The 144179-nt window shown below is 36.9% G+C and overlaps 1 protein-coding gene across 4 annotated transcripts; it reads right to left on the bottom strand.

The window, feature by feature from the left end:
* Positions 1–37465: 37465 nt before the first annotated feature.
* Positions 37466–104430, bottom strand: LOC102553320 (uncharacterized). Of its 4 annotated transcripts, none has more exons than XM_087659568.1 (6): positions 104106–104430; positions 68257–68404; positions 66436–66529; positions 45298–45438; positions 39667–39835; positions 37466–37843 (listed from the first exon to the last, which is right to left on the bottom strand). In XM_087659568.1, exons 4-6 carry the CDS (start codon positions 45390–45392, stop codon positions 37817–37819), a joined length of 291 nt encoding a protein of 96 aa, XP_087515694.1. In that variant the 5' UTR covers positions 45393–45438; positions 66436–66529; positions 68257–68404; positions 104106–104430; the 3' UTR covers positions 37466–37816. The 4 variants fall into 4 exon arrangements, with proteins under 4 accessions (XP_087515694.1, XP_087515695.1, XP_087515693.1 ...); XM_087659569.1 differs by having other exon boundaries at positions 37466–38427; positions 39704–39835; positions 104106–104348; XM_087659567.1 differs by having other exon boundaries at positions 37466–38427; positions 104106–104304.
* Positions 104431–144179: the final 39749 nt, after the last annotated feature.

Below are 144179 nucleotides of genomic sequence, written 5' to 3'. Positions count from 1 at the left end.
AATCAGGGATTGCGTAGAAACCCTTTTTTATTTTTGTGGTCTTGTTGGTTTGCCAAGTGAAGCGAAGAATTGTACTTTCAAGGTCTATAAATAATTGTTTTGGAATTCTGATGGAGATTTTCTTGAATCTAGAGATTGCCTTTGCTAAGATGGCTGTTATTACTATGCTAATTTTACCAGTACATGAAGATGGGAGATCATTCCATATTCTGATGTCTTCTACTAGTTTGAAAGATTTGAACATATTCATGGTTGTTGTGCAAGCCTTTCACTTGCTTAATTAGAGTTATCTCAAGATATTTTGTATTATACAAAGCTATAGCATAAGATGTTGTTTCCCTGATGTTCCCTCTATTCATTTGTCATTTATTTATATGAGAGTTCCTAATATTTATATTTATTTATTTATTTATTTATTTATTTATCTTATTCTTGTGTCCAGTCAGTTCACTAAACATTGTTATTAGCTATAAGGGTTGTGCAGTAGAATGTTTTGGACCACTTTTCTATTCTGCTGTTTCATTGCTATCTCCTTAATCTCCTTTTGCTGACTTATTTTTCCAACTGAAACTTTAATTGATATATATATATATATATATTATATATATATATATATATATATAGTGAGAGAGAGTGAGAGCTTTAACTCTCCTGATTTTAGTGAAAATGCTTTGAGCTTTTCTTGCTTTTCTTTTTCTTTCTTTAATAGGATATTTTTATTTACACTTCAAATGTTATTCCCTTTCCCAGTTTCCCAGACATAAGCCCTCTATTCCCTCCCCCTCCCCTTCTTCTATAAGGGTGTTTCCCTCCTATTGCCATCTCATGACATTCCCATACATTGGGGGTTCAACCTTGGCAGGACCAAGGACTTCTCCTTCCATCGGTACCCAACAAGGCCATCCTCTGCTATACATGCAGCTGGAGTCATCGGTCAGGTTTTGGGTAGCGGTTCACCTCTAGAAGCTCTGGTTGTTTGGCATTGCTGTGCTTATGGGGTTGCAAGCCAATTGAACTCTTTCAATCCATTCTCTAATTCCTCCAGTGGGTGTCCAGTTTTCAGTTCAATGGTTTGCTGTTAGCATTTGCCTCTGTATTTGACATGCTCTGGCTGTGTCTCTCGGGAGACATCTATATCAGGTTCCTGCCAGCATGTACTTCTTAGCTTCACCCATCTTATCTAGTTTTGGTGGGTGTATATAGACCACATGTGGGGCAGGATCTGAATGGACGTTCCTTCAGTCTCTGTTATAAATTTTGCCTCCCTATCCCCTCCTATGGATATTTTTGTTCCCCTTTTTAAGAATGAAGGAAGGATTCACATTTAGGTCATACTTCTTCTTGAGTTTCATGTGGTTCGAGGATTGCATCTTGAATAATTCAAGCTTAGGGGCTAATATTCACTTATCAGTAAGTGCATGCAATGTGTGTTTTTCTGTGATTGGGTTATCTCACTCAGGATGATACTTTATAGTTCAATCCATTTGCCTTTCAATTTCATGAAGTCATTGTTTTTGATAGCTGAGTAATGTTCCATTGTGTAGATGTACCACATTTTCTGTATCCATTCTTCTGTTGAAGGGCATCTGGATTCTCTCCAGCTTCTGGCTATTATAAATAAGGCTGCTATGAACATAGTGGAGCATGTGTCTTTGTTGTATGTTGGATCATCTTTTGAGTATATGCCCAGGAGTGGTATAGCTGTGTCCTCAGGTACTGTAATGTTCAACTTTTTGAGGAACCACCAGACTGATCTGCAGCAAGGTTGTACAAGTTTGCAATCTCACCAACAAAGGATCCTCTTTCTCCACATCTTTGCCAGCATCTGTTACCCTCTGAGTTTTTGATCTTAGCCATTCTGACTGCTGTGAGGTGGAATCTCAGGGTTGTTTTGATTTGTATTTCCCTGATTACTAAGGACGTGGAGCATTTATTTAGGTGCTTCTCAGTCATTCCATATTTCTCAGGTGAGAATTCTTGGCTTAGCTCTATACCCTATTCTTAATAAGTTTGTTATATATTTTGGATATTAGCCCTCTATCAGATATGGGATTGGTAAAGATCTTTTCCCAATATGTTGGTTGTTGTTTTGTCCTAATAACAGTGTCCTTTGCCTTACAGAAGCTTTGCAGTTTTCTGAGGTCCCATTTGTCTATTGATCTTAGAGAATAAGACATTGGTATTTTCTTCAGAAAATTTTCCCCAGTGCCCATGTGATAGAGATTCTTCCCCACTTTTTCTTCTATTAGGTTGCGTGTATCTGATATGATGTGGAGGTCCTTGATTCACTTGGACTAAGCTTTGTACAGGGCAATAAGACTGGATCAATTTGCATTCTTCTACATGCTGACCTCCAGTTGAATCAGACCATTTGTTGAAAATGCTATGTTTTCTCCATTGGATTGTTATAAATCCTTTATTAAAGATCAAGTGACCAAAGATGTATGGGTTCATTTCTGGGTCTTCAATTCTATTCCATTTTGATCTACCTATCTGTCTCTGGACCAATATCATGCAGTTTTTTTTATCACTATTGCTCTTTAATACTGCTTGAGTTCCAGGATGGTGATTCCCCCAGAAGTTATTTTGTTGTTGAGGGTAGTCTTTGCTGTCTTTTTTTATTTTGTTTTTGTTTTTGTTTTGTGTGTCTGTGTGTGTGTGTGTGTGTGTGTGTGTGTTGTTATTCCAAATAAATTGGCAAATTGCTTTTTCTAACTCTATGAAGAATTCAGTTGGAATTTTGATGGAGGTTGCATTGAATCTATAAATTGCTTTTGGCAAAATGACCATTTTTACTATATTAATCCTGCCCATCCATGAGCATGCAAGGTATTTCCATCTTCTGAGATCTTGAATTTCTTTCTTCAGAGACTTGAATTTCTTGTCATACAGATCTTTTACTTGATTGCTTAGAGTCACACCGAGGTATTTTATATTATTTGAGACTACTATGAAGGGTATCATTTCCCTAATTTCTTTCTCATCCTGTATATATATTCTTTGAGTAGAGGAAGGCTTCTGATTTGTTCGAGTTAATTTTATACCCAGCCATTTTGCTGAAGTTGTTTTTCAGGCTTAGTATTTCTCTGGTGGAACTTTGGGGTCACTTAAGTATACTATCATATCATCTGCACACATAGTGATATTTTGACTTCTTCCCTTCCAATTTTTATCCCTTTGACCTCCTTTTGTTTTCTAGTTCCTCTGGCTAGGACTTCAAGAACTATACTGAATAAGTAGGAAGAGAGTGGGAAGCCTTATCTAGTCCCTGATTATCGTGGGGTTGCTTCAAGTTTCTCTCAATTTAGTTTGATGTTGGCTACTCTTTGCTGTATATTGCTTTTATTAAGTTTAGTTACAGGCCTTGAATTCCTGATCTTTCCAGGACTTTTATTATGAAGGTATGGTGAATTCTGTCAAATGCTTTCTTGACATCTAATGAAATGGACATGTGTTTTTTTTTTCTTTGAGTTTGTTTCCATAGAGGATTATGTTGATGGATTTCTGGATATTGAACCATCCCTGCATTCCTGGGATAAAGCCTGTTTAATCATGCTTGATAACCAGTTTGATGTGTTCTTGGATTCTATTTGTGAGAATTTTACTGAGTATTTTTGCTTCAATATCTGTAAGGGAAATTGATCTGAAGTTCTCTTTCTTTGTTGTGTCTTTGTCTGATTTAGGTATAAACAAAATAGTGGCTTCACAAAGGAATTAGGCAGTGCTCCATCTGTTTCTATTTTGTAGAATAGTTTGTATAGTATTAGTATAAGGTCTTTAATGAAGGTCTGGTAGAATTTGTACTGAGCCTTGGGCTCTTTTTGGTTGGGAGACTTTTAATACCTGCTTTTATTGTTTTTAGGAGTTGTGGGGTTGTTTAGATGGTTTATCTTTTCCTTTTTGAATTTTGGTACCTGGCATTTGTCTAGAAAATTCTCCATTTCCCCCTATTTTCTAGTTTGTTTTTTTTTGAAAATAGACTTTTGTAGTAGAATCTGCTAATTTTTTAAAATTTCCTTTGATTCGGTTGTTATGTATCCCATTTCATTCTGATCTTGTTAATTTGTTAAACTCTCTGTACCCTCTGGTTAGTCTGGCTAAGGCCTTATCTATCCTGTTGATTTTATGAAAAAATCATCTCCTGGTTTTGTTGATTCTTTTTATAGTCCTTTTTGTTTCTACTTGGTTGATTTCATCCCTGAGTTTGATCATTTCATGCCATCAACTTTTCTTGGGTATAAATCCTTCTTTTTGTTCTAGAGCTTTATGTATGTTATCAAGCTGATAATATATGTTCTTTCTTGTTTCTTTTTGGAGGCAGAGTTTGAGTTTTCCTCTTAGCACTACTTTCATTGTGTCCCATAAGTTTGAGTATGTTGTGCCTTCATTTTCATTAAATTACAAGAGTCTTTACTTTCTTTCTTTACTTCTTCCTTGAAAAAGTTATCATTGAGTAGAGCACGGTTCAACTTCCATGTACATGTGGGCTAACATTTTTTTTGTTGTTGTTATTGTTGATGTTATTGAAGACCAGCCTTAGTTCTCAGTTATCTGATAGATGCATGGGATTATTTCTATCTTCTTGTATCTGTTGAGTCCTGTTCTATGGCCAATTATATGGTCAATTTTGAAGAAGGTACCATGAGGTGCTAAGAAGAAGATATATCTTTTTGTTTTAGGATGAAATGTTATATAAATATCTGCTAAGTCCATTTGTTTCATAACTTCTGTCAGTTTCTGTATGTCTCTATTTAGTTTCTGTTTCCATGATATGTCCATGGATGAGAGTGGAGTGTTGAAATCTCCTACTATTATTGTGTGAGGTGCAATGTGTACTTTGATCTTTAGCAAGGTTTCTTTTATGAATGTAGGTTCCTTTGCATTTGGAGCATATATATTTAGCATTGAGAGTTCATCTTTGTGGATTTTTCCTTTGATGAATAAAAAGTGTCTTTCCTTATCTTTTTGATGATTTTTTGTTGAAAGTCAATTTTATTTGATATTAGAATGGCTACTCCAGCTTGTTTCCTGGGAGAATTTGCTTGGAAAGTGTTTTCCAGCTTTTTACTCTGAGGTAATGTCTGTCTCTGTCTCTTAAGTGTGGTTCCTGTATGCAGCAAAATGCGGGGTCCTCTTTTCTTATCCAGGCTCTTAGTCTATGTCTTTTTATTGGGGAATTGAGTTCATTGATGTTTAGAGATATTAAGGAATAGTGATTGTTGCTTCCTGTTATTTTCATTGTTAGAGAGGGAATTATGTTTGTGTGTCTCTCTTCTTTTGGTTTCATTATAAGGAGTTTACTTTCTTTCCTTTTCTATGGTGTAGTTTCCCTCCTTGTGTTGGAGTTTTCCATCTATTATCCTTAGTAGGGGTTGATTTGTAGAAAGATACTGTGTAAATTTTGTTCTGTCATGGAGTATCGTGGTTTCTCCATCCATGTTAATTGAGAGTTTTGCTTAATATAGTAGACTGGCCTGGCATTTGTGTTCTTTTAGGGTCTGTTTGATATCTGCCCAGGATCTTTCGACTTTCAAGTCTCTGGTGAGAAGTCTGGTGTAATTTTGGTAGGTCTGCCTTTAAATGTTTCCCTTACTACTTTTAATATTCTTTCTTTGTTTTGTGCATTTGATGTTTTGACTATTATATGACAGGAGGAATTTCTTTTCTAGTTCAATCTATTTTGAGTTCTGTATGCTTCTTGTATGTTTATGGGTATCTCTTTAGGTTAGGGATGTTTTCTTCTATAATTTTGTTGAGGATATTTCCTGACCCTTTAAATTGGGAGTCTTCATTTTCTTCTATACTTATTATCCTTAGGCTTTATCTTCTCATTTTGTCCTGGATTTCCTGGATCTTTTGGTCTAGGATCTTCTTGCATATTACATTATCTTTGTCTGTTGTGTTGATGTTTTCTATGGTATCTTCTGCCCCTGAGAAGTTACTTATGTCCAACTTAAAGTCCTCCATCATCATCATAAAATTTGATTTTAAATCTAAATCTTGCTTTTCCTGTGTGTTTAGATATCCAGTATTTGCTTTGGTGGGAGAACTGTGCTCTGATGATGCCAAGTAGTCTTTGTTTCTGTTGCTTAATTTCCTTTTCTTACCTCTTGCCATCAGGTTGTCTCTGGTTTTAGCCTGCCTTTCAGTCTCTGATAGTGGCTTGGGCCTCCTGTAGGCCTGTGTGTCAGCATTCCAGTAGACCTGTTTTCTTTAGCCAGATCTGGGGGCAGAGAGCTCTACTCTCAGGTATGTAGGCACTCCTGGCAACTGACTTTCAGCTTTAGTTGCTGACAGAAACCGGAAGAGTCCTACCCCTAACTGTTCCTAGATCCTAGTGTACAGATGACACTAGGTGATTTCTTCTTGGGCACAAAGTTGTTGTCCCTTCTGTGTTCTCAGGAATGCCCACATTTCTGAGGGTCCACTCTCTCTCCCATGGGATTTGGTCGAAGGGAGCTCTGTTTCAAGCCCAATTCATTTCTGGGCACAAGCAGAAACCAGAGGGTTTCTGCTGCTAACTGTTCCTATATTGCTTTATCCAGAGACACTATATAGTTTTCTCTTAGACCAAGGATATGTGCAGAACAGGGCAAAAGTGGCAAACAATCTGTCCTGAGGTCTCAGCATTTTCAGCCCCTCTGAGAGTTCAGCTCTCTCCCCCCTGGGATTTTGGTGCAGAGAGTTGTGTGATCGGGTTCAGTTCAGTACTGGGCATAGCCAGAAACTAGACGTGCCCTGTCCCAGAAGATTTCTGCCGTTGTGTGTCCTGAGTCCACCAGGCAGGTCACTTGTAGCAGAAAAGTTGGTCTTACCTCTGCTCTCAGGTGTGTAGGCACTCCAGGAGACTGGCTTTCAGTTCACCGTGCATGTATAAAGCCAAAGGGTCCTGCTACTGACTGCTTCTAGGTCCCTGTGCCAAGGAGGCACAGATGGTACTATGTGATTTTTCTCATGGGTCAAGAATGTGGGTGGATAGTAGTTGTCTCTTCTGAGTTCTCAAGAATGTTCACACTTCTGAGTGTCTATCTCCCTCCCTAACAAGATTTGTGGTCGAATTTTTCTTCATTTAATATAATATTACTTTTGGATTCCAGTAAATTACCTTTATTATATTTAGTTATGTGCTTTGTGTCCCTTTCTCCACAATTTTACCATGAATGAGTGGTAGGTTTTTCAACGTCTTTTTCAGCATAAAATGAGATTATAATGTGTTTTCTTCAATTTGTCCATATGTGTTATATTATATATTAGATGTTCTTATGTTGAACCATGTCTGTATCTATACGATGAAGCCTAATTGGTCATTATTGAAAATCTTCTTCCTATATTCTTGTATTCTATTTTCCAGTATTTTATTGAATGTTTTTCATTTACCTTTATAAGAAAAATTGCTGTATCATTCTTGTTCTTTGTTGGACCTTTAGGTGTTTTGTGTATTAAGGTGACAAGAGAACTCATAATATGAATTTGTCTGTCCTTCTATACTGTTGTTTCTATTTTGTGGAATAATTTGAGAAGCATGGCTGTTAGCCCTTTTGTCAAATTCTGATACTCTATGGTTTTGGAATTTCATTGTTTGTTTTGGTTGAAAGATTTTTAATTCATGCTTCTAATCACTTAAAGATTATTAATCTAAGTTGTTCATCTGATCTTGATTTACCTTTGATAAATAAGTTGTACCTATTGAGAAAATTATCTATTTCTTTTAGATTTATCAATTATGTGGAGTAAAGGATTCTAATTTATAATGTAAGAATTCATTGAATTTCCTTGGTGTATGTTTTTATATTCCCTCCTTGTTTTCCGATATTGTTAATCTGAGTATTCTCTTTCTGTTCCTTAGTGATTTGCATAAGGTTTGTCTATCTTGTTGTTTTGTCAAAGAACCAACTCTTTTTTTCATTTATTGTTTGTATTTTTCTCTTTGTCTCTACTTTGTTGATTTCAACCTCTAGTTTGATTAACCTTGGTTCAAAGTCTATTTTGCTAGATATTAGAATTGGTACAACAGGTTGTTTCTTAAGTCCATGTGCTTGGAAAAACTTTTTCCAACACTACTTTATCCTGAGGCAATGTTTATCTTTGATATTGAGATGTATTTTTCATATGCAGCAAAACCATGGAGCCTGTTTTGATATCTATTGTTAATCTATCTTTTATTAGGGAAAGGAGTCCACTGATATTGAGTGCTACCAAAGATTAAAATTTATTAATTTCTTTTATTTGCTGTGGGTACTGTTGGTAGTGGAAGTATGTGTGTTTGTGTGTGTGTGTGTGTTGCTGTTTTGCTCTTACTGGTGTGAAATTATTTATTTTCTGTGTTTTCATACATGTACTTAACTTTTTTGGGTTTAATTTTTTTCTTCTACTATGTTCTGTATGGCCAGATTATGGGTAGATGTTATTTAAATTTGACTTTATCAGAGAATATCTTGTTCTCCGCATTTATGATGATTCCAACCAAAGAGTTCACATCGAGCAACCAATGCATCCAACTACATATGTTGCAGAGGATGGACTTTTCGGGCATCAATGGGAAGAGCGGTCCTGTGTAGGTTGATGCCTCAGTGTAGGGGAATGCCAGGGTGAGAAGTTGAGAGGCATTGGGTGGGTTGGTGGGGGAGTGAACCTTCACAGAAGCAGGGAGAAGGGGGAGATAGTATAGGCGGATTCCAGAAGGGAAAGAGGCAAAAGGGATAACATTTGAAATGAAAAGAAAGTATCCAAAAAAAAAAAAAAACCCAAAAAACAAAACAAACAAACAAACAAAACCCAAAACCAAAACAACAACAACAACAACAACAACAACAACAACAAAACCAAAAAAAACCAAAAAACAACATCTGCAAAACCTGGTTTAAAAAAAAAGAAAAGATATCTATCTGTGGGGCATCCAACAGTGAAAGGTACCCTGACTCCTGGTCAAGACAGGTCAAATCCCCAGAAACCCTAATAAGGATCTCAGGTGCATTCGCGGCCTCCCATATCAAGGCCTTACTAGCTACAGTCTCCCACAAACCCCTGTAGAGAGGTTCAAGACAGAGCAGTCAGGTATGGCAATGCCCCAAGCCCCATATCCACAGGCCAGGGCATAACCACAGGTTATATAGGCTCAAAATAGATCAGTCAAGAAGGACAATACCCCAAACCCCTCCTCCACAGATGAGGATGTCACCACAGGTCTGGTAGGCTCAAGACAAATCAGAAGTGGAAGCAGATCATGCTCCCAAATATGTAGATGAGGTCTTCCCAAGCTCTCAGGCCAAACTAACAGTAAGTACCTGCTGTCAGATACTGACTCATGCAAAAACTGTATTTAAGTCTTCTATTCAAAATTAAAAGTATGCAGGAATTATTCCATCATCTGAGAGCTTCTGTTATAAGACCTGTAACACCACCACTTAGGGAAGAGATCTGTTCTCCTGAAATTGCCACCAGAAGCCCCCCTGCACCCCTTGCTGGCTAGTCAGTCCCCTGCTGGCTCAGCCCTTCAGCCCACTGGAGCAACAGAAGCAGCAAGCAACAGCAGAAAAGAGGACTGGCAGCTGAGGCAGCTGAAGTAGTTCCCCTCCCTTCCTGAGTTCTCTCCCGCTTGATTGCTTGCTTGAATTCACTGTGGAGAGACCTCCCCCAACACCTGTGCTGGATCATTATATCTATCATCTTTATAAAGTTGGATTTAATTTTTTTTTCTGCAGTTCACCTGTGTTGAATCATTCAAGACTTGCTGGGGTCTAGTGGTATGACATATTACCTTGCCTATTGTTGATTGTTTTTTTAAAGTTATGCAAAGTTATAGGTTTAAGTGGTGCTGATTTATGAGTTCCCTTTGTTGGGTGGGGTTTTTTGTTTGTTTTTGTTTGTTTGTTTTTTGTTTGTTTCTTTGTTTGTTTTGCCTGATTTGTATTTCCTTTCTGGACTTCTGGCTTGAATGGTCTTAGGTTCTGGAGTCCTATGATCCAGCCTGTGTAACCTCTGGGGTTCTTGGAAGCAGTGTGTTGTTTAACAGAGTAGTGGCTTATGCCAGAGTTGTGGGCTATGGTATTGTGACCGGGAGGGAGGGTACTGCTGGGGAAAAGTTGGGTAGGTTCTGAGAAAATATTGTAAGTCTTCTGGGAAAGGAGTTTTATGTAGGATTCTGTGTACCTGTGCTGCCTTTGGATAAGCTCTAGATATTCCTCTAGAATTGTGGTCTGAGGTTCTGGGAAGAGTCATGGCCTCTGGTAGAATAGGAGGCTTCCCCATTATATGCCTTTTAACATGAAATTCTTCAGTGTAATTTCATGCTCCATCTTGCAAATTACACACACACACACACAAACACACACACACAAACACACACACACACACACACACACACACACACACACACACAGATACACACAGGCATATATGTCAGTATTGGTTTTGAAAAACCCCCGGAGCGCTGAGACCCTCACTCAAGTCTTGGGATGATGTGACCCCCCACGAACTCACGTGAGATCGTCCTTGCTGTAATAAACATGAGGTTTATTGATAGGAACCAGTGCACTGGGGTCGAGACTCATCCCACGCAAGGTCAGTGGAGTTCGACCCCGAGAGGCTGGGAGAAAGGGTATTTAAAGGGAGAAACCACAACCCAAGGGGGCAGGAATGGCATCATTGGAAAGTATCCATCCAGAATACCAGTGAAATATCACAAGGAGGAGCTTCCTGTTTCTCAAGATTGTTCTCTAAGGGCCTTATCTTCAGTCCTTTTATCTAGTTCCTGGGAGAGCAGGCTCAAGAAATGTGACCTTATACTTACAGGTAGAGGGCAAGGTCTGGAATTTGAGGTATTTAAGGCTTTTTTAAACTTCTGACTTCTTAGCTGCATTTTTTATTCTTTCAGTTTTAAAACATAGTTGCACATGAAAAATATAGTTGTACATTGTCAGAAGAATTAACATTATCATCTTTATTTTACAACCTAGATGTGGAGTTTATTTACTTAGTAGTCATTGTATGTCAAATCATATGAGATGGAAAACAAAATTGGTACAAAAAAATGACCATCAGTTTAGGTTTTATATGTGTAAAAGAAAAAAATTGTTATAAAATTTTTTATTTTCCTTTTTGTTTCTATGTCTTTTTAAATGTTGATGGCAAACGATATGGTATGGACAAGGAATCTAGTGCACATGGGTGAATATTTTTCTTTGAGTTTAAAAGAAGAGAATTTTATATTTTAGATTTATTAAGGAGGTTAAGCAAATTAATTTAAAATGTAACATACAATTCTAATGTAACACCTCTGGTCATGTTGGCAAAAGAAAATATATCTAAACCAATTTGAATCTCAGTGTGTCTGAAGTATTATTCTGTTTCTGAGCTAATTTAGTCCTGCTGTTATGGATCAAAAGCTGGAGAATGTTCATGTGGTACCTTTCTGTTACCTTCAGCAAGTTTCAAGGTAAAATTATCCATCTATGACCCAGTCCTTCAATAAAAAGTAATGAATTAGTAGACCATATTGTGCATGGGAAAATTGGCATTACTGAAGTTCACATATTAAATAAATGCAGTTACTAGAACATGAGAACTTTCTCTAAGGTCAGGCAAGATCAACATCTCTAATTGGTGAACTATTCACTTATAAGGAGCATATGTTACACAGAATCTATCACTTCTCATTTTAACTAAGGGTATAGAGCTGTCTTTCTTGACTGAAGAGATACTTGCCTCTCTGCGATATGTAACTAGTGACCAGGTTTGCATTTTGAAACTAATGATGTATAGTACGTGCCCGGTGGGTTCCAATATTTTCTACCTAAATCCAGAAAATTAATGAACTCCGTAATCCGAAGCAAGATTCTCAGAGGTGGAAATATTATACAATATATGAAACTTATCAAGTCACAATCTCAAAAATAAATATGATTAGAAAGTAGCTTAAGTATGAAGGGAAAAGAAATACAAATTAGCATATGGTATCAAATCTGAACAAAAAATTACTGAAGCTATTAGACAATGTTTTAATTAATTGCATTAATTCAATGTATTAATCTATTTATTATCAAATAAAGACATCTAACTTTCTAGACTTATCTTGTAACATGCTCATGGTTGTCTAGTATGTGTGCACTAGCATGTACACACACAAATATATATGTACATGTAAACACACACATACATGCAAAAACACATACATACACACAAAAACACACAGGCATGCACACATATATTCGTAGACACACCCAAACCCTCATATATACACTCAGAAATAAATACACACATGCACTATTCATACACAAACATGAACACACATATACTCACATGCACTCACACATTCACACTCACACTCACATACAGTTACTCATACACACATACATGCACAATCCCACACAAATGCATGCACACTTACACACATACACTCATATGTACTCACACACAAGTGCAAAGGCACACACTAAAAAGACCAAATAAAATTTACATACATTACCAGACATGTTATCTACACGACAGGATAATTAACTAATGTGTCTCACATTGAATAATGTTACCCTGAATTTTATTCATTTATAAAGATTTTTCATTATTTTATTTTTTAATTTTATAATGTAATTATACCATTTTCATTTTACCTTTCATTCCCCAATACATGTAACTCTCATTCTCTCTCAAATTCATGTTCTCTTTTAAAAATCAATTGGTGTTACTGGTATATGTGTTTATACAGGTGTGTATGTATATATATATATATATATATATATATATATATATTCATAATTGCTATTTGTTTAGTCTGTCTAGTGCTCTTTGTATATATGTATATAGGCTTTTTCAAAACAATTTTAAGAATAGTCACATGCATTTATGGTCATATAAGCACAAAAATTAAAATTATTACTTAGACAACAAGTAATTTTATATGTTAAGCATTATATAGGTTCTTTATCAATTATTACCTTTATAAGACACTTATTTTGTAATCTCACTTTTTGTTTTAAATAAAAATCCTTTTTCTCATTATTAGATTCCCTTCCTTCACCCATATTCCCTGAATGCTGAGTCTTCTGGGGTAGCCCTGACCAACCTGCTACTCTGGGAGATATCCATTGTCCTGCCACCTCTCTTCCCACCTTCACTGGACCAGGTGAACAGGAAGTGTATAGCCATCAGAAGCCTGCCACATTAGGATTACCAAAGTTACCCCAGACACACCAATACCTATTGCAACAAAAAATATTCAGGGACTGAAGCCATCCGGATGGCAAAAGGCCATCCTAAAAACCCAATCAATAAAAGCCAGAGCAAGAGATTACACCATCAGAGCACAGCCACCCTACTATCCCATCCCTGAATATTATAACACAACTGAAGCACAAGAAAATTGCCTTCAATTCAATTTTAAAAAGATGATAGTGGTCTTTAAAGAGGAAATCAATAAATCCTTTCCTGTAGTAAAGAAATACAGGAAAATGCAGTCAAATAGGTAGTGGCCTTATTTTTTTTAAATTCAGCAAATTTTTATTTCATTTTTTCTTTGTATTTAATCTTTTTTAGATATCTATTAAAGGTATTATTAAAGATATTATTATTAAAGTTAGAGGCCTTAAAGAGGAAACAAATCCCTTCAAAATATAGCAAAATACAATTACACAAGTGAAAAAAATAAAAGTTTTAAAGACCTAAAAATGGAAAGAGAACCAATAAGGAAAAAGACAAACTGAGAGAATCCTGGAGATGAAAAACCTAAGGAAGAGAACAGGAAGAATAAATGTAAGCATTACCAATAGAATACAAAGGATCGAAGAGAGAATATGAGGGGTAGAAGATACAGTAGAAGAAACTGATATATCAGTCAAAAAATATTAAAGGTGACACCAAACATTCAGAAATTCTGGGATACCATGAAAAGAACTAACTTGAGAAGCTGAAAAGTCCCAGCACCTTTGACCAGTAAATATTTCAACAAAATTGTAGAAGAAAACTTTCTCAAACTAAAGAAAAAAAGATGCCTATAAACATTCAAGAAGCTTATAGAGTACCAAGTAGACTGGAACAGTAAAGAAAATCTTCCCACCACATAATAATTGAAACACAAAAAGTAAATAACAAAGAAAAAACATTAAAAACAGCAAGTGAAAAAGAACAAGTAACATACAAAGACAGACATATCAGAATTGTACTTGACTTCTCAGCAGAAACTCTAAAATCTAGAAGGGCCTTAACAGATATCTTGTAATCTCTAAATAGCCAATGGTGCCAAACTTGACTATTATACCCAACAAAATTATCAATCACCACAGTTGGTAAAAACAAGATATTTAAAGATATACCAGAATTCTAACTTTCTATCTACAAATTTAGTCTTATGGAAAATATTAGAAGGAAAACTTCAACCAAAGGTAGAAAACTACTTCCAAGAAAACACAGAAAATCAGTAATTCCATACCAGCAAAAACAAGTAAAACACACCACCACCACCACCACCACTACCACCATTACCATAACCACCAACTATAAAAATAACAGTAATCAATTACACAGATCATTAATATGTTTCAATATCAATTGATTCAATTCTCTAATAAAAACATAGGCTAATAGATATCAGAAAATAGGATCCATCATTCTGGCGCCTATAAGAATTTTATCTCAACAATAAAAATATAGATTTCCTCAGAATAAAGAGCTGAAAAAGGACTGTCAAGAAAATGGACCCAAGAAGAAAGATGGACTAGCCATTCTAATACCTAATAAATAGACTTTCAATCAAACTATATCAAAAGAGACAGGGAAAGACACTTCATACACATATACCAAGACAGTATCTGAATTCTGAACATCTACGCCTAAAACAAAAGAGTACCACATTTGTAAAAGAAACACTACTACAGCTTAACTCACACGTCCAACTCCACAAATTAATAATGGAGAATTTTATCATGGCACTCTCACCTATTGACAGGTCATCCAAAAAAAATAAACAGAAAAATTGTCAGACAACATCTAGCACAGGCTAATGATAGGAGGCAACATTTCTAGAGGTTGCCTACTGTTCTCACATAGTCTGTGATGGAGAGTAAAGACCAAGTGAGACTTTACCTTAGGATATCTTTTTGCAGCTGATAAGCCTTTCCTGTCATCCTCCCATTAGCCTAAGGCTATTTGGATATTAGCCCACTCTAATAAGCATTTTTCCTGCAGATTGACATAACGATGAGATTTCATGAATTAATGCTGTTTTGAAATAACAATTTATAGAATTCCTGATTTGATTCAAATAATTTTACAAAGGAATTTTACAAAGATTGTTTTAGTTACTTCCTAGAACAATATAATAAAGTTAATCTCAAGAATAGAAGGTGCCCACTCATGATAATAGTAAGTAAAGGCTATATAAAAGGAAGTACAATGATCTTTCATAATTATACTAAAAGGCTAAATAGGCTTAAAACACTTTGTGATCAAGTACAATACTTCATTCTAGTCAGATCCGAGGATGAAGCCATAGGTGTGCACTATGATAAAGGGAGGCCATGTGAAACTATTGGTTTGAACATTTAATGAACATAGAGAATGAAACACTGCTTTGTACTTAATATCAATATCCTTTTATAACTCCCACTTTGTAACATTTTATCTATTAGATAATTTTCTAAAAACTTTTGTCTCAAAAATCTCAGATTAAAGAAATAAGTGCTGAAGACACTGTAATAGCTGGGTAAATGTACCATAATTTTTGTATGAGTTCCTCTGTTGAGAGACATCTGGGTTGTTTCCAGCTTCTGGCTATTATAAATAAGGCTGCTATGAACAGGGCAGAGCATGTGTCCTTGTTATATATTGGAGCATCTTTTGTGTATATGCTCAGGAGTGGTATAGCTGGGTCCTTAGGTAGTATTATGCACAATTTTCTGAAGAACTGCCAGACTGATTTCCAGAGTGACTGTACCAGTTTGCAATGCCACAAACAATGAAGTAGTGTTCCTCTTCCTCCACACACTCCCCAGCATCTGTTGTCACTTGATATTGTGATCTTAGCCATTCTGACTAGTATGAGGTGGAATCCAAGGTTTGTTTTGATTTCCATTTCCCTGATAACTAAGGAACATTTCCTTTGGTGTTTCATGGCCACTTCAGATTCCTCAGTTGAGAATCCTTTGTTTAGCTCTGTACCCCATTTTAATAGGGTTATTTGGTTCTCTGGACTTTAACTTGTTGAGTTCTTTTTATATATTGGATATTAGCCCTCTATCAGATGTATAATTGTTAAAAATCTTGGCTGAATCTGTCAGTTGCCATTTTGTCCTATTGAAAGTATTCTTTGACTTGCAGAAGCTTTTCAATTTTATGAGGTACCGCTTGTTGGTTCTTGATCTTACAGCACAAGCCATTGGTGTTCTGTCCAGGAAAATTTCCCCTGTATCCATTTGTTTGAGGTTCCTCCACACTTTCTATTATATTAGATTCAGTGTATCTGGTTTTACTTGGAGATCCTTGATCCAATTGGACTTGACCTTTGTACAAGGAGATAAGCCTGGATAGATTTGCATTTTCTTCATGCTGACCTTCAGTAGAACCAGCACCACTTGTTGAAAATGTCTTTTTTCCACTGAATAGTTTTAGCTTCTTTGTCAAAAATCAAGTGATCATAGCTCTGTAGGTTCATTATGTCTTCAATTCTATTCCATTGATCTAATTTACAGGCAAATGGATGGAACTAGAAAGTATCCTTAGTGAGGTAACCCAGTCACAAAAGAACACACATAGTATACACTCACCGATAAGTGGATATTATGCAAGAAGCTCAGAATACCCATGATACAATTAACAAACCATATGAAGATCAAGAAGGAAGACCAAATTGTACATGCTTCAGTGCTACTTAGAAGGGGAACAAAATAATTACAGGAGGTAGAAGGTGGGAGGGACATGAATGGAAGAGAGAAGAGGATGGAGAAAAAGGGGGGCAGGATCAGGTATCTGAGGAGACAGGGGAGATATACAAAATGTCAGGAAATTGAACACAGGTGTGTGGCAATGGGGGATAGGAAGTGGGCATAGCCACCAGAAAGTCGCAGATGCCAGGAAAGCAAGAGGCTTGCAGGATCCAACAAGACTGACATTAGCAGAAATACCCAACAAAGGGGAGAGAGAACATGTAGAGACCATATTCAGAAGTTAGGCAATGCCCCCAGTTGAGGGATGGTGCTACCCACCCATCTCCAAAATTTTAACTGAGAATTGTTCCTATCTAAAGAAAGTACAGGGACAAAGAGTGGAGCAGATACTGAAGGAAAGGCCATCCAGAGACTGCCCAACCTAGGGATCCATATCTTATGCAAAAACAAGACCAGATACTATTGCTGATGCAAAGAAATGCTTGTTGATGGGAGCCTGATTTATCTGTCTCCTGTGAGGCTCTGCCAGGACCTGACCAATACATATGTGGATGCTCATAGCCAACCTTTGGACTGAGAATGGGGACCCGAATGAATGTATTAGGTGAAGGACTGAAGAAGTTGAAGTGTTTTGTAACTCCAAATAGGAAGAACAACAATATCAACTAACTGGACCTCCCTGATTTCCAGGGACTAAATCACCAACCAAAGAGAACACATAGAGGGCTCCAGCTGCATATGTAGCAGAAGATGGTCTTATCTGGCATCAGTGAGAGGGGAGGACCTTGGTCCTGTGAAGGCTTGACGCCCCAGTGCAGCAGAATGCTAGGGTGGTGAGACATAAGTCAGTGGATAGTTTGGGGAACACCCTCATAGAAACACGGGGAGGGCAATAGGATAGGATTTTTGTAGAGGGGAACCTGGGAAGGCAGATAACATTGAAATCTAAATAAATAAAATATGCAATAAAAAGCAAGAAATAAGTGTTGGCTTGTGGGACTTTGCCCCTTCCATCCATCAACTATGTGTGTGTACATAACATATATATATATATTTATACACACACACACACACACACATATGTGTGGCTATTTGTCTATGCATTAATCTATGCATTAATACTTACGGAGTATGTTGACCAGGTGGTTGGACCAGGCCAAAATATGTGTGTATGAATGTATATGTGTCTGTGTGGATCATCTATATAAATAAATTTCCTTCTCTCATTTTCTTTTTCTGTTGTTCACAAGGAACATGATAATAAAGTCAGTGAGGGGTTCCTGCCTGGATTATCAGACAAAGGAGAACTAGAAATAAATCTACCTACTTCTCTGCTGCCATAGAGCAAGTTTTAATTACCAGAAACCAGTGGCATTTAGCCCTAAAATAGCAAAGTTAAAGAAAGGTAAATATTACCCAGACCAGGAAATCCTGTAGATGTCAGAAAGTTTATGGTAAAAAATAATGAAACTAACTGACACTATGAATCAAATGGACATAACAGATATCTGCAAAATATTTCACCCAAACACTAAAGAAAATAACTTCTTCTCAGCTCAACATGGATCATATCCTTCTCCAAAATTGACCAGATAATCACAAAGCAAGACTCAACAGGTACAAGAAGATTGAAATAATTCCTTGTATCTTTTAAGACCACCACGGGTTAATACTGTACTTCAACAACAACAGAAACACCGAAAGCCTACCTACTCATAAAAACAGAACAATTTTCTGCTCAATGATAACTAGGACACAGAAGAAATAATGAAAGAAATTGAATACTTTCTAGAAGTCAATGAAAATGAAGGCACAACATACCCAAATTTAGAAAATTATCGTACCAGCCATTTAAAAGTATAATTGAAAGTTCTACATAAAGAAAGAAGTAAGCAAACTAAAGAGGAGTACAAGTCAGAAGAAATATCATAATCAGAGCTGAAATCAATCATTTAGAAACCAAGAAAACAATACAGAGAATCAATAAAACAAAAAGCTGGTTCTTTAAGAAAATCAACACAATAGACAATCCATTAGACAAACTATCCAAAAGACAGAAAGACAGTTTTCAAATAAACAAAATTAGAAATGAAAAAAGAAACATAACAATAGACAATGAGTAAATTCAAAAAACCATTAGGTCTTACTTCAAAAACTTGTACCCCACAAAATTTGAAAATCTTAATGCAATGGATGATTTTTTTTAGCAGATACCACATACCAAAAGTAAATCTAGATCAGTAAACTCTTCAAATAACACTGTAAGCCATAAGGAAATAGAAGCAGTCATTAAAAGTCTCCCATCTACAAGAATGCCAGAGTCAGATGATTTTTGCTGCAGAATTATACCAGACTTTTAAAGAAGAGTTAATAACAATACTCCTAAACTTTTCAAAAACAAACAAACAAACAAACAACAACAACAAAACACTGCCAACATCAATCTATGAAGCTACAATATAAACCTAACCAGGCATAGCTTCAACAAAAGAGACCTGCAGATTGATTTCTCTTAATAGTATTCATGCAAAACTACTCAATATACTGCTAACAATATTAATCCAGGAACATACCAGAAACATCATCCAACATGATCAAGTATGCTTTATCCCAGGGATGCAGAATAGTTTAATATATGAAATCAACACAATCCACCATATAAACAGATTGAAAGAAAAAAATCACATGATCATCTCATTAGATGCTGAAAAATACAAACAAAAGTGGTATTTGACAAAATACAACACCCTTTCATGTTAAAAATCTTAGAGAGATCAGGGATTAATGGTACATATCTAAACATAATAAAAGCAATGTACAACAATCCAATAGCCAGCATCACACTAAATGGAGAGAAACTTAAAGCAATCCCACTAAAATCATGGGCAAGATATTGCAGCCCACTCTCTCCGTATCTATTCAATTTAATATTTGAAGATATAGCTAAAGAAATAAGACAACTAAAGAAGATCAAGGGGATAAAAAATATACAGAAAGGAAGAAGTCAAAGTATTGATATTTGTGCATGGTATAGTAGTATACATAAGTGACTATAAAAATTCTACCAGAGAACTCCTGCCAGTGACCAGCCCAGCATCACAGGATTTTCCCAAGGAAGGCAGTGAAGGAACATGGAGTCAGTGGTTTCAGGGGTAAAACTTGTTTCTGCAAAAGTAGTAGTTGCTTATGTTTTGTAACGTTATCTTTCTTTAACTTGTTGCTTTTCTAAGGCAATTGGCTGCTGGCTTTTGGTAATTAACACCTGTTTCTCACCAGCAGTGGATTAAGAAGAAAAAGGCTTAAATGCTAGGAAAAATTTTCTCTCTTGCTCAAGGACCTGTTGCTGGCCAGGTGAGAGATTTGGAACTCTTTTTCTCTTTGTAAACCAAAGAGAAAAGAAAAGAAGAGAAAGAAACAATAAAAGAAGCGAATTCATACACTCAAAAAACACTCACTCATTCAGCATGAAGTTGAAGAAAGCTGCATCCACACACAGAAATACGTCCACACTGGATTAAACAGAGAAGGGCAAAATACTCTCTTTATTTACCTTCTTAATATTCATACTATCCCAGGAAAATTGATTACATGTTTTCTTTAGCATCTTTTTATTTTCTAAGATCATAGCAAGTTAAAGACAATAGTTCATGTAATAAAATGACAGAGTTACAGCAGAAATGTTTACATGCTTTTCCATTAATTCAATTACCTGACTAAACAATCATTGTCTATTATTAGCCTGCCATAAATTCATTATAATTTTAAAGCAATAATTTCTATGGTATAATTTAGCATGGTTTTATCAAAAGACAAATCATCATTCTTGTGTTTCATTGGATTTAAATTTCATGTAGATAAACCAGTCTGTCTTTGCACCTATAATAAATTATTCATTCCCACTTTATAACATTTAGTTACTAGATAGTGACCTCATTCCTAGAAAATGTTTTCTTTGCTACTAAATTTCTTCTAATCTTGTGTTTGTATCCTAGTGCAATTTAGCCCACAACACACTAAGGTTTACAGAGCTCTGTTTGCAGCTATTAGAGGGCTTGACATTACTTTTATAAGTTTAGGAATTTTTAATAAATAATTATTAGAAATTATGAAATCAGCAATTTGTCAATACAGTATTACTATATTAAAGTACATCTGCATGTTTGCTCTGCAGAAAATCTGCCCAATACAGTGGGTGAATGTTGAGGAACAATTAGATTACATAATACTGACAGAAAAAAGGCATATCAGTTGAACAAGGCAATCCTGAGACAAAGTCTGTTTGGACCTTACCTCAGAGATGACCCACTACAGGTTATGCAAAAATCATGGGTCATCTCCAGAAAAGTCACTTGCATGCCTTAAGCCTTTCCTGGATGACTTCTGACAAACTCTTACAGTTGATAAACACCTTCAGGAATTGTTTGGATACAAAAAATTAAAACAAAGAAATCAGTAAACCTCTTTTATACAAATTATCAAAAAGTTGAGAAAGATTTTAGGGAAACAACACCCTTTACAATAGCTATAAATAATATAAAACATCTTGATGTAACTCTAACCAAGTAAGTAAAAAACCTGTATGACAATAACTTCAAGTTGTTGAGAAACGAAATTGAGGAAGATATTAAAAGGTGAAAAGATCTTCCATAATCATAAATCTGTTGGATTAACATAGTGAAAATGGCCATTTTACCAAAAGCAATTTACAAAATCAATGAAATTCCCATCAAAATTCCAATGAAGTTCTTTATAGACATGGAAAGAAGAATTCATGTCTTCATATAGAAAAACAAAAAAATTAAGTATAGCTTAAAAATTATCTTGAACAATAAAAGAACTGGAGGTAGAACCATCTCTGTCCTCAAGGTAAATTACAGAGCAATAATAATGGTATAGTGACAGACAGATTGACCAATGGAATCTAATCTAAGACCCTGAAATAACACAGACCTATAGATAATTGATTTTTGAGAAAGAAGTCAAAATACACAATGAATTTTAAAAAGCATCTTTAACAAATGGTGCTAGTCTAACTGAATGTCTGCATGTAGAAGAATGCAAATAGATCCATACCTATTACCCTGCATAAAATTCAAGTCCAAAGACTTCAACATAAAACAGATACACTAACTCTAATAGAAAAGAATGTGGGGAATAGCCTTGAACTCATTGGTACAGGAGACAACTTCCTGAACAGACCACTAATGGTTCATGCTCTAAAATCAACAATTGATAAATGGGACTTCATAAATATGCAAAGCTTTGGTAAGTTAAAGGACACTGTCAATAGAACAAAATGGAAGACTGCAGATTGTGAAAGAGTCTTCGCCAACCCTACATCTGACAGAGGGATATTACCCAAAATTTATAAAGAATTCAAGTTAAATTCAAACAAGCCAAATAACCCAATTAAAAAAAAAAGGAATACAGAGCTAAACAGAGAATTCTCACCAGTGGAATCTTGAATGGGAGAGAAGCACTTAAAGAAATCCACAAAATCCTTAGTCATGTGGGGATTGCAACTCAAAATAACTCTTGTACCCATCAGAATAACTAAGATAAAAAAGTCAAGTGAGAGTACAAGCTGGTGAGGATGCGGAGCAAAGGGATCATTACTCCATTGGGATGGGAGTGCAAACTTGTATACTCAACCACTGTGAATGTCGATTTGTGCATTTCTTATAAAACTGGGTAAGGTTCTACCTCAAGACCCAGTTTTATCACTCTTGAGCATATTCCTATAGCATATTCCACCACACTTAAAAGGATATTTGCTTGGCTATGCTCACAACAGCTTTAATCATAATAGCCAGAACTAGAAACAACTTAATGTCCCTCAACTGAAGATTGGATGTGGTATATCTAAACAATGGAATAGTATTCAGCTATTCTAAAAATGCCATCATGAACTTTGAGGACAAATGGATGGAGCTTGACAATATCATCTTGAATGAGGTAACTCTGACTAAATAGGGCATGCATGGTAAATACTCACTTATAAGTGAATATTAGCTGTAAAATACAGGACACTTACACTACACTTCAAAGGCCCAAAGAAGCTAAGCAGGAAGGAAGGCCAAAGGGAGGATGTTCAAATTGTACTTAAAAATGGAAATAAAATAGTTGTTGGAGGCAAATGGGGGAATGGAACTGTGTGGGAGAAGCAATGAGGAGGGGAATTAGAGGATGGTTCAGGATAATGTGTAGGGAGAGAGAAGGAAAGATGGCCAGATGGCCATGGGAATGAATGGAAATCTGTAGTTCTTTATGGGTAAGGGGAGAGATGTGGACATCCCAAGGACCTGCCAGAGACCTGGGTTAGGGGAGGCTCCCAAGTATCAGTAGAGGTGAACTTAGCTGAAACTCACAGGAGTGGGGATAAGGAACCTGGACATGCTGCCTCCTGTAGCCAGGCAGGAACCCCAGTGGAGCAATACGGACACCATCCCAACCACAAAACTTTCAACCCAAAATTATCATGTCTACAAGAAATTCAGGGCGTGGGATACAGCAGAGACTGAGGGAATAGCTAAGCAATAACCTGCCCAACATGAAACCCATCCATGAGCAAGCACTAATTCTTGATGCTATTAATGATACTTGTTATACTTGCAGACACGAGTCTAGTATGTCTGTCCTGTCACAGGTTTTATGGAGTAGATTACTCAGAGGGACTCAGAGACCCAGAGCCAAATATTGGATGGAGTGTGGGAACTCTTCTGGAAGAGTTGGGGGATGGATCAAGGTCTCTGAAGAGGATAGGAACCTCACAGAAAGACCAATAATGTCAACTAACTTGGACTCTTTCAGCTGTCAGACTCAACTACCAACCAAAGGGCATACACGGGCATACCTAGGTCACCTGCACATATGTAGCAGATGTACAGTCTGATCTTCAACAAGTGGAGAGGGGCTATCCCAGAAGCTGTTGCCTGTTTGTTGAATATGTTTTTGTATCTGGGTTACCTTGTCTGGCTTCTGTGGGAGAGGACCTGCAGAGAACAGATATGCCAGAGTAGGAAGATACCTAGGGGGCCCGTCACCCTATCAGAGGAGAAGGGGATGTGGAATGAAGAGGGACATTGAAGGCAAGACCAAGAAAGGGGGGCTGTGATCAGGATGTAAAGTTAATTAAAAAGGAACTAATCAAATAGATAGAAATAACCGGAAAAACAGAACCATAAAAAACATTTTTTTTATTTTAAACTTGCAAATTCTCTCTAATACCTCATACTTTTGGTACAGTGAATTGATTCATTCTACTATTTGCCAATCATCTGCCAAATAAACATAGATTTAAAAGGGTTAATGCTTACATATTTTCATCAAATTATTTAATATATTTACTATGCAGGGGTATGTAGGTAACAGGATGTTTCAAAGAGTAATCATTTAACATAAATGATACTATTTTAGATGTACATTGCCATAAACATGTGTTTGTTTTCATGGATATATTCAAGTCCACCAGATGGTAATGTTTTATTAGATTTAAGAAAAGATTCCTTTGCAGTTTTCACCTTAAAATTATGTTACACACATATGCACACAAATATACATACTTGCACACTCACACGTGAACACACTTATGCACACACAAGAGAGAGAGAGAGAGAGAGAGAGAGAGAGAGAGAGAGAGAGAGACAGAGAACAACAGTGAAAGATAGATAGAGAGGAATACACACAAACAGGAGAGAAAAAGAGAGAAATAAAGATTATTAAAGTAAGAGAAAAGTCAGTTATTCTAAAATAATGTCTCTATGTTTCCTTTTAGAATGATGGAAAAACTCAAGAAGAGCTATGTCAGGCTGGAAAAGTCAAGAAATGCTTTTGAATCCACGACCTCACCTGAAAGAATAAGTTCAACTATAGGCCTACAGCAATGGAAACACAGAAATATAAAACTTTCAATACATTATTAATACAAACATTCTTTTACAAAAGAGAAATATATTGTACAAATAAGTTGCCCAGCTGTTTGCTGATTCTGAAGATATATTATACTCAAGTAGTATAATGTATTGCTTATGTAGAATAGAATTCATAGATAATGGTACCTGCAAAATTAAATCAGGAACAGATAAACCATCTAAACAATCCCATAACTCCTAAAAAATTGAAGCAGTTATTAAAAGTCTCCCAACCAAAAAGAGCCCAGGAACAGATGGGTTTAGTGCAGAATTCTATCAGAACTTCATAGAAGACCTCCTATCAATACTATCCAAACTATTCCACAAAATAGACACAGACAGAACGCTACCAAATTCCTTTTGTGAAGCCACACCTACTTTTATATCTAAACCACACAAAGACCCAACAAAGAAAGAGAACTTCAGACCATTTTCCCTTATGAATATTGACGCAAAAATACTCAATAAAATTCTTGCAAAACTAATCCAAGAACACATAAACATGATGATCCACCATGATCAAGTAGGCTTCATCCCAGATAGGCAGGGATGGTTTAATATACAGAAATACATCAATGTAACCGGTTATATAAACAGACTCAAAGATAAAAACCACAGGATCATTTCATTATATGATGAGAAAGCATTTGACAATATTCAACACCCCTTCATGATAAAAGTCCTGGAAAGATCAGGAACTCAAAACCCATACCTAAATATAGTAAAAGCAATATACAGCAAACCAGTAGCTAACATCCAACTAAATGGTGAGAAATTTGGAGAGATCCCACTAAAATCAGGGACTAGACAAGGCTTCCCATTCCTCCCTACTTATTCAATATAGTACTTGAAGTCCTAGCCAGAACAATCAGAAAACAAAAGGAGGTCAAAGGCATAAAATTGGAAAGGAAGAATTAAAAATATCATTATTTGCAGAAGATATGATAGTATACTTAAGTGACCCCAAAAGTTCTAACAGAGAAATACTAACCCTGATAAACAACTTCAGCAAAGTGTCTGGGTATACAATTATCTCAAACAGATCAATAGCCTTCCTCTACTCGAAGGACAAAAAGTCTGGGAAAGAAATTAGGGAAAGTGACACCCTTCACAATAGTCCAAAATAATATAAAATATTCGGTGTGACTTAAACCAAGCAAATGAAAGATCTGTATGACAAGAACTTCAAGTCTCTGAAGAAAAAAATTGAAGAAGATCTCAGAAGATGGAAAGATCTCCCATGCTCATGGATTGGCAGGATTAATATAGTAAAAATGACCATTTTGCCAAAAACAATTACAGATTCAATGCAATTCCCATCAAAATTCCAATTCAATTATTCATAGAGTTAGAAAGAGCAACTTACATATTCATTTGGAATAACAAAAAACCCAGGACAGTGAAAACTATACTAAAAAATAAATGAACTCTGGGGGAATCACCATCCTTGACCTCAAGCAGTATTACAGAGTAATAGTGATAACAACTGATTGGTATTGGTATAGAGAAAGGCAGATAGATCAGTGGAATCGAATTGAAGACCCAGAAGTGAACCAACATACATATGGTCACTTGATCTCTGACAAAAGAGCTAAAACCATCCAATGGAAAAAAACGATAGCATTTTCAACAATTAGTGTTAGTTCAACTGGAGGTCTGCATGTAGAAGAATGTAAATTGATCCATTCTTATCATCCTGTACAAAGCTTAAATCCAAGTGGATCAAGGACCTCCACATCAAACCAGATACACTCAAACTAATAGAAAAAAAGTGGGGAAGAGTCTCAATCACATGGGCACTGGGAAAAATTTCATGAACAAAACACCAATGGCTTATGCTGTAAGATCAAGAATCGACAAATGGTACCTCATAAAACTGCAAAGCTTCTGACAGGCAAAGGACTCTGTTATTAGGACAAAAGAGCAACCAACAGATTGATGAAATATTTTTAGCAACCCTACATCTGATAGAGGGCTAATATCCAAAGTATACAAAGAACTCAAGAAGTTAGACGCCAGAGAGCCAAATAACCCTATTAAAAATGGGGTATAGAGCAAAACAGAGAATTTACAGCTGAGGAATATGGAATGGCTGAAAAGTACCTAAAGAAATGTTCAACATCCTTAGTCATCAGAGAAATGCAAATCAAAACAACCCTGAGATTCCATCTCACACCAGTCAGAATGGCTAAGATAAAAAAAAAAAAACTCAGCCGACAGCAGATGCTGACAAGGATGTAGAGAAAGAGGAACACTCCTCCATTGTTGGTGGGATTGTAGACTGGTACATCCACTCTGGAAATCAGTCTGGAGGCTCCTCAGAAAGTTGGACATTGAACTACCTGAGGACCCAGCTATACCTTTCTTGGGCATATACCCAAAAGATGTTTCAACATACGACAAAGATACATGCTCCACTATGTTCATAGCAGCCTTATTCATTTATTCCAGAAGCTGGAAATAACCCAGATGCCCTTCATCAGAGGAATGGATACAGAAAAAGTGGAATATCTACACAATGGAGTACTACTCAGCCATCATAAACAATGACATCATGAAATTCATAGGCAAATGGAATGAACTAGAAAATAACATCCTGACTGAGGTAACCCAATCACAGAAAACCACACATAGTATTGTCTCACTGCTAAGTAAATATTAGTCCCAAAGCTTAAAATACACAAGATGCTATCCACGGACCACATAAAGCTCAAGAAGGATGACGAAAATGCTGATGCTTCACTCCTTAAAAGGGGGAAAAGTATCCACAGGAGGGGATATGGAGGCAAAGTTTAGAGCAGTGATCAAAGGAACAGTCATTCAGAGTCTCTCTCACATGTAGCCCATCTATATACAACCACCAAAACTAGATAAGATTGATGAAACTAAGAAGTGCAGGCTGAAAGAACCGGGTATAGCTCTCTACTGAGAGACACAGCCAGAACATGTCAAATTCAAAGGGAATGCTAGCATCAAACCACTGAACTGAGAACTGGACCCCCATTGGAGGAATTAGAGAACAGATTGAAAGAGTTGAAGGATCATCCAACCCCATAAGAACAGCAATGCCAACTAACCAGAGCCTCCAGTGACTAAATCACTACCCAAAGATTTTACATGGATTTTACTGGATATGTAGCAGAGGATGGCCTTGTTGGGCACCAGTCGAAAGAGAAGTCCTTTGTCCAGCCATGGTTAATCCCCTCAGTGGATTATGGGGGGAGGAAGTGGCTAGTAGGGTGGGGGGTGCTTGGAGAAGGGAACACCCTTCTAGAAGAAGTGGAAGGGAAGGGACAGGCAGGTTATTGGCAGGAAACCAGAAAATCTACTAAAAATCTAATAAAAAAATTCACTAAGGAAGTGGAATGCTTATTTAAATATTTATATGCTTTTCAAAATAAATGCTACAGTGAGAGGTAGAAAATATGGAAAGAATATTTACTGCATAATAATTTAAGAAGAAGCAAAATTGTTTTCCTTAGTATAAACAATTTATTAGGAAAAAAAATTAGTTTCACTACAGTGTACTCATTGTTTAAAAAATACTTTGAACAGACATATGTTTTGAGTAAAAGTAATTTTTTGCTAGCCAGAGGCTAAAAATGTGGCTATTAGATATAAAAAGGTAAATACCATTATTTTCTTTCCCCAAGATTTGTCTTTGTTGTTAGGAGACATTGTGCATTGATTTTGTGTCATAGTTGGGCATCAAATCTTCTTTTCTCAGATATAGTTAGCGTCTTATAGTTTGCATTTATAACACTTATTTTGTAATCTGACTAATATGTCTATCTGCACAAAAGACAGTTACTGAATTCAGTATTCTTCAGTTGTGTTTTACTGAGAATTTTGAAACTTATGTTTTTTAATATTCTGTGTTACACAAGGAGTCGTGGTGTTGCACTTACATTTTGTTATGTTGTGAGGTACTATATGTAATAATTAGAGTCCATCTCATTCTATTTTTAGCTGAAAAGCATAATTTATTTTAATATCTAGTGTAATCACACTGTTACATTATTTCTCATGGTGTTATAAAGCAAGGAAATGCTGACATGACTGCTATTTCATGAGACCATTTGGTGGGGCTGGGGGGGTTCTCTTAAACAAGAGCCACATTTTGTAGACTTCAGCCTGACTTTCATTGGAGGATAGTTAAGTGATGAACCCTGTGACTGTTTGTTACAGCTAATAAAACAGGAATCTTACGTGTCCTGGCCTCAAATTGCAAGGTGCAGCTCTCTGAAAATCATAATACATTTGATGAGAGGGCTGTATTCAGGACAGATTTAATCATTCACTCTGTCACCCTCTCAGGGTTTTAGGTAGTATATGGTCATATATTTGGTACTGGATATCAGAAATAGTGTTCTACAATTAACAGTGTTTACCAAAATATATTTTAAGACCACTGTACAGGTTTTTCTATTAGTAGAAGATTTAAAAGTCTCTTTCTGAGATAGCAGTATAGGTTAATTTTTGTATAAATTCTCTTGCCTAGGCATTTTGTTTGAGTAAATAGCTGTATTTAAATTTGATTTCAAATTTCAGTGCATTGCCAAATAAAGTATTTGCAATATTTTTCTGAAGTAAAAGTAATGCGAGAGAATATGAAGTTTTTTACCACACCATATGAAACATACATATTTAACAAATAGTTTCTAAGAAAACTTCATATTCATTTTATTTCCTGAATTGTTTACTTTTTGACATTAGTAAAACAAAAGAGCTTTGCAAGCATGTAAAAAAATGACAGGTAAACTGATAAACCCTGCTATATCTGTGATAATAATGTCTGCCCAAGACTTATGTGTTAGCATCCCATTTACAAGTCTACAGTTCCTGTTTATAGTGGTCCATTAGAAGGAGGGACCTGTGGGAGTATTTCAGATTTATGATGATGTTCTTTTGGATTCCATCACTTCAAACACTGAGGTGAGCAATTTTTCTCTTTCAGTATTTCTGTCCATATGTCACCAATAGACAAGAAATCATTTGGCTCATTCTACCATTATGGACTTTACCCTCAAAACTGTGAACCAAAACACTTGTATTCTATAATAAACTGACTTGTCTTGTGTATTGGACATAGTGATGTGAAGGAGACTAACTCAAGCACCTTCTGTAATCTCTACTTGGCTCCTCAGATGTCTGGTATAGGCATTCATTCCCAATCTAAAAGGCAGGCTGGGATATGATAATATGTGACAACTTTTCCTTATTAACAAAATGTGACTTTTCATCATTATTGTCAACTTGACTTGAATTAGAATCACCTGTGAGATGAATTTCGTGTTCTTCAATGAAGATGAATATGTGCAAAGGTATTTCCAGATAGGCTTAATGGAGGACTGAACACCAAGCCTGAATATGGGAACTGCTTCTACTATGGAATAAGGAGAGAAAATGTCCACTGTCTACCCATATTTGCCTTTTGATTACAGCTGTAATGTGATTATCTGCCTCATGCTCCTGACATTATTCCTTCCCGACATATAGAGCTGCATTCTCAAACTGTGAACCACATCAAACATCTCTCTCTCTTAAAGGTGCATTTGGCAAGTATTTTATCAAAACAATGAAAAAAAAGTAAACTGTTCATGAAGGATTCAGAACAAACTGTAACTCTATTAAGTAAGCATTTTGATATCAGATTAAATAAATATTTTGGCATGTATAATATCTCAATTTATATGAGGATAGTTTTCCTAGTAAATGTTGAAGATGAAATTGAGTACCCATATGACAATAAATTAAATGATGAATATTTCTCATAGTTAAATATAATGTAAATCAGAGAATTGTATATAACACTTTATACAAAAATAACAAGTTACATGGAAGAATGATTCCGAATCTTGGAGTGGAAATGGTGTTTACAAAGATCTTCAAAGGACAGACTATTAAGGAAAAATTATAAGAAATGTCTTACATAAATTAAAATGTTTCTACTTATCAAAGAAAATCATTAGAAGCAGACACTCCAAGAATGGGAAAGGATGATTGTAAAGTGTATGACTTAGAAAGGGTTAATCACAAGTGTACATAAAGAATCTTAATAGTATAATAGCAAGACAACCAGTTTTGCAAGTACATAATGGGCTTAAACATCAGACCATTAAAAGGGCTAATCTGTATTTGATAAATGGTCATAATATACTAATCATGAGAAAATGTCCTTCAGAATCATAATGAGACATCATCTTAGGCTGGAAAATACAATGATTAAATATAATCAGTGATGACGAGGATGTGGAGAAAAGAGATTCCTCCTACAGTGTTGGTAGGCTGTAGATTAGCATAGTCATTATGGAAATCAGTATGGAGTTTCTTCCAAACTGACAAGAATTTAGGATTTCATCCAGCTTTCTATGGATGGATATATTGGCAGTCAGGTAAATGGAGCATTTGACAGACACATCTATATACCTTAGCCGATGGTAGCACTATTCCAAAGGCAAAGCATTTTAAAGATCCTAAGTAGTTAGCCACTTCGGAATAATTTTTAAAACTCTGACTTACATAGAGTGTACGTTACTATATAACATGTAAAAACAAATTAAAATTCATCGCTTGTGGCAGTATGCATTGATATGCAGATTACTGTATAAAAGAAACAAGTCAGACACAAAAAAGAAGTCTACTATATAATCTGATTTATATGTAGGAACTGGTGAATCTCACAGAAGTTGGTGTAGAATAGGTTGGTGTATAATACTGGCTATCAGAAGCAGCAAGGAATAGTGGGAGACGAAAGGTGAGAGGCTGACCAGTCGGCATTAACTTCCATCGATGCAAGACTGAATGCTGCCCTGTCCTCTTGTAAATCCCACTGACAATGCGCTGTGATGACAATGCACTCTGTGTTTCCAAAAGAAATAAAAACCAATTTTTAACATTTCCTTACAAAGAAATGATAAATATTTGGAAAGAAAGAAAGAAATGTTCAGGCTGATTTCAGCCATCCATAACACATTTATGTATATTTTGAAATATCACCTAGTGCCCCAATTTTATAATTTTGTTTTGTGTTTAATTTCATTTTATTTTGAAATTAGCATATTATCTAATCTTTTATAACAATATTTCTAATCTCAAATTCATCTCCATGTATTCCTTGCTCTCTTAGAAATTTATCACCATGCTTTCATTAATAGCTGTTTTGTATAGTGTGTGTGTACTCAGACACTCTCACATATGCACAAATACACACATACACACAAAATACACAATTATATTCTTCAATCTATAAAGTGAACCTTCACAGTCCACATAATACTGTTTTTATGTATATATTTTCAGGGATGAATGCCTGCTATTGGGTCTTCTTTCCTAGGGAAAACTATTTCTCCCACTTTCACTATCCTTAGCTGCCTGATTTTTTTTCCTGTACCAGTTAGTAATAAGCTAAAAAGCTTCATCTATTAAAATGTCCTTGCATGAATATGGGCTGAAGAAGGGTTACATAAATAGTTGTGCCAAAGTGTACGGGGAAAATCTCACAAGGCCATAACAGTACACAAAGAATTCTAAGGAAATAATGAATTCTGAGAACAGAAAAAAAATGTCCTTTTCAAGGGAAGATCATAACAATCGGTTATCTAAGACTAGTCCTGAAAATATACATAGAAGTAGCATAACACAGAATACATGTATATGCATATCTGCATGCAGTAACAATTAAGTGATTCAAAAGGAGGAATAAGAAAGAAGAAATGTTCTAATTACAATCTCGAAAATGATATATAAAGGCCAGAGTAATGTTACACCTAGTTACATACATGATTATGCATATACTTCCATTAAAACACAAATACACACACACACACAAAGGTCAGAGTAATGTTACACCTAGTTACATACATGATTATGTATATACTTCCATTAAAATACAAATACACACACACACACACACACACACACACACACACTTTATTGCTAATCAGTTAAGTATGAAATAGAAAAATGAGGGAAGAAAAAGAAATCCAAACAGAAAATTAAACCATATCATTTCATTGGGAAAAACATGGAATAAATACATAAACTACCATAAGGATAAAAGAAGGTGATATTGCTTGTAAAAAGTAGTAAAGAATAAAAGATAAAAGGCATAAGAAAGAAATGACATTTTTCTTATAGTAATGTCGTGTGTCACATCAGACTGATTGTCAAATGATTAGATTGATCCAATTGTACTCCAAGACTTACAATTTCTCTAAGATAGATCAAAATAAATTAATAACATCTCAACATCCATTCAAATACAAAGTCAAGAACCAGGTTTACTTCTTAAAAATAAAATGTTGAGAACATTAATAAATATGAGAAAAGAGAAGTAATTTAAAGGTATTGTCTTATTTTATCTTTCTTATACAAAATGTTAAATTCTTGGCAATATTATCTTATAATCCTAAAATTAAATGTATAGATGATCTCAGACTGCAGTATGTTTCTTTAGTAACAAGAAACTAGAGTGCATATGTGATGATTTTTAATTCATCTGCAAAGATTTATTTCTTAGAATATTCTCAATAGCTGAGTATGTGTCGATTCAGAGTCTTACTCCTTAACATGGCCAAAGGAATCATTCTTAAACGAATTATTATATAATATATGATATGTTGACTCTGTAAAACATTTTAACAAATTCCAATTAAAATTAAATTAAAATTGTACATTTAAAATTGTATGTTGATTAAATAAAGGAAATGTAGAGACAATTCAACATAATACAAGCAAATTTGGCTACACCCTATATTTAGATTTATAGATTATTTCTATAGAAAACTAACATGGTTGTTGTACTCACTGGTTTTGTATGGTAACTTGACACAAGTTAGAGTTATCATAGAGAATGGAGCTCTCCTTGAGGAAATGCCTCCATGAGATCCAGCTGTAAGGCATTCTCTCAATTAGTAATCAAGGGGGTAGGGCCCAGTTCATTGTAGGTGGTGCCATCTCTGAGCTGATAATCTAGGGTTCTATATAAAAGCAAGATAAGCAAGCCAGGGGAAGCAAAGCCAGCAAGCAACACCCCTCCATGGTCTCTACATCAGCTTCTGCATCCAAGCTCCTGCCCTGTGTGAGTACTTGTCCTGACTTCCTTTGGTGATGAACAGTAATGTGGAAGTGTAAGCTGAATAAATGCTATCCTCCCAAGCTTGCTTCTTGGTTATATTTTGTGCAGGAATGGAAACCCTGACTAAGACAGTTGGCAATAACCTAATAACATGAAGCCTTTTAGATTGGGGTAGTAAAGTCTTTTAACCTTGTACATAAATCAAATGCTACTCTGATTGTTAAATAATTTCTGCTTGCTACTAATAACATATAATATTTTCTATACCTCTTCCTTCCCTTTTTCTTCTGTTTATTCAGGAGACATTTTCTTGGAAAGTCACTTTAGTAAGTATTAGAATTAATCATATCTCGTGGCTGAACATCCGACTTTTGAATTTAGTGAAATTGAAGTGCAAGGTTAATTAGTTAGTCCTATCTTGCAGACATAGCAGGAAACAATTTTTATAAGATAAAAAATATAAATATGGTCCAAGTAGAAAAGTTAACAGAAAGTACTGACTTTTGACACCATCATGGTTAAGAAAAATATATGGATAAATTTCTTGTAGCCAGGAAAGGGTATTTGATCAGCACATTTGAATTTTAATACTTCTATAAATTATATTATTTCTTAAGGTGAGACCCTGATCATATACATAAAATTTATTGCATTCTAAGGAAGAATTTGAAATAAAAATTGTTTTGAATTGAACATCCATATGGATGTGTAACCCTAAAGTTCAAAATCATAATCTTTTATGAGACTATATTATATAAGTCATCACAAGACCCAACCAACCCCCAGTGATTTATTCTATTTCACAATACATGGGATAGTGACAGACTGAGTCCTCAGAGTGTATACTCCTATGTAAGTAGCAACGGGGCAGTACTTAAGACAAATTCATATGTTTCAAGAGGAAACGAGCATTTCATGAAAAATATATGTAATGGAATTGTCTCTCAAATCTTGCAAGGGCTTAAAGTTTTGTAATTCTAAATTGAAAATACCAGTTTTTACAGCCTAGCTTGCACAGTTCCAAAGTTGACATTAATTAGGTTGAAGACATTTCTTCATTGACAGTTTTGAACTTTGTGTTAACCATGAAATTAAATTCATGAATATAAAGTAGCATAAAATTATTTTCTTTTTATAGAATTAAAGAATTTTATCATTTCTTTTTAAAGTTTTGATTAATAATGGTAACAGCTTCTGCATCAAACTTTTGACAAATGTCATTCTATAATACAAGAACTCAGAGGTCAGGAACTATCCTTTATTTTTATCTTTTCAACAGACAGTTGCTATTTAACAGATTATTTATATATAAATTGTATAATGCTTGAAACAATCAATATAGAATACAAAATACTATTTTTGACCAAACAAATCAGACATTTATAGAATTAAATACAATTTAAAACTAATTTCTATGTACATGAATACTGTTGATTAAAGATTAATGAAATGTTGATTGACAAGGAAGGTAAAAAGTAAGTACTTTTGTGAAGGGATTTTATGAATATGAATAAAGCATTTTAAAAGCATCATCCATGTTGGATTGAGTACTAGATAACAATTCTAGTAGTTTCTGTCCTCAAGTATATCTTAGTCTACACACAAATTCCAGATGATATGAAAAACTTGGAGATGAAATCAAATAAAAATAAAATCAGAATTTCTAATGTGTGCTACAGAGTAGATATAAATGTCTATCATGACTCTATATGTTAAATGTCACTTAGGATATAAGTCAGGAAGTGAAAGAGCCAACATTTTATTGTAATCTAGATGATGTATTGCTTTTTATGACCACAGGTATTTTAGAGTTCATGAAAAAATTAGTGTCTTTTCAGAGACAACAACCGAACAATAACAGCCTAGACAGGATGCCACTGAAGAGAATTCGAAAGCGCAATGAAATGAGGAAGAGGAAAAGTAGCTCTCTTACAATTGATGGTGAGAGCCAACTCCATCTTGGGTTCAGGCTCCATCTTAAAGATCCTGACCTAGGATTGAACTCCAGTTATGACAAGCCTGCACCTTTCACTAGTCTCTATGTTACACTCTAACAAGCCTGCCCCTAGTACTGTCTCCAGTACTAGTACTCCCTAACTACCAACAATCAGGAGTAAAACAGATGAAACTTTAAGATTTGGCTTCCAATACCAGCCAATCACTTTAAAGAACAACAAATACCCGCCCCCCATTAGGTGTGTGCCAATGAAAACCCCTTTGTTTATTTATGTGTCTCTATAAATACTTTCTAGAAAATGGGCTCTGGGTTTCACCCTCCACTCCTGCTGTGTCTGTAATGATAGTGTTGCCCAAGATCGAGCTTAAATAAAGACCCTAGTATCATCGTATTGGAATTGGCTCCTTGCAGTCTTTTGGGGTTTGCAAAACAGGCACAATGGCTTCTGGTGGGGAAAGTCCATAGTTCTGTTTAAGGGGCAGGCTGTTGAGAGTTTAACCATAGTCCAGCGAGTATATAGATGACATAAAGTACATCATTTTTTCTTATTTTTAATTTTACTTCTTATATTGGGTTGGTAAGAAAGAGGAAGTGGACATGGAAGGACGGGGAAGGGGATGTGATTATAGTACATGATATAAAACTTTCAGAGTATCAATAACAGTGTTATGTAGAAAGGAATTTAAAAATGAACATTTAATGCTATTAGGAAGCATAAAAATTTTAGGTCACGAGTAAGAAGGGATTGTTTGGTCAGTATCAATTCTGATTTGGCATTCTTAGTAGTGATAAGTTGTAGCTCTGACCAGCAAAATGTTTGACTCAGTTGTGTACTTCAGATAAGGCAAAGGAAGGCACAGAAATGAATGAGATAACAAGGGTTTGTTTTTATGAGAAAATCTCAAAAGGAATTATGAAATATCTTCAAGGCCAACAGGGTTGGGCAAGATGTGAGATGGAAACACACACCCTTTGGGTGGAGAGCAGGAAAAAAGAAGCGAAAATCCTCAAATCCTCGACTAGATCAACCTGACTTAGAAACCTGAAGAAAGTTAGACCTGGTAATTGTGTTGAGAATGATTGATCCTGACTTTAAGTTTAAAAGACAGTGTACTTGTATTCAAAGTGATTTCCCAGACAACACAAACTTGTGAGAATTTACTAGAAGGTTCCTTACCAGTTATACCTACAAAGGCAATTTCGACGATCACAAATGCAATCTCTCATATCAACAGGCTAAAAAAGAAAAATTATATTTTCAAACCAACAAATGCTGAAATGTGTATGACAAACCCAGCACCTATTCATAACAAAAGTTTAAAGCCAAATTATCATCAAATTAAATATAAATGCATCTTTTTAGTTGATAAAAATGAATGTATAATTTCTTATAAAGAATATCCTACTTAATATTTTAAAAGTAGCTAATATTCTTCCTAGTGCCAGAGATATGTGTAGCATTAAAATACATAGAAGCTGTCTAAGATAATATACCATCATTTAAAAGGCACTCATTTATTTTAGTGGGGACTGGTAACAAATGACATGACATGTCATGCATGTGAAAGCCAACCTAGTACGTTCCTTACAGAACTGAGATGCCTCATGCTACATCTTGCCAGCAAGAACACACGCGGGACACAAAGGATCCTTCTGCAGAAAAAGCTTTTAATGAATCTTGAGAGCCAGAGCATAAGCTTACAATACGGAGACCCCGAGTGAGGGAAAAACCATCACTTATATAGGAAATTATCCTCGCCTAGGACGTGTCACTCTCTGGCTGGTCGCTGTCAAACATGCCAGATGACGTACAACAGCATACGTGTCCCCCTCTGTGAGGAATTTACCAGGCGCTTGCGTATTGCCCTTTTACTAGGTGCATCCTGCTGGATATCGGCGCCATCATACAATGGAGAATGTGAGGGCGGCCCTCCACATCTCCCCCTTTTCTGTCTTTAAGCAAATAGGACACCCATAAATAGGAGGGTGAAGGCAGAAGTCATATCCTCGCACAAAGTTGGCGAACCTGTACAAGAGAGATACCCTTAAGCTGTTGTTGGGACCCAGGGCACTCCTGACCCGTCGCACTGCCATTTTTCGAGGGAGGGAAAACTGGGGCAGATACCCTCATGTAATATGACATGCCTTCCAGGGAGCGTGTTTGGTAGAACTTCCCTGTGCGATGCTAAGCTCGTCACCCCTCATGGGCTGCTCAAGCCGGACACTCTAATCCTGTGCAATGAACCGAGGTTCTAGGAGTGCAAGAGCTGTCCAGCTGGCGACCTATTGCTTGAGCCTGGTCAACCAAATATCGGCTGACGCTCCTTGTTCAAGGGCTACAAGCGCCTGGGCGATCACAATTTTGTCCCTCTTTGTTTGAAATCTCAATTTGCAAAGCAACCAGAGGAGTAACACTAACCCGCAGCAGAGGACTGCTCCAAAAAGTCCCACCCCCACTCATTCCTTAAAATAAGAGACTCCTGAGGTGATCCAGGATGACAATCCTTCTGTCAAAGACAGATCCAGTTGGGTAGAATTTACTTGAATGATGGCCGCTCTCAATTCCCTAAGCGTCTGCTCAAAATCCGAGGTCCAATTCTGTAACAAATGCTGTGAAAGGGTTTTAGACAAATTGGCAGCTTTGGTAAATTGTTCATACTGTATAGATGTGACACAAAGGCCGGGGAGCTTTTGTTCACAGTCAATCTGGGCCAGTTGCCATAGAATGTCTAGCTGCTCTTGTACCAGATCTATATGTTGGTTAACAAGCATGAGGCCCCCTTGTATCTGAGTATTAGCCGAGGCCTGTCTGTCCAGAGCCACAGAGACAGTAGACAATAAATCATTGATAGTTTGGGTTGTCTGTACTGAGTTTGACAAGGCCAATGCCAAGGCAGTAACCGAGGCAGCAACTGCCGTTGTAGCAATAATGCCAACAATAATTGCAGAAATCCAAAAATCTCTCTTTCCTCTAAATAAGGTCAGGATCCCCGGAGTCTCAACAGGGACCGGGATAAAGCGAGGCATGCGGGTAACTACCGCTATGGAATATTGGCTAGCATCCCAGCACAGGGCATAAAAACATGAACCATCTGTACAATTCAATTTAGAAACTTTAGTGGCATTACTTATAATCCACACAAATGGCGGCCAGACACAAACCAGAGCAGGGTTAAACCCCATGCTCCAGTAAGGTTTATATTTTATATGAGTAGCTGTCCAGACAGAGGCTGAAGGCTGGATATTCCCAGTCCAGGAAAATGATAACCGTCCCTTTTCGCCCTTTCCTCCAAGTAGCATTGCCATGGGCGTAAGATCAGTGCAGCTACCATTAACGCCACAAAGCATCCATTGATCAAGGGGATTATTATTGGACCATCTAGGATCAATGGTGGTGAAGTTCACTCCACCTCCCAAATCAGGGGAGAAGGAAAAAAAATTCTGGACTGCCCAGGCAGAGTCCCGGGACTGGCAACCAGTCCAAGGCAAAGTAAGTTCTTCATCCTGGGTCCCTCTACAAAAGGGTGCCAACTTTGATTGACGGAGAGGGCAGGTGGAGGAGTTAATGTAAGGCCACCAACCATAAAGAACTATGGCATTAGCCACAATGTCTTCCTCACCAGTTCCCCATGTGGCCTCCCTTAACCAAGCAGAAGATTCATTACTCAACATAATGCAAGGAAGATCAAAAGATGTTTTGTTGAATATACCAAAACAAAGGCTTCCCTTAAGGGGAATAGTCCTATTTTCTTTTACTTGCTCTATATGGGAATCTAATGGTAAATAGGCTAGTCCCAATTCTTTGTTGGTAGTAAAGAAACGTAGAAACACTTGGGCATTATACATCACCGGCATCGGGAGGGGGAAGGTTGACATTATTCCCCACCGTAGTTCGCTCTGCACTTTTATTGGCACTCCCTGGATCAGCATGAGGATCACCAGAGTTGTCATCTTCTTGGTCCTCTGTCTTGATATTCCGAGTAAGTCGTCCCGGAACCCAAACTGGATTTTCATTATCCTGTGGAAAAACACAAACAGCTCCCCTGGATCTTATCAAAACAGGATCCGGCCCCTTCCATTCATTTGTCAATATACCCTTCCATTTGACTAATTCTTTTCTCCTTTTGGGCTCTGAGCAATGTCACTCAGCCGCTGTTTGCCCAGCTTCATCAAGATTTAAAAAATTTAAGGTAAAAAGGGCCAAAGCAGTGGCCACTCAGGGTGTTGGGGGGAGTTCTATCATAATTCCCCCTCTTTGTTTTATTAAATATGATTTGAGCGTCCGATGAGAGCGCTCTATGATTCCCTGTCCTTGAGGGTTGTAGGGCAGGCCCGTCAGATGGGTAAGCTGCATCTGAGCACAAAACTGACGGAATTTTTGAGATGTATAGGCGGGGCCATTGTCAGTTTTTACACATCTTGGCTTTCCCCAAGCACTCCATGCTTCAAGGCAGTGCTGAATGACATGTGTTGTTTTTTCTCCTGTAAGTGGGGTGGCATGTAGAATGCCAGAACATGTATCTATAGATACATGCACATAGTGTAATTTTCCAAAAGTAGAATTATGAGTAACATCCATTTGCCAGATTTGCAATGGCTGTATTCCTCTCGGGTTGACCCCGATGTGAGGAACTGGGAGGAACTGGCAGCACTGTTGGCATTGGGTGACTATATCACGTGCCTCTTTTCTAGTTATAGAGAAGTGGCGGCGTAAAGTTTCCGAGGTAACATGGAAATTGCCATGAAAGGTTTTAGCGGCCTCTAGAGGAGAGGCCAGGGCCACAGCTATCATTTTTGTGGCTTTGTCAGCCAAATCATTCCCTGAACTCATTGGACCAGGGAGTCCAGAATGGGCCCGTATATGAGTAATATATACAGGGAATCTCTTATTTATTAAAATAATTTGGATTTTTTGGAAAATCTCTGCTACCTTGCTAGTCCTTTTAATTATGCCGGCGGTTTCAAGAATATTAACAGCATTGACCACATAGGAGGAATCTGAAACAATATTTAAAGGCATCTGGAATTTTTCAAGGACCTGCATGACCACTAGGCATACTACCACTTGGGGTGAGGTTTCAAAATATTGTCGTGAGAACACTTGGGAATTTACCACATATGCTCCCACCCCTGTTTTTGACCCATCCGTATACACTGTTATCCCTTCTTTTAACGGTCTGTGGGATGTGACGCGAAGGAAAACAACAGGTTGTGATCTAGCAAAACATAATAGGGGGTGTTTAGGATAATGATTATCTATCTTCCCTGTAAAGGATGTGAGCAACACTGCCGAATCATCGGAGGTAGAGGCTAGAGTTTGGACCTGATAGGGTGTATATGGGATAATCAAGGATTGGGGTAGAGTCCCAAAATGACAGATGGCAGCTTTTAGGCCCTTAATAGCCAGATGTGCTACTGTGACTGGATACCAATCAATAGTCTTCACAGGGGAGGCATGTGGATGGATCCATAATAGTGGACCTTGTTGCCATAAAACTACAGTGGGCAAATCCTTGGTATCTAATACACAGAGTGAAAAAGGTAGAGACCAATCAATACGTTGCAATTGGGCCTGTTTTATGGCATCTTCTACTTTTAGTAAGGCCTTGGTTGCAGCGGGAGTTAGCACACGAGGGGAGGTAATGTGTCTGTCCCCTTCCAATATTTCAAACAAGTGTTTTAATTCCACGGAGGGGATTTTTAAAAATGGTCTCAACCAGTTGATATCCCCCAAGAGCTTCTGAAAATCATTGAGAGTATGGAGGTGGTCTCTACGAATTTCCAATTTCTGGGGTATAATCTTATCAGGGAGAATGATGGATCCTAAAAAATGGCCTGTATCAGCAATTTGGACCTTCTCTGTAGCAATATGTAAATCCCATTGTTTAAGGATTTTTGTTATAAGGGATAGGCTTGTTTAAGTAATTCTAAATCTTTATGACACATCAAGATGTCATCCATGAAATGAACCAACAATAAATTTGGATAGGTCTCCTTGACTGGTTTGAGGGCTTCCTGAACATATAATTGACATATCGTGGGGCTGTTGGTCATGCCCTGAGGTAGGACCTTCCACTGGTATCTTTTATCAGGTTCAGTATGATTAATTGATGGGACAGTAAACGCAAATCTGGGCCTATCAGGAGGGTGAAGCGGAATAGAGAAAAAAACAATCCTTAATATCTATTATTACCAAATTCCAATCTTTTGGTAGGGCCGAGAGTATAGGAAGGCCCCGCTGAATGGGTCCAAGGGATTCCATCTGATCGTTAATGGCCCTTAAATCATGGAGTAATCGCCATTTTCCTGATTTTTTCTTATTACAAAAATTGGGGTGTTCCAAGGAGAGGTGGAGGGTTCCAAATGTCCCAATCTTAGCTGCTCATCCACCAGTCCTACAGCGGCCTGTAGCTTCTCGGAGGTAAGTGGCCATTGGGGAACCCATACCACATCTCCGTCTTCCAGGGTATGGGTCATGCTGCCCCAATGGCGCCTAGGAAAAACCCAGGTCTTGTTTATGGGGGTTGGCGATCAGTTCAATGGGCATGAGACAGCCCTGTTTTAATCACACTAGGCCTTTCCCTTCCTTATAGCCCATCCTTTACATCATGTGGGCCACTTGTGGGGGGTATTTGTTAGATAAGGTTAGTCCCATGGTCTGCATAACATCTCTCCCCCAAAGATTTACAGGTTGGGGAAGTACATAGGGAACAAATTGTCCCTGTCGGCCATCGACAGTCGTCCAAGTTAGAGTGGCAGAGCTGATTTTAGGGCATGACTGGTAGCCTAAGCCTTGTAGCGAGTGAGAAGATCTTATGGTAGGCCGCGATTGAGGCCACCATTTTGAGGAAATTATACTTTTATCAGCCCCAGTATCCAGTATGCCTTCAAATTTCTTTCCATTAATTTCTAAGCTCAATTTTGGGCGGTTGTTAAGATGAACCACCAAATATGCTGAATCATTACCAGTGGACCCTATGGGCCCCTTGGTATCCTGTATTGTGGCTTGGGAGAATGGAAGGAGTAATAACTGTGCTATTCTATCTCCTTCACTTATGGAAAAAACCCCATCAGGACTTGAACAAAGAATCTGAATATCAAGAGAATGCTGAGCTACAACAAGGCCTGGATGGACTATCAGGCCTTGTAGGGCGAGAGATCCTCTCCCAAGGACAAGGCCTATGGTTCCCAGGGGTAGAGGCCCCACAGACTGAGCAGGAATTGGCTGAATGCCCATCTGGGGCATTAGAAAGAAGTCGGAGGCGGCACACAGGTCCAATTTTGGGTCACCTCTTGGGGAGCCTCCTCTGTCAGGGTCATGGCTTTCTGAAAGCGGTTTCCATATCTTTGAGGGCCCTGGGACCGGGGGCCCAACAGTCCGTTTTTTGACATCTCATTAGGCTGAGCTTCTAAAGGAGGGAGCAGTTTGCTCTTAATATCCCTCACTGAGCGGCACTGGTCAGGCCTATGGTAGCCCTTGCCACATCGGACACAGATAGTTGCAGGCCTCCTGTCTCCCTTGGTTATCCTACAGTCTCTTTTTAAATGGCCCACTTTTCCACATTAAAAACATGATCTTGTATCTGTCCCTTTAAAGGGGCGTCGCCGGGACTGGAGAATGGAGGCCGCCAGGCCTGCGTTAGTAAGGGGCCCTCCGAGTTCTCTGCATACTCTGAGCCAATCCTGTAACCCTTTATTTTTTCTGCGGGCTATGGCCGCTCGGCACTCCTGGGTGGCTTGCTCAAAAACAAGCTGTTCTATAAGCGGCGCCGCTTGCTCAGTATCACCAAATATTCGTCCTGCAGTCTCTGTCATTCTGGCTACGAAGTCTGAGAATGGTTCTTGGGGCCCCGGGATGATTCTGGTAAGTTGATTATCGGCCCCTCCTCTCCTACTGAGTGCTTTCCAGGACTTAATGGCCGAGCTGGAGACTTGAACATAAGCGCCCCAATGGTAATTAGCTTGGTCCGCTGCGAAGCGGCCCTGTCCTGTCAAGAGTTCAAACGTCCATTCCTGTTGCTCAGGCGTTAAAGCTGTGGCATTAGCTCTGGCCTGTGTTTGAGCCGCCTCATATCAAAGCGCCTTCCATTCCATATATTGGCCCATGTTAACGAGGGCTGCCTTTGCAATCATCTGCCAATTGGCGGGTGTCAAATAATTTAGGGCCAGCCTTTCAAGAATGGTTAGGGTGAAATTGGCTGTAACTCCATACTTTCTGACAGACTCCACCAGCTCTTTTATTTGGTTATATTCGACTGGGGCATGAACCCGCTCACCCTCCTGTGTCTCAAAGACAGGGAACATCATGCGCAGCTTCCTTCTCACTCTTTTGGGGACTAAAGAGAATGCGCAAGAGCGCGCCTCATACGGAGGGGGCGCCGTTGGCGACTGCTGTGGCAGAAGTTTTCTATTACCTCCCTTTCGTTCCTCGCGGTGATATCTCTCTTCCTCATATCTAGCTGCTTCCTCATCTAACTCGGCCTCCTCCTCTGAATCTAAGATTCCATTCTCAGAGCTATCAGAACTGTCGAGGTTCAGCGCTTCTAGCTCTTTCACAGGGTATATGCTGGCTCCCCCTCCCGGTTGCTGTGTAGAGAGGGAAGTGCCGGAATCTGAAAGCTTTAACACTCCCTTTTCCGCGGACTTACCGGGAAGGCTCTTTTTCTTTCTCAGGACGTCCTTTCTCTTGCGCGTGCCCAACCTCTCACTACATTCGGTTTCTGACATGCTGTCTTGGACTACCTCGAGAGCGGTCTGTCCTCCTACAACTGCTGCCTTACACACTTCATCTGCTAAGCAATTTTTGACTAGTTTCCATATGGCTTTAGTTCCTAGACACAGATCTTTCTCTGCCAATTTTCTGTCTAGGTCTTTCCCAAGTTTGTCCCATGAGGCGAATGTAAACGAGCCTGAACAGGCAAACCAGGGAGCCACCCTGTCCACCTCCTTCACAAAGTTTTTAAGTGTTCTTCCTCTGATTTTAATGTCCCTCTGCTTTAGCACCGTTTCCAAGGCCGTGATCACAGACTGTGAGGACCCCATGAGGGGCCAAGAACGCCCGGCAGCTTATCTACGTCCGTCTGACAAGACGTGAGTAGAAACAGACATGCTGCTCTCTTATGTACGGGAGTCTTACGCGCACTTCCCGGACGGTGCCGCTTATTTGCCGCTTATTTACGTCGGCCTTATGGCGTCCCTCCTCCTCAACAATCCAAGGCGAAGGTAAAAGGGATCTGCGCAAAGCTCACTTATTTACGAGAGAGACTGAGACGCGCCTCCAGCTGCTGTCACGTATTCGTATCAGACCAACCACACCAAAATCTTCCTTTCAGCAGCGGAAACGGTGAAAACAGAACATAATAATAAGAAAGAGTAGGGTGGCTCTGAGAACAAATACCATAGCCTCAACAAATCCTTCCCAAGGCGGTGACAACCCCAGACCAAAGTCCCAGAAAGGCATGCCTCTCCGAACGTGCTTACCTGCAGTTCTGAATCCTCCTTGTCACCAAGGGGTCTCTGGAGGTGCTGATGATGGCGAGGTCTTTTTCCCGGGTTTTCTGCACCAATTGCCCCATGCTACGTCTCGCCAGCAAGAACACACGCGGGACACAAAGGATCCTTCTGCAGAAAAAGCTTTTAATGCATCTTGAGAGCGAGAGCATAAGCTTACAATACGGAGACCCTGAGTGAGGGAAAAACCATCCCTTATATAGGAAACTATCTTCACCTAGGATGTGTCACTCTCTGGCTGGTCGCTGCCAAACATGCCAGATGACGTACCACAGCATATGTGTCCCCCTGAGTGAGGAATTTACCAGGCGCTTGTGTATTGCCCTTTTACTAGGTGCATTCTGCTGGATATTGGCGCCATCATACAATGGAGAATGTGAGGGCGGCCCTCCACACTGAGAACTAGAGATTAAACCTGAGATGTCAAATTTGGAAGTTAGCACCCTAACCCAATGAGCCATTTCACCTGTCCAATGAATAAAAGTTTTGTAATGAGCTATCACAGCACACTTAAAAGACGAAAAATCAAAAATTCCTTTTGATGAGTACATGGAATTGCAGGAATTCTCATTTATTGTTGACAGATAGTTTTATTGAATCCAGAATGTCCCGCAGTAATCGTATTTTGATCAGTTAATATCAAGTTGGTATGTTCATTTGGGAGGTCAATGAGTCTTTGGCATTCAGCATGCTTGGCTGTTACACACAATCAGTATAGAAAGTCTTTTGAAAGCCTTTTTCCACTATTCCTTGGGCATACCTGTCTGTGTAATGCCTTATAATATAAGAAGAGACACGATCAGGCACTGCTAGTATCATAAGTAGAACACTTGTGCTATCATGCCTTTCTGTGACACTGATTTGTGTCCTCTTAAATTGAGAAAAAAAATTATCCTCTACCAAATTCCTGCTGCCATTTGATTTTATTTGTTATATATAAAAATTAATTAGCACAATATGCAAAATTATATAGCCTCTCCTAAATAGAAAATAGTTTTCCCTATAATTATCATCTAGTAATTAAACACACCACATATTTGTTTTGATGAGTTGAGAGCATCTCAGAATAAAATTACTCATGAAAAGTAAACATTTTCATTTATAATTATAAAAAAATCTGGGAGATACCAAGATGCTCTTCAACAGATAAACTGTGGTACATTTTATAATGGAATATTATTCAGTAATTATAGTAAGTGATCAATCACACTAATTTGTGTGGATTACTTGATATAGTCTGAATGAATTGACTTTTTACTTCATATTTCCAAAATATGTCACTTTTAAAAAGTCAAAACTGTAAGACTTAAAATAATTACTGAATTGTCAAGAGTTGGGTACCTAAGAGCAAGTCAGAGGATGCAGTGACATGAAGTTGAGGCAGAATTTAAGGCAGTAAGATTGTTTTCTATGATACTGTAATGTAAGTTGCATTGTTCTTTGCTTTTGCCAGAATCAAAAGAACTATGTAACTCACATAATGAGCTATAAGATCCTGGAGAATTAAAATATATTTTAGTAGTTCGTATTAATGAAATAATATTTTTATAATATTTCAGCCATAGGGTGTTTAATTAATATATCCCATTAACTTCTCCAACCAGTTTTTTTTTTAGTAACAAGGGTATTGTATTTTTCATAATTTGGATTTATGTAGACATGAAGAAAACCATTCTAAGCTAAAGCAAGGTATCATTGTTTTTTAATTTTGATTGGATATTTTATGTGTTTACATTACAAATATTATCCCTCTTCCCGCCTCTATCTCCCCTCCACCTGATTGTATGAAGATAATCCCACTCCCACTCACCTACTTTCACCTCAACACCCTGGCTTTCCTCTGTACTCTGGAAACGAGCCTTCACAGGACCAAGAGCTTCTCTGCCTATTGATATCAGACAATGCCATCCTCTGCTACAAATGAGGCTGGAGCCATAAGTTCCTCCATCCCTCAATGTTTGCTTGTTGGTTGGTGGATTTGTCGCTGGGAACTTGGGGGGGGTGTTTGGTTGGTTTATATTGTTGTTCTTTCTATGGTGTTGCAAACCCTTTCAGATACTTCTGTCCTTTCTCTGAGCACCCCATTGCATTCCAGATGATTAATCTAATGGTTAGCTGCAAACATCCTCATCTGTATCAATAAGGCTCTAACACAGCCTCTGCAGAGACATCTATATTAGGCTCCTGTCAGCAAGTACTTCTTGGTATCAGCAATAGTGACTGGATTTGGTGGCTGCATATGGGATAGATCACCTGTGGGATACAATGAAATCTCATAGCTCTGAATGCATCCAAAAGGAAACTGGAGAGAGCATGCATATACTAACAGCTTGAGAGAACATCTGAAAGATCTAGAAAAAAAAAGCAAATACACCCAAGAGAAGTAGAAGGTAAGAAATAATCAAACTTGGCTGAAATCAATCAAGTAGAATAAAAAACAACTACACAAAGAATAAACAAAACCAAGAGCTCTTTCTTTGAGAAAATCAACAAGATAGAAAAACCGTTAGCCAGATTAACCACAGGGCACAGAGACAGTATACAAATTAACAGAATCAGAAATGGAAAAGGAGACAAAACAAGAGAAATGGAGGAAATTTAAAAAAATTATCAGATCCGACTACAAAAGCCTATACTCAACAAAACTGGAAATTCTGGATGAAATGAACAATTTTCTAGACAGGTACCACGTACCAAAGCTAAATCAGGATCAGATAAACCATCTAAGCAGTCTCATAACCCCTAAAAATATAGAAGCAGTCATTAAAAGTGCTAACTAAAAAAGCCCAGGACCAGATAGGTTTAGTGCAGAATTCCATTAGACCTTCAAAGAAGACCTAATACCAATACCCTTCAAACTACTCCACAAAGTAGAAGCAACAGTAACACTACCCAATTTATTCTTTGAAGCCACAATTTTGCTTATAACTAAATCACACAAAGACCCAACAAAGAAAGAGAACTTCAGATGAATTTCCCTCATGAATATTGATGCAAAAATACTCAATAAAAATCTCGTAAACTGAATCCAAGAACCAATCAAAATGATCATTCACCATGATCAAGTAGGGTTCATCCCAGGGATGCAGGGATTGTTCAATATACAGAAGTCCATCAATGTAATCCTCTATATAAACAAGCACAAAGAAAAAAACACATGATCATTTCATTATATGCTGAGAAATCATTTGACAAAATTCAACACCCCTTCATGATAAAAGTCCTGGAGAGATCAGGAATTCAAGGCCCATACCCAAACATAGTAAATGCAATATATAGCAAACCAGAAGCCAACATCAAACTAAATGGTGAGAAGCTTGAAGCAATCTCACTAAAATCAGGGACTACACAAGGCTGCCCACTCTCTGGCTACTTATTTAATATAGTACTCAAAGTCCTAACCAGAGCAATCAGACAAGAAAAGGATGTCAACTGGATAAAATTAGAAAGGAAGAAGTCAAAATATCACAATTTGCTGATGATATGATAGTGTACTTAAGCGACTCCAAAAGTTCCACCAGAGAACTACTAAGCTTGATAAACAACTTCAGCAAAGTGGTGGCTGGATATAAAATTAAATTAAACAAATCAGTTGACTTCCTCTACTCAAAGGACAAAGAGGCTCAGAAAGAAATTAGGGAAACAGCAGCCCTCACAATACTTACAAATAATATAACATACTTTGGTGTGACTCTAACCAAGCAATGAAAGATGTGTATGACAAGAACTTCAAGTATCATTCTTACAGCAGAGATTTTCAATCAAAACATCCCTTATAACAGTACTTGTGGTATTCTAATTTTGTGTTTGATCAATCACAAAATTTCACTGATTCAGTTCAACTAAGCCATTGTCTATACTTCTTTTCTCTTACTCTTATGTTTTTTATTGGAGCTTTTCTATTGTTGAAATTGTTGAACTATCTTCTTATTAAATCAGATATAAATTAGTTGTGGTAATGTATGAATCATTTCTGATGGAGTTGTACCCTCTGGACATAGGCTGAAAACAAAGAGCCCTGCTCCAGTCATAGCATTTGTACACAAATTTTCAAATCATCTGTCAGTCACTTAATTTTATTTTTTGGCATCATGAATCCATGTTCTGCTTCCATATGCACTGTTTTAAGTGTTTCAGGAAATGAATCATCAAAAGGATAAAGGATTCAATTAGGCCTTTTTTTTTTATCATGTACTTGCTCTGTCTGCTCTCTTTTCACATTTTCACCTATTTTAAATAAGCAAATATAATTATACTATATGCAAATTATAGAAAATGGTTTAGATCTTCGCCACTTTTCATAATCAACTTGCATAACTTATTATGTTCAGGTATGTCCACAGTGAAACTCTTAGTCTTTTGGTGATTAGCTAAAGACCCTTAAGACAGAAAACATTGCTCATCTCTTTGATGTTGTGTTCAAAGAAAATGACAAAAGTGTTTCAACTATATTATATTTATAGTGTTCTTTTGCCTCCTATTCATTGTGCTATCTGCCCAGCAGAAGTTCTCATGATTAATAGCCAATGCATGCTGCTAATTCCAAGCAAAATTAGTGGTTTATTATTAAGAAATGCTATTACATTTGTTACCTAGTATGATGGATTCTTTTCTTAAAATTTTGCTTTTGCTTCAGTTTTTACCTCTAGCTGTGTGTGTGTGTGTGTGTGTGTGTGTGTGTGTGTGTGTGTTTGTGTGTGTATTTGTGTGTGTGTGTGTGTGTGTATACTTGTATACATAGTAGGGATTATAATTAATTAACTATATTTGTATTGACTTGCTGGGATTATGTCATTTTGTGTTAGTGTCTTCTGTAGATGGAATGCTTACTCTACAGTAATTGTTTCTTAACTACAGTTCTTCCTTGATCAACAATTCTGAGACATTCAATTAGGAAATCAAGGCAATTGAAACTCACACAATGTCAGTAATTTCTGTCTGACTTTCAGAAGAATATGGTTGTTTAAATAAGAATGGTCCGCATAGACTCATGTTTTTGAATACTCAGTCATCACAGAGTGACATTCCTTGACAAGGACTAGGTATGGCTTTGTTAGAGCACCCAAGGCATCATTGGAAGAAGTGTATCATGAGGGGTAGGTTTTAAGGTCTTAAAAGTCCAATCTGGGCCCTGTGTTACTCTCTGGTTCCATTGTCTATAGACTCAATTGTAGAATTCTCTGGTATTTTCCAGCACCATACCTGGCTAACTCCCTGCTATCACAACAACAATGGAGTAAACATTTGAAAGTGTAAGTTAGCCCAGATTAAATGTTTCCTTTTAGAAGAGTTACTGTGGTCACAGGATCTCTTCACAGATATAGTAACCTTAACTAGGACAAAATTTAATATAAAAGGGTGAAAAAGAGTAACACCTGAATTTTTGTATGTATTTCAAATACTCCATTTGAAAACAATGAGAAAAACAAGGGTATATGTGCACACCGGAAAAGCTCTCTCCTGTAGGTCCATTCTTCTATGGAAGCTGTTCTTTGTTTGTTTGTTTGTTTGTTTTGGTTTTTGTTTTGACAAAGATTCATAACTCATTTTTTCTTATCTCCATTTATGCTTATGAAGCAACATAATTATAACAAAGATGTCCTTAGAGATGAAGCCTTGGTGTGCATCATCAGATTGGATACTGTGAGAGATGCTATTAATTAAAAACCTAGCTAACACATCAGAAACAATTAATCTTCAGAGAGGCCAGTGTAGAGCTATATTTCTCAATATCCGTGATGTACTGACAAATGCTGTTGGTCTGGGTACTAATCAGATTTTTCTATGTCCCAGGCTAGATGCTTTTCACCATAATTCTTATGCTGATTTTTAAAAACATATCCTTTCGTTTTGTTTTCCTCAAAGAAATATTTGGAAAAACAAATGACAGGGAATTATGAGGATTACAAATTAGAATAACAGAAGTCTGGACACAATTGCCAGCATTAAGCATTAAAGGGAAGTTTCCCCCTCCAGCACTTTTTCCTTTCATTTACTCATCACCGAACACAGATTTGATTGCAGATGCCTGCAGCCGAGTACATTTTGCCAATTTGGAATATAATTTTTTTACAAACGTTAGCTGATAATTCAGCATTATTATATGGAAACTCTTCTATTGGTTTGACAATATCACTTTCCAGTCTATCATTGTTTTTTGAAATTAATAGCAGAACATGTAATGTATTCTAATGGATCATTACCACATTTTCCCTAAATTCATGTTTTCTAAATAAACAAAATGAATCTATAACAGTTTGAACTTTGTCTGTGAAATAAAACTTATCCAAAATGAACATAATATAATTTATATTATCAGCAGGGTTTTGTTATTTATTTTCTATTTGACTCATTTTAGACATGATACTATGAGGCTCAAGAAAACTAATTAAACTGAGGTCACATAAGGTTAGGAATCTTCCTGTCACACTTGTGTTTCTACACAGCTATTGAGACAAGCAGAGTGACAAAAAGGACAAAAAACATGAGGTCTTATGAATAACTCAACTATCATGATCTTACAAAAACTGCAAAATTCCATTTTCAGAGCAACAAGAACAAATGGTAGTGACAACCAAGTGTTTGGTGAGAGGAAAGCTAAAATTATTGTTCCTAACTGGAGAAAATGTATGACTGTACAACTTTGTGTGTGTTTGTGTGTGTGTGTGTGTGTGTGTGTGTGTGGTGTGCATATAAAACACAGGGAAAGAGAATGGTTAGTGATTATAATTGTAATTATCATTTTCTTCTCCCTTTAACTGGGACAATCTGGAAGATCAGTAGATTACTGCCTTAGCAAAAAATTAGTCTGTTAATGCACTGACAAAATGTGACAGTGTATAGGAGTCTTAACTCTATCAATAATGTATAATTAATCACTGTGTTAGAATCACAAGAGAAAAAGCATTAGCTTTTCTTGGGACTTATAATCAAGTTAGGCCTCATGATGCTTAAAACTTTGTAGACATAAAAGAAAAACATAAGCATGGATCTTGACATATTTGTATGGTACACTGGAAAACATTTTATTTTATATTTGAACCAAATTTATTTTTCACATTTTTATTATATATGAGAATGTCATGTATAATTACTGTCTTATTAACATTTCTGTCACACGTCCAACGTTCTCTTCTCTACCAACTTCATGACATTTCTTTTTAATTGTTATTTTTGTGCATGTATATCTGTTTTTGGACAGTGTAAATGTGTGTATGCATGAACTTATGTATATAGAGTTAAGAATTGCAGAGTCTGTTTAGTGTTGTCTAATTTTATATGTTTATTGCTGATGAACTGGGAATGAATATCCTATCGAGCTTGTCTCTTGAAAAGGCTGATTCTTCCTCTCTCAGCAGCTAATAATCTCTTCATCTATGAGTAGGGTGTTTAAAAAAATTTCCCTATAGTCTTTGGCAGGGTAATCAGTATTGACATTGTCTTATTTGGGAAACCATATCACAGATGCAACTCCTTGCCATATACAGAAGACAGTATACCATAAGTGTCGTCCTGGTCCTGCCACTCTTACACTCTTTCTAATTTCTCTTCTGTGAAGTTTCATGATTTTATATAGAGGAATTCTGTTTTAAATGTAATACCTGTGCAGCCCAAGGTCAGTTGTTCTCTGCATTTTTAACAGTTGGAGATTTTTATAATGGTCTCTGCCTTCTGCAAAAAATATACTTCTTTGATAAGTGGTTAAATCTACAATTACCTGTAGATGTAAATATTTACTTAGAATTCATTTGAGAATATCCAGACCATCAGAATATAGATTGGAACAATGAGAACATAATTTTTTTAAGATGCAGGTATACATCCATACATATAAATAGATACATATGTATGTATATACCTTCACAGCTTGTCATGTAACTCTAAACGATACAATCAATATTGATACAAATTCATATTTTCTTAGTACTTGTGAGTGATCTTATTTAAATTCTGATGCTTTTTCCTTCAAGAAGTTTGTTCTTTATTTACATATGTGCTACGTATAATTAACAGAAAATATGAAGGTATGTCACTGACTCACTGACTGTTGTCTGCTTTCATGTATAAGATGTGTAAGAAATGTGTTCAAAACAAATCAATACTGACCATATTATGACTGAATAATTTCTAATACCTGCATATAAAAGAGTTTATATATCTTGTACTTTGATAATATAAAAAATTACAGTGGTCAAGATAAATAATAAACTTCATTTTGCTTCATTTAAATTTTAATGTGAACTTTGGGCTTTTTTTCTTACTTGACATAGAAGCTTGATGTAAAACAAAATGTTTTTCCTCAGGGAATATCTTAGTGGTTTATTTTTAAATCAGTGGATGTGCGAAAATTTGAGCCCTATAAGCACTGATAATTACATTAATAATGCAGAAATAATGTCCCACACAAATATAGGCTTGGAGTTAAGTCACTCATTACAAATATTGCAATGAAGTTTATTAGTATGTGTAGATTTCTAAGTTTAGAGCATTCATTGACATCTTGCACTTATAGTCCTTATTTAATGTTATGATTTGTGTAGAGTAAACTGACAGAAAGAAAAGCCATGTGGCTAGTCTTAAGCTTATCAGAGCTGTCAACTTTTTGACAACTTGTTTAAGTTAATGCTACTTTGTTACTCTTATTTTCCTTATCTATTTTCCTCATAATAATTAGAGTGATGAAGTAAACCCGAAGTTTTGTGTGAGTAAGAGGTTTAGATGTCAATTAAACTACTGGGTAGAGAAGACAGAGATGTGGTTCAATAGTTAAGAGCAGACACTTCCGGTTTTTAGCTGGATTCCCAACCTTGCTGACCCCTGCCCTCAGCTCACTGCTCCCAAACCCCTTGGGAGAGAGAGCTCACCACCAGGACAGGTGGGCACTTCTGCGACTGCAGAGCAGAAGAGACCACCAATACTGCCCACACCTGCCCACATCCCTGGCTCAAAAGAAAACTGTTTAAGGCCTCTGGGAACCGGAAGATAGGGGCACTGGAGCTGCAGGTCCCCTGTGCTCCAGACACTGCCAGGACCTGAAGGGACCAGATCAACAGTTCTCTGCACCCAAATCCCATGGGAGGGAGAGCTAAACCTTCAGAGAGGCAGAAACACTTGGGAAGCCGGAAGAGACTACACTCTGCCCACATTTCTGACTCCAGAGGAAAACACCTAATGCCATCTGGCACCCTGGTGCACTGGGGCTCCCGGAAAAGGCAGCTCAGGCCCTCCTGGTTGCCACCCTCACTGAGAGCTCAAAAGCAACACCCCACAAGCAAATTGAGCCGTGGGACCACAGGTAAGACCAACTTTTCTGCTCCAAGTGACCTGCCTGGTGAACTCAGGACACAGGCCCACAGTAACAGCTGAAGACCAATAGACAGGAAAAACTAACGCCCAAAAGCAGAACACTCTGTTCCCATAACTGGCTGAAAGAAAACAGGAAAACAGGTCTACAGCACTCCTGACACATAGACCTATAAGACTGTCGAGCCACTGTCAGAAATACCAGAACAAGGTAACACCAGAGACAACCTGATGGCGAGAGGAAAGCGCAGGAACCCAACCAACAGAAACCAAGACTACATGGCATCATTGGAGCCCAATTCTCCCACCAAAGAAAACACTGAATATACAAACACACCAGTAAAGCAAGATCTAGATTTAAAATCATATTTGATTATGATGCTGGAGGACTTCAAGAAAGACATGAAGAACTCCCTTAGAGAAACGCAGGAGAACATAAATAAACAAGTAGAAGCCTATAGAGAGGAATCACAAAAATCCCTGAAAGAATTCCAGGAAAACAAAATCAAACAGTTGAAAGAATTAAAAATAGAAATAGAAGCAATGAAGAAAGAACACAGGGAAACAACCTTGTATATAGAAAACCAAAGGAAGAGACAAGGAGCCATAGATACAAGCATCACCAACAGAATACAAGAGATAGAAGAGAGACTCTCGGGAGCAGAATATTCCATAGAAATCATCGACACAACGGCCAAAGATAATGTAAAACGGAAAAAGCTACTGGTCCAAAACATAAAGGAAATCCAGGACTCAGTGAGAAAATCAAACCTAAGGATAATAGGTATAGAAGAGAGTGAAGACTCCCAGCTCAAAGGACCAGTAAACCAAAAGAAAACTTCCCTAACCTAAAGAAAGAAATGGCCATAAACATTCAAGAAGCCTACAGAACTCCAAATAGATAGGACCAGAAAAGAAACTCCACCTGTCACGTAATACTCAAAACACCAAATGCACAAAATAAGAAAGAATGTTAAAAGAAGTAAGGGAAAAAGGTCAAGTAACATATAAACGCAGACCTATCAGAATCACACCAGACTTTTTGCCAGAGACTATGAAAGACAGAAGATCCTGGACAGATGTCATAAAGACCCTAAGAGAACACAAATGGCAGCCCAGGTTACTATATCCAGTAAAACTCTCAATAAACACGGATGTAGAAACCAAGATATTCCATGACAAAACCAAATTTACACAATATCTTTCTACAAATCCAGCAGTACAAAGGATAATAAATGGTAAAGCCCAACATAAGGTGGCAAGCTACACCCTAGAAAAAGCAAGAAACTAATCATCTTGGCAACAAAAGAAAGAGAAGAAAAGCACACAAACATAATCCAAATATGAATGTAGCAGGAAGCAATAATCACTAGTCCTTAATATCTCTCAAAATCAATGGTCGCAATTCCCCAATAAAAAGACATAGATTAACAAACTGGATACGCAATGAAGAACCTGCATTCTGCGGCCTACAGGAAACACACCTCAGAGACAAAGACAGACACTAACTCAGAGTGAAAGGCTGGAAAACAATTTTCTAAGCAAATGGTCTGAACAAAACAAGCTGGAGTAGCCATTCTAATATCGAATAAAATCAATTTTCAACTAAAAATCATCAAAAAGATAAGGAAGAACACTTCATATCCATCAAAGGAAAAATCCACCAAGATGAACTCTCAAACCTAAATACCTATGCTCCAAAAACAAGGGCACCTACATACAAAAAAGAAACCTCACATTGCACCTCACACAATCATAGTAGGAGATTTCAACATTCTACTCTCATCACTGGACAGATTATGGAAACCAAAATTAAACAGGAAGAAATAAAGAAAGAAATTAAAGACTTCTTGGAATTTAATGAAAATGAAGTTACAATATACCCAAACTTATGGGACACAATGAAAGATGTGCTAAGAGGAAAACTCATAGCTCTGAGTGCCTGCAGAAATAAACAGGAGAGCGCATATGTCAGCAGCTTGACAGCACACCTAAAAGCTCTAGAACAAAAAGAAGCAAATACACCCAGGAGGAGTAGAAGGCAGGAAATAATCAAACTCAGAGCTGAAATCAACCAAGTAGAAACAAAAAGGACCATAGAAAGAATCAACAGAACCAAAAGTTGGTTCTTTGAGAAAATCAACAAGATAGATAAAGCCTTAGCCAGACGAATGAGAGGACAAAAGAGTGTGTCCAAATTAACAAAATCAGAAATGAAAAGGGAGACATAACTACAGAATCGGAGGAAATTAAAAAAAAATCATCAGATCCTACTACAAAAGTCTACATTCAACAAAACTTGAAAATCTGTAGGAAATGGACAATTTTCTAGACAGATACCAGGTACCGAAGTGAAATCAGGGACAGATAAACCATTTAACCAACCCCATAACTCCTAATGAAATAGAAGCAGTTGTTAAAGGTCTCCCAACCAAAAAGATCCCAGGTCCAGGTCCAGGTCTGCCCAGTGCAGAATTCTATCAGACCTTCATAGAAGACCTCATACCAATACTATCCAAACTATTCCACAAAATTGAAACAGATGGAGCACTACCAAATTCCTTCTATGAAGCCACAATTACTCTTATACCTAAACCACACAAAGACCCACCAAAGAAAGAGAACTTCAGACCAATTTCTCTTATGAATATCGATGCAAAAATACTCAATGAAATTCTGACAAACCAAATCCAAGAGCACAGCAAAACAATCATCCACCATGATCAAGTAGGCTTAATCCCAGGCATGAAGAGATGGTTTAATATATGGAAAAACATCAACGTGATCCATTTTATAAACAAAATGAAAGAACAAAACCCCATGATAATTTCATTAGATGCTGAGAAATCATTTGACAAAATCCAAAACCCTTCATGATAAAAGTACTGGAAAGAACAGGAATTCAAGGCCCATACCTAAATATAGTAAAAGCCATAGACAGCAACTCAGTAGCTAATAGTAAACTAAATGGAGAGAAACTTGAAGAATCCCACTAATATCAGGGACTAGACAAGGCTGCCCACTCTCTCCCTACTAATTCAATATAGTACTCGAAGTCCTAGCCAGAGCAATTAGACAACAAAAGGAGATCAAAGGGATACAGGTTGGAAAGGAAGAAGTCAAAATACCACTATTTGCAGACAATAAGATTGTACACTTAATTGATCCCAAAAGTTCTAGCAGAGAACTACTACACCTGAAAAAGACGTTCAGCAAAGTGGGTGGGTATAAAATTAACTAAAATAAATCAGTAGCCTACTTCTACACAAAAGAGAAAGAAATTAGGGAAACGACATCCTTCATAATAGTCACAAATAATATAAAATACCTCGGTGCGACTTTAACCAAAAAGTGAAAGATCTGACAAAAAGATCTTCAAGCCTTTGAAGAAAGAAATTGAAGAAGACCTCATAAGATGGAAAGATCTCTCATGCTCATGAATTGGCAGGATTGATATAGTAAAAATGGACATTTTACCAAAAGCAATCTATAGATTCAATGCAATCCACATCAAAAAACCCAACCAATTCTTCAAAGAGTTAGACAGAAAAATTTGCAAATTCATCTGGATTAACAAAAAAACCCAGGATAGCTAAAACTATCCTCAACAATAATAGGACTTCTGGGGGAATCACTATCCCTGAATTTAGGCAGTATTACAGAGCAATAGTGATAAAAATTGCATGGTTTTGGTACAGAGACAGACAGATAGACCAATGGAATAAAATTGAAAACCCAGAAATGAACCCACACTCCTATGGTCACTGGATTTTTGACAAAGAAGCCAAAACCATGCAATGGAAAAAAGATAGCATTTTTAGCAAATGGTGCTGGTTCAACTGGAGGTCAACATGTAGAAGAATGTAGATCGATCAATGCTTATCACCCTGTACAAAGCTTAAGGCCTACTGGATCAAGGACCTCCACATCAAACCAAATACACTCAAACTAGTAGAAGAAAAAGTGGGGAAGCAACTCGAACACATTGGCACTGGAGAAATTTTCCTGAACAAAACACCAAGACCTTATGCTCTAAAATCAAGAATCGAGAAATGGGATCTCATAAAACTGCAAAGCTTCTGTAAGGCAAAGGACACTGTGGTTAGGACAAAATGGCAACCAACAGATTGGGGAAAGATCTTTACCAATCCTACAACATATAAGAGGGCTTATACCCAAAATATACAAAGAACTCAAGAAGTTAGACCGCAGGGAGACAAATAACCCTATTAAAATGGGGTTCAGAGCTAAACAAAGAATTCACAGCTGAGGAATGCCGAATGGCTGAGAAACATGTAAAGCTATACCCTAGAAGAAGCAAGAAACTAATCGTCTTGGCAACAAAACAAAGAGAATGAAAGCACACAAACATAACCTCACATCCAAATATGAATATAACAGGAAGCAATAACCACTATTCCTTAATATCTCTCAACATCAATGGCCTCAACTCCCCAATAAAAAGAAATAGATTAACAAACTGGATATGCAACGAGGACCCTGCATTCTGCTGCCTACAGGAAACACACCACAGAGACAAAGACAGACACTACCTCAGAGTGAAAGGCTGGAAATCAACTTTCCAAGCAAATGGTGAGAAGAAGCAAGCTGGAGTAGCCATTCTAATATCAAATAAAATCAATTTTCAACTAAAAGTCATCAAAAAAGATAAGGAAGGACACTACATATTCATCAAAGGAAAAATCCACCAAGATGAACTCTCAATCCTAAATATCTATGCCCCAAATACAAGGGCACCTACATATGTAAAAGAAACCTTACTAAAGCTCAAAACACACATTGGATCTCACACAATAATAGTGGGAGATTTCAACACCCCACTCTCATCAATGGACAGATCATGGAAACAGAAATTAAACAGAGATGTAGACAGACTAATAGAAGTCATGAGCCAAATGGACCTAACGGATATTTATAGAACATTCTATCCTAAAGCAAAAGGATATACCTTCTTCTCAGCTCCTCATGGTACTTTCTCCAAAATTGACCATATAATTGGTCAAAAAACGGGCCTCAACAGGTACAGAAAGATAGAAATAATCCCATGTGTGCTATCAGACCACCACGGCCTAAAACTGGTCTTCAATAACAATCAAGGAAGAATGTCCACATATGCTTGGATTTTGAACAATGCTCTACTCAATGATAACCTGGTCAAGGAAGAAATAAAGAAAGAAATTAAAAACTTTTTAGAATTTAATGAAAATGAAGATACAACATACCCAAACTTATGGGACACAATGAAAGCTGTGCTAAGAGGAAAACTCATAGCGCTGAGTGCCTGCAGAAAGAAACAGGAAAGAGCATATGTCAGCAGCTTGACAGCACACTTAAAGATCTAGAACAAAAAGAAGCAAATACACCCAGGAGGAGTAGAAGGCAGGAAATAATCAAACTCAGAGCTGAAATCAACCAAGTAGAAACAAAAAGGACCATAGAAAGTATCAACAGAACCAAAAGTTGGTTCTTTGAGAAAATCAACAAGATAGATAAACCCTTAGCCAGACTAACGAGAGGACACAGAGAGTGCGTCCAAATTAACAAAATCAGAAATGAAAAGGGAGACATAACAACAGATTCAGAGGAAATTCAAAAAATCATCAGATCTTACTACAAAAACCTATATTCAACAAAACTTGAAAATCTTCAGGAAATGGATAATTTCCTAGACAGATACCAGGTACCGAAGTTAAATCAGGAACAGATAAACCAGTTAAACAACCCCATAACTCCTAAGGAAATAGAAGCAGTCATTAAAGGTCTCCCAACCAAAAAGAGCCCAGGTCCAGACGGGTTTAGTGCACAATTCTATCAAACCTTCATAGAAGACCTCATACCAATATTATCCAAACTATTCCACAAAATTGAAGCAGATGGATCACTACCGAATACCTTCTACGAAGCCACAATTACTCTTATACCTAAACCACACAAAGACACAACAAAGAAAGAGAACTTCAGACCAATTTCCCTTATGAATATCGACGCAAAAATACTCAACAAAATTCTGGCAAACTGAATCCAAGAGCACATCAAAACAATCATCCACCATGATCAAGTAGGCTTCATCCCAGGCATGCAGGGGTGGTTTAATATACGGAAAACCATCAACGTGATCCATTATATAAACAAACTGAAAGAACAAAACCACATGATCATTTCATTAGATGCTGAGAAATCATTTGACAAAATTCAACACCCCTTCATGATAAAACTCCTGGAAAGAATAGGAATTCAAGGCCCATACCTGAACATGGTAAAAGCCATATACAGCAAACCAGTTGCTAACATTAAACTAAATGGAGAGAAACTTGAAGCAATCCCACTAAAATCAGGGACTCTACAAGGCTGCCCACTCTCTCCCTACTTATTCAATATAGTTCTTGAAATTCTAGCCAGAGCAATCAGACAACAAAAGGATGTCAAAGGGATACAGATCGGAAAAGAAGAAGTCAAAATATCACTATTTGCAAATGATATGATAGTACATTTAAGTGATCCCAAAAGTTCCACCAGAGAACTACTAAAGCTGATAAACAACTTCAGCAAAGTGGCTGGGTATAAAATTAACTCAAATAAATCAGTTGCCTTCCTCTATACAAAAGAGAAACAAGCCGAGAAAGAAATTAGGGAAACGACACCCTTCATAATAGACCCAAATAATATAAAGTACCTCGGAGTGACTTTAACAAAGCAAGTAAAAGATCTGTACAATAAGAACTTAAAGACACTGAAGAAGGAAATTGAAGAAGACCTCAGAAGATGGAAAGATCTCCCATGCTCATGGATTGGCAGGATTAATATAGTAAAAATGGCCATTTTACCAAAAGCAATCTACAGATTCAATCCAATCCCCATCAAAATACCAATCCAATTCTTCAAAGAGTTAGACAGAACAATTTGCAAATTCATCTGGAATAACAAAAAACCCAGGATAGCTAAAGCTATCCTCAACAATGAAAGGACTTCAGGGGGAATCACTATCCCTGAACTCAAGCAGTATTACAGAGCAATAGTGATAAAAACTGCATGGTATTGGTACAGAGACAGACAGATAGACCAATGGAATAGAATTGAAGACCCAGAAATGAACCCACACACATATGGCCACTTGATTTTTGACAAAGGAGCCAAAACCATCCAATGGAAAAAAGATAGCATTTTCAGCAAATGGTGCTGGTTCAACTGGAGGTCAACATGTAGAAGAATGCAGATCGATCCAAGCTTATCACCCTGTACAAAGCTTAAGTCCAAGTGGATCAAGGACCTCCACATCAAACCAGACACACTCAAACTAATAGAAGAAAAACTAGGGAAGCATCTGGAACACATGGGCTCTGGAAAAAATTTCCTGAACAAAACACCAATGGCTTACGCTCTAAGATCAAGAATTGACAAATGGGATCTCATAAAACTGCAAAGCTTCTGTAAGGCAAAGGACACTGTGGTTAGGACAAAACGGCAACCAACAGATTGGGAAAAGATCTTTATCAATCCTACAACAGATAGAGGCCTTATATCCAAAATATACAAAGAACTCAAGAAGTTAGACCACAGGGAAACAAATAACCCTATTAAAAAATGGGGTTCAGAGCTAAACAAAGAATTCACAGCTGAGGAATGCTGAATGGCGGAGAAACACCTAAAGAAATGTTCAACATCTTTAGTCATAAGGGAAATGCAAATCAAAACAACCCTGAGATTTCACCTCACACCAGTGAGAATGGCTAAGATCAAAAACTCAGGGGACAACAGATGCTGGCAAGGATGTGGAGAAAGAGGAACACTCCTCCATTGTTGGTGGGATTGCAAACTGGTACAACCATTCTGGAAATCAGTCTGGAGGATCCTCAGAAAATTGGACATTGAACTGCCTGAGGATCCAGCTATACCTCTCTTGGGCATATACCCAAAAGATGCCCCAACATATAAAAAAGACACGTGCTCCACTATGTTCATTGCAGCCTTATTTATAATAGCCAGAAGCTGGAAAGAACCCAGATGCCCTTCAACAGAGGAATGGATACAGAAAATTTGGTACATCTACACAATGGAATGTTACTCAGCTATCAAAAACAACGACTTTATGAAATATGTAGGCAAATGGCTGGAACTGGAAAATATCATCCTGAGTGAGCTAACCCAAACACAGAAATACATACATGGTATGCACTCACTGATAAGTGGCTATTAGCCCAAATGCTTGAATTACCCTAAATGCCTAGAACAAACGAAACTCAAGACAGATGATCAAAATGTGAATGGTTCACTCCTTCTTTAAAAGGGGAACAAGAATACCCTTGGCAGGGAAGAGAGAGGCAAAGATTAAAACAGAGACTGAAGGAACACCCATTCAGAGTCTGCCCCACATGTGGCCCATGCATATACAGCCATCCAATTAGACAAGATGGATGAAGCAAAGAAGTGCAGACTGACAGGAGTCAGATGTAGATCGCTCCTGAGAGACACAGCCAGAATACAGCAAATACAGAGGCGAATACCAGCAGCAAACCACTGAACTGAGAATAGGACCCCCGTTGAAGGAATCAGAGAAAGAACTGGAAGAGCTTGAAGGGGCTCGAGACCCCATATGTACAACAATGCCAAGCAACCAGAGCTTCCACGGACTAAGCCACTACCTAAAGACTATACATGGACTGACCCTGGACTCTGACCTCATAGGTAGCAATGAATATCCTAGTAAGAGCACCAGTGGAAGGGGAAGCCCTGGGTCCTGCTAAGACTGAACCCCCAGTGAACTAGACAGTTGGGGGGAGGGGGACAATGGGGGGAGGGTGGGGAGGAGAACACTGATAAGAAAGGGGAGGGGGGAGGGGGATGTCTGCCCGGAAACTGGGAAAGGGAATAACACTCGAAATGTATATAAGAAATACTCAAGTTAATAATAATAATAATAAAAAAGAAATGTTCAACATCTTTAGTCATAAGGGAAATGCAAATCAAAACAACCCTGAGATTTCACCTTACACCAGTGAGAATGGCTAAGATCAAAAACGCAGTTGATAGTAAATGATGGCGAAGATGTGGAAAAAGAGGAACATTCCTCCATTTTTGGTGGGATTGCAGACTGGTACAACCATTCTGGAAATCAGTCTAGAGGTTCCTCAGAAAATTCGACATTGAACAACTGAGGACCCAGTTATACCTCTCTTGAGCATATACCCAAAAGATGCCCCAACATATTACAAAGACACATGCTCCACTATGTTCATAACAGCCTTATTTATAATAGCCAGAAGCTGGAATGAACCCAGGTGCCCTTCGACAGAGCAATGGATACAGAAAGCAAGGTACATCTACAGAAAGGAATATTACTCAGCTGTCAAAAACAATGTCTTTATGAAATTCATTTGCAAGTGGTTGGAACTGGAAAATATCATCCTGCGTGAGGTAACCCAATCACAGAAAAACACACATGGTATGCACTCATTGATAAGTGGCTATTAGCCCTATGCTTGTTTTGCCCTAGATGCACAGAACACATGAAACTCAAGAGGGATGATCAAACTGGGAATGCTTCACTCCTTCTTTAAAAGGGAAACAAAAATACACTTGCAGGGGATAGGGAGGCAAAGATTAAAACAGAGGCAGAAAGAACGCCCATTCAGAGCCTGCCCCACATGTGGCCCATACATATACAGCCACCAAACTTGATGAGATGGATGAAGCAAAGAAGTGCAGGCCAACAGTAACCGGATGTAGATCTCTCCTGAGAGACACAGCCAGAATATGGCAAATACATAGGCGAATGCCAGCAGGAAACCACTGAATTGAGAACGGGACCCCCATGGAAGGAATCAGAGAAAGGACTGGAAGAGCTTGAAAGGGCTGGAGACCCCATATGAACAACAATGCCAACCAACCAAAGCTTCCAGGGACTAAGCCACTACCCAAAGACTATAAACATGGAATGACCCTGGGCTCCAACCTCATAGGTAGCAATGAATAGCTTAGTAAGAGCACCAGTGGAAAGGGAAGACATTTGTCCTCCTAAGACTGAACCCCCAGTGAACCTGATTGTTGTGGGGAGGGTAGTAATGGGGGGAGGATGGAGAGGGCGACACCCATATAGAAGGGGAGGTGGAGGGATTAGAGGGATGTTGGCCTGGAAACCGGAAAAGGGAATAACAATTGAAACGTAAATAAGGAATACTCAAGTTAATAAAGAGAAAAAATAGTTAAGAGCACTAGCTCCTCTTTTGTAAGTATTGGTTGGACTCAATTTGCAGCAGAGGCATGGTGGTTCACAACCATCTGTAACTCATGTTCCAGAGGATACAGTGACTACTTCTCTCCTTTTTGAATACTACATAAATATGGTGCATAATAAACTCTATAGTTAAAAAACAACATAAAATAGAAAAATTCAATGTTTTAAATTGTCTGGCTTGTCTCTCTGCATGAATTTTATTTGCAGGCTTCTTACAGTAGACTTTTAATTTAAAATAAGTAAATTAATTAAAATTTAATAAATTGATATATTAAAGTAATTTAAAAATTCTCACAAATTCTAAGTTAATATCACAAGTAACCAAAACTTAGATTGAGATATTTTATAATGTATTTTTAGGCGAGTCTGAATTTTAATAATTTTTCTACATTGTAATTAATTTATATTTGTAAAAATTTTATAATGAATGTACATTTTGCATTTACTTTTGTTTAATATAGTAACTTATACAAAGTTGTTAAATATATATCCATATAGATTTTCATTTTATTAGAAGTTCTCTCAAGCCTAGTACCCTCTCCAGGAATAATGGATGTTATCATCCAGTTATTTCATAGCTTGCAGATTATCAATCTGTGTACAACAGTAACTGGCATAATTTGTTTGGAATAGTGAGATTACAAGGCATACTGGTGTGAGCAGAGCTATCCCTTAGAGCATCTTTCTAAGTCTTCATTATAGTTAAAACCAGGTGACTAAAATTGGTAACATATATTACCTTCCATCTGGAATGAATATGTACCAATTCGAATGAAAAATTAGTTAAGAAAAATTCTTGCACAAATTGAATCTAGTAAAGCCATATTTCCAAGATAAAAATGCCAAAGGTTATGATGCTGACATTGACTGTCCATTTTGGGATTTGTTCTCACCAGGAGGAAGAAATATATTTCAATCAACAAACTCAGTTCTATGTGTTTGGGTACTATTCACAATTTTGTAGCCTTTGAGTCACATTTTTGGAGTTCTTGGCATTACGGATAAATTATTCACATTTTCTTATGATATTTGCAGTCAAATTTATTGACTCATAGTCTAACCTTTAACTCTTTGTTAAACTTTATTAACCTTTTTAACTGCCTTTGTAAAAAGACAAGAAAAAATATAAGGTTTTCAGACAAAGTTATTATTTTCTTTGAACTTTTATAGTCATACAAAGACCTATAAAAATTGGTGTATGCTCAAGTAAGAGTTCTGAAAACAATTATGTATATACACACATATAATACATGTATAACTTTCCAATTTCAGGTTATTTTTATTCTTCTGTTAATAGCTAATTCATTTTGTTATTTAAGCTTACAAATGCTCAGATTCTGATAGTAACAACCAACCACAAAGAAAACCCTACTCTTAATATGAATGATATTACCATCAATTATGCCAGAGATAGAAAAGAAAAATAAGAGGACTAATGTAGTTTCTTAAAATTTCAAAGACAGGAAATGGTTGGTCTTTTAAATACTTTCATTTTATAAAAAATATTATTTATTCTTCTCTCATACATTACATCTGGACCATAGTTTCCCTACCGTCCACTCCTGTAGTTTCCCTGCTCCTCTTTGCCTCAGATCTACTCCTCTTCTGTTTCTCTTCAGAAAAGATATGGCCATTCGGAAACTTCAGCTAAACACAAGCAATGTACAGAGGTTATTTTCATGTAGGTCTGGGACAGCATACTATCTTTAGTAGCATTCTCTTAAATTGTTTTCTAGTATATTCTATTTTCAAGAAGCAAATATGGTAAAATTCATAAACTTTTATGTAACACATTTTGAAATACTTTACATTCAAAACTGCTTTGTTCATCTTTCACTTTTGAAAAATGGCTTCTGGAAGGAAGTGACTAGAGGCAGTAAATGGCTTATGAACTAAACATGAATTAAATTTGAACTGAACCTCTGATTTCCCGGATTCTGATTCTTTTTAATAGCCCAAGGAAATTCAATTAACCCAACCCTCAGAATCTAATTATGTTCATTGTTTCAAATTGACACTCACTTTTATCCTTTTATTCATTAAACATTTGCTAAGTTCTGTAATTGAATGTCTTTTAAATAAAAAAAATCACATTGCAGAAGACTTTCTGGAAATGTTTTCACTTAACTTCTAAATTTATACATCTTAATATTTATTTCATATTTGTGTTGCCTTGTGTCTTCCTATATATCTATAGTCTGTGGCCATTTCTGGAGGCAACTTTCACTCTAGAAATGAGATCTCCTAACTTCCTTAAGAAGATTCTGTTAGAATAAAACAGAATGCTGATTTATGTATGGAAGAAAGAAACCACAATGCCCATCATTGACAGTGACATATAATAGGACAGGTGCTGTGTGTGACCAGATTCCTTGGAATCTGAGCTATTCAACAATGGTTTAATTTACAACTTTTCTTAAAGGTGATATTGTCACACCCACCATCATTATATTTGATAATCATAAATATAGTATATTTTTATTTAGCTAAATATTCTAGGTCAATGTATCTCATTATTCTTAAAGGCGGGTACTTGGAAGAGAAAAGTATAAGAAAATTAGAAGCAATCTGACAGGAAGCAAAACCATTCATTTTAATTAGAAAAGGTCCTGATGAAGACATTTAAGTGGGAATGTACCTCAGTTGTGGAGCATTTCCTACCATGTGTGATACCTTGGCTTCTTAAAATATCTGCTTCTTAAAATAGATAAGTGGAAATGCTTAATCATGGATCTATGTGAACATTGGATTGGATAAGTGCACAAACACCTACTGATGTCATCCACTGGTATACAACATTCCTGGTTAATCTTTGTTGTTGTTCCCTTGACAGAAGCTATAGTTATCTGGGAAATCTTAAATGGGAAAGGACTCCATCAGATAGCTCATAGGCAAGTCTGTAAGGTATTTTCTGATTAATGATTTGTATAGGAGAGTTCTGCTAACTGGGGCTAGTGCTAACCTTGGGGAGGGTGTCCTAGAGTCTATAAGAGAGCTAGCAGAGCAGAACAAACCAGTGAACAGCATTGTTATATGGCTAGTCGGTTTCTTCATTTGTTCCTGCTCTGACCTTTTTCCATATGCTGAATAAACCTTTTCCATCATAAATTGTTTTGCTCATGGTTTTTTAACCACAGCAATAGGAGGCAAATAAATACAAGTGAATGTAGTGGTTCCCATATTCGTTGAATCTATCAGTAGCAAAGAATTAATCTGTGATGGGTAGAGCCTCCAAAATACCTGATGATAGATACTTGACTACTAATGGGCCATTTTCTGTAGACCCAAAGCATGAATCTACAGATAAAGTGTATTTATGAATGCACTGACTGTGTCTTGACTATATATTGACATTTTGTAGCCTTTTCTCCTACCTTTTTTATATTTGTTCATTCCATCATCTGCAGTATTTCCTGAAGTTTAGAGAAAATGGTCCAAATGCCTTGTTTAGAGCTGTGAATTTATCTATCATTTATTCTCACATCTTGTGTAGCCATATATTTCTTCATTCATCATTGTTCACTGAAACGAGAAGGTTCTTTGATCAAAACTTATGATAATGTTTATCTGTAAATGCATATTTAAAAGGCAGTTTGATGTTACATCAGTTTAGTTTAAAAATCAATATTTATGTCCCTGAGAGTATAGATTCATTCACACAGAGCAGATGTAAAACAAGGTTATCTCCTTATTGTACTATTCTATTGAACAGGTAAATACATTGTTCCTAGGAGGATTCTGTAGCTTAAAGTCATTACGCAAGTGAAGGCAGGTACAGATTAGAACATGGCCTACCATTGGATGAGAAGGAAGGATGGCCAGGAAAAAAGTTTTAGAAAGGGGGAGACAAAGCGGGAGTGAGGGAGAGGAGCTAAAAGAACATAGTAGCAGATGTTAAGATTCTTCTCTGAGGGATGAAGCAAAGAAGTGCAGGCCGACAGGAACCGGATGTAGATCTCTCCTGAGAGACACAGCCAGAATATGGCAAATACATAGGCGAATGCCAGCAGGAAACCACTGAATTGAGAACGGGACCCCCGTGGAAGGAATCAGAGAAAGGACTGGAAGAGCTTGAAGGGGCTGGAGACCCCATATGAACAACAATGCCAACCAACCAAAGCTTCCAGGGACTAAGCCACTACCCAAAGACTATATACATGGACTGACCCTGGACTCTGACCTCATAGGTAGCAATGAATAGCCTAGTAAGAGCACCAGTGGAAGGGGAAGCCCTTGGTCCTGCCAAGACTGAACCCCCAGTGAATGTGATTACTGGGGGGCAGGTGGAAATGGGGAGAGGATGGGGAGGGGAACACCCATATAGAGGGGGAGGGGTTAGAGGGATGTTGGCCCGGAAACCGGGAAAGGGAATGACAATCGAAATGTAAATAAGAAATACTCAAGTTAATAAAGATTAAAAAAAAAAGATTCTCCTCTGTGCATAGTTAAAGGTTGCTATGACTATTCTTAAGGCATGGGTGTGTATAGGATTTTGTGTTGTTTAGATGGACAAATTATATCTTATCAATTGCATCAGAGGATACTGTGGGGAGTATTCTTTCATGTGGTGGCTTTATAGAGTTCAAGAGAATATATGGTGGCAGGACACACCAGGACTGCGATGGAATTGGGATGTGTATGCCTCGCATGGTGGCAACCTGACAAGAGAGATGTGAGTGAGGGCTGGGAAGCTTGACAGAGTGCTGTGATTGAATGGCTTGTGGACTGCCTGGTTCAGAAAATACTTGTGGACACTGTGTAATAGCTGAGGTAAATTAGTGCTACTTCCAATGGCCCGCTGTTGCAGGAACTAGTGAGAGCACGACCACCAGGTACAAGAACCATTCAACCTTTCTTTGTTTCTTTCTTTGTTTCTTTCTTCCTTCCTTCCTTCCTTCCTTCCTTCCTTTCTTTGTTTGTTTGTTTGTTTCTTTCTTTCTTTCTTTCTTTCTTTCTTTCTTTCTTTCTTTCTTCCTTCCTTCCTCTCTCTCTCTCTCTCTCTCTTTCTTTCTTTCTTTCTTTCTTTCTTTCTTTAATTGTTTTTACTGCAACAGGTTTCTCCTGTAGAAACACAGTGTGTTTACTCTTCAGGAAGTCCTCACAATATCCTCTGAGATACCTCAGCTCTAGCTTACATAGTCTATGAAGGTGAAGGTAAGTGATGTGCTGACTGCAGAAATAAGATCTTAGTATTAAATTTTGGTGGTATAGTAAGAGAAATGATGAGATCTCATACTTTTTGTAGAACTCCTTGGAACTACTTGTTTAGCAGTTTATAGGAGGGCATCCCACTGCAAGCACTGAAGATTTGCTTAATTATCTACAGCTCTATGAGTAGCTTATTCTAACCATGCTTGATATCTTTCACCTAACTCTTTTTTAAATATCAAGTATATTATAAAACTACAGGGTGGTAGATTCACATTTGTTTGTTTGTTGGTTTAATATGTTCTTTATTTTTATTAATTCTTTCCATGGGCTCATCTTTTTTTCCCCTGAAATCAATATGTTTAGAAATTTTAATGTACAGAAATAAATATCTATCAGAGCAAGAAAATATAAATGTAGTTAATTTAAAAGCAAAAGTGAAAGAATACCTTGAAAGATAATCCATCCTTCCAAAGCTATAATCACTAGGAAATTCATAACACCATTACATTAGGTCAAACAATAAAAATGGAATTAGTCATTCAAGTCAATAAGTATTAAAGCTGTACACATAAAGAAAAATGAGCTAAGGAGGGAACTGATAAGTAAATGGCTGGACAAACCTGATGCCAGTCTTATCTGTCAAACAGCTTCAAGTTATCTCCCTAGAGTTTTCTTCAAGGTAATAAAATATTGACCAGCACAAAAATGATAAAGATAGATTTTAAAATTGGAATAACAATAAATATGAAGGAAATAAGTTATAATTTCTGTCACTCATACATCTATACAAAAATGTTGAATTACACAGCACAGTCAAATATAGTTGCTCCTTAGAAAAACATTATCTACTATTGAGGCTCAAAGAATGAGCACCCTACCCTGATTATTAAATTTTCCAAGAGTAAAAATGATATATTCTTTTTTATTTGATTTAATTTTTATTATAATTTAATTTATTTACATTTCAAATGTTATCCCCTTTCCCTATTTCCTATCCACACACCCTACATCCCATCCCCCTACTCCTGCTTCTAAGAGGGTGCTCCTCCACCCACCAATTCCCATCTCATCAGCCTGGCATTCTCCTACACTGGAACATCAAGCTTTCACAGAATCAAGGGCCTTTCCTCCCATTGATGCCAGATAAGGCCATTCTCTGCTTCATATGCAGCTGGAGTCATGGGTATTTCCATGTGTACTCTTCAGTTGGTGGTTTAGTCCCCAGAGTTCTTGGGGAGGGGTTCTGATTGGTTGATATTGTTGTTCTTCCTATGGGGTTGCAAACCCCTTCAGCTCCTTTATTCCTTTCCCTAACTCCTCTATTAGGGTCCCCATGCTCAGTCCAATAGTTGACCTTCTTTATCAATGTCTCTTCCCTACTAAACATTCCCAATCTCAACTTGACCATAATTTTATATTGTCTGCATTCTACAATATTCCATCTCCTAAGACTTCCCTCTCCAAATGACTTTATCTATTTTCCTAGCTTCTAGAGGCACTCCACGTTTGTATAGGGTCAGAGAATCAAATTCTATGATCCAAATGTAGAGGAGAGCATGTCTGTCTGAGTTAATTCATTGATTATAATTCTTTCAAGTCTACCCATTTTTTCCAATTGTCAAAACTTTACTTGTTTCAGAAAAATAAAATTTCATGGAGTGGTGTAATTAGCTTAAAGGTCTATCAACTTTCGAATGATAATTAAAATACCATACATAGTAATTATTATTTCTTTTTTTCCTTCCCTCTTTATTAACTTGGGTATTTCTTACTTACATTTCTTTTTTTTTTATTCCTTATAAAAGTCTTTAATAGAAGAAACTAGAATTGGATGGTTGTCTGCTTGAGGTTAATTCTGTATGGCAGAACTGAAATCTCTTTCATACTCTGCACATGCTAACTGGTTACAGCTTGGTGTAACTACTGTTTTCTTTCTTTCTTTTTTTCTCCATCTTTATTAACTTGGGTATTTCCTATTTACATTTCGATTGTTATTCACTTTCCCGGTTTCCAGGCTAACATCCCCCTAGCCCCTCCCCTTCCCCTAATATATGGGTGTTCCCTTTTCCATCTTCCCCCCATCACCACACTCCCCCCAAAAATCACGTTCACTGGAGGTGCAGTCTTGGCAGGACCAAGGGTTTCCCCTTCCACTGGTGCTCTTACTAGGATATTCATTGCTACCTATGCAGTTGGAGCCCAGGGTCAGTCCATTTATAATCTTTGGGTAGTGGCTTAGTTCCTGGAAGCTCTGGTTGGTTGACATTGTTGTTCATATGGGGTCTCAAGCCCCTTCAAGCACTTTCAGTCCTTTCTCTGATTCCTTCAACGGGGGCCCCTTTCTCAGTTCAGTGGTTTGTTGCTGGCATTCACCTATGTATTTGCCTTATTCTGACTGTGTATCTCTAGAGATCTATATCCTGTACCTGTCAGCCTGCACTTCTTTGCTCCATCCATCTTATCTAGTTTGCTGGCTGTATATGTATAGGCCACAAGTTGGGCAAGCTCTGAATGGGTATTCCTTCAGCCTCTGTTCTAAACTTTGCCTCCTTATTCCCTCTCAAGGGTATTCTTGGTCCCCTTTTAAAGAAGAAGAGAAGCATTTGCATTTTGGTCATCCTCCTTGAGCTTAATGTGTTCTGTGCATCTATGGTAATTCAAGCATTTAGGCCAATATCCACGTATCAATGAGTGTATACCATGTGTGTTTTTCTGTGATTGGGTTACCTCACTCAGGTTGATATTTTACAGTTCCCTCCATTTGCCTATGAATTTCATAAAGTCATTGTTTTTGATAGCTGAATAGTATTCCATTGTGTAGATGTACCATATTTTCTGTATCCATTCCTCTGTTGAAGGGCATCTGGGTTCTTTCCAGCTTCTGGCTATTATAAATAAGGCTGCTATGAACATAGTGGAGCATGTGTCTTTGTTATATGTTGGGGCATCTTTTGGGTATATGCCCAAGAGAGGTATAGCTGGGTCCTCAGATAGTTCAATGTCCAATTTTCTGAGGAACCTCCAGACTGATTTCTAGAATGGTTGTACCAGTCTGTAATCTCACCAAAAATGGAGGAGTGTTCCTCTTTCTTCACATCCTTGCTAGCATCTGTTGTCACCTGAGTTTTTGATCTTAGCCATTCTCACTGGTATAGGTGAAATCTCAGGGTTGTTTTGATTTGCATTTCCCTTATGGCTAAAGATGTTGAAGATTTCTTTAGGTGTTTCTCAGCCATTCAGCATTCCTCAGCTGTGAATTCTTTGTTTAGCTCTGAACTCCAATTTTTAATAGGGTTATTTGTCTCCCTGCAGTCTTCCTTCATTATTTGTATATTTTGGTTATAAGCCCTCTATCAGTTGTAGAATTGGTAAAGATCTTTTCCCAATCTGTTGGTTGTTGTTTGTCCTAACAACAGTGTCCTTTGCCTTACAGAAGCTTTGCAGTTTTATGAGATCCTGTTTGTCGATTCTTGATTTTAGAGCATAAGGCATTGGTGTTTTGTTCAGGAAATTTTCTCCAGTGCCCATGTGTTTTAGATTCTTCACCAGTTTTTCTTCTAATAGTTTGAGTGTATCTGCTCTGATGTGGAGGTCCTTGATCTACTTGGCCTTATGCTTTGTACAGGGTGATAAGAATGAACCGATCTGCCTTCTTCTACATGTTGGCCTTGTTGTACCAGCACCATTTGCTGAAAATGCTATCTTTTTTCCATTGGATGGTTTTGACTCCATTATCAAGTGACCATAGGTGTGTGGGTTCCTTTCTGGGTCTTCAATTCTATTTCACTGGTCTATCTGTCTGTCTCTGTACCAATACCATACAGTTTTAATCCCTATTGCTCTGTAATACTGCTTGAAGTCAGAAATGATGATTCTCTCAGAAGTTCTTTTTATACTTGAGGATAGCTTTAGCTATCCTGGGTTTTTTGTTATTCCAGATAAATGTGCAAATTGTTTTATCTAATTCTATCTTCATAAAATTGGGTTGGAATTTTGATGGGGATTGCATTGAATCTGTAGATCACTTTTGGAAAAATGGCCATTTTTAATATATTAATCCTTCCAATCCATGAGCATGGGAGATCTTTCCATCTTCTGAGATCTTCTTCAATTTCTGTCTTCAGAGGCTCGAAGTTCTTATCATATAGATATTTCACGTGCTCGGTTAATGTCACATCGAGATATTTTATTTTATTTTATTTGGGACTATTATGTAGTGTGTCATTTCCCTAATTTCTCTCTTGGTTTGTTTTTCTTTTGTGTAGAGGAAGGCTACTGACGTATTTGAGTTAATTTTATACCCTGCCACTTTGCTGAAGGTGTTTATCAAGTTTAATAGTTCTCCGGTGGAACTTTTGGGACCGATTAAGTGTAGAATCATATTGTCTGCAAATAGTGATATTTTGACTTCTTCCTTTCCAATCTGTATCCCTTTGATCTCTTTTTGTTGTCTGCTTGCTCTGGCTAGAACTTCAAGAACTATATTGAATAAGTAGGGAGAGAGGAGGTAACCTTGTCTAGTCCCTGATTTTAGTTGGATTCTTCAAGTTTCTCTCCATTTAGTTTGATGTTAGCTACTAAATTGCTGTATATGGCTTTTACTATGTTTAGGTATGGGCCTTGAATTCCTATTCTTTCCAGGACTTTTATCATGAAGGGGTGTTGAATTTTGTCAAATGATTTCTCAGCATCTAATGAAATGATCATGTGGTTTTTATCTTTCAGTTTGTTTATAGAGTGGATTATGTTGATTATTTTGCATATATTAAACCATCCCTGCATCCCTGGAATGAAGCCTACTTGATTATGATGAATGATTGTTTTGATTTGCTCTTGGATTCAGTTTGCAAGAATTTTATTGAGTATCTTTGCATTGATATGTATAAGGGAAATTGGTCTGAAGTTCTCTTTCTTTGGTGGGTCTTCGTGTGGTTTAGGTACAAGAGTAATTGTGGCCTCATAAAAGGAATTCAGTAGTGCTCCATCTGTTTCAATTTTGGGGAATAGTTTGGATTGTATTGGTATGAGGTCTTCTATGAAGGTCTGATAGAATTCTGCACTGAACCCATCTGGACCTGGGCTCCTTTTGCTTGGGAGATTTTAATGACTACTTCTATTTCTTTAGGAGTTATGGGGTTGGTTAAATGGTTTATTTCTTCCTGAATTAACCTCTGTACCTTCTATCTGTGTAGGAAATTGTCCATTTCCTCCAGATCTTCATGTTTTGTTGAACATAGGCTTTTGTAGTAGGATCTGATGCTTCTTTGATTTTCCTCTGGCTCTGTTGTTCTGTCTCCATTTTCATTTCTGATTTTCTTAATTTGGACATACTATCTGTGTCCTCTCGTTAGTCTGGCTAAGGGTTTATCTATATTGTTGATTTTCTCAAAGAACCAGCTTTTGGTTCTGTTGATTCTTTGTATAGTCCTTTTTGTTTCTACTTGGTTGATTTCAGCTCTGAGTTTGATTATTTCCTGCCTTCTACTCCTCCTGGGTGTGTTTGCTTCTTTTTGTTTTAGAGTGTCCAGGTATCCTGTCAAGCTGCTGACATATGTTCTCTCCTGTTTCTTTCTGCAGGCACTCATAGCTGTACGTTTTCTTCTTAGCACAGCTTTTATTTTGTCCCATAAGTTTGGATATGTTGTACCTTCATTTTCATTAAATTCTAAGAAGTCTTTAATTTCTTTCTTTGTTTCTTCCTTGACAATGTTATCATTGAGTACAGCATTATTTAACTTCCATGTATATGTGGGCATTCTTTCCTTATTGTTATTGAAGACCAGCTTTAGCCTGTGGTGGTTTGTTAGGATGCATGGGATTATTTCTATCTTTCTATATCTGTTGCAGTCTGTTTTATGACCGATTATATGGTCAATTTTGGAGAAAGTACCATGATGTGGTGAGAAGGTATATCCTTTTGTTTTAGGATAGAATGTTCTATAAATATCTCTTAAATCCATTTGGTTCATGACTTCCTTAGTCTGTCTATGTCTCTGTTCAATTTCTGTGTCCATGATCTGTCCATTGATGAGAGTGGGGTTTTGAAATCTCCTACTATTTGTGTGAGGTGCAATATGTGCTTTGAACTTTAGTAACGTTTCTTTTATGTATGTAGGTGCCCTTGCATTTGGAGCATAGATATTTAGGCTTGAGAGTTCATCTTGGTGGATTTTTACTTTTGTGAATATTAAGGTGTTTCTCAGCCATTCGTGTCCTTCCTTATCTTTTTTTGATGACTTTTGTTTGAAAATCGTTTTTATTCGATATTAGAATGGCTACTGCACCTTGCTTCCAGACTTTTACTCTGAGGTAATGACTGTCTTTGTCTTTGAGGTTTGTTTCCTATAGGCAGCAAAATGTTGGGTCCTCATTGCTATCCAGTGTCTTTTTATGGGGGAACTGAGTCCACTGATGTTGACAAATATCAAGGAATTTTGATTGTCGTTTCCGATTATATTTGTGTTTGGATGTGAGATTATGTTTGTGCCTGTCTTCTCTTGGTTTTGTTGCAAAATGATTAGTTTCTTGTTTTTTCTACAGCGCAGCTTGCCTCCTTGTGTTGGGCTTTACCCTTTATTATCCTTTGTATGGCTGGATTTATAGAAAGATATGGTGTAAATTTCATTTTGTCATGGAATATCTTGGTTTCTCAATCTATGTTAATTGAGAATTTTGCTGGATACAGTAACCTGGGCTGGCATTTGCGTTCTCTTAGGGTCTGTGTGACATCTGTACAGGATCTTCTGGCTTTCATAGTCTCTGGTGAGAAGTCTGTTGTAATTCTGATAGGTCCGCCTTTATATGTTACTTGACCTTTTTCCCTTACTGCTTTTAATATTCTTTCTTCCTTCCTTCCTTCCTTCCTTCCTTCCTTCCTTTCTTTCTTTCTTTCTTTCTTTCTCTCTCTCTTTCTTTCTTTCTTTTGTGCATTTGGTGTTTTGGCTGTTATGTAACGGGAGAATTTTCTTTTCTGGTCCAATCTATTTGGAGTTCTGTAGGTTTCTTCTATTTTTATGGACATCTCTTTCTTTAGGTTAGAGAAGTTTTCTTCTATGATTTTGTTGAAGATATTTACTGGTTCTTTGAGTTGGGAGTCTTCACTTCTTCTATACCTATTATCCTTAGCTTTGATCTTCTCTTTGTGTCCTGGATTTCCTGTATGATTTGGGCCAGTAGCTTTTTCTGCTTTACATTATCTTTGGCCATTGTGTCGATGATTTCTATGGAATATTCTGCTCCTGAGATTCTCTCTATCTCTTGAATTCTGTTGGTGATGCTTGTATCTACGGCTCCTCGTCTCTCCTTTGGTTTTCTATATCCAGGGTTGTTTCCCCTTTTGCTTTCTTTATTGCTTATATTTCCATTTTTAATTCCTTCACTGGTTTGATTGTGTTTTCCTGTAATTCTTTCAGGGATTTTTGCATTTCCTCTCTATAGGCTTCTGATTGTTTATTTGTGTTTTCCCGCATTTCTCTAAGGGAGTTCTTCATGTCTTTCTTGAAGTCCTCGATCATCACAATCAAATGTGATTTTAAATGTAGATCTTGCTTTTCAGGTGTGTTTGGCTATTCAGTGTTTGTTTTGGTGGGAGAATTGGGCTCCAATGATGCCATGTAGTCTTGGCTTCTGTTGCTTGGGTTCCTGTGCTGGCCTCTTGCCATCACATTGTCCATGGTGTTACCTTGTTCTGCTATTTCTGACAGTGGTTAGACTGTCCTATAGGCCTGTGTGTCAGAAGTGCTGTAGACCTGTTCTCCTGTTCTCTTTCAGCCAGTTATGGGAACTGAGTGTTCTTCTTTCAGGCGTGTAGTTGTTCCTGTCTACAGGTCTTCAGGTGTTCCTGTGGGTGTCTGTCCTGGGTCCACCAGGCAGGTCACTTGGAACAGAGAAGGTGATCTTACCTCTGGTCTCAGGCCTGGAGTCACTTACCAGAGCCAGGTTTCAGCTCTCTGTGAGGGCAGCAACCAGAAGTGCCTACTCTGCCTTCACCTAGGACCCTTTGCACAGGGGGCCGAGATGGTGCTAGGCATTTTCCTATAGAGTCAGAAATGTGGGCAGAGAGTAGTCTCCTCTGGCTTCCCAGGTGTGTCTGCCTCTCTGAAAGTCTAGCTTTCCCTCCCATGGTATTTCGGTACAGGGAGCTATTTGACCGGGTCTCTTCAGATCTGGGCTGTGTCTGGACCACAGCTTTGAGTGCTCATATCTTCCTATTCCTAGAAGCTCTATACAGTTTCCTCTTGGGCCAGGGATGTGGGCAAGCCTAGGCAGTATTGGCGGTTTTCCTGCCCTGCAGTCTCAGGAGTGCCCACCTGTCTGGGTGGTGAACTCTCTCTCCCATGGGGTTTGGGAGCAGGGAGCTGTGGGCCAGGATCAGTGAGGTTCCAGCCCCAGCTAGAAACCAGAAGTGTCCTTTCCCGAGGAATTTTGCCTTTGTGAGTCCTGAGTCCACCAGGCAGGTCACTTGGAGCATAAAAGTTGGTCTTACCTCTGGTCTTGAGCCTGGAGTCGCTGGGTTTCAGCTCTCTGTGAGGACAGCAACTGGAAGTGTCTGCCCCACCTTCACTCGGGACCTTGTGTACAGGGGACCCAGATGGTGCTAGGCATTTTCCTGTAGAGTCAGAAATGTGTGCAGAAGAGTAGTTTCCTCTGGCTTCCCAGGCATATCTGCCCCTCTGAAGGTCTAGCTCTCCCTCCCATGGGATTTGGGTGCTGGGAGCTGTTTCCCTGGGTCCCTTCAGATCCCGGTGGTGTCTGGATCGCAGCATTGAGTGCCCCTCATAATTATTATTTCTTGATGGCTCATTTTCTTTTCAGAAAATAAGAATTTTTCATATTCATGTAAAAATGTATATAATTTTAAAGTTCTAAATTTTTTTCTGTTATTTTGCATTTTTCTTATTCCAATAGCATAATAGAATAGGACAATACTAAGTTTTTATTTATTAATATAGTGTAACAGTATATTTTCAATTATCCACATAATCTAGAAAATAAAAGAAATGTGACATAGAAGGAGGATTATCAGAGAAAAAAGATGGGGAAAGGGTGAAGAAAAGAGAGTGAAAGAGTGCACTTATCACTGAAGACAGGTGTACACATGTGTGAATATAGCACACAACCTATTAACATAGTATAAATATCATAAATATGGAAAATGGTACATAAGTGAGAAACAAATATCAATTTATAAGTCATTAAATTTTACGAGAAAATAATTGATTCTTAAAAAGTCAATAAATCTGATTTCTGTTCTGCTTCCACAAAAATATTGGTATTAGTTCTAAAGAATTTGGAAAATTAATGGGAACATCTATAAATTTTGAAAAAACATAGTATTGTCAGTCTTGTATTAAAGAGAACAGTAGCCCTATTAGTCATGGATAATTTTTAGCCACCTGCCATTCTGGGATCAAGTTCAGTGCCATGCAAACACTTCTCTTCCAAATGATAATTGAATAAAGAAGCCAAATGTAATGAAAGAACAGTATTCAAAGGCATGGCAAAGGAAATGAGATGTCTGAATAAAACATCACTTCTATTAGAAACTGCAAGATATTGTTTCACATATGCTTCTCGTCTTTATTTCAAAACAAGAGGAATCATTTAAATTACAGTTTGCTTGATAGTACTGTCATATCTGCGTTTCACAAATCAATACTTGGTCTATGTGAAAGGAATCAGAGCTTTGTTATAATATTTCATGCATGTTGTAGTCTCATCATGGTAAAGTTTTAAAAATTACACTTCTTGTCTTAATAAGACCTATTTTCTATACTTACACATAATTAGTTTTTAATAATACATGTTTTAAAGACTCCAATTATAACGAACTGATTTTTCCCTTTTAAAAACAATGTAGTCACACTAATTATAAACTATGGGAGGTATTAAGAAGATATGATTCTATAATAAAATATAAATAGCAAGTTAGAAAAATGTTTTGTGGTTTTAAGGTAGGAAAGAATACAAAAAATTAAATATGTTTCAAAACAAGTCACATAAAATTTAAGTATCTTGCAACTGACATTTTAAAAACTGTCTCAAATACAATCATGGCAAAAACTTATTCCTTTTAACATCGATGACCTCCAAATACTTAAGAATCTGTAGCTGACATTCAAAACCTCAAATGAGAGACTAATATTTAACAATTTAATATATATTCAAATTGACATGAAAATAGGAGAGAAATGTGTGAAAGGGCACATTTAACAGTCCAGTAAATGTTAGTGGATTATTTGGAAAACTTCAGTTGTCATTATAAAAGACTAATGGGGTCACCTAGGTGGGTCCAGGTTATGTTCTTGTTTTTTAAATGACTTTCCAGTGGAGCTCAAGGGACTTACAGAGGATAGCTATTTCAGCATTTTGAGGTTTTGAACCACTGAGCTGATTTTTAAAAAACTTTCAAATCATGCTGGCAGTTTAATTTTAGCATAAATATTTATATGCATCTTTATCTCACTATATCTCCATTTGGTTTTTCTCTCCAATCAATTAATAATACATGGCATTTTGTCATTTTTATTTATTATGTGTTTTGTGAGCTCCAGTGACACATATTAAAAGAAATATTTCTAGGTAGAATTAAAGTGAAGCAATATGTTTTTTGTCTTTTAGAATATCAATCTACACATTGTATGTTATTAAATACATAATACCTTTCATCCTATATTTCTAGTCCTATTGTTTTATACAATTATAAAACTTAAAAAGTAAATTATATAAATCGTTAAATAATTTAATCTAACAGACATTTGTAGACTTTGTTCTAAAAATATTAAAATATATTTGAAGGCATTAATGAAATTTTTTCACCAAGATATGGTCTAGGTCATAATTTAGACCTAAACAAGAAATGTTGAAACACACATACAATTTATGTTCAAGACCATAACTGTAGTCATAAATTGAGAGATTCATTAACATTAACTTTTTGGGTTTTCCTATCTTGATCTATGGATTCCGTAAAATCCATTAGATATTTTATTAAGCCAGGTAAGCAGTTTTTCCAGCATTCTAGAGACAAAAGGCAGTAAACTTGGAGAAAGTTTTATCTAATTTGAAGAGTTATTATTAGGACACAGGATGTAAGTGGGTAGTATTAACAAAAGTACAGAAAGAACTTACTAAGAAGTATACAAGGAACAGGCACATTAAAAATGAATGAAATGAAGGACCATATGTAGACTCATACAGAGGTTAAAAAAATTGATATTGAGCAAAGGAGTCCAGGCTTAACCTGGATTTTAAACAAATTGTAAGAAAAAGTGACACAGACATTCTTAAGAAAATAATAAGTCATATTAGGAGAAAATATTTGAATACAATTTTCTGATAAAGGGCCTGGATCCAAAACACACCAATACTTCTTGTGTCTCAATATTAGAAAAGCAATTTGATGAAACAATGGTCAGCATACTGTAGTGGACAATTCATCTAAAGTACATGTACATCACAAATAAACACAAAGACAGCCACACAACTCACTAAATACCAGTAGCCCAAATATCCAGAAATCATAATAGAAAAAATAGAATGTGGAATAATTAAATTTCTCAAACTTCAAAGTCAACTACTCTGTAGTTTTGATTGGAATACCACACAGAATTAATTATTATCATTTCAGATTAAGTTATTAGTGTCTTTCAAAATGAAATTTTCTTTTATTTCTATTCAGTTTCATAACACTTTTGATCTCAGATCACTTGGACAAAGACCAAAGATTTTGTTCTTTTATTTCAAAAGCTCATAGAAATCCTTTTGTACAACTGTCAGGTTCTCTACTGCTTTATCATGAAAAATAATGTTTTCACAAACTTGAGAATCCAAATTTCAAGTCAGATATGAACTGTTTTAAGTAACAGTAAACACCATAGACAACTATTTATATATACATTCTCAAGAATGGACGAGGCATTCTGTGTATATGTTGTAGCTGTAATTTTTGTGTTTTGTGGGACTCATGAGAGTGGGAGCACATCTGTCTTTTACTCTTTGGCCTACTCTGGGGACTCCTTTCTTCCAAATGGTTTGCTTTGTTCTGCCTCTATATAAGGGCTTTTGCCTTTTCTTACTGTATTCTGTTTTGCCTGATGTGGGTCTTGTCTCTTGGAGGCCTACTCCTTTTTGAAGGAAAAAAAGGAGTGGATCAGGAAAAAGAGAGGACATGAGGGAGGATTGGAGGAGTAGAGGGTAGGGCAAAAGTTAATAGGATATATGAGAGAAAAACATGTTTTCAGTAAAGAAGAATATCTCCATGTATTTAATTATGGATAAGTTCCTGTCACTGTTACTAAAGGCAGTCTTGATGTCAAAAATATAGTTTGCAGATTGTCTTCTGTTCATTTGTATTCAATAAGAGAGTAAATAGAAATAATATGTTGCTTTTTAAATTATTTTTGAGTTCACATTTTGAAAAGTGGCTTTTCGTCATAGAAAAAGTAAAAATATAATTTCTTTCAGATGTATCTATTAAAAGGTCCTGTAGATATTTAAGATTTTCTGATGATTTGGAAAGAATAATACATTACCATAGCAATTTAGCAATCACTCTAACAATAGATTGGTAAGACCTTAATGATTTCATTAATGACCAATACATTCATAATAAAAATTTTCATGGTCTAATGTTATTCTGGGTTAAATACTTTTTCATTAATGAGAAAGTATCATCTGTTTGCCACTTATAATTTAATATAATACAAGAATACATACCATAGGCAACCATGAATCTATGAAGTAAGAGAAATACTGTTGGATATTATATTAAATACCCATTGTCTTTAAACAACACATAGTTATAAAAGAGTTGTTTCTATTTTCAAGATCTTTCTCAGAAAGTTAAATATTGTCTTTCTTGTTTCTTAAGAGTCTGCAGAACATCTCTCCAGGCTCTTCTAGCTTTCAGAGTCTCCATTGAGAAACCTTATGTGTGTATGTTGTGGTTATTGGTTTAGTGTTTTGCCAGAAATCCTACAGTGTGAAAATGGGTGTTTGTTTCTCTATTACCTATTCCTGGGACTTCTTTCCTCATAGTGGGTTGCTGTAAAAACGAGCTAATTTGTGTGTGTCTTTTATCTGCATATCTGATATAGCTCCTGGATAGGTATGCACCTGTGCCAGGAACTCAAAGCAGAGTATCCAGGACAACCCTGTACTAATGGCACCCAATGTGGAAAGTGAGAGTCCACTAATAATTTAATTCTCAGATGAATTATCTGGACACATTGCAATATCATAATAGGGGGCAAGAACTGATTTCTCAGCAGAGAGCACTGGTATCTCCAGAGTGTGAAACTGGAACAAAGAAACACAGCTGCCAGCAAAAATTTACCCCAGGCTGCCTCCTTGGAGGAGATAGTGAGAAATGATCAATAAATCTGCCTGCCTCCAGCCACCAGACAAATAAAGGATAGAGATTTGGAAATCCGACTGGGTTGTTTTTTAAGGATAGAAGAGAATATACAGATTTTGTCCGAGCCACATGGGAATTTCTTCCCATGATTCAAAATTGATAAAAAGAGCTTAAGATGAAGGGTAGAGAGCCAGATGGTGGATGCAGCAAACATTAAATTCCACAGAAGAGAGAAGTTAGGATGAAGGAATGAGCAAAGCTTTAAAGATATGTAAAATTCTTGCCAGGACAATTTCTCAGTATTGTTGAGCATGGTTGACATGGGATTTCTAGAATTTTCAACGTAGTATGATAAAAACTGGAGCCTGTAAATAGGCTTATAAAGAAAGGAGAAGGGTATTTAATTAAAGTTAAATCAGAGATTATATAAATACTAAGGGTTTCAATTTAAAAAAAAATAGGTCAAAATCAGGAGGTAGAGAACCTAGCTTACATCAGATAGTAGAAACTTAGGCCTTAATAATTATATATCAAGAACAGGACATACTATAATATGTACCTACAGTGATATCAATGTTAATTGTGGTAAGAAACAAGCTTAGACCGATATAAAAAATAACTTAAGCCTTGAACTCATGTAGGTTGGGCCAGGAGACAGGAGAAATACAGTCTCAACAGATAACATTTACTTGCATTGTTCATTGTTTGAATTGTTTTGATTACAAAAAATGAGTGTAGATATGAGTTTGGTGGTTGTGGTAAGGTTCCTCTAGAAGAGAGGTCAAGTTATACCCTTAATGAATTCCTATTACTGGACCATGGACATGCTATTTTGTGAGAGAGGCTCTGTATTTGTGTTCACAGGAAAGGAATGACCCCTTCCAGAGTGATATGGATCAGATATGACAAAGAAAGGCCACCTGAACATCTCAAAACATTCAAGAAAACAAAAGAGGACAGGTAACTTAATCTGCTGATCTCTATACATGGGAACAGCCCCATAACCAACTTAGACAGAAAAATGTCTCTAGCCAAAACTCGATTTAAAGTGAAGCAATAAATATTGTTTATAGAATCGCTAAGATCCATTGTGCCCTCCATCATATGGCATGAATGAAGACTTTTACATTTGGTTATTGATAAAACTAACCCAGAAAAAAAGACAATTGTGTCGATCACTTGCTCAAGCAATTAGCAAACTTTCATCCTTAACTGATCTGGGCACCTGACATAATCCAAACAAATATCTTAACATTACTGAGATTTTGGTTGTGAGATTCATATATTATAGAATGTATAGTTTTGACAAGATTCATCCTCACAGACAGGAGCCTGGCCTGCTGACCCACTCCCTGTTTCCTGATTCTTTACGAAGATTTTCATCCAGAAGAGCTTCAGGAAATGCTATTGATTCCAGATGATCTTCCCTCATCCAACCTTTCAGATGGATCCAGTCATAACTTTGGTCAAGGCCTAAGCCTACTAAGCATATACACTGGATAACAGATGCTAAAGTTAGCTTTTGTATGTCTAACCAATTTTCTAATTTTCCTATCCCTCCCCATTTAGAGAATTTCTTTTATTCATAATCTACAGGAAGAGGACATGGAGAGATTAACAGTTCAATTCCTTGGGTTTGGGTGTCTGGTTATGGTTACTTTACAAATTATAGACAGGTTGTCATTTTGAGGGCTATTTTGAGAATGGTCAAAATTTTGAACACAGAGGAAATAGACTGGATCATTTGCTAAATATTTCTGAACAAAACATTGTGTAGCCATAATCTTGGTAGAAATCTTTGTAATTGATGTAAAATTGAAGATATAATTCTGTATGTTGTTACAGAATTATATATTGATATAGAATTAAGGTTTTTATTGGTATAAATCTGAATATTGATACAAAAATTGAAATTAATATCTTACTCTTTGATAGGCATTGTGCCTATGCAACTCATTTAAGAACCAGATGATAAATTGGTGTAAGTTAAGATCCAGATGGTTCTGATCCTCACGGTTAGGTTAGATTCTAGTTTAATTGTAAGAACGTGCTTTCAATTTACTGACAGAGAAATGCATAAGAGTAGATAAGATTTAACAATCAAACGATGCAGTACATCAAAAGATAATCCTACATGCCTACAAAAGATAATCAGAAATCCACAGGACTTTTAATGTTATTTCAGTATTAAGGATCATTTGGCAATAGGACGTCTGTTCCTGACAATACCCACTTCAGTTCAAAGAAGATATTGCACATCTTTATCTCCATGGGGCAGAAAGAGCCTATTTCATCTACAGAAAAATGCTGCTCAAAAGAGACACACTATGCCAAACAGATGATTGATTAGCTCTGCCAATACAAGGTAAACATCTTTCATAATTCTGCTTTACAAAGGTCTGTCGGTGGATGCTGGGCTAGAAGCCTGAAGAATGATGCTTCAATATTTTGACAAATGGTCCAGGTAGTCAGCTGTCTCTACAATTGTTTAAGTTTGAGAAGCTATTTTTGGTGCTTCCTATATATTCAGGTAATATTTGATTCATTCTCATATTTCTGATGGGGTTCAAGAATAATTATAGTCCCATAAGCAAACTTAAGTTGTTTAATATTAAAGACATGATACAGAGTAGAAAACATGGTTTTCAGATGATGGTATAGACTAAAATTGAAACATAATTCAGGGATAAAACTGGAGCTCTTTAAGTTAGTAGAGTATGTTATCCAATTGATAAATGTGATGGACTGGAAGTTGATTGTATAGCATGCTTTGTAATTTATATAATTGTTCTAATTATGCTCAATTTAGGTCTGAAAGAAGAGTTATTTTGTTTTTTGGGTTTGTTTGTATAAATTGGCCAGAAAAGGTGAAATGTAGAGAAGTGTGCCTGATGCCTTTAATCAGGAATGTGCAAGTATGGATGCTGAAGGTTCTTTTTCCTCAGTTGGTATTTAATCAATAAAGATGTCTGTGGCCAATGGCTGATCAGAAAGAAAGCAGTAGGACTTCAATTTTCCCGTAGGCTAGGAGAAAGTAGGAGGAGAATGGAGATACTGAGGACAAAGAGGTAAAACAGACTCAGAGCTACAGGAGATATCTTAAAATATAGGCAGAAAGGGAAATCAACCCATGGGTTTCACAGAAGGTAAGTGAGCAACTAATCTGAGGGCAGATTTAGAGATGTTGAGCCAATAGTAAAGATAAGGTCGAGTTCTCTGCACCCAAATCCCGTGGGAGGGAGAGCTAAACCTTCAGAGAGGCAGACAAGCCTGGGAAACCAGAAGAGACTGCTCCCTGCACACACATCTCGGACGCCAGAGGAAAAAGCCAAAGACCATCTGGAACCCTGGTGCACTGAAGCTCCCGGAAAAGGCAGCACAGGTCTTCCTGGTTGCTGCCGCTGCAGAGAGCCCCTGGGCAGCACCCCACGAGCGAATCTGAGCCTCGGGACCACAGGTAAGACCAAATTTTCTGCTGCAAGAAAGCTGCCTGGTGAACTCAAGACACAGGCCCACAGGAACAGCTGAAGACCTGTAGAGAGGAAAAAGTACACGCCCGAAAGCAGAACACACTGTCCCCATAACTGACTGAAAGAAAGGAAACAGGTCTACAGCACTCCTGACACACAGGCTTATAGGACAGTCTAGCCACTGTCAGAAATAGCAGAACAAAGTAACACTAGAGATAATCTGATGGCGAGAGGCAAGCGCAGGAACCCAAGCAACAGAAACCAAGACTACATGCCATCATCGGAGCCCAATTCTCCCACCAAAACAAACATGGAATATCCAAACACACCAGAAAAGCAAGATCTAGTTTCAAAATCATTTTTGATCATGATGCTGGAGGACTTCAAGAAAGACATGAACACACTTAGGGAAACACAGGAAAACATTAATAAACAAGTAGAAGCCTACAGAGAGGAATCGCAAAAATCCCTGAAAGAATTCCAGGAAAACACAATCAAACAGTTGAAGGAATTAAAAATGGAAATAGAAGCAATCAAGAAAGAACACATGGAAACAACCCTGGATATAGAAAACCAAAAGAAGAGACAAGAAGCTGTAGATACAAGCTTCACCAACAGAATACAAGAGATGGAAGAGAGAATCTCAGAAGCAGAATATTCCATAGAAATCATTGACTCAACTGTCAAAGATAATGTAAAGCGGAAAAAGCTACTGGTCCAAAACATACAGGAAATCCAGGACTCAATGAGAAGATCAAACCTAAGGATAATAGGTATAGAAGAGAGTGAAGACTCCCAGCTCAAAGGACCAGTAAATATCTTCAACAAAATCATAGAAGAAAACTTCCCTAACCTAAAAAAAGAGATACCCATAGACATACAAGAAGCCTACAGAACTCCAAATAGATTGGACCAGAAAAGAAACACCTCCCGTCACATAATTGTCAAAACACCAAACGCACAAAATAAAGAAAGAATATTAAAAGCAGTAAGGGAAAAAGGTCAAGTAACATATAAAGGGAGACCTAACAGAATCACACCAGACTTCTCGCCAGAAACTATGAAGGCCAGAAGATCCTGGACTGATGTCATACAGACCCTAAGAGAACACAAATGCCAGCCCAGGTTACTGTATCCAGCAAAACTCTCAATTAACATTGATGGAGAAATCAAGATATTCCATGACAAAACCAAATTTAAACAATATCTTTCTACAAATCCAGCACTACAAAGGATAATAAATGGTAAAGCCCAACATAAGGAGGCAAGCTATACCCTAGAAGAAGCAAGAAATTAATCGTCTTGGCAACAAAACAAAGAGAATGAAAGCACACAAACATAACCTCACATCCAAATATGAATATAAAGGGAAGCAATAATCACTATTCCTTAATATCTCTCAACATCAATGGCCTCAACTCCCCAATAAAAAGACATAGATTAACAAACTGGATACGCAACGAGGACCCTGCATTCTGCTGCCTACAGGAAACACACCTCAGAGACAAAGACAGACACTACCTCAGAGTGAAAGGCTGGAAAACAACTTTCCAAGCAAATGGTCAGAAGAAGCAAGCTGGAGTAGCCATTCTAATATCAAATAAAATCAATTTCCAACTAAAAGTCATCAAAAAAGATAAGGAAGGACACTTCATATTCATCAAAGGAAAAATCCACCAAGATGAACTCTCAATCCTAAATATCTATGCCCCAAATACAAGGGCACCTACATACGTAAAAGAAACCTTACTAAAGCTCAAAACACACATTGCACCTCACACAATAATAGTGGGAGATTTCAACACCCCACTCTCATCAATGGACAGATCATGGAAACAGAAATTAAACAGTGATGTCGACAGACGAAGAGAAGTCATGAGCCAAATGGATTTAACGGATATTTATAGAACATTCTATCCTAAAGCAAAAGGATATACCTTCTTCTCAGCTCCTCATGGTACTTTCTCCAAAATTGACCATATAATTGGTCAAAAAACGGGCCTCAACAGGTACAGAAAGATAGAAATAATCCCATGCGTGCTATCGGACCACCACGGCCTAAAACTGGTCTTCAATAACAATAAGGGAAGAATGCCCACATATACGTGGAAATTGAACAATGCTCTACTCAATGATAACCTGGTCAAGGAAGAAATAAAGAAAGAAATTTAAAACGTTTTAGAATTTAATGAAAATGAAGATACAACATACCCAAACTTATGGGACACAATGAAAGCTGTGCTAAGAGGAAAACTCATAGCGCTGAGTGCCTGCAGAAAGAAACAGGAAAGAGCATATGTCAGCAGCTTGACAGCACACCTAAAAGCTCTAGAACAAAAAGAAGCAAATACACCCAGGAGGAGTAGAAGGCAGGAAATAATCAAACTCAGAGCTGAAATCAACCAAGTAGAAACAAAAAGGACCATAGAAAGTATCAACAGAACCAAAAGTTGGTTCTTTGAGAAAATCAACAAGATAGATAAACCCTTAGCCAGACTAACGAGAGGACACAGAGAGTGTATCCAAATTAACAAAATCAGAAATGAAAAGGGAGACATAACTACAGATTCAGAGGAAATTCAAAAAATCATCAGATCTTACTATAAAAACCTATATTCAACAAAATTTAAAAATCTTCATGAAATGGACAATTTCCTAGACAGATACCAGGTATCGATGTTAAATCAGGAACAGATAAACCAGTTAAACAACCCCATAACTCCTAAGGAAATAGAAGCAGTCATTAAACGTCTCCCAACCTAAAAGAGCCCAGGTCCAGACGGGTTTAGTGCAGAATTCTATCAAACCTTCATAGAAGACCTCATACCAATATTCTCCAAACTATTCCACAAAATTGAAACAGATGGAGCCCTACCGAATTCCTTCTATGAAGCCACAATTACTCTTATATCTAAACCACACAAAGACACAACAAAGAAAGAGAACTTCAGACCAATTTCCCTTATGAATATCGACGCAAAAATACTCAATAAAATTCTGGCAAACCGAATCCAAGAGCACATCAAAACAATCATCCACCATGATCAAGTAGGCTTCATCCCAGGCATGCAGGGATGGTTTAATATACGGAAAACCATCAACGTGATCCATTATATAAACAAACTGAAAGAACAGAACCACATGATCATTTCATTAGATGCTGAGAAAGCATTTGACAAAATTCAACACCCCTTCATGATAAAAGTCCTGGAAAGAATAGGAATTCAAGGCCCATACCTAAACATAGTAAAAGCCATATACAGCAAACCAGTTGCTAACATTAAACTAAATGGAGAGAAACTTCAAGCAATCCCACTAAAATCAGGGACTAGACAAGGCTGCCCACTCTCCCTACTTATTCAATACAGTTCTTGAAGTTCTAGCCAGAGCAATCAGACAACAAAAGGAGATCAAAGGGATACAGATCGGAAAAGAAGAGGTCAAAATATCACTATTTGCAGATGACATGATAGTATATTTAAGTGATCCCAAAAGTTCCACCAGAGAACTACTAAAGCTGATAAACAACTTCAGCAAAGTGGCTGGGTATAAAATTAACTCAAATAAATCAGTTGCCTTCCTCTATACAAAAGAGAAACAAGCCGAGAAAGAAATTAGGGAAACGACACCCTTCATAATAGACCCAAATAATATAAAGTACCTCGGTGTGACTTTAGCCAAGCAAGTAAAAGATCTGTACAATAAGAACTTCAAGACACTGAGGAAAGAAATTGAAGAAGACCTCAGAAGATGGAAAGATCTCCCATGCTCATGGATTGGCAGGATTAATATAGTAAAAATGGCCATTTTACCAAAAGCAATCTACAGATTCAATGCAATCCCCATCAAAATACCAATCCAATTCTTCAAAGAGTTAGACAGAACAATTTGCAAATTCATCTGGAATAACAAAAAACCCAGGATAGCTAAAGCTATCCTCAACAATAAAAGGACTTCAGGGGGAATCACTATCCCTGAACTCAAGCAGTATTACAGAGCAATAGTGACAAAAACTGCATGGTATTGGTACAGAGACAGACAGATAGACCAATGGAATAGAATTGAAGACCCAGAAATGAACCCACACAAATATGGTCACTTGATTTTTGACAAAGGAGCCAAAACCATCCAATGGAAAAAAGATAGCATTTTCAGCAAATGGTGCTGGTTCAACTGGAGGGCAACATGTAGAAGAATGCAGATCGATCCATGCTTATCACCCTGTACAAAGCTTAAGTCCAAGTGGATCAAGGACCTCCACATCAAACCAGACACACTCAAACTAATAGAAGAAAAACTACGGAAGCATCTGGAACACATGGGCACTGGAAAAAATTTCCTGAACAAAACACCAATGGCTTATGCTCTAAGATCAAGAATCGACAAATGGGATCTCATAAAACTGCAAAGCTTCTGTAAGGCAAAGGACACTGTGGTTAGGACAAAACGGCAACCAACAGATTGGGAAAAGATCTTTACCAATCCTACAACAGATAGAGGCCTTATATCCAAAATATACAAAGAACTCAAGAAGTTAGACCGAAGGGAAACAAATAACCCTATTAAAAAATGGGGTTCAGAGCTAAACAAATATTTCACAGCTGAGGAATGCCGAATGGCTGAGAAACACCTAAAGAAATGTTCAAAATCTTTAATCATAAGGGAAATGCAAATCAAAACAACCCTGAGATTTCACCTCACATCAGTGCGATTGGCTAAGATCAAAAACTCAGGTGACAGCAGATGTTGGCGAGGATGTGGAGAAAGAGGAACACTCCTCCATTGTTGGTGGGATTGCAGACTGGTAAAACCATTCTGGAAATCAGTCTGGAGGTTCCTCAGAAAATTGGACATTGAACTGCCTGAGGATCCAGCTATACCTCTCTTGGGCATATACCCAAAAGATGCCTCAACATATAAAAGAGACACGTGCTCCACTATGTTCATCGCAGCCTTATTTATAATAGCCAGAAAATGGAAAGAACCCAGATGCCCTTCAACAGAGGAATGGATACAGAAAATGTGGTACATCTACACAATGGAATATTACTCAGCTATCAAAAACAACGAGTTTATGAAATTCGTAGGCAAATGGTTGAAACTGGAAAATATCATCCTGAGTGAGCTAACCCAATCACAGAAAGACATACATGGTATGCACTCATTGATAAGTGGCTATTAGCCCAAATGCTTGAATTACCCTAGATCCCTAGAACAAACGAAACTCAAGACGGATGATCAAATGTGAATGCTTCACTCCTTCTTTAAATGAGGAAAAAGAATACCCTTGGCAGGGAAGGGAGAGGCAACGATTAAAACAGAGACTGAAGGAACACCCATTCAGAGCCTGTCCCACATTTGGCCCATACATATACAGCCACCCAATTAGACAAGATGGATGAAGCAAAGAAGTGCAGACCGACAGGAGCCGGATGTAGATCGCTCCTGAGAGACACAGCCAGAATACAGCAAATACAGAGGCGAATGCCAGCAGCAAACCACTGAACTGAGAATAGGCCCCCGTTGAAGGAATCAGAGAAAGAACTGGAAGAGCTTGAAGGGGCTCGAGACCCCAAAAGTACAACAATGCCAAGCAACCAGAGCTTCCAGGGACTAAGCCACTACCTAAAGACTATACATGGACTGACCCTGGACTCTGACCCCATAGGTAGCAATGAATATCCTAGTAAGAGCACCAGTGGAAGGGGAAGCCCTGGGTCCTGCTAAGACTGAACCCCCAGTGAACTAGTCCATGGGGGGAGGGCGGGTATGGGGGGAGGGTTGGGAGGGGAACACCCATAAGGAAGGGGAGGGGGGAGGGGGATGTTTGCCCGGAAACCGGGAAAGGGAATAACACTCGAAATGTATATAAGAAATACTCAAGTTAATAAAAAAAATAAATAAAAAATAAAAAAAAGAAATGTAAATAAAGAACTATATACAATTAAAAAAAAAAAGATAAGGTCAAGCTAGACATGGGAGACTTAGAAGGACCTAGCCATTGAGCAAGTAAAGCAGGTTAAAAATTAGATAATGTGGGTATGACTTTCACCCATGGATCCAAGATAGCTCCTGTGTGGGTGTACTCAACCTTGGTGTAAGGGGTTTGCCTTGTACTAATGTATCTTTTCGAGCCATGTTTAGTTGCCGTGCATGAAAGTCAGCTTTTGCTTTAAGGGAGTAGTAGATCTTGGGAAGAAGAAAGGTAAGAAGAAACCTTAGCATTTCTTAATGTTGCAGACAGAATATGCTGTATAAGTTGAAAATAATTAAGGCATAATTTAATATTACAATTCTCTTAAGTAAATTAATTAAAAGTGATTTCATATATACAACTAATATCCTATTTTCGAATCCTACATTAATAGACGGAGAGTCAGAAACGGAGAGTAAGAATGACAGAAAAAAGAAAGAGATGAAGAGAGAAATATAAATGCAGATAGCAATGATTGTAAAGGTTCTAGCATAAATAATGCATGAAATAAAAATGTTCAATCTAGTAAGCTCATTTATGTAGTAGATAAAAGCAGACTTTTATAAATAAATCCTAACAAAGAATAAATACCTTTATGTGTTCATTTTGAAGAGGAAACTGATCATGACTTACAATACAACATATGGTTAATTTGTATATTTAGGAAAACTAATTTTATCAATGATGTTTTATGACTTGCTGTTTGCGAGGGTACACTACTGTGATGGCTAATTGTGGTTGTCAACTAGCTTCATATGAGATTCACTGAGGCCAACAAACTAGCACATCTCTGAGGGATTTTTCCTTTTCCTTGAAAAAAATTATAAATACATTTTGGTCATGTTTTCTCTCTTCGCAATTTCTCCCAATATTTTGTTTTATCTATCTATCTATCTATCTATCTATCTATCTATCTATCTATCTATCTATCTATCTATCTATCATCTATCTATATATCCTTCATCTATCACCTCTCTCTCAAAATCAAACAAAAACAAAATGCTCACAGAAACAAAAGCAAATCCACAAAATCAAAAATAACAAAATCAAAATAAATGAGCAAAGGAAAAATAAGACAACAAATGCCCAAACACAGAATTATGAGACATATAAATTCACAAGAATATCATCAATTTTATTTTCTGTTGTCCACATTCTCTTAGAGATGGGGCTTGAGCTGAAGTGTGGCTACTATGTCTTGTGAGACTCCATGGGAGAAAACTGATTTTCTGTTTGTCAATAGTAAACTATTGCAGACATCTCTTTTATTGGGAGTGGGGAACTATTTCCACTTCCCATCTTATTGTTGACACCTCATATTCCATCACACTCTTACAATCTTTCCATCTCCCTCTTACAGATCTCCGACCCTTGAATGAAAACTTGGATGAAGACATGCCATTTTGGACTGAGTTCTCCCAATTCTCTTGTACTTTTGATAATGTTCTGCTGTGGGTCTTTGTGCTAATTCCTAGCCACTGAAAGAAGAAACTTCTTTGGTGATAACTGAGTTAGATCTGTGGATAGAGCAGTATGTCATTAGGAATCAATTTATTGCTCTTTTTTAGGAGAATGTTATTATTCAATCTGCCCCCCCTTTTTGGCCAGCTTTTTGGCCAGTTTGGATTCTATCTTATAAGCAAAGTTATAAATCCAATTAAACAAATTATGGGTTACTCCTTTAGCACTTGTACCAATATTGTAGCAAATTATCTCAAGGGCAGGTCACCATTATAAGATATAGAGTTTGTACCTGGGGTAGTTTTATAGTTACCTTTCTCCTTTAGTAGTGTTGATGGTTTCTTCTAGTACCAGGAATGCTAGCCTCCAGTTAAGTAATATCTTAACTTCTCTGTGTTAATCTTCTTGATTTTCTCTTTTGATATAGGAGAACCCCATGGAAGAAGGAAGCTTTTTTTCCTGGTTGACTTCATTGTTACTGGCCAGTTCATCTGCCTTGCTTTTGAGGTCTTCCTTCACTGGCATTCAAAGTTACTATCTTTTCAAGACCCACATATACTAAACACCAGCTAAGACCTGTAAACTTGTGATGTGTAACAGTGAGTTAGGGGAAGATGAAGAACAAAATAATTTAAAATACAAAATTCATAAACATCTCCACATTTTAGAGAGTTAAAATAGTCAAATATGAGAGTTCTTGGGACCACAGAAGGGAAAACATAAAAAAAATGTTAAAAGTTATTGTAAAGTGTTGTCAATAACTGCACATTTGTTTATCTAAAAACTTTAGCAATCTTTTAATAGAAACTTTACAAAGAGAGCTGCATAGATAAAACATAAATATATGCTTAATATAATTACTTAGGTAGGAAATGCAAGTTAAATTGCACAAGATGATGTCACTATGCTTCTACTAGTACAGTGAATTATTGAAGTTTTAGCCATCTGAAGATACCAAGTGTTGAAAAGAATGTAGCACTAATTGGAATTATCATATATCTGTGGTAGAAATGCACAGTGAGTTATCTTCTCTGTAGATGGTTTATCTGTCACATGTATTTTAAAAGTAATTTCCCTTGTGACCATCTAACTCAAATGTGCATTCTGAGGAGAAATCAAGTTATCAACTACACAAATTTGTATTCTATTACAACATTTTTCATATCTGTTGAAAATTTGAAACAACCTAGCCAGCATCTGCTATCACCCAAGTTTTTGATCTTACCCATGCTGACTGGTATGATGTAGAATCTCAGTGTTGTTTGGATTTGTATTGCCCTGATGACTAAAGATGTTGAACATTTCTTTAGGGGATTCCTGGCCATTTGAGAATCCATAATTGAAAATTATTTTTGTTAGTTTTGGTCACCATTTTTAATAGAATTATTTGGTTCTCTGGAGTCTCATTTCTTGAGTTCTTTGTATATACTGGATATTAGCCCTCTATCAAATGAAGAATTGGTAAAGATCATTACCCAATCTGTAGAATGCCATTTTATCCTAATGATAGTGTCCTTAACCTTACAGAAGTTTCTTAATTTTATGAGATCTTATTTGTCAATAGTTGATCTTAGAACCTGAGCCTTCGGTGTTCTGCTCAGGAAATTTTCCCCTATACTGGCTTCTTTGAGACTCTTTCCTACTTTCTCTTCTGTTAGATTTAGGGTAACTGGTTTTATGTGGAGTATCTTGATCCTCTTGGACTTGAATTTTATACAAGGAGACAAAAATGATCTCCTTGTATGATCAATTTGCATTTTTCTACATGCAGACCACCAGTTGAACCAACATCATATGTTGAATATGCCATATTTTCCCCCCACTGGATGGTTTTGGCTTCTTTGTCAAAATCAGGTGACCAAAGGTGGGTGGGCTTATTTCTGTGTCTTTAATTCTATTCCATTGATATACCTTTCTGTCTCTATACCAATACCATACTGTTTTTAATCACTATTGCTCTGTATTAGAGCTTGAGGTCAAGAATGATGATTGTCCCAGAAGTTCTTTTATTTTTGAGTATAGTTTTTGCTATCCTGGGTTTTTTGTTATTTCAGTTGAATTTAAGAATTGGTCTTTCTTTCTCTGTGAAATTCTACCTTGAAACCAGCTATATCACTCCTGGGCATATATCCAAAATATGGGCCAACATTTCAAAAGGACACAAACTCCTCTATGTTCATAGCAGCCTTATTTATATTAGCCAGAATATGTTATTTATATATATTGTTTATAATAGTAGAATTACTCTACTATTAAAGCAATGACTTCATGAAATTTGCAGGAAAATGGATGGAACTAGAAATTATCATCCTGTGTGAAATAACCCCATCAATAAAGAACACACATGGTATGTACTCCCTGATAAGTAGATATTAGTCCAAAATCCCTTGGAATACCCATGATGCAACTCACAAAGCATATGAAGCTCAAGAAGGTGGAAGACGAAAGTATGGATGTTTTCAAGCTATTTAGAGGGGAAAACAAAATAATTATGGAAGGTAGAAGGAGTCAAGGGCCTGGAAGGGAGTTTTGAGGGTGAAAAAAAAGGCATACAGGATCAGGAATGGGAGGAAACGGGAGAAGTATGCCTCCAGGCGGTTGAACAGAGGTACGTAGGAGTACAGGATGGAGACCTGGTGGTAGGCCCTAGGAAGTCCCAGATGTCAGGGAAGCAAGAAGTACCCAGTACCCATCAGAGATGACATTAGCTGAAATACCCAACAAAGGGCAGAGAGAACCTTTAGAGACCATATCCAGTGGGTAGGCATGACCCTAGGTTGAAAGATGGAACTATCCACCTAACTCAAAAATTTAAACTAGAATTAATTCTGTCTAAAGAAAATACAGGAACAAAATGTGGAGCAGAGACTGAAGGAAAGGCTTTCCAAAGTCTGCCCCAGATAGGGATCTTTCCCATCTGCAGTCACAAAACCCTTACATTATTGCTGTTTTCAAGAAGCACTTGCTGACAAGAGCCTGGTACAACTGTTCCCGAGAGACTCTGGCAGAGCCTGACCAATACAGATGTAGATGCTCACAGCCAACCATCAGACTGAACACAGGGACCCCAATGGAAAAATTAGGGGAAGGACTGAAGGAACTGAAGGGAATTACAGCCATATAGGAAGAAGAAAAATATCAACTGGATAACCCAGAGATCCCAGGAACTAAACCACAAGACAAAGAATACACATTTAGGGACCCATGGCTCCAGCTGCATATGTAGCAGAGAATTGTCTCTTTTGACATCAGGAGCCCCTTGGTCCACTAGAGGCTCCATGATCCATGGTAGGGAAATTCTAGGACGCTGAGGCAGGGGGAGGAAGAGAGGATGGGGGTTTGTGGAGGGGAAACTGGGAAGGACGATAACATTTGAAATGTCAATAAAAATAATCAATAAAGACGAAAAAAGAAAACCTTGTGGATGTTGTTCCAATAGAGTGCACATTTAAATCATCATTAATTTACATCCTAAAATTTCATTACCTGGAAGGTTGCTGTGATAACCCAATGAGTAAAAGCACCTGCTATGCAAGCAGGAGGAAATTAATTAAATCCCACTATACATTTATCAAGACAGTCATGAAAGCAGATATGTGGGACTGGGAGGCAGAATCAAGCAGATATACAATAAGCTGTATATGTGTATATCTGTATGTCTCTCATTGGCCTGTATGAACTTGTCTGTTTCAGGTTCAGTGCGAGATAATGCCTAAGGTAGTGACACATAGACCAACAGAAGAATATACCTAATGTCTTCCCTATATACCCATATGAAAATTGACAAGAATACATACCTACAGATACATATTCATGGAACACAGACATATACTGAAGACACCAACATAAGCAAACAGGTCTCACCATACAAATGCAAACAAGTAAATGTATATTTCAAAAGTTTGCCTCCAAAAATTAATATTTAAAATCATAAACCATTTATATCAAGCAATAAAGATCTCCTAAATAACAGGTTTATGATGGTTGTGGGGTTGAGTTTATACTAATTGATAGATTTGTCCAATAAGAAATAAAGAGCCCAAAATAGATTTAGGAAACAGATTGCCTACAATACTAAGAAATTTTGCACAGGGCATCAAAGCAACAGCTAAAACTGTCAGTTTGTACTATGGGTGCATCACAGGAGAGAAAGTGACTACATTTTGGAGTTATTGGTAGCCTCATCTCTCATCCCCTTTGGGGGAGAAACATTACTTTTATCTCTGGGAAGATTAGTGAATATTTCATGGAAAAAAAATGAGTCTGCTGTCACGGCTGACTTTTTTATACAGAGGCCCATCTTTATAGGCTCTCCTAGAGTATTAAAATATCTGAAAATTTGATTAATACCCAGATATTAAGAAATGTGACAAAGAGAAACTGTCTCAAAATAACAAAAATTGGAAATTATAGGAAAATTGCTTCCCACATATTTCTAAGTTTGCCATTGGTTTTTCTATCTTTCTGTAATCACATTATAGATATTAAACTTCATATTTATATTCCTGTGATGTTCTTTGTTTGGATATTACAAATGATGTTAATGATGAGGTTTATTAGAATTGGAGTGGACTAATATGCATTGTATTTTCTGTCTTAAGAAGATCTTCCACTAAATGTGATAGTGGCCAACAGCAACAGCTGCATCTGCAGAACTGTAACAAAACAGGTTTGCTTTATAATTTTCTAAACACAGGGATCCCTTCCTATGTGAGCCACTATTGCAAAATTCTTGTGACTAAACAGAACTTTATTCAGTAATATTTGCTGTTTATGTTTGTTAAATTACTTATAAAGAAAAATAAATTTGTCTCTAAAAAAATCATTGAAATTCAGATATGCTTCTCTTAAACATTTGCTACTTGTTCTTTCACAACCCTATTTGTGTTTGCTACCACACTCTTGCATGCATGAGCTAAGGAGCATGAAACAGAGCAGGTGATATATACAAATATCATTTCAGCTGTAATTTGATAAACATGCTCTTTGCTTCTGCATAGTTAATGAGAAAAAAATGACATGACAGTGATAAATTAGCAGATCAGTAACCTAACTGATTGAAACACAATAGGGGGTAAGGATTTAGCTGTGAGTTTGTTTATGTTTCTTAATTTTGTTATTAAACTTTCTTTTCTAGTTGCTTTGAAAGTAGTTTAATAGTTAAAAGTGATCAATTCTTTATGATATAAACATTTCTAGAATTCCGTGATTTTTTCAACCTCAAACATTAACCTTGTCTGTCTTTAAATTTCCGTATTTCCTTTTTCTTCCACAATTCTTTATGAATTTACATTTGTATTTGTTACATAGACAAAGACAGTGAAGCATGTATTGAGCTAACATCTTACATATATCAACTATAGCTTTTAAAATTATAGTCTGAATCAGAACTGTAATTTCCTGACTCTCATGCTTGAAAATTACACAGTGGGCACAAATTAATTATTTGGATTATTTTATTTAAATAATTTTTACAATGAAATCAATTAATGTTTCATTTTCCTAATGTATTTATTTTTTCATTTTATTAATATCAATGGAGTTGGTTGCTTTTAATGATGTTAAGCAAATTGATTAAATAATTTATGCTAATATGACAGAGAATATAACGTCATTACAAAAATTCCATAGGCAAAACATGGCAAAATATGAAGAGCTTTACAGAATGGAAACGCTGATTAACACACCTTTTAAAGTCAATTTAAGCCACACAAAGCTTGACATGACAGTACCCCACTCAAGAAGGCATCAATATTATGTTTAAAAATACATGGAAGCAATGACATAAATCAGAGGATTTATATAACCAGGGGACCTCAAAACAGTCCAGCTTCTTAACATTCTGCTGTGTGTCTGAAAAGCTCTGAATATGGCAAGTGTTAGGATTCCCGGCAAACGGAGTAGACAGAGAAGAAAACCATTTGGTTAATGGCAGAAAATATTAGAAGAACTCAAGGTAGACACCAGAGAACTAAATTGCCCTATTAAAAAATAGAGTGCATGTAGGGTTATAGTCAGGTCCACCTCTAACTGCTCTTACCCGCCCCCCCAACACACACACCATTTTCAATGGTTAAGTGTTGGTTGTATAGAAGCCACAGGACACCTCTCAGGGGGTGGGGAAGGACAGTCTGAGGCACAAGACAGCCAGAGCTGGCTTGGGTGTTCCAGGGACTGTGACAAGGCCAGGGACGTTTGGTTCTCAGGTTCATAGGCATCTGGGTGCTGCTGGAAGCCACAGTAGAGCTGAGAATGGAGTGGGGGCCCTGTCAACTGGACCTAGCTCAGGGCTGAGGGCGGAGAGGGAGCACTAGCTGGTCCTTGGGGGGTAAGTATTTGGCTTGATGGTGGTAGGCTGCAGGCTTGAGCTTGGCTTGGTGGTGGCCGAAGCTGGGAGCACAGGGAGGCCTTGTATGAGAGATTAGATGACAGCTCTGTAGGTGCAGGCTTTGTCTGTGGCTCCTCACAGAAAATCCCCTTGAAAAGAGGTAGCCCATAGCTTTAAGACATTTATTGTCATGGCACACAAAATAGAGGAGTAAAACCATACCCAGCTTCTCAGGGTGGGCCTGAGATTAAACACGTTTTGCAGGGAAGAGTGTCTAGGAATGAAAAGTTTATTGGCCAAGCTTGCAGGCCTTTAGGTACCTTATTAAAATGGAGATATGTCTTTAGCCTACTTGACCTGTGGTCATATTATCTACCTGTGAAGAGGTTTGGGGCATAAACCTTACATGACTGATAGCCACAAATATATGCAGGGCTGTGGCTAGTGATGGTTACATGATTTCTGGGGAGTCAGGCAAAACACCTACTGTCCCAGGACTTCTAGCCTTAGCTCAACTGGGAACCATGCTGTGTTTCATGGTTCAATGGGTACAGAGCTAAACAAAGAATTCTCAACTGAGGAATCTCAGTTTAACTCAAAGTCACCTAAGGAAATGTTAAACATCCTTAATCATCAGTGGTCAGCTATGCCTGCATAGCTAACCTGTTACTCTAAATTGGCGAGGGCCTGCAGACTAAATAGAAAACACGTATACAGGTCACCCATTTCCAGCGAGTGTCACTAAGGCTTTACTGAGATCTCTTTATATATCTGAGGCAAAAGCCGTGGAAAACAAGGCAGGTGAAAATCCCCAACCAGAAAAACAGGAAAAGTCTGTGTGGTGAAAAGTTCAGGGCCCAATTGGGGGCATAAACAACTTCTTAACAACAACAAGCTGGAAGGCTTGGTGGGGAGGAAGGGTGCCATGGAAAATCCTGGCTCCAAATCAGGGGCTAAGAGCAGCTGCCAAGGGTATAAACAACTTCTTGCTATAGCAGGCTAAAAGGCTCAGCGAGGGGGAAGGGAAACATCAAAGTAGGCCCCAAGAATTCCCCTTCTTTTAATTTTATTACTTTTTTTAAGTAGCACCTGTCTTAGGATCAATCTGGGGTTCCAAAACTCTTTCCTGTCTCTGAAAATCCTGCCAGCCTCAGAATTTCTGTCTTAGGTGAGTCTAGTCCCAGGAGGTTGCCTGTCTTTGGCTAACTACTTGTTGTACAAACTGAGCCTAATTTGGGTCGATGGATTATTCCTGGCCAATGAAAAACCAAACCTGTTCGTTTCAGCCTGAGACTGGATATGTTGTTACTTTAAAATAGCCCAAGGGCAGCTGCTAAGAGTGAGCAATCCAGATAAGCATTCATCCCCAACAGCCTTGCTGCTATTAAGGACCTTAACAGGGGTTACACACATAGAATGATAAAAGTTAGAACAAGATATAACATGGGTTTCCCAGAGGAAGTCCAATGGAGAGCAGTTTCTTGGTTGAGATCAAGAATGACCAATTGAATCTGAATATTAACTCTATTCTGCACAGTCAATGCCGTGACGACTTCTCCAGACAACATATCCACAGTCCCAATGACAGCTGCCAATTGAGATATGGCCACACTGGCCACTGCAGCAGCAGTGGCTGAAATGGCAATGGCAGCAATGACTTTCGCAGTAATGCCAAAGTCTCCTTTATGCCTGTAGAGTACCACTGAGAATCAGCCTTCATCCAGAGGTATGGGGATCACACCAGGAACTCGAAGAATCTACTTAGAATCTTCCTGTTCCCAACAACTGGTCGGTAGGATAAGACCTGGAAAAACAATTGAGAATTTCCTCCCTTGACACTGACTTAGTCCCATTCTGAACCAAAAGAAAGAGGGTGCCAACACGCATGGCACAGATTTTAGAAAATTTTTTCTCTTCTTATTTGACCAATGTCTCAAATATTGAAAAGAAATATTGAATCTTTTCTGGAGCAGCAGCTACTCCCCAAATTTTAAAGCACGTTGTAAGAGTAAAATTTAAATGTCTATATAATGAATAATATACACTGAAAGATTCAAAGTCTTACCTTCTTGTATTGAAGCAGTGACAAAATTTTTTTTTACATAATGCAGGGCCAGAAGTGATTCCTCGAGGCAAAACTTTCTAATGGTATCACTTTGTGGGCTCTCCAAAATTATAAGCAAGCTCACTAAATGAAAATCTTTCACAATCGCCAGGATGTAAAGAAAGAGCATAAAAACAATCTCGTATATGTATTTCTTAAAATAGCAATTGGAGTGAACAAACAGGCTGTAATGCTCTTATAATTTCCATAGCCTCATCAACCTTTTGTAAATCCTGTAACAATCTCCACCTGTTCGATTTTTTTCTTAATTACAAATATGTGTGAGTTAGAATCTTGAGCCTGTCTGTGACCAAACTGTAAACTGTAGCCAGTGTAACACTGGCAATCTTTAAGCACAATATTTAAGTTTCCCTTGTAACACCAAAGCACAACCATAACTTTGGAAAGCAAAACTCAACCTCCAACAAACCATCTATTCTCCAAAATCCAGTCTCTCCAAAACACCAAGTCCATTCCCCATGTTTTAAAGTTTGACGACCAATTCTTGCATATGAACAAACAATGGTGTGGGCTCTAATTTCTCAACAAAGAGACATTGCCCTAAATTCTTTTATAAGTGTGGTTTCTAGGATAACAATTATATTAAAATATTATTCCAATTTAGACCTGTTTCCCTGGGTTGGCTCATGGCACATGTTGTCTAAAAATTACTCCATGCGAATTATGAGGTTTAAGCCAACTTTGTATGTTACCAATGTTACAAATTTTTAACCATACCCAATAACTTAAAAGCCAGTAAACTATAACCAAGACATATAAAGCGTATTATACATTTAAAACTAATCAGAAGCAAAAATGGAGTGACTACACATATTTTTAATATTTAAATCAAACACCATTTTTACCTTTTCTAACTGTGATTTTAAGAGAAGCACCTTGTCACCTGTTGAATCCAATTAATCACAGTCAAAGATTTTTCTAAGAGAAACAGCCATCACTGTTCCATTACCATAAGAGAAAGTTCCATTACCATAGAAGCTGTGAAGCTCCTGGTGCCGTTAAGATCGGCTAGTGTAAACATTTAGCCAGCCCTCTGGGGAGCTTCCCAGTGGACTTAGGCTCCTAGTTACAGATGCAGAGCTCCAAAAGCCAAGTGAAACTGCTTTTTATTTATTTGTTCCTTTCTTGAAAGGAGTTAAAACTACATCAATGAGTGGATCAATCAGCATTTAAAGTTTTAACCACTTTTCTTAAACATGAAACACAAAACATCCAAGCAACGAGAAGCAAAACCCAGACATAAATTGACATACATGGACAGCTTGGTACACCCAGGACAGACAACAGACATAGAGGAATAGAACTAGATGGTGTCCCAACTGTGTGCTGCTCCTATGGCGGTCCCTGAAACACTTACTTTCGGTTTGCTTGATCAATTCGCTCCTTTTCTTTTGTGCACCCTGGAGCGGTCCGTCAGCTTCTCCCTTCTTTCCGATCTCGGTGGGACCTCCACTTGTCAGCTACACCTGCAAAGCTAACCTGTAACCCCGAGTTTGTGTGGGCCTACAGATTAAAAAGAAAACATGTACATGGGTCACCCATTTCCAGCGAGTGCCACTAAGGCTTTACTGAGATCTCCTTATATATTCAAGTCAAAAGCAGTGGAAAACAACAAGGCAAGTGAAAATCCCCAACCAGGAAAACGGGAAATGTCTGTGTGTTGGAAAGTTCAGGGCCCAATCAGGGGCATAAACAACTTCTTAACAACAATAAGCTGGAAGGCTTGGTAGGAAGGAAGGGTGCCATGTCATGGAAAATTCGGGCCCCAAATCAGGGGCTAAGAGAAGCTGCCAAGGGTGTAAACAACTTCTTGCTGTAGCAGGCTAAAAGGCTCATCGAGGGGGATGGGAAACACCAAGGTAGGGCCCAACAATCAGGGAAATACAAATGAAAACAACCTGAGATTCTGCCTCAAACCAGTCAGAATGACTAAGATCAAAAACTCAGGTGAAAGCAAATGCTGGTGAAAATATGGAGAAAGAGTAACACTCTTCCATTGCTGGTGGGATTGCAAGCTGGTACAAACACTTTGGAAATCAACCTCAAGCTTCCTCAGAAAATTGAACACAGCTGTACCACTCCTGGGCATATACCCAAAAGATGCTCCAACACATAATTAGGAAACATGCACCACTATGCTCATAGTAGCCCTATTTATAATAGCCAGAAGCTAGAAACAACCTAGATGCACCTCAACAGAAGAAATGATACAGAAAATGTGATACATTTACACAGTGGAGTACTACTCAGCTATTAAAAACAATTTCAGGAAATTCTTAGGCAAATGGATAGAACTAGAAAATATCATCCTGAGTGAGGTAAACCAGTCACAAAAGAAGACACATGGTATATACTCACTGATAAATGGTTATTAAGCAAAAATCTCAGGACACCCATAAACAACTCACAGACCATATGAAACTCAGGTAGAAGGAAGACCAAAGTGTGGATGCTTTGTTTCTAATTATAAGTAGGAAAAATATAATCCTGGGAGGTAGAAGGAGGGAGGGAGGAACCTGGAAGGGAGAGGAATGACTTGGAAAAATGGGGGGAAGGATTAAGTGTGGGAGGAGACTAGGAAGAAGTAGAGAAGATAAGGAAATTGAATAGAGATGTGCAGCAGTGGGGTTTGGGGTACTGGGGAAACCACTAGAAAGTTCCTGATGTCAGGAAAGTAAGAGGCTCCCAGGCCACAGCAGGGATAGCATTAGCTGAAATAATCAACAAAGGGGGAGAAAGAATTTATACAGACCTTATCCAGAGGTTAGTCAGGGCTCCTCGTCGAGGTATGGATCCTCAAAAATCAAAAATATTAACACAGAATTGTTCCCGTGTAAAAGAAATGCAGGTATAGAGAATGGAACAGAGGCAGAAGGAAAGGCCATTCAGAAACTACCCCACCTTAGGAGCCAATTCATCTAAAGATACAGCAAACATGGAATGAGAAACACAGGTTCCATATCCTCTAAGCCAGGTTTTTCTGCTTTTCTCTGCTTTTCTCATTATATGTATTTATAGACATGAAAATACTTCATTATCTCTGAGCCTGCTGTATCCCTAAGAAAGTTGTTCTTTTTAAATTAATTGATTTTGATAAACTTTGCCTTCTATTTCTGCAAAATAATAAGCGCAGATACTACTTACTAGTATACATGATGGAGATTTTCAAAGAAGTCAGCAGAAAAAATGTTCTGGGATAAAAATAAACATATCTATTATCTATCACACACACACACACACACAAACACACACACAAATGTTCCATATATGTTCCATGTATGTTCTCTTTTTTTCATAAAAATCTAAGGTAGAAGAAATTACACTCAGTAAAGAACATTTACACAATTGAGTAAATGTTAAAAATAATGACTTCATGAAACTCATAGGCAAATCAATAGAACTAGGAAATATCTTGAGTGAGGTAACCCAGTCACAAAAGTATACACATGGTATGCTCTCACTGATAAGTGGATATTAGCCCAAATCTTGGAATGCCCAAAATACAATTCACAGGCCATATGAAGCTCAAGAAGGAAAAATAAAAATAAAAGAAATAAAAAAATACTATTACCTTTTTCTACTTTAGAAATACACATGGTTTTAAGATTTTTTAAATTATTTCTTTTACTTTTTTCAAATTTTAACATAGTTACAACATTCTTCTATCCCCTCTCTTTCTTCAAACCCTGCTATATAACAATTCTTGTTCTCTTTTAAATTCAAGGTATCCATCTTATATTATGTTACATACATACATTCACACACACAGACACACACACAGACACACACACACACACACACACATATATATATATATATATATATATATATATGGAATATATATTCCTAAATACATAAATATAAACAACTTCATTTGTATACTGCTTCTTGCATGTTTTCATGATTGACTGTCTTTCCTTTTAAGGCAATAATTTTCAACCTTCCTAATTCTGTGATCCTTGTAATACATTTTCTCATGTTGTGGACAACCCAATCATAAAATTATTACATTGCTACTTCATAACTGTAATTTTACTATTGTACATTGAAATGTAAATAATTTTGAAGCTAGATATTTGCCAAAGGGATCAAGACCCACAGGGTAAGAATTCTTTTAATGTGGAAGCACTCTTTGCTGGAATAGTAAGCAGAGTTATTTTTGGTGGCTTGGTGGAATAGATAAATGACACACAATGTACACTGTGTGCAATGTATAAGTTTTGTTTTACACTCTGAGCTTTGAGCTTTGATTTTTTTCTTCAGTAGAAGGAGGGTTATTTGTAAGAGCATTTGGTTTGAAATCTGAGCAAATACTAGTCAAAGAACAGATACATCTCATATCTGTACAATATAAAATGCTGTAATACAATACAGTTTATCTTCACTATGGATGATTTTACAACTAAAACAGAAATTAAGAAGCTCTGTGTGATGCTTCAATTATATAACACAGAAAAACATATCCACATGTATGTTTATATATTTATATATAAGGAAATGCAAATATTATCAGTTAATGACACATTGAAAACACCTGTGCACATATTCATATAAGAATATTCATGATGATATTAAGGAATAATAACTAAGTTTGGATAGAAACAATGAGTAATGTCAAGTATTTATTTAAAAATTGAATGTATTGATACTAAGATTTATATATAAAATCTCAAGTCTTTAGTGTATGTCTCAATGTATATATGAATTCTCTCAGTAGAGACACTTTTTCTTATTTATTTATTTATTTATTTATTTACATCCAGACTGCAATTTTTCTTCCCTCTTCTTATCCTGGTCTGAAAGGACAGGCCTCCCTGTATATCAACCAGCCATGGCACATCAAGTTTCAGTAATACTAGACACCTCCTTCACTATTAAGACTAGAGAAAGCAACTCAGTGGAAAGAAAGGGTTCAAAAGGCAGGCAATGTAGTATAAGACAGCTCCTATCCCCCTGTTAGATATAGACAAGAAGACCAAGCTGCACAATTGTAAAACATATGCAATGGGTCCAGTTCAGACCTTTGCAGCCTCCCTTGTTGGTTGTTTAGTCTCAATGAGCACTATGAGACCAGGTTTTGATTCTGTGGGTTTTCTGTGGTGTTCTTGATCCCTCTGGTTCTTACGATTCTTCATCCTCTTCTTCCAAATGATTCCCCAAGTTCTACCTAATGTTTGGCTCTGGGACTCTGCATCTGTTCCTATCAGTTGCTGAATGAAGCCTCCATCATTACATTTGGGCTAGGCACTGATCTATGTGTATCGTAGAATATCATTAGATCATTTGGAATCATTTCATTGACTATATTTTTCTTTTTCTGTTAGTCGTGTTTGCTTCTCTCCTAGGTCTCTGGGCAATTCAGCCTTTAGATCATAGAATTCCAGGCAATGTCAGGGGTTGATCCCTCTCACAGCATGTTTATTTAGCTGGACCAACAATTAGTTGGCCACTCCCACAATTTGCCCCATTCTTGCCCCAGCACATCTTGTAGGAAGAGTAAGTTGTAGGTCAAAGTTTTGTGGCTGGACTGAGGGTCCTGACCACCCACAGGAAGTCTCCTCATGTTACAGGTAATGGCAAGTTCAAACTATATATTCCTCATTACTAAAAATCCTAGCGAGGCACAGCCTCGTAGATTCCTGGGAGTTCCCATCGTACTATAGATATCCCCAGTTTCACTTGTCTCTTCCAGTACTCTCTGCCACTGTTCTCTCCCCATCTGATACTTCTTGTTTCCCTATCGCCATCTTTATCCCTCATCCAGACATTCCCTGACCTTTTGCCCTTCCTTTCCACACACATGTCCATTCTTGCCTTTCCACCCACATGTCTATTATATATTCCCTTCACAGTACAAACATCTTTTAGCACCACTCAAATCAAATAATAGACTATTAGTGTAATAGAAAATGCAAGCACGACATGGAAGCTAGCCTACCTGGAACACTGTATTTCTAAGTAAGAAACATGGCATACCATGCTCTTGACTAGTCAGAGAAGTCAGAACACTGAATTCTGAAGTCCTATGAGTAGGCAATAGAGGGCTTGCTGACATGTATGGTCTCTCCATGTCTCCTTTAATGTGTTTATTCCACATAAAGAGTCTGGTGGTAAGACTACTCACTGTCCAATATGAGGTAATGTACTAACCAATCACAAGCAACAGGCTTCTGTCATATGAGTAGTTGTTTCCATGCAATAAAGCCGAGGCTGTTCCCTGAAACTGACTCTATGGCGGTTTTTTTCTGTGCCGTTTATTGAACCACTGATATTGCCAAGGTCAACAAGGCAAAATTAGCAGAGGTCACCAAATGGGCTTTAGTGAAGAAAGAAAAGCCAACTGAAGGACACAGCTCATTGACAATATAAAAGAATCCGAGCTCAATTTAATCTTTGTAAGTTAGTGAGTCATTGGTATAGGAGAGAAAATGAAAATCTCAAATTTAACTATCAGTAAGATAACTGTGAAGTATATGCTCTATAAAATGGTGCACAATTACAGGTCCCGAGAACAATTTCATTACTGTGTGAGAGACACTATGAAGGCAGCCTAAACTACCAAACTCTAAGTGAACCTTGTATATACTTATTCATGAGAGGCTTCTCATGAACATATTCAAAATTTTCATTGAAAGGTGTACATATTTGAAGTTAGGCAGAAGACTGTATCTGAAATATCATGAATATAAGAGGAACTTCAAAATGTGGGACATGAATAATTTTAGGGAAATAAATAAAAAGGAATAATAATATAGTTAGAATTTATAAAAAGAAAAATCTTGGAGTGCTGGAGAGATGGCTCTGAGGTTAAGAGCACTGGCTGCTTTTGCAGACGTCCCGAGTTCAATTCCAAGCAACTGAATCGTGGCTCACAACCCTCTATAGTGAGTTCTGATACCCACTTCTGGCATGTAAAATATGCTTTTCTCTCTTTCTATTCTAATTTTACAATATCCATGGTAAAGTAAACAGTAGTGTGGTTGGTGGTCCTAAGAAACTTTCTAGACCATGAAGCGTAAAGGAAATTTATGTGACTGAAGTATTTCCACCATCAGGACAGGAGGGTCAGAAGTGCAGATATTTTCAGAACTGGTTGATAATAGGCACTAACTATAACAAATGCCCCATGGTTGAGTTTATTATGAAGATCAGCATTTGAAATTCAGAGACAGCAATAATGATGAATGGTTTTACAAAAGGAAAAATTTGTCTCCTAGTGTAGGCAGACTCATTTAATTCATTTTATACAGTGATGCCCTCAGTTACCATATCTTTTAGCATTTCTAGACCTTTCTTGGGTCTTAACAAGTATCTGTTTACTTAGTTTTAGCTAACAATAACTATAGAACCATTGGACATTTTCCAACTTATCATTTGTCCTAATTTCATCAACATTCTTTAAATTCTTGCAGTCAGTAGAAGATGATGAAGACTAAGATACTTTTCAAGTGCTCTCCTTCATACTAAAGTTGCTAATGGTATGCAAATTCAATACCCTCATTCATATTTAGGGCTTCATCAATAGTAAAAATGGAATTTTTTCAGGATTGAAAGAACATTGGCTTAATAGGAGAGAAGGGTCCACATAACTGAAAAAAATCATATTTTAAATGACATTATTAGTGTTTCCTGTCCATAATGAATTTCATCCTATTAAAGCTAAAAGTAATAAAAATAACTAGTCATTCCAATAAATTAATGTTAAAGCCAGTATGCCCATGTTTTATGCAACCTTACTTTTCAGAGGTTCTTAAAAAAGATGTAATTGCCACACTAAAATTCATTTCTTTCTCCCAGAGGAAAAGATAAGAAGTAGAAATGATAAGTGGGATACTTATGGCCAATTTCAAAGCACTCCTTTAGAATAAAATATTTGGTTCTCTTTCAAATATTAAGCTCCCTGAGCTTTGTTAGATGACTCAAACTGGGATACCACTGGAATGTCATTGCTTGTAACAAAGGTTTCACAGATTGTATATCCAGTATGAGAAGGTAGTGCTTGAGAGAAGTTTCCATGTTGACATTTACTTTAAGGAAAATTAAAACAAAGGTTCAAGGCCAGGGTTTGTTTGCTCAAGAACATTTCAGAGTTGTGTGTGGTAAAAGTGGAAGGGTGAGCAGCATACTGACTTCAGCCCATTCCCCATTACAAACTGCCAGACTGTGAGGAGAGGCATATCTGTCAGAAAGATATCTAAACACAGTCCTGGGAGCAATTTATTTTCTCTAGTTCAAATGATAAACTATGTGATAGCTATATTACTGAAACTAGTAATTCAAAGCTCATGATCAAATCAGACACTTTTTATTTTGGACACCCAAGAGTTACATTTATTTATTGTCTATTACCAGAGGTAGAAAGTCGGAAATATTTTCACTACATTTCTCTCCAGTGGCATATTTTATTGTATAATAGATAACGATGTTGTCAATTTAAACTAGACAAAGTATAGACAGAATAACCAACTCATTATAAACAAGCCATCATTTCTACATATAATTACATTTTACTTCATATAAATCAGTCTCGTTATTAATTATGTTTTTAGTACGTATGTTTTTCAAAGCAACTCTGTTAATACATTTCATTTTGTCAAAACTATTAATAACCAAGAATAGTTTTGCTATATTATTTAATTTACATATATTATATACACATCACATTTTATTTAAGTTTTAGAAATATGAAAATAAATTAGAACTGACCTTTTAGAAATGTCAGCTGCAGTGATATAATTTTAAATAAGCAATTTAAAAACTTCCACTAAACCTCTTATGATAACATCATACAAAATCAGAGATAGATAATTTCATCCTAGAGAATTTAAAAAAATCAGAAACAATCAAATAAAAAGCTGACCTTTCTGCCTGTATGTCTGAAAAGAGAGAAAAAACACTGTAACAATAGACTCATAATGCATATATATATATATGACATTTTAGAATTGAATAATGAACTAAACAAATTTTGAAGAATTAACAGATAACTTGAAAACACCAAACCTCACAGTAGTGAGTTTAGATATATTCATATTCAGATATAATCACAGTACCAAATTTAACTATATACTGTGAGCAATGCAAAATAAAATGTCCTGCCATAATCAGGTATTCATACAAACTGCACATACCCCAAGAAAAAAGAGAAAAATCTCGAGCATCCAGAAAAATGAGCAGAGGATACAGGGATTGATGGCAAGTACTGTAACATACCTTTCACTTACAGTTCATGCAGCTAGTTATTAAGACTGTATCACTAGCAGTACCCTTGATAGTATTTCGGGACATAGACTGGCAATGAACAAAGACTGAGACATCTTCAAAGAAATACAAAATGCTATGAAGAAGTAAGGGGAAAGAAGTCGAGCTTTCCCTCCCTGTAGTTGTATTGTTTGTAAAGAAAACTGAAGTTTAGAAGTGAAGCAGTTACTGCTTTAGTTATTAACTATACTGCATATACAGTTAAAATGCACATTACGTCTAGGAAACAGGTAGGAGGAGGTCCATTGTTAACTATAAAGGCAAAAATAAGACATGAAAAGATGTATAAAAATTAAAAATAATTCAGATAATTTAAGCCAGGACAAAAAAAATTGTGTCATTCAACAATGGAATAAGAGCAATTAAGGGAGACCTTTGTTCTTTTTTATTGGATATATTTCTTTACTTACTTTTCAAATGTTATTCCCTTTCCAAGTTTATATTTTTCCTTATTGTTTTCCATTCATGTATTTCGTTATTGATATGTGGTAGTTACACATCCTTTTTGTTTCTCTTATATAGGATTTAGGTTTATTTTTCTCGTTTTAAACTGTAAATCATTTTTATCTTCTGGTTATAGACATAAAAAAATGTAGCTCTAAATTGGCCCAAATCAAATGTATGTACATTTTAGTACTTATAAATTTGAAAGCATCTTGATGAATATGCTATTTTCAATTTGTTAAAAGAATTAATAATCAACCCTAGCTTTGCTACATGGTTTAATGCAAATGATTCATAATTTATTTATATTATGTAAAATATTTGTTTTATATTAAATCTTCAGTATTAATAATATTCAACTTAAATTTATATTAAATAAAATATTTTATTTCTGTTACATCATAAAGAAAAATGTAATATACATGGCTGTATTTTTTCTTTATGATGTAACAGAAATAAAATATTTTTAATTAAACCATGTACATACAAATCTGCAACTGATTCTTACAGCTGCTTGCTGGGTCTTTTGGAAGACAGTCATTATAGGTCCCTTTTTGTGAGCACCCCATAGCCTCAGTAATAGTTTCAGTTCTTGGGGCCTCCACTTGAGCTGAATCTCACTTTGGGCCTGTCACTAGACCTTCTTTTCCTCAGGCTCTTCTCTATGTCCATTCCCGCTTTTCATTCAGACAGGAAGAATTATGGGTCAGAGCTTTGACTGTGGGAAAGCAATCCCATCCTTCACTTGATGCCCTGCCTTTTTGCTGGTGGTCAATAAATTCTCTCTCACTACCTTATGGCATTTCATCCCCCCACCCCGATTTGAGTCCTGAGAGTTTTTCACTTCCACTTCCCAGGTTTCTGGTATATTCTGGAGGGTCCTCCCAACCTCCTTCCTCCAGAGGTCACGTGTTTCTATTCTTTCTGCTGGCCATCAGGGCTTCAGTCCTTTCCTCCAACCCAATACTTGATCATGTTTCCCTTTCCCTCCCCTGTCCTTCGTCCCTCTTCTGGTTGCTTTCTTCTTCCTCCCAAGTGGGACTAAGGTGTCCTCACTTGGGCCCTTCAACTTGTTGACCTTCGTGAGTTCTATGGGCATGCACGGTAAGTTCTCACTAATAAGTAGATATTAGCAAAAAAGAAAATACAGTCCATAGAATTTTTATTATTTTTAGTATACATATGTGTGGATATCTACACATGAGTATAGGTACATGTAGAGGCCAAAAGCTTTAGATTCCCTTGAGGCTAAGGTTACAGTGGGTTGGTTTTGAGCCACCCATTATGGGTGCTTGGAACTGAAACTTGGTCTTCTGCAAGAGCAATGGACACTTAACCACCATGGTAGCTATTCTTCATTGTCAACTTGAGTCTGTCTGGAACTCATTACAGCTGCTAGGTACACCTGTGAAAAATATTTTTCTTAAATTTTTTGAAGTTAGAAAATCTTATATTTAGTTCAGATCTATTGAGGTAGTAGAATCACCTTTAATCTAGGTCACATTTTACTTTTGGCTGTTTAGACAAAGAATATAGATAAAGAAAGTATCCTTTTTTTACTTGCCTAGCTCTTACTGTCAAATCCATTCCTTCTTTGGCATCGGTGTTCCTTTAACCAGGATTCAGGCATACTTTGAAGACTGGCTGAGATATTTAGCCTATTGTACTGAACATCTACTGAGTTCTTGGACCTTCCATTTGTAAACAGGCACTGTGAGACTAGCTGGGTCACAATCTGTAACCTACAAATCTGTACATTTACAATCTGTAAAACCTACATTGCATGTTCTACATTGTACAACCTACAATCTGTAATTCTAAAACCTGTACTCTTTTTGCACATATATAATATGTTCCTCTACAGAGCCCAGACCAATACAACCACTGAACCATTAATCTGTCCCCAAACCTTATTCATTGTATATCTACAGCATCGATGAATAGAAATGTGAAAATGTAAATTTAAATTGTCAAGATGGTAAGTAATAGCATTAATAATTAGTAATTAAAGGCTATGATATGGTTATAAAGTAAAGAGTTGAGTGTGACAAAGAGAGAAAGGAAAAGAGAGGATGAGGACAAAAATTTGAAAGCTAAAGAAAAATTTGTAACAACACTTCTCAGGCTCGTAACTTATTCTGTCATAAGAGTTGATAAAACTAGAGTTCTCCTGAGAACTCTTAGAATTGATAAAATATTTATGGCCCATGTCTGAGCAAATGAAAACGCTTAACTGTTCATATTATAATGAAAGTAAATTTTTGTGTTAATTTCCTCTTCATAAAGAGAATCTAGACTAAGATGATTATCTAATTCACAATGGAAAAATGGCTCAAAATACATTGGGTGTGGGAGTTTAATTGGATCATAGGACATAGTTGCTATGAAGGAAGAATTGGAAAAGGATTTGGGAGAAATCTAAGTGGGGACAGTGAAGAAACCAAATTACCAAAGAAAAAGGAAGAAGAGGATATGAATAAAATTAAGGATACCTTTAAAAGTCAAATGGAGTTATCTTATGCCTACAATCAATCAATCAATATATATATATATATACACACATATATATGTATAATACATATATATAAATGCATGTAAATATATATATGCATTTAACCAAGAGTATGCATTGAGGTGACAATGCTTACCTTGAAAAACAGGGATGTTTGCCCGGAAACCGGGAAAGGGAATAACAGTCGAAATGTATATAAGAAATACTCAAGTTAATAAAAAAAAAAATCAAAAAAAAAAAAAAAGAAAAAAAAAAAAAAAACTGAAAAACAGATTATTCTTAGATCCAGCTCAAGGGTAGGTCCCAAGACCTTAAACCATTACTGAGGCTATGGAGCACTTACAAAAAGGGACCTATCAAGACTGCCCTCCAAAAGACCCAACAGGCAGTTGAAAGAGTCAGGTACAGATATTTGCACCTAACCAATGGTCAGAAGTTGCTGAGTCCTCTGGTTAAATTAGAGAAAAGCAGGAAGAAGCTGAGGAGGAGCATGACCTTATAGGGGGATCATCAGTCTCAATTAACCTAGACTCCTGAGAACTCTTAGACATTGCATCACCAACCAGACAGCATACACCAGCTGAGATGAGGCCCCAAACACATATATAGCAGAGGACTTCCAGGTTTGGGTTCAGTCACAAAAGATGCACCTAACACTCAAAAAACTAGAGGCCCCAGGGAGTTTATAGGTCTTGTGGGGTGGGTGGGGTGGGTAAACCCTGGAGGAGACAGGGGGGCAAAGAGGAGGTATAGGATGTGGAACAGTCAGACAGTGGACTGGGAGTGAAATAAAATCTGGAGTATAAAAAGAAGTATGTATATATTCAGTTCCAAGCACTGAGCATAAGTAATCTATTTTTAGTTTTAAATTGGTCAAGGGAGGCCAAGATATCCTCAATACCAGATAGGCTATTGCCATTCTGTTTCTCTATAGGAGGATTAGGACTAGGAAGAGGAGGAGGAGGAAGAGGAGGAGGAGGAGGAGGAGGAGGAGGAGGAGGAGGAGGAGGAGGAGGAGGAGGAGACTATTGTGCAGTGCACACAAACTTTGGCCACGGTAATTTGAATAATCTAGATCTGACATGTAAGCTTCCTCACTACATACTAACTTTCATACCTTAAAGGAGCCATGCAAGCTTCCAATGGAGAGAAGTAATCAGTAGTTCCATCCAACAATAATTCAGTAACCAAAAAAATGACCAGGACTGTAAGATAGTCCAATAGGTACAATAGTGGTAAGTATATCTGGGAGTTACCAACAGCTATATAATCATTTGTAAGTCCAGGTCATATGCACATGAATGCATGCTTGGCAGTGTAAATCTTGTCAACTAACATGGCTGGTGAGATAATGCAACCTAGAATAGAACCTACTATTGCTTCTTTCCACACGAGTATTACTTCTAAGTGCAATCTAAATACTTACATGTATATCCACAGAAAAGTGCACGTCTCAAAGAAACTTCTTTTTGTACCAGAAGGAGATCACTACAAAAAGCAGTATTTCTCATATGCAGAAAACAACTGACCATTACTGTCTTATAGTTTTACTCTCACAGCACAATTTCTGCACATTAGGCAAAGGAAGCACTGAGGATGTGGGGATAAAAAGATTCTAAGAGCCACAAGAGTAGAAAATTTGCTGTGAGATAGCATATTCTAAAAAATATAAAATAAGATATTAAAAGAACACATGAATTGGGGGATGGTTAGGGAAGAAATGTTTTGGGAGGAGTTGGGGGACGTGGAATGTGAATATGACAAATACATTGTGAAATCTATCCTCTAAAATTATTAAAAGACATTATTTAAAATTATTTTTATATAATTTATTTGAATATAAAAGTAATATATTTACCGCATAGATATAAGTCAGGTGTCAATCGTTGCCCTGATTTTTACCGCTGTTATGTGAGCATATGAATGATTCCTGAGTGCCAGGTGAAGTCATTGTCTCAGTGACTCCACAAACCAAGATAACACATTCATTAAAGGGAAAAATCTACCTGCTGTCATGAAAAAAAAATCAGTTAGATTGGGTTAAACAGTGAAGGATGAGAAAATGCCAAGATAAAAGAATGTTAATAGATATAATTTTCTATTTTGTGTTGAAAAAATATTGATCTGGCATATGTATGTATCATGTGACAGAAGATTGAACATGTCCTGAGAGTTCAGAATCGGGAAAATTAGAAACTTAAAAAGTCTTGAGATGAGGCTCTAGCGGGCCTCCTTTAAGTGGCTCAGTACCCGAAAATGTTTGCATCTCATACTAATTCTTATGAGAGAGTATTACTGAAGAAGGTTCTAAAATACTTAGATGGGCAATGCATACTTTAAGTAAATAATGACTTTAAGTTACATTTTGTACTTTAAGTAAATAATGGAAAAATTAATGTCTATTAAAATGATTAACAATTTAAAAAATGAGTGAACATGATAAATTGAGAAATGAATGTCAGAGAAATTCTGCTTTCAAACAATCAAAACTATGATTGAGTACAAAATCTACAATACACACTCCATTATTAAATCTTGTATAACTTCTGTCTCTTTTATGTTTTTTCCCCAAACATTAAAGACAGAGATGAGTCCTTTCTGCACCTTCATAAATAGAAGTCTTAAAGCCATCTGATATCACGTTCATTAGATATTCTCAACCTACTGGAGGAAAACCATTCATTAGAACAGACACTGACTATATATGAGGACATTTGTTTTCCCTGTTCACAGAGTACTGGGGAAGAATCACTAGTGACTGATTTTCAAATTAATAAAGCAAATGCCTGATATAAAGATGTGGGATTAAGTGCATTACATCTTGCATAAAGAATGTGCTTTAGTACCAATAGCCCCATCACCGTGCACCTTGCTTTTAAATATCAAGTCTCGTGAACCACTGGCATGACTCATTAGTGATCCAGGAGCAATATGTACCTCATATTGACAGTTTTGATATCCTATCCTTCAAAGTGAAGAAATAGTAATCAGCATAATTTACTGAATCCCAATTATCTAAAAAAAATGATCCTAGGAGTTGAAGTGTGAAAATAAGATCAGGTCTTTAATCACCAGCCTGGTGGCACAGATTTTGTTTCTCCTATCCTAACAAATTTAGGATATTTTGGCTTAGATATCCTGTTTCCTGGGTTATACTACCTTGAAAAAAGGTCATGTGTCGTGACCCTTTTATTCTTAAATATATAAATTAATCGTGATCAACCTAAATATGCTAATTGTGTTATGTAAATGTGTTACATAAATATATATGTACCACAGGACCAACCACATGATGTTGAATAATCATATTTTAATTTCAAAATATAAACTAATAATAATAAATGGTCAATGAAAAGTTCTACTTAGAAATTTATCTTGCCAATGAGTAATGAATGAAAGGTAATCTAGTCAACATAATCATTTAGACTTAGTACTATATGGAAAGCAGAGTGAATATGGAACTTGTACGATTCTCTCAAGTCACTTCTTCAGCTGACTTTTCTGGCTTCTGCCAATTTCAATAAATACCATCCAGTGTGTAACGGCCTGATAAAGGATGGAGCACGGAAGATAAATTAGATTTTACAACTGCTTGGAAATGAAACTTTCTCATCTAGCCAGATTGGTGGGATTGATAGATGTTGTAAGAAATGCTTGGAAATTGAGGCAGAAGGTTTCACCCACATTCTCAAAATCATCTTTAAGGAAAGGCAGTGTTTTATTCCTTGTACTACGCTAGATCATAGAAAGATTAAGTATCAAGTCATCAATGATAGATGGAATTTATTATGGACCATATAACCTCACCATGGCAAAGAACACATCCTCTTTGTACCCCTAACACTTCCTCTAGCTCATCCCTATTTCAGCTACAAATATGATAGTCACTCAGATAGCCTCAGGAGCCTCTTCTCTCTTCCTATCTTAATGACCTCTGTCTGTATATATCAAAAGCATGCAAGCATTGACACAAATTAACAACTAACTAACTAAGTAAAAGGGAAAAATGTATTAGTAATGGCTCAAAAGTCAGAATAATTATGAAAAATATCAAAATAAATTAGACAATGCATCAACACCATACAGAACAAATTCTGTAATTTACAAAAGCAGATCAAATAGAGCTGAAAATAAAAATATCCATTAGGTAATGGCATTACTTTTAAAAATGTGTTAGTATTTTGCTTCCATGTATATGCGTGGTACTTGTGCATGTGTCGTACATGCCAGTAGCCTGAAGAGGTTGTAGGATCCCTGGGAATAGTTATAGATAGCTTGAGGTACCATGTGGGAGCTGGGAATCAAATCTGTGCCCTTTTCAAGAGAAGCCAGTGCTCTTTGTGAGTGAGCCAACTTTTTAGCCACTACTCAAATATTTGTCAATAGTAATAATTTTCTAATATAATCAATGCTTTAAAATGATCTTATACTCTATGATTAAGAAGTAAATCATATAAGGCTGCACATTATTTTGCAGTATACTACTATTGATAAAATTTATTGCAAAAAATGCCACCAATTAGTTTGAGGACCCTACAAGAAACTGGCCCTCACAATCAACTAAAGAGCACTCATGGGGGTTTACAGAGACTAACTGATAATTCAGGAGCCATCATTGATCCAAGCTCAGTCTTCTGCATAGATGTTATAGTTTGTAGCTTTGAGTTATTGTGGGAGTGCTAACAGCGAGAGCAGAAGAGGGAGCAGGTCTCTTTATCTGCTCTTGGGACCCTTTTCCTTCTACTGGATTGGTTACCATGTCATATGGGGATTTGTGCCTAGTCTTGTAGGTTGTTAGGTCATGTTCATTTGATATCCATGGAAGGCCAGCCCTTTTCTGCCAAGAAACAAAGCAGTGATTATGGGGGAGAAGGGAGATGTTTTTGAAGGTTCTAGGGGGAATGAAAGGAAGGGACACTGTGGTCAAGTTGTATATGAGAAGAGTAGATGTTAGATGATACATAGATGATAAATAGATGATATATAGATATAGATGGGTAGAGACACATACATACATACATACATACATACATACATACATACATACACACATACATGCAGACAGACAGATAGATAAGAAAGAATATTTTGGTTTTGTTTTTTTCTACTGATTGAGACAATGCTAAAACTCAAAGAGAATAACCAGAGTTCCTTACCATTTACTATTTACAATGGAAAATATTAATGAAGCTTTTCATACCTAGAGAAAAACAAAGGCACACTTGGTGGGGATTCAGACTATATCAGTTAATCCTTTTAAATTATTCCAAAGATATTTTCTGAATCTCTTTCAGTGTTTATGAAAGAATGATACTATTGCATTGTTTTAATTTTCCATCTAACTCCATATGTGATAATTTTCTTTTGCTATTAACATATGATTTATTTTGTGTTTATATGACAAAAAATAATGCTTTACAGATTTTGAGTTAAAGTGAAAGCGTCACACAAAAGACAGACTAACAATAGAAAAAATCTATTTACATGCAAATTCTGTGAGAAACCACAGAGTAGGAATAGCTCTCAAACAGCTAGTTTTGAATTTAGTTTACATGGCTCTTTTAAGAAAACATGAAAAAAATAGGAAATATCAAGATCTAAAGAAAGTCCTTTTCATTTCTGATTTTTTTTTAATTTGGATACTCTCTTTGTGCTCTCTAGTTAGTCTGGCTAAGGGTTTATCTATTTTTTTGATTTTCTGAAAGCACCAGCGTCTGGTTATGTTGGTTCTTTGATCCTTTATATAGTTCATTTTGTTTCTACTTGGTTGATTTCAGCCCTAAGTTTGATTATTTCTTGTCATCTACTCCTCTTGGGTGGATTTACTTATTTTTGTTCTATAGAATTTAGTTGTGCTGTCAAGCTTCTAGTGTATCCTCTCTCCAGTTTCCTTTTGGAGGCACTCAGTGCTATGAGTTTTTCTCTTAGCACTGCTTTCATTGTGTCCTATAAGTTTGGGTATGCTGTGCTTTCATTATCATTAAAGTCTAAGAGGTCTTTAATTTCTTTATTTCTTCCTTGACAAATTATCTTCGAGTACAGCATTGTTCAACTTCCATGTATCTGTTTGGTTTGTTGTTATTGAAGACCAGTCTCATTCTATAGTGATCTGATAGGATGTACGGAATTATTTCAATCTTCTTGTACCTGTTAAGGCCTGTTTTGTGACCAATTATATGGTCAGTTTTGGAAAAGGCACCAAGGGGTGCTGAGAAGAAAGTAAATTCTTTTGTTTTAGGATGAAATGTTCGACAGATATCTGTTAAATGTATTTGGTTCATAATTTCTGTTAGTTTCTGTGTGTCTCTATTTAGTTTCTGCTTCCATGATCTGTCCATTTCTGAGAGTAGAATATTGAAGACTCCCACTACAATTGTGTGAGGTACAATGTGTGCATTGAGCTTTAGTAAGGATTCTTTTATGAATGTAAGTGTCTTTGCATTTGAAGTATAAATATTCAGGACTGAGAGTTCATCTTTGTGGATTTTTTTCTTTGATAAATATGAAATATCCTTCCTTATAATTTTGATAACTTTTGGTTAAAAGTCAAATGTTTGATATTAGAATGACTACTCCAGCTTGTTTCTTGGGACCACCTGCTTAGAAAATTGTTTCCCAGGCTTTTGCTCTGAGGTAGAGTATATCTTTCTACAGAAATTCAAAAAATTCATCAGATCATACTATAAAAGTCTATATTTAACAAAACTGGAAAATTTGGATGAAATGGACAGTTTTCTAGACAGAAACCAGGTACCAAAGTTAAATCAGGATCAAATAAACAACCTATAGAGTCCCTTAATTTTTAACGAAATAGAAAAGGATATTAAAAGTCTCCCAACGAAAAAGAGCCCAGGACCAGATGGGTTTAGTGCAGAATTTTATTAGACCTTCATAGAAGGCCTCATACCAATTCTGTCCAAACTTTTCTATGAAACAGAAACAGAAGAAACACTCCTCAGTTCCTTCTGTGAAGCCACAATTACATTTATACATAAACCACACAAAGATCAAACATAGAAGGAGAATTTCAATCAAATTTCCCTTATGAATATCGACACAAAAATATTGAAAATAATTCTTGCAAATTGAATCCAAGAACATATCAAAAGGATCATCCATCCTGATCAAGTAGGCTTTATCCCAGGGATGCAGGAATGGCTAAATACATGGAAATCCATCAACATAATGAACTATAAAAACAAACTCAAAGAAACAAATCACATGATCATCTCCTTAGATCCTGAGAAGCATTTGACAAAATTCAACACTCCTTCAGTTAAAAGTCTTGGAATGATCAGAAATTCCAGGCCCATACCTAAACATAGGAAAAGCAATACACAGCAAACCAGTAGCCAACATCAAACTAAATGGAGAGAAACTTTAAGCAATCCCACTAAAATGAGGGACTAGACAAGGCTGCCCCTTCTCTCATTACTTATTCAATATAGTACTGGATATCTTAGTCAGAGCAATCAGACAACAAAAGGAGGTCAAAGGGATATAAATTGGAAAGGAAGATGTCAAAATATCATGATTTGCAGATGATATGATAGTATAAGTGGCCCCAAAAGTTCCACCAGAAAACTACTAAGCCTGATAAATAATTTCAGCAAATTGACTGGGTATAAAATTAATTCAAACAAATCAGTAGCCTTCCTGTACTCAAAAGATAAATAGATTGAGAAAGTAATTAGGGAAATGAAACCCTTCACAATAGTCCCAAATAACCCAAAATACCTCAGTGTGACTCTGACCAAGCAAGTGAAAGATCCATATGAAAAGAACTTCAAGTCTCTGAAGAAAGAAACTGAAGAAGTTCTCAGAAGATGGAAAGAACTCACATGCTCATGGATTAGCAGGATTAATATAGTAAAAATGGCCATTTTGCCAAAAGTAATCTACAGATTCAAAGCAATTGACATCAAAATTCCATCTCAATTATGCAAAGAGTTAGAAAGAGCAATTTACAAATTCATTTGGAATAACAAAAATCCACGAGAGCAAAAACTATCCTTAACAATAAAAGAACTTCTTGGGGAATCACCATTCCTCACCTCAAGCTGTAATACAGAGCAATAGTGATAAAGAAAAAACTTTCTGGAATGATAACAGAGACAGGCAGTTAGATCAATGGACTTGAAGACCCAGGAATGAACACACACACACCTATGGTTTACTTGATCTTTGACAAAGGAGCTAAAGCCAACCAGTGAAAAAAACATACCATTTTGTACCAACAGTGTTTGTTCAACTGGAGGTCGGCATGTAGCAGAATGCAAATTAATCCATTCTTATCAACCTGTACAAAGCTCAAGTACAAGTGGATCAAGGACCTCCACATAAAACCATATACATACTAACTAATAGAAGAAAAATAAGGGAAGAGCCTTGAACGCACTGAAATTGGGGAAATTTTCATGAATATATCACCAATGGCTTATGCTCTAAGATCAAGAATTGACAAATGGGACTTCATAAAATTGCAAAGCTTCTGTAGGCCAAAGGACACTGTCATTAGAAAAAAATGCAACCAACAGATTAGAAAATACCAATCCTACATCAAACAGAGGGCTATTATCCAATATATACGAAGAACTCAAAAAGTTAGACTCCAAAGAATCGAATAACTGTATTAAAAATGGAATACAAAGATAAGCAAACAATTCTCAGCTGAGTAATATCAAATGCCTGAGATGTATCTAAAGAAATGACCAACATTCTTAGTTATCAGGGAAATACAAATCGAAACAACCCTAAGATTCCAACTCACACCAGTCAAAATGACTAAGATCAAAAACTCAGGTGACAACAGATGCTGGTGAGGATGTAGAAAAAGAGGAACACTCTTCCATTGCTGTTACAACCACACTGGAAATTAGTCTAGAGATTCCTCAGAAAATTGATCCTAGTACTACCTGAGGACCCAGCTATACCACCTCTGGCCATATACTCAAAAGATGCTCCAACATATAATAAGAACACTTGCTCTACTATGTTCATAGAAGCCTTATTTATAAAAGACAGTAGCTGGAAAGAACCCAGATAGCCTTCAACAGAGAAATGGATACAGAAAATGTGATGCATCTATACAATGGAGGACTACTTAGCTATCAAAAACAATGACTTTATGAAATTCATAGGCAAATGGATGGAAGCAGAAATTATCATCCTCAAAGAGGTATCTCAATCCCCCCCAAAATTACAAATGGTTTGCACCTACTGTTAAGTGGATCTTAGCCCAAAATCTGGAATTACCAAAGATACAATCCACAGACCACATGAAGCTCAAGAAGGATAACCAAAGTGCAGATTAGTCAATCCTTCTTAAAAGGGGGAATAAAATATTCATAGGAGGAGATATGGAGACAAAGTTTGGAGCAGAGTCTGAAGGAATGGCCATTCAGAGCCTGCCCTACCTGAGGGTCTAGCTTATATACATACAGCCACCAAACCCAAACAATATTTCTGATGTCAAGAAGTACATGCTGACAGAAGCCTGATACAGCTGCCTTCTGAGAGGCTCTGCTAGATCATAACACATACAGAGGCAGTCTACCATTGAGATGAGAACAGGGTCCCCATTGAAAGAGTTAGAGAAAGGATTGAAGGAACTGAAGATGTTTGAAACTTCATAAGAACAACCATACCAGCCAAGCAGACCTCCCAGGGACTAAACCACCACCCAAAGAATAAATGTGGACAGAACCATAACTCCAGGTGCACATGTCGCAGTGATGACCTTGTTGGGCACCAATGGGAGGAGAAACCCTTGGTCCTGCCAAGGCTGGACCCTGCCCCCAGTATAGGGGAATGTCAAGGCAGGGAGTTGGTAAGTGATGAGAGGTTGGGTGGGGGAGAAAGAGAGATAGAGAGAGAAGTGCCTTGAGTATCTGTGAGTGGCAGCTTTCTGATATAAGTGTTACTTATGCAAACTTCTCTCATGTGATCTCCAGTAAAATAATGGTGTAGAATATTCTGTGGTGATTAACCATTTGTGCTTCATGTAGAAGAGCTAGTAGAGTAATAATATCTGTAACCTAAGTTATGGGTTCCTCATTTTTACTATATAAAAGAATCACAAGTCAATATACTATAACAGAAGATAGAAATCAACATGCATATTGACAAATAGCTTATTTTAAATGATAGGTTCCAGAATACATCTTGCAAAAAGAACAGTCTTTTAACTAACAATGATGAGATAGCTCATATTTCTCACCATTTATATACAAATCACCTCAAAATGAAGTGATGACCAAGAGTACTCATAAAAATAAATGGAAAAATGCTTCATGATATTGGACTCAGTGATGCATTCCCATGAGAGTCACAAAAATGGAAAAAAAACTAAAACGATGATGATGATGATGATGATGATGATGATGATGATGATGATGATGATGATAAAGTAGCTTCATTAAGGCAAAAAAAAATTTGCCACAGCACATGGTAAAACATAGTGAATAAATTACCTATAGAAATAGGAAAAGAATCAAACCTATATATTAGACTAGTGATTAATATGGAAGTATATAACAAAATCAAATAAGCTAATGTCAAGAAAGAAAGCATTCAAATTAAAAATGGGTTAAAGGGTTTAATGTTCATTTCTTAAAAGTCCCTTCTTATGAAGTAGCATTCAATATCAAGAACGGCAAAGAACAGAAGTGTGAACAATCCTAAGAACCCAGAGTTGACGAAAACTTTCTGCCCACATTCCTGATCCTAGAGGAAATCACCTAGTGCCAACTGTTTCCCCTAGGCACAGGAAACTTAGTGCAGTCAGGGGCAGGATCCTTCTGTGGCTAGAGCTGAAAGCCAGTCCCCAGGAGCACCTACACATGTGAGAGCAGAGGTAAGACCAACTTTTCTGCTCCAAGCAACCAGCCTGGTGGCACCAAGACATACAAAGCAGAAGGCCTCTTGGAAGGGACACTTCAGGTTTCTATCTCTGCCCAGAAGTGAACTGAACCAATCCCAAAGCTCCTTGTACTCAAATTCCATGTGGGAGAGAGCTGAACTCCCAGAGGTGCAGATAATCCTGAGACCTCAGGACAGACCACGACTTCTGTCCCCTTCTTCTCACTTCTACCCACTTTGGCCTACTTTTCTCCAAATTCCAGGCCCAAGAGGAAACTGTACATACAGTGCCTCTGGGTACAGGAAGACAGGAACAGTCAGCAGCTGGAACTGGCTGGTTTCTGGCTACACCTATCTGAACTGAACTGGTCATAGCTCCCTACACCCAAATCATGTGAAGGAGAAAGCTGGACCCTCAGAAGTGCAGAAGCTCCTGACAACCCAGAGTCCACAAAACTTTCTGCCCACATTCCTGACCCAAGAGGAAATTGCATAGTGCCATCTGTGTCCCCTCAGCACCGGGACCCAGGAACAGTCAAGGGCAGGACACTTCAGGTTTCTGCCTGTGCCAAAAGTTGAAAACCAGTCACATGGAACATCTACACAACTGAGAAAGGCTCTTTGTTCCCAGATCTGGATGAAAGAAAACAGGTCTACAGGAGTGCTATCACACAGGTCTACAGGAGGGCCAAGCCACTTTCAGAGTCAGCAAGACAAGACAACAGCAGGGACAACCTGATGGTAGGAGGCAAGCACAGGAAGTTAAACAACAGAAACCAAGACTACCTGGCATCATCAAGCCCAGTTCTCCCACCAAAGCAAATACTGGATATTCAAACACATATGAAAAGCAAGATATGAATTTAAAATCACATTTTATGATGATGATGGAGGACTTTAAGGAGGACATAAATAACTCCCTTAAAGACATACAGGACAGCACAAGTAAACAAGTACTAGCCCTTAAAGAGGAAACAAGTAACATACAAAGGTGGTCCTATCAGAATTAGACCAGATTTCTCACCAGAGACTAAGAAAGTCACAAGATCGCGGGCCAATGTCATACAGACCCTAAGAGAACATGTATGCCAGCCAAGGCTACTATATTCAGCAAAACTCTCAACTAACATAGATGAAGAAACCGAGATAGTCCATCAAAAACCCAAATTTACACAATATCTTTCTACAAGTGCAGCCCTACAAAGGGTTTGTAGGATTGAAAACTCCAACACAAGAAGGGAAACTACAGCCTAGAAAAAGCAAGAAAGTAGTCTCCTTGCAACGATACCAAAAGAAAACAGACATACAAACAGAATTCCAACTATAACAACAAAAATAACTGGAAGCAAAAATTGCTATTCCTAAAATCTCTTAACATCAGGGGACTCAATTCTGCAATAAAAAGACAAAGACTAACAGACTGGGTATATAAGAAAGAGCCAGCATTTTGTTGCATACTGGAGACACACCTTAGTGACAAAGACAGACACTTACTCAAAATAAAAGGCTGGAAAACAAATTTCCAAGCAAATGGTTGGAAGAATCATTCTAACCATTCTGGTAGCCATTCTAACATTAAAATTGCTTTTCAACCAAAAGTTATCAAAAAAAAAAAGATAAGGAAGGACGGTTCACATTCCTCAAAAGTAAAATACCCCAAGATGAATTGTCTATCCTAAATATTTATGCTCCACATACAAGGACCCTTACATACATAAAAGTATCCTTAATCAAGCTCAAAGAACGCATTGCAATTCACACAATAATAGTAGGAGATGTCAAAATCCCACTCTCATCAATTGAAGGTTCATGGAAATAGATATTAAACAAAGATATAGAGAAACTAACAGAAGTTATGAACCACGTGGACTTAATAGCTATTTATAGAACTTTTCATCCTAAAACAAAATAATATACCTTCTTCTCATTTTAGTTCAGAGTATGTTCTCCAAAACTGACCATATAAACGGTCACAAAACAGGTCTCAACAGATACAGGAAGACTGAAATAATCCCATGCATCCTATCAGATCACCACAGATTAAGACTGGTCTTCAATAATAATAAGGAAAGAACAACCACATATACATGGAAGTTGAACAATGCTCTACTAAATGATAAGTTGGTCAAGGAAGAGATAGTGAAAGAAATTGAAGACATTTTGGAGTTTAATGAAAATGAAGGCACAGTATAACCAGAATTATAGGACACAATGAAAGCAGTGCTAAGAGGAAAAAATCATAGCTCTGAGTGTCCCCACAAAGAAACAGGAGGGAGCATACACTAGCAGCATGATAGCACACCTAAAAGCTCTAGAACAAAAAGAAGCAAATATACCCAAGCGGAGTAGAAGGCAGGAAATAAACTCAGGGCTTAAATCAACCAAGTAGAAACAAAAAGTACTATATAAAGAGGCAACAAAACCAGGAGAGCTGGTTCCTTCCAAAACTCAACAGGATAGATAAGCCCTTAGCCACAATAACCAGACAGCACAGAGACAGTATCCAAATTACCAAAATCAGAAATGAAAAGGGAGCCATAACAATAGAATCTGAGGAGATTCAAATAATCATTAGATGCTACTACAAAATCTTATATTCAAAAAACTGGAAAATCTAGAGGAAATAGAAAATTTTCCCAACAAATTTGAGATACAGAAGTTAAATCAGGATCAGATAAAACATCTAAACAACCCCATACCTCCTGAAGAAATTGAAGCAGTTATTAAAAGTCTCCCAAACAAAAAGAGCTCAGGACCAGATGGGTTTAGTTCAGAATTCTGTGAGACCTTCACAGATTACCTAAAACCAATACTCTTCAAAATATTCCACAAAATAGAAACATTGGAGCACTACCCAATTCCTTCTATGAAGCCATAATTACTCTTATACCTAAACCACATAAAGACCCAACAAAGAAAGAGAACTTCAAACAAATTTCCCTTATGAATATCGATACAAAAATACTCAATAAAGTTCTTGCAAACCGAATTCTAGAACACATCAAAACAATTATCCATCATGATCAAGTAGGCTTCATCCCAGTGATTCAAGTATGGTTCAATATACAGAAATTCATCAATGTATTCTACTATATAAACGAACTCAAAGATAAAAACCATGTGATCATCTCATTTGATGCTGAGAAAGCATTTGACAAAATTCAATGCCCTACATGATAAAAGTCCTGGAAAGATCAGGAATTCAGGGACCATATCTATACATAGTAAAAGCAATATACATCAAACCAGTAGCTAACATCAAACTTAATGGAGAGAAACTTAAAGCAATCTCACCAAAATCAGGGACTAGACAAGGCTGTCAACTCTCTCTCTACTTATTGCATATAGTACTTGAAGTCCTAGACACAGTAATTAGACAATGAAAGGAGGTCAAAGGGATACAAATTGGAAAGTAAGAAGACAAAATATCACTATTTGCAGATGATATGATAGTATACTTAACTGACACCAAAAGTTCCACCAAAGAACTACTAAGTCTGATAAACAACTTCAGCAAAGTGGGTAGGTATAAAATTATCTCAACCAAATCATTAGCCTTCCTCTACTCAAAGGATAAACAGACTGAGAAAGAAATTAGGGAAAGGACACCCTTATCAATAGTCCCAAATAACCCAAAATACCTCAACGTGACTCTAACCAAAAAAGAGAAATATCTGTACAACAAGAACTTCAAGTCTCTGAAGAAAGAAATTGAGAAAGAACTCAGAAGATGGAAAGATCTCCCATGCTCATGGATTGGCAGGATTAATAGAGTAAAAATGGCCATTTTACCAAAAGCAACCTAAAGATTTATTGCAATTCCCTTCACAATTCCATCTCAATTTTTCATAGAGTTAGAAAGAGCAATTTGCAAATTCATTTGGAAGAACAAATACCGGGGACTGGGAAAACTATCCTCATCATGAAAAGAACTTCTTGGGGAATCACCCTCCCTGACCTTAAGCAGTATTACAGAGAAATTATGATAACATCTCTGTGGTATTGGTACAGAGATAGGCAAGTAGATCATTGGAATAGAATTAAAGAACCAGAAATGAACCCACACACCTATGGTTGCTTGATATTTGATAATGGAGCAAAACCCATTGAATAGAAAAAGATAGCATTTTCAACAAATGGTGCTGCTTCAACTGGAAATCAGCATGTAGAAGAATGCAAATCAACCTTTATTTATTACTCTGTACAATGCTCAAGTCCAAGTGGACCAAGAACCTCCATATCCAACCAGCTACACACAAACTAATATAAAATAAAAGGGGGGAAGAATCTCGATCATATGGTCAGGAATGTTTCCTGAACAGAACACCAATGGCTTATGCTCTAAGAGCAAGAATCGACAAATTGGACCTCATAAAACTGCAAAGCTGTAAGGCAAAGGACACAGTCATTAGACAAAACAGCAACCAAGAGATTGGGAAAAGATCTTTACCAATACTACATCTGATAGAGGGCTAATATCCAAAATATACGAAGAATTCAATAAGTTAGATACCAGACAGCCAAATAACCTTATTAAAAATGGGGTACAGAGATGAGCAAAGAATTCTCAGCTTTGGATTATCGAATGGCTGCAAAGTACTTAAAGAAATGTTCAACATCCTTAGTCATCAGGGAAATGCAAACCAAAACAACCCTGAGATTCCACCTCACACCAGTCAGAATGAATAAGATCAAAAACTCAGGTGACAACCCATGCTGGCGAGGATGTGAGAAAGAGGAAGACTCTTCCATTGATAGTGGAATTGCAAACTGGTACAACCAATCTAGAAATCAATCACGAGGTTCCTTATGAAATTGAACACTACACCACCTGAGGACCCAGCTATACCTCTTCAGGGCATATATCCAAAAGATGCTCCAGGGTAAAACAAAGACACGTGCTCCACTATGTTCACAGCAGCTTTATTTATGAAAGCTGGAAGCTATAAATAACTCAGATGCTCTTCAACAGAGGAATGGATAGAGAAAATGTGGTACATTTACACAATGGAGAACTACTCAGCTACTAAAAATAATGACTTCATGAAATTCATAGACAAATGGGTTGAACTAGAAAATATCATCATAAGTGAGGTAACCCAATCACAGGAAAACGCACATGGGTAGGCATTCACTGATAAGTGTATGTTAGCCTAAAAGCTTAAATTGCCCAAAAAACAATCCACAGACCACATGAAGTTCAAGAAGAATGACCAAAGTGCTGATGCTTCACTCCTTCTTAAGAGGGGGAACAAAGTATTCATAGGAGAGGATATGGAGGCAAAGTTTAGACAGAGATTGAAGGAGCGGCCATTCAGAGCCTTCCCCACATGTGGCCCGCATATAAATAGCCACCAAAACTAGATAAGATCGATGAACCTAAGAAGTTCATGTTGACAGGAACTGGATATAGATGTCTCCTGAGAGACACAGCAAAAGCATGTGAAATACAGAGGCGAATGCTAGCAGCAAACCATTGAACTGAGAATGGGACCCCACTTGGAGGAATTAGAGAAAGGATGGAAAGAGATGAAAGGGATTACAACCCCATAAGAACAGCAATGCCAACCAAACAGAATTCCCAGGAACTAAATCACTATCCAAAGACTATACATGGACTGACTCATGGCTCCAGCTGCATATGTAGCACAGGATGGCCTTGTTGGGCACCAATGGAAGGAGAAGCCTTTGGTCCTGCCAAGGCTGGAACCCCAGTATAGGGGAATGTCCTGGGGGAGAAGAAGGGGGGTTGGATAGGGAGGGGCACACCCTTACAGAAGAAGGGGAAGGGATTCTGATGGGGATCTTATGTCCAGGAAATTGGGAAAGGGAATAATGTTTGAAATGAAAATATAAAAGTATCCAATAAATAGAGAAAGTCAAAGAAATACAAGTCACATGAGATTTCTTTATTCTGTCTCTTTATCACTGTATTTGTCTGTCACTGTCTCAACCTGTTAGTCTATATCTTTCTTTGTGTCTTTCTCTCTTTCTCTCTAACACACACAAACACACGCACACACACACACACACACACACACACACTTGCTAGAGTATCTCAGAGTAAAAATATTTAAAGAGGATAAGTAAGTCACATACTGTGTAAATGAATTTAGATTACTATAATCTTCATAAAAATAATAGAAAATCCTCAAAAAATGTGAAACTCCAATTCCACAATTGCAAATATGTATCTGAATGAAACTGAATTTGCCTTTTGAAATTTACATACATTTTCCTTGTCATTGCAGCACCACTTACACTAGACAATATTGTCAGTACACACATCCATGAACATATGACTAGAGAGATAAAATTGAAATATGTGTACAATGAAATGATGTTCACGCTTAAGAAAGAGGGGCCTTGTCATTAATCGACATATCATTGTAACTCTAAAGAGGATATAATTTCTACATGTTTGGAACTTACCATAACATAGAGCTAACCTAGAAGTGGCAGGCTATTAACGGTGGGTGAAGGTTACAAAGGATGGACTTAGAGGATAGGACATTGGTAGTCATTATAACTACAGATGTCTTGAGGTGATCAAACTGTCATGAGAGTATCACAAAAATGTAAGACTTTAAGAGCCATGGACGTAAACTAAGAGCGTACATTGTGTGGAATAGGAATCATGGCTCCATAAACATAGTTTTGAAAAGAAGTAGAGTAGGTGTTACTTAACAAACATCATCAAACTTAGTATGAAATAAATGACTTATCCTAATGCACATTTTACTTTTATTTAAAAAGTAGTCCGATGAGTGATGAGAAAAATAATCCCACCAGTATTCTAATTAAAGCTAACAGTCACATGCCATTTCTCATTTGTGTGTGTGTGTGTGTGTGTGTATGTGTGTTGGTGTGTGTATGTGCATGTGTGTGTGCATGTATATGTGTGTGTGTGTGTGTGTGTGTGTGTGTGTGTGTGTTTGCATGTGTATAACATTTAACAGATAAAGGTAGGTGCTGGAGAGCTACATTTCTATTTTTACTCTTTAAACCCATTCTGCACGCTCACGAATTATTCATGGAAAGGAGAATATTTTTAGCAGCTGATTTACCTTTAAAGAGCTGAGCCAAGATTTTTTCCCCTTAAAGTTCATCTTTATTCTGGTAAAGGAAATGTTCTATATAAAATTCTCTCTGATTTTAATGTTGAAAATACCACACGATTTCTAGTACTAACTGATAATGTTGTTCTGTATTCCCTACAGACCAATGAACTTGGAAGCTACACACTTTATATGCACCTTGATTATTTGTTGTTGCCATGTTATGAGAGTAAACATGTGGGCGACTTTACACATATTTATAATATAGCAATTTCTGTTGGTCTTTCTCTACTAGATCCAGTTCTAAATAGCTGGCCAGCTACCTTTCTTTCAATTTCTCAGGAATGCAATTGTAAGATCTGTACTTTCAGGTATCACCATTTTATGAGGAGGAAATAGCATTTTGCTACTCGATTACCTTTCATTGATGTATATTTTTACCAAATAGGGAGGGTAGCATTTCATGAGTAAGCAAAGTAACTGCATAGAGCAATGAGCTAGGAATGAAATATCTAGTTATACATATATACATACATGTATACATATATACATACATATGTCTACATACATTGAATATGAACTTTTATTACAAAGATCTCACACAACACATCTTGGCTTTGAATTTGAACTTACTCTGTAGCTGAGGAAAAAAGTTGGATTCCATCTAATCTTCTGTCATGAGTCATGAAGTTTCTATGATTACCAACCTGCTACACTCCACCTAGCTAAGCAATATGCTTCAACTGACTTACTTTGATCTCATGTTGTCCCTGATGTCCAAGACTTTTATTTGAAATGAAATCTTCTGAATTCCTTGACGAATTGTTTATTCATATTTGATAACATCTTGCTAGTTGAAAAAATAAAAAGGCCATTGACAAAATAAAAACAATATAATAAATTCAGTGCATACTGAATGACACTTGTGAATTATAAAATTTGTTATTCCCACATAAAGAACCATTTTAGCATATTAGACACAAATAAAATTCAAGTCCATTGCTGTCTTAATAAGGCAAACAATGGAAAGTGCCATTGTGAGTTAGAAGTAATTGTTAGTGGTGCTTTATCCATCTTGTTCTAATTATGAATCTGAATGTTTAATTTAAGTTGTTGTTATGTCAAATAATTTGTCTATGACAGTTTACCCTGGATTTCTGCATTATGTATTGATATATATATATATATATATATATATATATATATATATATATATATATATTCACTGCTGTTTAGTGAATTAAAATTTATATGCGCTTTTCTCCTAATTTTGTACTGTAAAAATAAAATCTAAGTCAAACATTAACAAATTTTTGATATATTTCCCTTTCCTATATAATGAAGCATTTTATATACAAATACTCACATTAATAGTTGGATATTATAAATGGGGAAATCCTAATGTGCAGAACTTTTTTAAGAAGTGCTTTGCACATGTTTCATTTCTGTCTATCCTTTATCCATGCTTAAATATTTTTCTACTAGATCTGGTGTGAGTTTGTGTTCTGTATCTTCTTTCACTTGCCAGCATATGCAGTGCAGTTTCTGTATTTACACTAGATGAGATTTATTTGAACATATAATTCTGTGTATAATATGACATTGTTTGGGCAGATAGGTAATAGAATGGTTTCTTAAAGCTTTCCCAGACTTTCTTACAGTTATTTGACCTTCCTCTCTCTTTATCCTGTAATTTTCTTTTTCCCCACATTTGTGGTCAGATTGTCTGTGCTGCTCCCCTTTTTCTTGATCCCTCACATCCTGGTATCCAGAGCAACACTTGTGGGATCAGCATTTCAGATTTCACTATGTATCACAGAGCTATATTAATAAAATCAGTGAGGTTTGGTTTACTTCTGTCTGTCTACTCATTCCATTCATCACTTTACTTCCCAATGCTAGTAAATTCTCTATGATAACAAGAATTCTTTCTTTTATAGTATGTTTGAGGAAATAAGTGGATATTTCATCTGATAATTTATATGGAAAAGCCTGCATTAAAATAAGTACCCCAAATACACACTAGCTGAGTAGTATACAGAACTGGATAACTGTTTATAGGATTCTTTGATTTCTCTGGCCTGACCTATTTTTCCAGATTTAAAAAAAAAAGAAAGCCAAATATCCTCTCCTGTAGAAGATGAGCCAAACTAGAGTATGGGCAAATAAAACCTCCTTGAGGGTGACAATTTCGACGGTTCTGTTTCTGGCAATCAGCAAGTTTTTAAAATGATAAGTGTTATAATAAAAACAAATACAGAAGAGGCCGAAAAGCCCAATGGAGGTGGGTATGTAGATTGGAAAGCTTTGTGTGTAGTACTAGAAGAGAAGAAAATAATGTAAATATAGTGTACTTGTGCATGAAATTATAAACAATTAAAATGTTAAATAGCTGAATAAACAAACATTTTATGAGTTTTAATTTGTGGAACATTCTGAGTACATTAATGGTGTCCTGTTCTGGCTTCTGCATCCTGCCAGAACATGGTTCATCCCTTGTTCAGAGTATCCCTCACATCCACAATGTCCACCCATCAAGTGCTTAGAAGGATCTTCATCATCTCAGTTGTCATGTTTTCTAAAGTCTTGAATTTAAGATAGTCCTACTGTTGAATTTAGGATAGTCTTAATCTTGTTAATAACAGTCTACATTCTAATATGGAAACGTGTTATAACTTGATCAGAGAGCAAATGATTTCTGTGGAAACAAGAAGTATTGAGTTTGAAGGCTCAGTAATAATGTAAAAGATAAACACAGTCACATGGTGGGTCTTTAAAACTAGAGCTAAGAGAGGGATTCAGGATATCAGGGGCTTGCACAGAAACCTGTCTGTAGGATGAGCATTAACACAGATTCAGCAATAGACAATGTTTCAAAACGAGAATTGGGAGAGTGACAGAGGAAGACATGTACCCCTGACCTATGAATGCATTGGTGTGAGTTCAAATAACTTTCCACACACTCACCTACCTTTTGCCCCACAATCACACATCAAAGGATAAAATAGTAACATAAAGTTTTGTTTTCCCTCTCATCACTTCAAATTTATAATAAATGTTTTAAAATTACAAGGTGTAACAATAAAATCAAGTTATTTATTATTTTCATCCCTTTAAGCATTTTACATGGCATAGCATTCATATACATTTATGAGGCATAGTAAGAAATATAAAAACAGGTAAACAATATTTGCAAGTAAAACCAAGGTCATCAGTGTGTACATGGCCTTGTCCTGTCTTTGTGTTAATAGCCTTCTTGTTATTTCTTGGATATGATATGAATGATTACAAATCTTCTTCATCCCACCGTGTTATAGAACCATGAATATTATTACTTCTAAGTAACTGTCCTGTGGTTCTTTCATGTATGCCCAGTCCTCTTCTCTTCTGAGTCTACTAGCAACATGAAGAACTTAGATCAGTTTTCTCCAATGTCCATGAATGATGGCCATATGGTCTTTGTCATTGTGCGTCTGACTTACTTCATTTAGCATAGTGCCTTCTGAATCCATCCATTTTCTACAAATGAGAGAATTTCAGTTTTGTGTATAAATAAAATTCCATTCCATTAAAATGGCAGATATTTATTTAATTAGTATCGTTGGGTTTACAAGAAGACTTCATACCTTAGCTATCGCAGAGAGTGCATCAGAATGCAGGGTGGTGCCACTTCTCTTTTATATGCAAACATCATTTCCTTTAGATACATGCCATGATGGGTCCTAGGATAAATCCATTTATAGTATTTTTGAGGAATATTCATGTACTTTCCATAGAGAGAGTAGACAATTGCAGTTCAGCTAACCATATATAAATATTCTTTTTAGAAAACAGATATTTCTCAGTGTTTATTGTTTTTTAGCTAACTTAAAAGTCATTCCAACTGGAAAGAGATGGCATTTCACTGTAAGCTTCCTTAGTATTTGAATGGTATATAATGATATACATCTCTTTTTGATAAATTCATTTCTTGTTTCATGTTCTTTCTTTTAAGAAATGTTTACTCCTGTGATTTTTGGTGTTTAATTGGGTAACCTATTTATTTGCTATTTAGATCTTTCATTTCCTTACAAAAATTTGAAAACTAGATATTTGTCAGACAAATGGCATTTTTCGTTTTTTCTTCTGTTATTTACAATTATGTAGGTGCTTTTCATTCTGAAGAAACAGGAAATAGAAAGTGCTCAGGTCAGAATAAGACCCCAGAGTAGCCTTGAAACAATGTCTCTATGATGAGGCCACTGGAGAGTGTTTGCTTTTGTTCCTTGATATTTATCTCACCCTGGCCTGAAAACTGCATGAGCACTGAATGGAACTGACAGGAGACAGTGTGTATCTCATTGTTGCATTTGGTTAGCTTGATAATATAATCACTGGTATTTACTTTTGTGTATGTTGCCTGTGCTTTCCGGACCTTATAAAAATTATTTGACTAAAGCAAAGTTTACTATTTCCTTCTAGTAATTTCAAGGAGGGGTATATGGGAGAATTAGAGGGAGAAATACAAAGAAGAAAATAAAATAACTACATTATAATCTCAAAAATGAAAGAATGTAACACTGTACTCCATAAATATATTAATTTTAATCAATGTTAATTGAAAAAGCAGCAGTAAATAGGATTGAAAAATAAATTTACTATTCAACCAGAAGAGTTGGACAGTTATGTGTAGTAAATATTGTAGGGAACATTAAAAGATTCTTTCACTCCCTCATTTATTTTCTGAAGTATTTAACACCAATGATGGATGAAACATTTAATTTCTTCAAAATGAACTGTGTAGTGTTGTACCATTTTTGCTCGACTGGAAATTTGCTCAACTACCTTGGAAAGCAATTCAGCATTATCTCACAATCAGGAAATTTTATTTGTGCTATGACTCAGAAATCTAACTGCTAGGTATGTGATGTAAGCCTCTCCACAGGAATGCTTCCTGAAATATAGGAATGTTCAAGCTACAACTGTCGTCCTGTTTATGTGATCTCTGCTACTAGTATCAATTGACAATACAGTGAATGAATCGGGAGTTAAAGAAGCACATGCCATTCTATTGAAAGTCCTAGAAATTCAGAGTTTGGAGACTGTAAGTTAAAATTTATTGTAAAGGTATGCTCGAGATCTTCATTTGCTTTATGCTTTAACATAGTTTCCTGTAATTCAGATATGTTCTACTGGTTTTTCTTACATTGAGGTTCAGTACTCTTATTTTTTCCTATTCTGAACACACTTAAGCTTTCTCAGAGAGAGGTAAAAAGCTGAATTTTAATCAACCCTTTCCTTTTACATTTTAAATATAATAATGTGACTCTGAAACTCTAAATTATTAATTATAGTGAAAAATGTATAAAGATTTATTAGTAATATAATTTCAATGTAAAATTGTGTCTTTAAAAACATGTCACTATCTTTTGGAAAGATTTATCCAGTAATGTTTTTTTCAAAAAAAATAACATTTACATTTTTCTCAATGTTTAAAAATCATGAAAAATATTAAAAGTATCTCGGTGCAAGTATCTCTCTGTGTGTGTCTTTCTGTCTCTGTCTCTTTCTCTCTCTCTCTCTTTCTCTCCCTCTCTGTCATGCACACACACACACACACACACACACACACACACACACAGATACATATCACTGCATCTTTCTTAATGTTAGAACTATATTTAATATGAGTGACATAGCTTAATTAAACCTTTAAAATAAATGTAATTAATCATTAATTATTATTCTTCTCTTAATATTTTTATTTATTATTTGTGAATTTCATATCATGATCCCCAACCACACTTACCTCCTAGTCCTCCCAGGTCTACCTATCACACAGGTGATCTTTATCCAATCCCCTTCACGAAAAAGAAAAAATAAAAAGGAAACAAGTTCAATTTATGTTGCTCATAAATTCACTGTAGCATGGTCAAACTCCCAGTGGCCATCCCCTTAAAGAAAACTCATTCCTTCCCTATCTACACCCTGCCAAAAGCCATCAGTTGTGGACAGGTACATTTCAGGCATCCATATAAAAATTTATAGGAGTGCTTTTATACCTTTCTATCTAGGCTGTTATTTGTGGAGTATAGAGGTGAGGGTCAGGGTTGTCACAGCAGCTTTCTCTGTTCCTCTTTCTCAACTGTGAGTTTGCAGTCATCCATACCATTGCAAAAGTAGGGTTTCTTTTTGCCTTTTATAGCCAGTGTGAACATGGATCATAGACTTAACATAATCTCGTGTGTCAGCACTAGCCAAGTCAAATGGCCTTCTACTGCTGCATGGGCCACTGATACAATCATAGTCCTCCGCACTAGCACAGACCAAGGATATCAAATTGCCCTCAGGTTACAAATAAACAAAGAGAAGACAGGGTGTACAGTGTGGCTTAAAATCCCCACCTAAATTCTTTCTGTTGCATTCTTTTGGCAAATTATACATACTCACTGTAAAATAGAAATGATGCTAATATTCTGAATTGAAAGAACTATTAAACTGAAAACATAACCTGGGCTTCCAATCCACTTTGGCTGAAGCATCTTGTTTTTGTCAGTGAAGCAATATTTGCAGGCATAACAGGAAAATAGAGTTTTAGAATATTATTTTACCATGCCACTGCTATGTGATATGAAATAAATTAACTTTAAAAATTACACAATACTTCAAAAGCCAGAACACAGCAGCATTTTTTAAAGCAATAACCAAGCAAACAAACAAACCAAAAACCAAAAATATCTATTATCTGTCAACCTCTTTGGAACTCAAAGTGAAGTATAGTGACTAAAATAGATGCGTTTTATAAGAACATGAGACAAAAGCATACAAACCTTATTAAAGAGGCTCGAACAAATGAGCACTAGGAAAAATTTCCTGAAGAGAACATCAGTGGCTTATGCTCTAAAATTAAGAATTGACAAACGGGAACTCATAAAACAGCAAAGCTTCTGTTAGGCAAAAGACACTGTTATTAGGACAAAACCACAACCAACACCAACACATTGGGAAAAACTCTTAACCAAATCCACAATGAGAGAGGGCTAATATCCAATATATATAAAGAACTCATGAAGTTAGACTCCAGAAAATCAAATAACCCTATTAAAAATGGGATACAGAAATAAACAAAAAGAAAACTCAGCTGAGGAATTTTGAATGGCTGAGAAACACCTAAAGAAATGTTCAACATCCTTAGTCATCAGGGAAGTGCAAATAAAACAACCCTGAGATTCCACCTCACACTAGTCAGAATAGCTAAGATCAAAAACTCAGATGACAACAGATGCTGGCAAGGATCAGGAGAAAGAGGAACAGTCCTCCATTGTTAGTGGGATTGCAAGCTGGTACAACCACTCTGAAAATCAGTCTGGAGGTTCCTCAGGAAGCTGGACATTTCACTACCTGAGGACCCAGCTATATCTCTTCTGGGCATATACCCAAATGATGCTCCAACATATAACAAGGACACATCCTTCATTCTGTTCATAGCAGCCTTATTTATAATAGCCAGAAACTGGAAAGAACCTAGATGTCCTTCGCCAGAGGAATGGATACAGAAGACGTGGTACATCTACACATTGGAATACTGCTCAGCTATCAAAAACAATGACTTTATGAAATTCATAGGCAAATGGATGGAACTAGAAAATATCATCCTGAATGAGGTAACCCAAACACACATGATATGCACTCACTGATAAGTGGATATTAGCCCAATAGCTCAGATTACCCAAGATATGATCCACAAACCACATGAAGCTCAAGAAGGATGACCAGAGTACGGATGCTTCAGTCTTTCTTAGAAGGGGGAACAAAAATATTCATAGGAGGAGATATGGAGACAGTGTTTGTAGCAGAAACTGAAGGGATGGCCATTCAGAGCCTGCCCCAACTAGAGATCCAGCCCATATACATACATACATACATACATACACATACACACACACACACACACACACACACACACACACACACACACACACACACAGATGGCTACCAAACTAAGACAATATGGTTGATGCCATGAAGTGCAACCTACAGGAGCCTGATATAGCTGCCTCCTTAGAGGCTCTGCCACAGCATGTCAAATACAGAGGTTAATGTTGGCAGCCAACCCTTGAACTAGGAATGGTGTACCCACTGGAGAATTTAGAGAAAGGATTGAAGGAGCTGAAAAGGTTTGCAACTCCATTAGAACAACAATATGAACCAACCAGATCTCCTAGGGACTAAACCACCATCCAAAGAGTACACACGGACAGACTCATGGCTCCAGCTTCATGTATTGCAGAGGATGACCTTGTTGGGTACCAATGGGAGGAGAAGACCTTGATCCTGCCAAGGCTTGAGTCCCCAGTGCAGGGGGATGTCAAGCAGGTAGGCAGGAAGGGGTGGGTTGCTGGGTGGGGAAGCAACTTCATAGAAGTAGGAGGGGGAATAGGATAGGTGCTTTATGGATGGGAAACCAGGAAAGGAGATAACATTTGAAATGTAAATAAAAAATATGTAATAAAAACTCAAAGTGGTGGTGGAATGTTGTGATCTGTAGAAGTGGTATATTCAGTCACTCTATTAGAGGCTTGTTCGCCAGGGTGACCCTACTGGGAGATGTCAAAGTGTTTAGGAGGCCTGGATTACCTGAATGTTCTTAGTTCACTGAAGGACTGCACCTCATGAAGATTGGGAAATCCACTCTCCTCTTTCCTTTCCTGTTTAGCAGAAGTGAGCTTTGTTCTGTTGAGCAAGACTTTCAGGAAGTGTTATCTTCACTGATGATGTGAAGTGAAGAAGGAACTTAACCTCCCACTCAACCTCTAGGACTTTGAGATAAAAATAATTCCTTTTTTTTCTAGTACATCAGATGCCTCATTCATTTCATTAAACTGGAATCTTATGAAAGGAGTCAACAGAGGATGAAAAATATGCTTAAGAGTCTTTAGGGATGATGAAAATATGCAGTAGATGAGAGCTAAGTAAGAATACAATTTACTTCATGTTTGAGTTAAATAATAATTGCTACTGACAGTAGTGATATTACACCATCAATCACAGGCATTGTCTCTTGGTAAAGGAAACTATAGTTAAGAAGGTATATTGGAAGGATTAAGAGAGATTGTACATTTGTTGCTGTGAATGTATTTAAGTTTTTCTTCTTTCCATCAGCAAAGAAAGCTACTATAGGAGTAATATGATAAAGATATATTTTAAAGGCTTAATTTTGGAACCATGAAAAATATTGCCCATTCAAAGAAGTCTGTGAGTAGGGGCAGGAGTCTTTGCAAGCACTAGGGCTAAGAGAATAATAATCCATATGAGGCAGGAAGGAAGTAGATTTCAACCCTACTCAGGAACTCAGTAGCTATTGTTGTTCAAGCTTTTAAAGTAAGTCTGATATCATGCAGTTTGTTTTAGGCATATTTAAATACAATACAAACTCCTACAGCTGATAAACAACCTCAGCAAAGTGAATGGATATATTAACTAAAACAAGTCAGTAGCCTTCTTCTACTCAAATGATAAGCAGGCTGAGAATAAGTTAGAGAAACAATAGCCACAAATAATATAAAATACCTTGGTGTGATTCTAACCAAGCAAGTGAAAGATCTATATGATAAAAAGTTCAAGTCTCTGAGGAAAGAAATTGAAGATCTTAGAAGATGGATAGGTCTCCCACGCTCATGGATTGGCATGATTAATATTGGAAAAAATGGCCATCTTTCTAAAAGCAATTTACAGATTCAGTGCAGTCCCCTTCAAAACTCGAACTCAATTCTTCGTAGAGGTAAAAAGAGTAATTTGCCAATTCATTTGGAACAATGAAAACCCCAGGAGAGTGTAAAGTATGCTCAACAACAAAAGAACTTCTGGAGGAATCACCATCCCTGACCTCAACCTGTACTACAGAGCAATCATGATAAAAACTGTATGATACTGGTACAGAGACAGGCAGGTAGAATTGAACACCCAGAAATGAATCCACACACATTTATGGTCACTTGATCTTTGACAAAGGAGCCCAAAACCCTCCACTGGAAAAAAAAAGATAACATTTTCAACAAATGGCGCTGGTACAACTGGAGGTCAACATGTAGAAGAATGCAAATCCATTCTTATTGCCTTATATAAAGCTAAAGTAAAAATTGGTCAAGGACCTCCATTTAAAACAAGATACCCTCAAACTAATGGAAGAAGTAGGGAAGAGCTTTGAAGACAGGGGCACTGGGGAAATTTTGTGAACAGAATAGGGAAGGGATATGGGAGAAGTGGGAAAAGGGATAACATATGAAATGTAAATTCATAAAATGTCCAAGAAAAGTAAAATTTTAAAAAGTAAAAGAAAAAGAAATCAATGTAGAATAAAATGCTTCTGAAAAGAAAAAAAATAAGTACAGTATAACCTGTAGAAATATTTCTTGGTGAAATACAACTTTCATGTACAACCAGGAATAATTGGATTAAAAATGTAATTCTTTTCTGAGATGGGCTCTATGGATAGGCTCCATGTGCCATTTTAAGGGCAGCGGGGGATCTGGAATGATCTGGGATATACAGATGGCATACAGATCGCCTGGGCTATTAACTACCTCTAGGTCCTGTTTGTGTGAGCTGTTGCAGCCAGATATGGCATGGCCCAAAACATAGCACAGACATCCAGGCTATCCAACATTTTCATTCCAAAGCTTTGGGGGAGCCGGGGGACAGAAAACTGATTATATATCTTCTCCTTTTAAAGACACGACCCAGAGTGTTTAGCATTCCTGGTTTTCCTAATGGTTATCTATGAATTCAAGGACCTTTGTGCTCCCAACAAGGAGAGAAATAATTTGTTATGAGGGGAATAGGGATGGTTTCAGGTGCCCTGAAACAATAGGTATTTAGAGTTGTTACAGAATTCCTTGGTTCTTTCAGGGTCGGTACTGAGCAGATTGTTTAAGATCCAGTCCTATGAGTATAAAAAATATAGCAAACGTGATACTATTTGAGATGAGAATAGTATCCCAGTGTTTTCTTTTTCTTAAAGAATTATGAATTCATTTTAGGTATATAAGTTCACTGTAGCTGTCCTCAGATATATCAGAAGAGGGCATCAGATCCCTTTATAGATGGTTGTGGGCCATGATGTGGTTGCTGGGAATTGAACTCAGGACCTCTGGAAGAGCAGTCAGTGCTCTTAATCACTGAGCCATCTCTCCAGTGTGCCCCCTCCCCCCCCGTGAGTGTTTTCAGGTTTTGAATTTTATATTAATTTTTATTTTCAAACTCATTAGTGTAAAGCTAATATCAACTTTGAAGAAAATTATTGCCTATAATTTACTCA

This window comes from Rattus norvegicus, chromosome 4 (assembly GCF_021556685.1).
Source record: "Rattus norvegicus strain SHRSP/BbbUtx chromosome 4, alternate assembly SHRSP_T2T, whole genome shotgun sequence".
Lineage (NCBI taxonomy): Eukaryota > Metazoa > Chordata > Mammalia > Rodentia > Muridae > Rattus > Rattus norvegicus.
The sequence above is the reverse complement of the archived record's forward strand: the minus strand, read 5'-3'. Positions and strand labels throughout refer to the sequence as shown.

What these genes read in the sequence shown, in the direction of transcription:
- LOC102553320 (XM_087659566.1), bottom strand. Translation starts at nt 45,392, where the DNA reads ATGGGGCAATTGGTGCAGAAAACCCGGGAAAAAGACCTCGCCATCATC. An exon ending in AGGAGGATTCAGAACTGCAG is followed by an intron (nt 39,836 to 45,297) that starts GTAAGCACGTTC and finishes GTTTTTCCACAG; the next exon opens with GATAATGAAAATCCAGTTTG.